General features: G+C 45.6%; 1 protein-coding gene and 1 pseudogene across 1 annotated transcript; both read left to right on the plus strand.

Annotated features, from left to right (window-relative positions):
* The first annotated feature begins 17,827 nt into the window (after positions 1–17,827).
* On the plus strand, positions 17,828–105,021 carry ORMDL3 (ORMDL sphingolipid biosynthesis regulator 3). Its single transcript, XM_078645674.1, has 4 exons — positions 17,828–17,904; positions 45,814–46,003; positions 81,010–81,161; positions 97,767–105,021. Exons 2-4 carry the CDS (start codon positions 45,830–45,832, stop codon positions 97,900–97,902), a joined length of 462 nt encoding a protein of 153 aa, XP_078501800.1. The 5' UTR covers positions 17,828–17,904; positions 45,814–45,829; the 3' UTR covers positions 97,903–105,021.
* On the plus strand, positions 74,309–74,938 carry LOC144752345 (F-box/LRR-repeat protein 14-like; annotated as a pseudogene).
* Positions 105,022–144,179: the final 39,158 nt, after the last annotated feature.

Consider the following 144,179-nt stretch of genomic DNA (forward strand, 5'->3'; position numbering starts at 1 on the left):
TTCAAATTTCTTTTTAAAATAAGTTGACAATCCTGTTGACGAGAGGTATGTGCATGATCTTATTAAAGATTTCCCTGAAGTGTTTAAAAAAGGCTTGGGATGCTTGAAGGGTTACCAACACAGGATAAAGTTGAAAGTTGGTTCTTTGCCGGTGTGAAGCAAGGTCAGAAATGTACCAATATCAGTTAGGGCAGAAATGCAAATGGAGATTGAGAAACTAAAGAGTGGAGGTATAATAGAAGAAGTTGAAGGAACTGAGTGGTTGGCTCCGGTAGTCGCTGCGCGAACATCCAACGACGATTTGAGATTATGCATAGATTTACGCCAATTTAACAAGAATGTGGTTGTTGATAGATATCCACTGCCTAAAATTAATGAATTGGTAACGTTTTTAGGTGGTGCTAAGGTCTTTAGCACGATTGATTTAACATCTGCATATCACCAGATTGAGTTGGAGGAGTCCTCAAGGGTTCTTACAGTATTCATAACTCCTTTTGGTACTTTTAGGTTCGTGCGTATGCCTTTTGGGTTGGTGTCAGCTTCTTCAGTATTCTAACGAGCTATGGAATCAGTCTTGAAAGATATAAAGGGGGTGTGTATTTATCAAGATAATTTGCTGATTTTTGGCAAAAGCATGGATGAACATGAAAATATTCTCAGATCTGTGCTGATGAAATTGTGTGAATACAAGTTAACTGTGAAAATAGAGAAATGCAAATTTAGGACTAATGCTTTAGACTATTTGGGTCATTACATAAGTGAAAATGGTATTAAACCTAAACAAGAATTGGTTAATGCAAAACAAGAAAAGGCTTCTCCTACAAACAAAGAAGAGGTGATTACATTTTTAGGCATGGTTGAGTACTATGCTAAGTTCGTTAAGAATCTTGCAAACTTAACAGTCAATATGAGATCTCTGTTACAAAAAGGTGATAGCTTTGTATGGTCTGGGGAATGTGAAGAGGAGTTTTCTAAAATTAAGACTCATTTGAAAGATGCTCCTTTTCTTCAAAATTTTGATCCAAAATGTAAATGCATACTTACCGTCGATGCAAGCGAGAAAGGTCTAGGGGCGGTCCCTCAACAAGTTTCTCATCAGGGATGAATACTATTATGTTCTTGTCCAGGAGTTTAAAGGATTCAGAATCCAGGTATTCTGTTGTGGAACGAGAATCATTAGCTGTTTTTTGGGCCATTAGAAAGTTGAAAAAATTCTTGTGGGGAATTCAGAACTGATCACAAGCCCTTGATTGAAATTTTTGAGAGACAGGGTATTGATCTTGTTTCCAGTCGAATTACCAAGTGGATAATTGGGCTTCAAGAATATTCCTTTTCTGTAAAATACATTCCCGGGTTGGAAAATTGTGTTGCAGATGTTCTCTCTCGTCTTGTTCCCCTTGAGAATACTTGCTTAGATGAGGAGGAGATGGGAACAAGTTATGATTGGGTATGTGTTGTGGATCATGGCCATATAGATGAGCAGAAGTGGCGCGAGGCAATTAAATTAGATGAAGTCATTATGGAAGTAATTTCTTTTTTACACAAAGATTGGCCAAATGCTAAGGTGGGAGTGGAAGGAACCAAACCTTTTTGGAGTATAAGACATGAATTGTCTGTTGAGAATGAATTGTTGTTTAGAGGCACAAAATGGGTTCCTCCCAGTAGCTTGAGGAATGAATTGATTAAATTGGCTCATGTATCTCATCCTGGCATCACTAAAGCTAAAGAGAGATTGCGCATGTCTTACTGGTGGCCAGGGATGGACAAGTTGGTGGAAAGAGAGATTTGTGAATGTATGTCGTGTGTCACATGTGACAAATCTATGTCTCCAAGAGTTCAACCCATGATTATCAGGAAGAGACCTTCACGTCCTTGGGAGGATATTGCCTTGGATATTCTTGGACCTATTAGTAAGAAAGGTTCACAAATGTTTGTTCTGGTTGTCATCGATATGTTTTCTCGCTGGCCAGAAATTTTCTTTCTATCTAGCATTGATTCTAAGCATGTGATTGATTGTTTGAGAAGTCTATATCTGAGTGAAGGTATTCCTTGCTCTATACTTACAGACAATGATGTACGACTGGTATCTAAGGAGATGAAAGAATTTCTTTCTTCTAATGGTGTTGAGCAAAACTTATGTGCACTTTGTCACCCAGAGGCTAATGGTATGATTGAGAGGCTGAATAGAGTCTTAAAGGAAACCATTTCCTTAGCAAAATCTAAGTTTTTGGACTGGAAAAAGGAGGTAGTAGAGAAAGTAAATGAATATAGGTTGACACCTCATTCGGCCACTGGTAAAACTGCTTTTTTACTCTTTAGAGGAAGAATACCAAATACAAATCTTGAACCTCCATGGGTCAATAAATATTTTTTATCCAAAGGAAAATAGCATTCAGTAAATCAAGATGATGTTGAAGCTAAAGAAGAAAGATTAGCTTTGCAGAGGAAACGGTATTTTGACAAAAAGAAATCCACAAAGATGTTGTGTGTAAAGGTTGGTGAATGGGTTGCTGTTAAACGTCCTGGATTTGAGAGTAATCCAAAATATCTTAAACCAATGAAAGTCATCAAGGTTTTTACAAATGCTGTTAAGACTCATGACTATAGGGTATGGAACCTGAATAGAGTGGTGTTGTTGGGAAATAAGTTTCACAAAAGCTCTTATTCTAATAGCAAATGTTCAAATTCACCTGACCCACAAGGAAAAGATGTTGGTGTACAAAAAGAGGATGGTATTGTACGACGTTCCTCAAGAGTATCTGTTCCACCTAAATATCTTGTGGATTATGCTTGATTTTGTTATACTTGTAACATGTCATATTACAACCTTGATTGGTTTATTTGTGGGAATTGTTTCTTATTTTAATTTTTTATATGGGATGGGAGATGTGTATCACACTTGTTGTTCTTTTGCAATAGGGTTTAGTTTTGTTGTTTTGCAATAGGGTTTAGTTTTGTTTTTTCCTTTAAGGAGGGAGATGTGTGATATCTTGTACTTTATCTGTTCTCTTCATAGTCTCTATGATCCTTCTTGTAACCATTCTAGGCTTCTTATGTTTCTATGCATGGAATGTGGGTAGGTCATAACATCCTTTAAAATGTGAAGAGGACTTGAGAGCAGTTGATGTACTTGTGGATGTCTTAATGAACTGGTGGCTGAGATCTTCTTTAAAGAATAAACTACCAACTTATTTGTCCAATTCCTGTGCCTATTTCTTGGAATAGTACAGTAAGCTGTTGATTTCCCATTACTCACCAGCCAAACCCTTAAGTAATTGTATTTGGGCCCTGTTGTTATCTTCAAGTTGCCCAACCACCGAGTCCTCTGCAAATGTGCACTACGCTGACTAGGTTCTCCAGGTCCTGCGACCCCACAAGTGGATTGCTCCCTGGTGGGGTGGCACTGGGTAGTTATACCCCATTGAGCAGTTGAAGTTAGAGAAGGGTTCAAAGGGTATTCCTTTGAACAACAGAAGTGTCCCCTAAAATTCCGCCCTGTCTACCGTAAAGCCACGGAATGCAGATCTCTTATCTTTATGGGGGTCGTGATCAGGGCCCAGAGGCCAGGTGTCATTATCTCTGCCCCCAATATATTCCGCAAGGCCCGCAAATGGCAGAGGTCAGCTATTTTAATTGCCTGCCCAGTGATTTATGGCAGTCTAGGAGAATGTCCAGATGTGCTCCCCCAGCCTCCAGGGTTGACCGGCACCAAATATCATGGTACACAAAGAGTTTGATGCATAAAAATGTCCACTTTCTGTAAGTACAAAAGCAAAAGATCAGCAGAGATGTACTCAGATTAAACAAATTTCAAACACATGTGAATCAAATTGCTCTAGGTCGTTTCCTCAAGTGTGCACCCTGTGGGGCGGTTCTACCCAGCCACCCAATTCAGAAGGAAAAAAGAACTAGGACGTGTGTTCCAGACACTGGATGCACTCATGTAAACCACTAAAATAGCGTGGACAATATAAACAGAGCAAAATAAATAATGCACAATAAAGTGAAACCAAAATCCAAAGACCATACATAATCAATAACACAGTGACAATGTCCAATAGACCATTGGATCTTGCTCAGTTGTTTGAAAGTTCAGAATAAAAGATATCTCCACAGAGAAATGATCTTCATGGAACACAGTTCAATAATAACAAAGGGTGGTTAATCAATATGGCCGATCCAAATGCATTTCGGGCATTCACAATTGCCCTTCATCAGGGGTATTTCACTTTGTTGTAAATTTTTTCATTTTGCGCTGTTTATATTGTTCACACAATTTTAGTGGTTTACAGTAGTGCATCCAGTGTCTGAGACACACGTCCTAGTTCTCTTTTTAACTTTCCATAAGTAGCATTTCCACGCAAGATATGCCAAGCTCATCGTTACTTTTGTATCGGGTTTGGATTAGCAAATCCATTGATAGGAAACATCATAGGGGGACCCCACCTAGAGGTTCTCCCCTGTTCGGGCAGCTATTACACTCGGGCCCCCATCCTCCCACTCACCTAGCCTGAGCTTCACCCTTTGGGACATACCTGAGGGCCGCTACGACGGTCGGGGATCCCCCCACCTCCCCTCATGGTTGGCGCCCCTGTGTTGATGCCAACTTGAGTAGGAGACATAATGGGCTGGTGAGATACGCGGGGCATGATCAGTGCCATGTCCCCGACTCATTAATGCCATCCCTGCTCTCGGTATGTGATGTACCTTTCAGAGGGCACTCCTGGAGATAACACTTAACCCAATCTTGCAAGCAGCCCGCTCCTACCCTATTTGTGGAGGGTGCTCATACCTGCAATACAATTAGAACAGGTTATGAGTACTATGGTCACGAACAGAGAGTAGGCTAAGACTAGGAGGGAGAAAAAAGCAAAAAGTTTTGGGGATATTCTCCTAAGAAGGCCATGTCCAACACCCATTATGTGAAGCAATTCCACAAAAGCCTTAAGGCGTTGGTTCCTACTGTACAGCCATCAGACAATGTGGCCATACAACAAAAAACAAACCCAAAGGTGAGTCTGACCTATTTTCTGCACCAATATGAATAGGTATGTGACCAAGACTGATTTGAACGTGTAATACTACTGTGTGAGCTGAAGACAACAAACATTGCATACATACCACACTCCTTATTTAAGAGACAACTCCTGTTTTCTAAGTCGTCATTTTTGTATTATCTTCCTCCTTTTTTAAAAATTATTCCACCTGGATGCCAGTTGTCATGTTGTGTGCATTGTTACACTTATAAAGTTTCATCGCTATTTTTGAAAGTGGTTCACTTTCATCCATGCCAAAATTTGCAAAAAGATAAATGGGAGAATTAGAAAATACAATGAACACATATTAACTTTCATTGCAGAGGAGGAACATATAAGAGAGCAACAGCTACATTAAAGGCATTTTTGGATTAAAAATTGTGAGTTTCCTACCTAAACTGGGCGTGCTGACATGCACACAATTTTCTTTTAGGGTGCCCAGGCATGACGTTGGTCCTAGTCTTATCACGTTAGAGATGCTTCTATTTATGGAAGAGGAACGACAGAACATGCCACTTCTGAGTGGGTTGTAAACTTTCCACTGTCACTTCACAGGAAACTTTGCTCTCATAGAGACATTACGCATGCATGCAGCCATCAGAATATGCCTATTGGGACAGAAGGATGATAAGTCATGGAGCAAATATTTGGGGATTTCGTTCCATATCATCCACCTCGAAATCAGGCACTTAATCTCTTTAAACCATTTAAATGTTAACAGTTTATCTTGTGTATTTGCAGTGCTATACTGCATCCAAGTTCCAATCTCACTACCACTTCCTGGAGTAAGTGTTCAAAGGCAATAACTATATTATATTTGTGGAATTAAACAGAACCTTAGGCCCTGGGATACAATGGTAAACATCAGTTTCCAACAAATATACCGCCAAATGACCACATAAAATGTCTTATAGTCCCTTATGCATTATTCCCTTACCTGCAAACTGTGAGGGGAGGACTCTTTGAAATAAGCCCAATTCAGGTAATGAGTGCTGACAAAATGTTGACAAGGCCCCGAACAAGGTTGGACATTCACTAGCGTGGGTAGAAAACACCAACCCCACCACTGCATTGTTGTGTATTGATTTAGATTCTGCATGCATTTTTCCAATTCATGCCCCTATATAGGTATAATTCACATTGCCCTTATATAGGCATAGAAATCCAGTCCTTATTTAGGCATAGCCCATGCTACCCAAATACAGGCATGGCTACTTCCATCCGTTCATCTACGTCACAACGATTTCTTGGAAAACCAGACTCTTAAGCCGTTAGGGACTTCCACTTGCCTGGATATTGATTTCTCCAAGAACTCATTATTATGCATGAACAACTATTTCTTAGGGATTCATTCATGACGTTCATATGCCCGACTTTTACGTTAATACTGGCATTCCTAAACACCCTCAAGGTATAAATATACCTTCACTTGCTATAGCAAAGCACGATGTGGGTCGGTGCAGTTCGACTACCTACTTGCACGACACGGCTCGCTATAGCAAGTGCCGAAGGAAGCCAACTCTCCAGCTGACGCACTGACAAGATGCTGACATCCTCCTGCCGAGAATCCAGTTCCAGTGTTTCTGACTCCCCTTGCGGGGTGTTGGTAAATCGAGTCCCGTTAAAGAGATACTAACCTCTCTCATTCTAAGGTATGGAGCTGATTAGAACCTAGAGAAACCTTTGGCAATTCTTGGCAGAACTAAAACTTGTGCTAAACAGCACCTACTTCTTCCCTGGTACTAGACCTAGGTTAGGTACTGTAACACAGAACGAGACCGTATGGAGGAACACGACCCCTGTATGGAATGGTGGGTCACTGATCCCTCCCCTCCTTCCCTTCAGGACGAACAGAAATCATAGCAACTGTTGTCGGGTGAAGAGGACAGAAACGGCGCCTTTAATTGGGTGTACACCACCAACGAAGAAACGCCCCTGTATGACGTCGGCTTCTCAGCATTGGAGAAAAGACGGGAAGAACAAGGAACGGCATGTGACGACACCGGGGAGGAAGACGGGACGAGGAGACAAGAGGACGGAGATAAGAGTGGAGAACGAAACAGCCGAGGAAGAGAAGCAGACGAGCCCGGAGGCCAACGACCCCGCGAATCGCTGTGCCACACTCCCGAGGGAGGAGTGTGGCTCAGACAGGTACGGCAGAGGATTGTGAGTTGGGCGGGGAAGCGTGGTGTTACTCCACCTTAGATCAAGTGAACACTCCCTCCCTACTGTACATAGTTGCACAAAGTTGTAAATATTCCCGACCCCCTCTACCCTCGTCTCCCGCCTGCTCCCTACACCTCCTCCCCTCACTACGTAACTCATTCTACCGAAAGTGTATAGCACGAGTCACCGGTGACCCCCTCACAACCCTGGTATCCCCCTGGGTGTATATAAACGAGGCCGTGAGACTTAACGGTCCTTCTGTTTCTGTCCCCATCACGCTGCAAACCGACGGAAGGGTACCAGCCTCCACAGACTGTATCCGGAAGAGGTCCAAGACACCGGGAGGACGAGACGGAGTCCAGAGTCACCACGGATCCATCCGAGTTTGCACGAGAGAGACTGACATTCCGCCATAGAAACCCTTTGTGGAAAATAAAGCCCGCTTTACCTAAACGTCGCCTCAGGCCTCTCACTGCACCCCCGTCACAACTGGTGTCAGAAGTGGGATCGGCCAACCCCCACCAGCAACCACTGATGGAGCAAGTAATACAACATTTAATTGCGGGACAAGAAAAGTTGGAATGGGCGATAAAACATCAAATATCTACAGCGGATGCAGACAGGGAAATGTTTAAGAATACCATAAGTGCCCACATAGAAGGCCTGCAGAAGGTGGTACAAACCCCTGGCTCGGGTCCTATATTCGAAAGAAGAACATCTATGCCTCACCCTTCGGGAGTCTCCCTACAAAAATATGTACAAGGGGAAGACCCTGACACATTTATGTTGAACTTTGAAAGGGCAGCCCAGGCATGTGGATGGCCACAGGAGAAATGGCCGTTCTTCCTGGCTCCACTCCTGTCAGGGGAAGCACAAGCGGCCTACCAGGTGGCCAACCATTCCGGAACCACCCCCTACGTGGATATTAAAGAGGTCATACTCGACCATCTGGGATTGGACCCCAAAGCATATAGGGTACGATTCCGCAAAGAGAAGGGAATAACCGGGGAAAACCCCAAAACGCTGTTCCTGAGGTTAAAAATGGCCGCGGACAAATGGTTGAGGCCCGAACAAAGGAGCAAAGAGGACGTAATGAACAGCATCTATCTCGAGCAGTTCATGGAGGCCTTACCCTACGGCACCCAAAGATGGTTGAGGCAACACTCGGGGTTGGCGGTGACCCAAGCAATAGAAATGGCCACGTACTATTCCCGAGCTCAACCCGGAACTTTCCAGTGGGACATCGATAAAAACCCCAAAACAAGCGTGACTATGAAGCCGGAAAGGAAGAAACACGAACCGGTTCCGCTGAAGCCTAGAACCACAAGGATGGAGATAAACCCTCTAAAGGGTCCGCAGTGTTTCGAATGCGGCGAATGGGGGCACATAGGTCGACTATGTTCACGAAGAAAACCTCAGGAAGAACCAATGGAGGTGGGGTATATCCCCAAGGCGGTCATGTACATGGCTGAGATGGGGCCGTCATTTTACGTACGTATACTAATAAATGGAAAGAACATCCTAGGGTTATTGGATTCAGGATGCCGACAGTCAGTAGTTCAACAGAAGTTAGTGTCACCATCCCAAATAATCCCCAATTCTCTGGTGCACATAAGATGCGTACAAGGTGACGTGAAACCATATCCCGTAGCCCAAATCACCATCAAACCCAAAGATAGAACCCCGGTCTCAGTTAAGGTGGGAGTAGTAGAGACCCTTCCGGAAGACCTAATCATTGGGGTAGAAAACCTGGACTTCATGTCCTTGTTCAGTACAAAGTTTCCAGATAGACTAGAAGACATCTCTCCGCGACTCCCTGCCCTATTAGCAACTGAGCCCTGGGTCCTGGACAAAAGCTTTAAGTTCGCTCAATCGAATGACGCTACCCTTTTTAACGCATGGGAAGCGGCTCCTGTGGCACATACATTACCGACTGTGACATATCCCCGGTTCCTCATTAAAAAGGATCTCTCATATAGAGAAGGAAAGATGAGTGACCAACCCCAACTAGTCGTACCCGTAGACTTTAGGGAGCAAATACTATACTACGCCCACTCTCACCTCACTGCAGGACATTCGGGGGATGAGAACACAACCCAAAACATTACTAAACATTTCTTTTGGCCCGGCATCTACAAAGAGGCAGAACAGTACTGTAAACGCTGTGTAGTATGCCAAAAGAAAAACATGTATAGACCTCCGGCTGTCCCTCTACAGCCGCTACCTATCATAGGCAACCCTTTTGAGAGGATCGGAATGGATCTCATTGGCCCTCTACCTCGCACTTCAAAGGGACACACGTATGCCTTGGTTATTGTAGACTACAACACCCGGTTCCCTGAGGCCTTTGCTTTGCGATCAGCCACCACAAAAAGCATGGCCGAAAAGATGTTAGAATTGTTCTCTAGAGTAGGGTTCCCCAGAGAGATCCTAACCGATCAGGGGACCCCATTCGTTTCCAGACTGATGAAGGAGGTATGCAAACTGTTAGATCTATACCAAATAAAAACATCGGCATACCATCCCCAAACGGATGGTCTTGTCGAGAGATATAACCGATCCTTAAAAGCAACCCTAAAGAAGATGCTGACAGTAGAACACAAAGATTGGGATAAACTGTTACCGTTAGCCCTATATGTGCTTCGGGCTCAAATACAGAGCAGCCTAGGTTGTTTTCCTTTTGAGATGCTCTATGGTAGACAACCACGCTCTCTCTTGGAGATAACCAAGGAGGCCTGGGAGCAGGAGGAGACAGAAGAACAACGGTCCCTCTTGGAATATACCCAGCAGCTTAAATCAAAGCTAGGGAAACTAAGAGACCTGGCTTATTCCCATCTAGAACAAAGCCAGAGGAAACAGAAGTTTCATTATGACAAAGGAAAGAAGTGGAGGAAATTGGAGAAGGGAGATTGGGCTTTGGTGCTACTTCCCTCTTCAACACAGACGTTCAAAAGCGAATGGCTAGGTCCCTATCCCATAGTAGAAACGTTGGGTAAAACAACCTACCGAGTGCAGATCTCTTCACCCAGACAGCAAATCTTTCACATTAACATGTTAAAAAAGTGGATAGGGCCTCCCCCTCGATCATCTCACTATGGTCTACCGGTAAAGGGAAACCAGTCCACCTTAGAACACTTACCTATAAACCCAGACTTATCTGAGAAAGAAAAGGCAAAACTCCTGTATACACTAAGCCCTTTCTCTCCGCTGTTTTCCGATACCCCCGGGTTGACGCATATAACAGAACATCAAATAGACACTGAGGAGGGAAAGATAATAAAACAGAAAGCATACCGTATCCCCGCGGCTAGAAGACAAGACGTAAAAAGGGAAGTCCATGATATGCTAAGGCTAGGGGTAATTAGGCCTTCCCGTAGTAACTGGTCCTCACCTATAGTGATGGTACCAAAGCCCGATGGGTCAACAAGGTTCTGCATGGACTTTAGGGCCTTGAATGCAATATCCTCGTTTGACGCCTACCCCATTCCCCTGGTGGATGAACTAGTGGAAAGAATAGGGGAGTCCCGCTACATAACCACCCTAGATCTCACAAAGGGTTACTGGCAGGTTCCCCTAAGGGAGGAAGACAAGCGGAAAACGGCCTTCGCCACTGAGGAGGGACTGTTTGAGTTCAATGTCCTCCCATTTGGATTACATGGGGCACCTGCCACTTTCCAAAGGCTCATGAATGATGTCCAAGAAACCCACAAAGAATATTGTTCTGTATATCTGGACAATATAGTTATATTCAGTAACACATGGAAGCAGCACCTACTCCACATAAAGCACGTACTGATGGCCCTTCAGGTAGCGGGCCTACACATTAACGCAAAAAAATCGCGAGCCGCATACCCCCGAGTGAAATATCCAGGGTTTATGTTGGGCGAAGGCGTAATAGCACCCCAAGAAGAAAAGGTGAAGGCCATTGTACGAACCCCCTTTCCAGCAACCAAACGGGACTTGAGAGCATTCTTAGGCCTAATTGGCCACTACCGAAGATTTATAGATAACTTTGCAGTGGTAGCCAGTCCCCTCACCAACCTGTTAAGAAAGGACGTAAAACCCTCCCAACTGGCACACCCATCCGAAGAAGCAATATTGGCATTTCGAAACCTCAAGCAAGCCATAACAACCAGCCCAGTTTTGATACCCCCTGATTTCAGCAAACCTTTCACTCTGGCCACTGACGCCTCAAACACGGGTCTAGGAGCCGTTCTCTCCCAGGAGGGGGAAGACGGAACTGAACATCCCATTCTGTTTCTAAGTCGAAAACTGCATCCTAGAGAACGCAATTATCCGACCATAGAAAGAGAGTGCCTGGCCATCCAATGGGCAATCGATAAACTAAAATATAACTTAGAAGGCCGATCGTTTATTTTATACACGGATCACGCCCCCTTACAATGGATGCAACGAAACAAATCACAAAACCCCAGAGTACTACGATGGTTTTTATTTCTCCAGCCCTTTTCTTTCATAGTGAAGCACCGTAAAGGGCTGGATAATGGTAACGCCAACTTCCTGTCCAGAGCACCATCTCTCCCCGATCGGGAGAAACCAGGGGGGGTGGAGTGTAACACGGAACGAGACCGTATGGAGGAACACGACCCCTGTATGGAATGGTGGGTCACTGATCCCTCCCCTCCTTCCCTTCAGGACGAACAGAAATCATGGCAACTGTTGTCGGGTGAAGAGGACGGAAACGGCGCCTTTAATTGGGCGTACACCACCGACGAAGAAACACCCCTGTATGACGTCAGCTTCTCAGCTTTGGAGAAAAGACGGGAAGAACAAGGAACGGCGTGTGACGACACCGTGGAGGAAGACGGGACGAGGAGACAAGCGGACGGAGAGAAGAGTGGAGAACGAAACAGCCGAGGAAGAGAAGCAGACGAGCATGGAGGCCAACGACCGCGCGAATCGCCGTGCCACACTCCCGAGGGAGGAGTGTGGCTCAGACAGGTACGGAAGAGGATTGCGAGTTGGGCGGAGAAGCGGGGTGTTACTCCACCTTAGATCAAGTGAACACTCCCTCCCTACTGTACATAGTTGTACAAAGTTGTAAATATTCCCGACCCCCTCTACCCTCGTCTCCCGCCTTCTCCCTACACCTCCTCCCCTCACTACGTAACTCACGCTACCAAAAGTGTATGGCACGAGTCACCGGTGACCCCCTCACAACCCTGGTATCCCCCTGGGTGTATATAAACGAGGCCGTGAGACTTAACGGTCCTTCTGTTTCTGTCCCCATCACGCTGCAAACCGACGGAAGGGTACCAGCCTCCACAGACCATATCCGGAAGAGGTCCAAGACACCGGGAGGACGAGACGGAGTCCAGAGTCACCACGGATCCATCCGAGTTTGCACGAGAGAGACTGACATTCCGCCATAGAAACCCTTTGTGGAAAATAAAGCCCGCTTTACCTAAACGTCGCCTCAGGCCTCTCACTGCACCCCCGTCACAGGTACATTGGGGTAGGCGTATTTTAGAAGCACCATTTGAGTATTTTTAGCCTGTGTTACTTATTTATGTATTTATATGTATGTAATAGCAACAGACAAGGCTATTACAATATTATTTTATATTACTGTTCACGCTGTACGCTTTATACTTCGAAGTCTGTCTAACGATTGTAGCAGTTCATATCTCTTGCATGAGAAATAATACTGTTCAATAAACCCTTTTATTGAAACGCCCGTCTCACTATTTCGGTGCAACTCTGTAGAAACGAAGCATGCCAATTAACTGAGTGAAATAGTTATCTATTGTTTCCACGACTCTGAAGATATAGTTCCGGTCCTAGAGGAAACAAAGTTGTCATGTGTATGCGGTTGTCAGAGACTAATCCCTTCTTGTTTATTCGAGAAAGTTTCTAGTGACCTCTGAGTTAGCTGGCACACACACAATTAAGTTTAATGTACTCGATAGAGACATACTGATGTCAGTCCTATGTCAAATCTATAGTGTATATTATTCCAATGCGCAGAACATATTGGGAATATAGAAACTACACTCCAACATATAAACCTAGGGCAATGTTTTTGCCATGGAACTAAGACTTGACAGCTAACCCCACTTTTACACTTTCATTAAAATTCTGGTGATAAGCTTTCTTTTATGAATTTGCACAGGGTCCTTAACTTCTCAAATAAAGGGCATTTCCTGGACCTTGCTTTCAGAACCTTTACCACCCCAGATGATCTAGATTGAAAGTGGTAAACTCTGGAGTCAGGATAAAGGATTTTCAAACCTGGCTCCCTCACGTAACTAAATTTTGTGCTCATGGGCAATCACTTTTTTAGCATATTGTTACCTTTCTTTTTTGGCAAGACTGTCAGTACATAAAATCAGGCCAACACTGCAAATAAGATCTCTGGACTAGAACCCAACACACATTATAACTTACCGCACTGGAGAGAGGGACCTCTCTCAATCTCTTTCCAAGTCATGAACATCACAGCTATGTCCCATAATAGGTCCACAAGTGTGATATTAATTTGCACATTATTGTGATTATATCATATTTTCATGGGTCTATGAATACAGTTGAGAGTTAAAGACAATTTAGGTTTGCAAGTGTACCTAATTGACGAAGCGCCGTAATGCGTAACCTGATGCAAAGCTCTCAAGTTTCTCTGATAAATGTGCAAATAGATTGCCCAGCCTAGGTTTTTCCTCTGTATCTGGGACCTGTAGTCTGGATGTTATAATGTACTCAATGGGACTACAAATCCCAGAATGCAAACACAAAATCAGGACTGGTGACCCACTCACGAGGACCTGGGAAACTTGAGGGCTGTTAGGCCCCCATTTTGGGTGGGTCAATAAATACCAATATGTGTGATGACCAGTCGGCACTCATATCAGAATTGAGTTTTGTGATAAATATCGTCAGGCCAAATCTGTTGATATATATCTGATGGAAAATGTCTGTTATATACTGTACATGCGGATTTTGGTGCATTAAAAACCAAAATCTGCATGTTATTCCTCAAAAAACTCATGGTAACCGATAATTATCACATCCAATAAATACCGAACACCTTGGTGTCAGATTTCATCAGTTACAAAAAATATTGAATCCCAAAAAATTACCAACTTTCAATGAGGGCCTCTGTATCAAAGTGTATCTGTTATTATAATACGGTTATAACAACATTGAGCTGAACTATCAAAAATCCAACAAATCCCAGCGGGAATGGTTACAATTGTACCATTAAATTGCAATCCTTTGCACAGATATGCTTTCTCCATGTTTATTTCATCATCATATAAGTAGCAATAAAAAGAGTTTTAAAAAAAAATAGCGATCCGTTACTCAAGGATTGCAATTATAAGCATTGTTTAACAATCCCAGGAATTATCAGATGCAATAAAGAGAGCACACAAGTAATACCTGATAGAATATAACATGGGGAAAATACCCCGTGTTTACTGGGACATGCAGATGTTGGTGAAGCGAGCACCCAAATCCAACTTTAATTTCCCACAAACTCAGAATAGCTATAATTATCACATCTGTTACATTTTGAACCTCTGGAGTCTAATTTTTTTTATGTGGTAATTATTACATCCAACAAGGCTTCTTCATATTCAGGCTGAGAAATGCAACTAGCTTTCTGATGCCCTTGATACAAGAGGCCCATTTTTTTCTGACCGCTGCGCAAACAGCTGTATGCACAACCAACCTTGACCACTCGTAAAGAGTTCTTAACAAGGACAAACAGACCTACCTCCAGCTAAAAAACAATGCGCATTGGTCCGACTTTGAGCTAATGTCGGTAAGCGAGGTCTTCAATATAATTTCCAATCTAAAACCTTCCTCCCACACCATGGACCCCCTCCCATCCACAATTATAAAAGAACTCAACCACACCATTTCCCCTTTCTGGACAAAAATTATCAACGCCTCTCTCACCTCAGGCTGTGTTCCAGACTCCCTTCAACTAGGACAAATTACACCCATTCTCCACCAACTCAATAAACACATTGATGAGTTCAACCTCCTGGACGCCTTTCAATCTGGATTCAGAAAAGGCTGTAGCACGGAAACAGCTATGCTCAACGTCTCCAACGACATTCACAAGGCCCTAGACGAAGGTGATGCCTGCCTACTCATCCTTATTGACCTATCTGCGGCATTCGGCACAGTAAACCATCCAGCCCTTCTGGAGACCCTGTCGAAGCGTTCCGGCATCAATGGCACAGTACTTAAATGGTTTACCTCCTTCCTTCAACACCGCTCGTAACAAATTAAAATCAACTCCTGTCTCTCAAAGCCAACAAAAGTCACACTTGGGGTCCCACAAGGCTCGATCCTCTCCCCGTCTCTCTTCAATCTCTTCCTGGAGCCCCTCACAATCATATTGAAAAAAGCTGGAGTGAATTACCACCTTTACGCTGACAACACCCAAATCTATTTCAGGATCAAGTCTCCCAGCGACATCCAACTCCTCAATACCACCCTAACTGAGATCCAAACTTGGTTCTACGTTAACCACTTAAAACGCAAACCAGACAAAATGGAACTAATCCTATTCTCTCCTAAAAGTAACCATCGTCCAATCAAAGAGTGGCTCAAGAATCTGGTTGCCCTAAACGGCCCCTTACCCTATCCGACTCAGTTAAGTCTCTAGGCATCACCCTTAACAAGAACTTATCAATGGAGGCCCACATCAAAAACTCTGCAAAAAGTGCTATTTTCTCTCTAAAACACCTCAAGAAATTGAAACCTTTTCTAAGCCACGATGACCTCAAGACAGTAGTCCAATCCCTAGTTCTGTCTAAAATAGACTACGTGAACGCCATCCTTACAGGGACTCCAAAAGCTCACCTAGCCCCTCTAAGGGCAGTGCTGAACATGTCCGCTCGACTCGTATCTGGAGTTAAAAGATTTGAACACATCACTCCAGCTCTCAACTACCTCAATTGGCTTCCCATGGAAGGGAGATGTACCTATAAGCTGGCCTGCATCACACACAAAACCCTTCACTCTCCTGTCCCCAGCTACCTAAATAACAAACAGGTAAGAGCAGGTCAATCCAGAACTCTGAGAAGCTCCAACTCACTCCTTCTTATTCCTCCGAAACTGAAAAAGAAAACCACCCAACACCGATTGTTTTCTGGCAACGCTCCCCGGATATGGAACGCTCTCCCGGGAGTCCTCAGATGCAACCCCTCCTTTCCCTGTTTCAAAAGGGACCTGAAACTCCATCTCCTAAACTAATACTTTCCTGACCAACGTCAACTAACCTAGTCTTCTATATCCGAGTTGTCTCCTCTCTCTCTGGACATTCAAGGACAGTGGATGACCGGACTATGTCATTCTCACCTTTCTCCTTTTATTGTTCTCTCCCCCTCCGCTGCACTGCATATGTATTTCCCATGCTGTATTTTTTTTTTCTGTGGTTTGCTTTCTTACTGTCGGCCTACTATGTAATGTAATGTCTTTCTGTTTTTTACTGTATGTATGTAAGGCGCTCTGATACCTACGGGTCAAGTTAGCGCTATATAAAACTTTTAAAATAAATAAAAATAAAATAAAACGGATGTGGTCCGTCTGCATAAACGCCTGACGCTGATGCTGAAAACCAGGGTTCAAGTCTCAAGGTCAGGTCCACATCCTGTGATTCTGGGCAACTCACTTAATCTCCCCGTGCCTGCATGTGTAATGTAAATATGGTGCTCATGTAAAGCGCTCCAATACCTTCGGGTCGAGTTAGTGCTATAAAAATAAAAAATGACACGTTTTGCGGTAATTACCACATACCCAGCAATTTTTCCCAGGTGAATTTACTACTGGAAAATGCCTGGTAAATACAAAATAGGGTTCCTAACTTGTCGATGGTTCTCTTTTGCAGACATGCCAACCCTCCCAATTCAGGCGTGAGACTTCCGATTTGAAGGCTAGTCTCCCGCCTCCCGTTTCCTACAAGCCAAAACCCGATTCCTTGGGGGTTTCAGCTGACAGGGCTAGGTATTGTTTAAAGTGCTAATTCTTCCAGCAAAGAGTGGCGATGCAGGGGCTCTCGATGGGGTGAAAAAACAACAAAGCATCATTAACAAGGGAATGGTATTTTAAAGACCTGTGAAGTACTGAGGGGGGGCAGCTTTGTGTGTGCAGGGGAAGCTGTTTCAGCCCAGGCTGCGGGGGGGGGGGGGGGGGGGGGGTAGGGGGTTGGGGGGGAGTGGTGCATGCACTGCCAGCAACCTGTGCCAGGCCAGTGTACAACACTGGCATCACCCTCTCTCTGCCTGCCATTATGCTCCATACTTCTGAAAGGTAAGAAGAAAACGTGCATTTGCGTTTCAAATGTCCGATCCTGCAGCGGCACACTTCCAAAGCCCATACATGCCAGTAACCCGATTCAAGGCCTCATTCTCCCGATTTTTTTTTTTTTATCTCCCACTTTGCTCTTCTGAAATGTTGGCATGTATGCTTTCGTGCTTCTGAGTTGATTCGTAACACCCTCCTCTCCGTGTTATTAGGGGGAGATTGCGACAATAAGGGATGAGGCTCATTTACCTCGACGCTCCTGTATTTTGAACTACACTCCCCGAGAGGCCACGCGACGGGAACGTGATGGCGTTATCACGTTTTTTGTTGGGTCACGTGTGAGAGGGGCGTGGCTATCTGTCAGCTGCTGAGCTGCACCATAGGAGGAGGAGGGAAAACAGAGGAGCTGGCAGAGAGTAGCGGGGTAAGTGTCGGAGGGTACATCAGAGGAGGGGGATTTGGGATGGTGTGGGTGATCGGATGGCTGAACGGGGCTTGCGAGGCAGAAGAGGGATATACAGAGGAGGGTCTGGAGAGGAACGTGGGGCAGAGTTAAAAGGAGGTCGACGGTGGCGTGTGGATGCTGAGCCAAGAATGTTGTTGTGTTATTGTGTTTGTAGGCGGTGGTGTGCCACGGGGCATTTGATGAGAAGTCTTAGTGGGACGCGGGTCTGGTGGGATATGTGGGCGGCTTGGGTAAGTCATTACGGGTCTCCGAGGACAGGCGAACTGAAGGGATCTGAGTTCTAGCGAAAAATCCAGTTGTTCTCCCTCTCACTATAAAGTATACTGAATCCAGCTATTGGCATATTGGTATTTGGAGTTTTAATAATGTGTTACGCGACGTTATTACATATTTGAAGCGGTTTTTGGTGCTTAACAGTTTTTTTTAGTTTAAGTTGGATTTTTAGTCAAGCAGTAGAGTTCTGCATATTTCCACGGGCAGCATACAGTTAAGTGTTTAAAGCCCGCTTATGATACAACTAGATCCTTTAAAACCTTCGTAACGTCATCTGGAATTTTCTTCAGCGAGTTGGGGAGGGGTATGGAGAACATAGGTGGACACCCAAAGGCACATATGGTTAAGAAACCCAGGAGCCAGAGGGGATAGATGGCCACGTTTACCAAATTAATGGTGAGGTGAAATGATGAGAATGCCCAGCAAGACTGCCTTTTGTAAGGTCCGTGGGTGGAAAAGACCCTGGAAAGAAGGGATCGCTCTTACTTAAGAACTTGTGACGCCCAGGAATACCATCCCCTGAACCCTGAAAGCAGGAACCCAAACCTTCTAAAAATAGGTGGGGCGAAATGACCAAAGGCAATGTGCATTAATGCCACTTCATCAATAGAAGGGATGTCACAACATTATTGCTCCTTCCTCTACAGATATCAGTGAGATAAAAACTTAGCAACGTGAATTATATATGCCTGTAAATTTACTGTGCTTATTTTCATAAATAAACCAAGTTTATGATTTTGTTTTTAAATTGGTTCCCTGAAGAGGGCCCAGAATATTTGAGCACCATAAAAATAAACTAAATATTATCACAAATGGAAAGGTGAAAAGAACATTTAATTTATTTTTCTAATGTAACTCGCATGAATATTTTCCACGTATTAAGGAGCTGACCATATGGATTGAGCAAACTATCATTTTAAAACAACTTGCACTTGTCTGGTGCATTGAAAGGCGCAGTTTTTCAACAAGTAAAGTAAATATTCTACCTTTAAGGTTATAATGCTTAGGTGCTAAAGGTATGAGAGATAGCTTAGAATTGCTGCCCTTTATGTTTCTTACACCCCACCTCAGTCCCATTCCGAAATACTGATCACTCATTCACACCTTGTCTTTCTGAAAGACAGCACCTGGAAATACATGAGCATCACACACCGCAGCCAATAAACAATATGCAATGTCCTAGCCCATATCCAAGATCATTTATCATAAATTATTGGTGTGGCACAAATAGAAAGCATTTATAACTAGGCGCCTATGAAAGGGGAGTTGGTTTATTGGGGCGGGAATTAAGACTATGGCTGCTAAAGCTGATACTGGGCTTAGTGAAGGCATTGGGTGGGCTGAGCGATGTATGGATGTGAATCATAAATTGATGTTGCCAAAATAAGGCACCCCAGTACAAGCAAGTTGAACTTCAAGATCTCAGTAGCAATGGGGAATGAGTTTTTGGGGAGTTTTATATAGCGCAAACTCGACCCTAAGATAACAGAGCGATTTACATGAGCACCTGTTGCATTACAGATGAGCACATTCATTTTGCTAGGCATGGGGGAGATTAGGGGCCAGATGTAGGTCGCCCAATACCGGTCGGTAACGGCCGAAATTACAGAATTTCGGCCGTTACCGACCGGTATTGGGCTTTTTAGATGTAGGTGGCATTTTTGTAGGATTTGGTATTTTACTGAATCGGTCATTTAAGGATTCGGTAAAATACCAAATTCTTAACATACCGATTCGGTAAATTACCGAATCCAGGATGTAGGGAGCACTCAAGTTAGTGCATTACTCAGTTAAGGATTTGTTATTTACCACCAACTACAAGTTGGTGGTAAATAATGAAAACTTTTGAAAAAGCATTTTTTTTGCTTTTCCAACAGTGCCATGTTGCAGACATACATGCCCTTAGGGGCATGTTGCAGACATACATGCCCTTGGGGCATGTATGTCGGCAACATGTGCACCCATACACAATTGAGGGGTGCAATTGGGTGTCAAAGTGACACCCTGCCACCCTTCAATGTTTTTCCCCTTTTACCGATTTGGTAATTGACATTCATTCCTATGGGCTCCAGGCCCATAGGAATGAATGGCAATTACCGAATCTGTAAATAACGATTCGGTAAATACCGAATTTTACAGATTCGGTGAAATTTACTGAAAAATTACCGACATACTATTTACCTATTCTTACCGATTCGGTATTTAAGAATAGGTAAATAGTATTTACCTACATCTGTCCCTAAGTGATTTGCCCAGAATCACAGGATATTGAGCGTCCCTGCCGAGACTCGATTCTGCTTCCCCAGCTTCGAGGTCGACCGCTCTAGTCATAGGCCACATCCTCTCCCCTGAGTGATATGGGGCAGCTGCGGTAGGCAGACAAACTGGTCTTGAAGCTATGGGATTGGACAAGGAGCCAATATAGTTCCTTTGGGTTTGCCGTGTTATGATCAAGCCCTTTGAGACGTTCTGCAGCGTGGAACATGTATTTCAGAGAGCCAATGTGGTCCCATTGAAACAGCAGCACAGGCCATTGCATTCTTCCACGTGCTAGAAAGCTAAGGCTTGGACTGTTTGCCTAAAGTCAGCTTCTGAGAGGAAAGATTTATTTTTATCAAGATGTCACAGAATTATTGGTATTGTACTCTTTTACGAAGAGGACAGCTCTGTGAGTGAACCCTAATGATTTTGCTTTGGGTGTCAGGTGTGGAGTCATCCGGGTTACATTTTCTGACTCTGGCTTGAACTTGTGTTTGCTTTTGTTAGGTAATTGGAAGGATTCTTGGATGATTTGAGTTTTAAGTAGGAAATGCATTAATTTGTTCTGTACTGTTTGGTACCTGCTTGCATGTTTCACACCCACCTGCTGTCTCCGAGGTATCTTGAGTGAGATTCACTTCTCTGAAATTAATGTAATGAAGCCCCTAGTTTGGCCAGTCACAGTGACTCTCAGCGACTCTCAGCATGCAGAACTTTGATTCTAAGCATATTTCTAAACTCCATCCAGTCACATACTGCCATCTGTAATGCTCTGTGGTACTGTTTGCATCATGGACAATAACATGCCAAGTGGAGAGGCTGGAAACAAGTGCATGACCGATTGCACCCAAAGAATGGTGCTCCTTTCTTTCTTCTGTGTTGTAGCCTTGGTTGGCACTGGTGCCTCTCTGTTTTCCAGTTGGAAGTGGGAGCATCATGATAGTGTGTTGAGATTGAGCTGTCCAGTAGTAAATTAAAGGGTGATATTGCCACCCTTTGTGTTCGGAAAGTCTAACTTGTACTCTTTGCCACTCATACAGTTCTATCTGCTCAAGAGAATAGTATCCGCATACATTTTTGCATTAATTTTATTTCATACGAGCAGGCCTATAGAAATGTTCTTATGGCACATTTCTACAAACATTACTCTCTACGAAAGGAGTGAAAAACCATGTGCTCCACAAGGTATTTACAGTGCACCACGCCTGTAGGGGAAAGTCAGCGGTCTCTGCATGCACTCGCACAGCGTTTTTAGGTTTCGCCCTGGGCGTTGGCAACTGCGTAGCAGTTGCCCCGCCCACGGCGAAACCTCATGATTCTACATATGTACTTTGGTTCAGCCTCTGTCTACCATTGGCTAGCTCCATAAATGGAGGCTAGCCATTGGGAGACAGAGGCTGCCAATCACGCTTTCTCGTGAAAACGCGATTCGGGGGCGTTTCTGGGACTTTTTTTAAGTCCCGCCCCTTTGTCCCGGGCCGCGCTGTCCTTGGCTGCCGGCCCGGGACACCCCCGTGATGTCATTCCCCGGGCCGCGCTGTGATTGGCTGGCCGGCCCGGGACCTGACTTGTTTAATTTGTGATTGCCACCTCTTATTTTCTTTTACTTTCTCAACTATCCCAATGGTATTTGCAACGTGTAAATATGTAAATCTCCTTATGTAACGTACTTAATTCTATTGGAAGGCGCTCTGGCAGCTTTGGGTAAAGTCCGCGCTATATAAAAATGCATTTAAAAAAAAATACAAATAGGACAGAGTGGGAACAGCGCACTCTCACAGTATTTCCATAATTTGAGGTCCCCTCTCCTCGCATGGCGAAGCTTTAACGAGCCCACTTACCAGCACCAGTACACCAGAGGCGGGGGTCGGCGACGGGCTGAGTCCAGACTGGCAGAGAATAAGCGCCGACAGTTTAGAGTGCGGGGAAATCCTGCCCTACGCACTAGTCACACCAGAGCACCTGGCATCACTGCTTTCGTTTCCTTGTAATCAGCTGATGTCCAGAAGTAAAGCGTGCGACGGACAGAGAGGGAAAAGGCTGCGGAGCACGACCCGTCCATCCCCAGCAGAGTGCCATTCACTAACAGTGGCAGACGTTTGAACAGCACAATGTAATCTCACATCTATGTAAATAAATGTATTCTTGTTATTTTAAAACTTTTTTTCCAATCTTGTTCTTTGCCACTTCACAGCATTAAAATTGGCAACTCTTTTACGGTTATATTGTGGTTGTGCAAGTCTGACATCAACCTAAACGTTTCTTAAACAAACGCACATATTGAAATCACGTATTGCACCCTTAACAGCTGCTATTCAAGATAGCCATTAGAAGAACACACACTAATGCGACGCAGTTATCACGTGACGCGCACGTCATTTCGACTTCCTGGATGTGTGCGGGATGACAGAGAGCCGCACTGGACCGGATAGGCAAGGCGTTATATGCAACCGCTAAATAAAAGCCTGGCTGCATATTGTAGAGCTGAAGAGTGGTTAGTGGTGTAGCTGGCAGGATGTCTCAGGAGTTTAGAGGGGCCAGAAATGGTGTCTGGTGGCTAGTAGAACGCGCTTATGGGGGTACCATACCAGGGTTTTGAGAGTTTTGTAGTGGGAGGTCTAGAGAAGGTACCTTGGTTCGTAGAAGTTTCTGAGTGCTGGCAAAGGGATCTTGAGGATGCTCGAGGGAAGAAGTGGGCTTGATTTCCTTAATTGCCCATCTGGCAGTATGCTTTTGTGGAGCTATGTGCTTACATCATGATACGTAGAGGTATCTGTGAGGGCTAAGGTTTAGCTTAAAGTAGAGGGAAGAGTTGCGGCAGCAGTGTATGCGGGGTGGACAGTTTTGAGGCGTTTGACACTAACAAGAAGTGCGATCAGCAGTGCTGCAAATGGAAACAAGCATTGGTAAATGCAATAGGTTACGCCTGTGTGATTAATAATCATTTTTTGTTAAGTTTGAGCTTGGTAATCACTTGTGCAATATAAGTTACTGAAACTCCATAAAAGTGTTATGATTTGTTTTATGAGAAAGCCGATATATTGTGCAGTAACTGGTGGTAATATAATGCAGGAAGATTAGGTAAAGGGCAGAGGAAAAAGAGAAAACAAGCATTTACAATGCAACAGTTTCGCCTTTGGAAAAGTTTGAGCTATTGGCATTGTAAATTACAAAATTTGTATTTATGTGTTGGTTTTGAAAACAGATAAATAAATGGCATTGTCATTTACATTGCCAATAGCTCTAACTTTTCCAAAGGCGAAACCGTTGCATTGTAAATGCTTGTTTCATATGTGTCCTTCAGTGCAGTGACTGGCTGTGTTACATGTGCACAGTGTCTCTGCGAGAGCCCCTAGTCACGTGCTAATAGCATGCTGCAGTTTTACTGGAAAATAGTAGATGGATGATGGAGGTAGTGCTACTTTCTAAATGTCATAGAGGATGTTATGGACTCGAACCTTGATAGACAGGTTGGCATATGGCAGTTTGTCGGAACAGACACACTAAGTTTGTTTATCAGTGCATACAAGAATGATAAAGTGACCAATGCTGTCTCGCGCGCAACTGGCGCGTAACATTGCATGAGTCTCTGGGAACCAAGGAAACAGTAATTGCAGAGAAATCAGGGCAACCAGTTGAAAGCAGCGGTCCGCCATGGAGTCTCTTGAGCTCACTCACACTAGGCGGATACAACTCCATATTTTAGGGATCTCACTCTTAGGGAAACATGGAGAGAGGTTGACGAGACCAGGTTGCTTTTCATGTGGTCGTGCGAATCAGTGATGACAACATTCAGGGTAAGCTCCTCTCCTAAACCAGGACTCCTTACAGCAACATTTTCAATATTTTGGCCTCTGCAGTTCTACAGATGAGTTCTGAGAGGTTCTTAGTACACAAAGTAGTCTCCATGCTCCTTTTCAGATGCAAGCTGAGCATGTCTTATTACCCAATTAAAGAGAATAGTCCCTACTTTTTTAGGGGGGCACAGCCAAAGTTCTTGTTCCTCGTCAAGGACTTTCCTCTCTAATGGTATATAGATCTCCCTGAAGTATAAAAGTGAACATACATTCCGGGTCTCATGAACTAGGCCTTTACTGTTTGAACTCAAGATTTAAGCCGGCTTTGGAGACCCCCATTTACATCTTGGGACGTATACCCATGCAGTGTTCTCTTTGATATTACAACTTGTTTCCTACATCTTCACAGACCCGGGAAATGTATGGGAATTACAAGAAAATATCTTGTTTCTTTGTAGTCCAAACCAAGGCACTAATGTTAAGAAAGCTCGTGTAGCAATGTATATGTCATTGCCAAATTATGTAATTAGCTACTCCATACTTTGCTGTTTAAAAGAGAATTATTGTTTCCAAGTGTTTGTGTTTTCCATAGTGTAGCTGCTCAGTGCTGGACCATGGCAACACTAATAGTTTTGTACCCACTACGGAAGACTCGGAGACCACTTACTGAAGTTGTACACATACATTATTCCTGAAAAGTAGATGGTGGTTGCATTTACAGAGGGTAACACCCTTAAAACACTTGGCTAGCCTGCGTGCCCCCTTCCGCACCATCTAAATAAATCTGTGCCTCTAGTCCCCCTGTCCTCTCAAGACATTACTCCAGCTACCTTAGAACCACACCGTCCACATGTACTACTGTTCATCTTGTTTTTGCCGTTTTCTGTTACTAAGTAATTTTTTTCTATGTTGTACTTATCTCGCACAAGTGTTCTGCTCTGTAAAGTGCCATTTATTTATAGTACCGTAGCTACCTCAAAAGTGCATTGGCATCTTTCCCCAATATCCTTGTATACCTCGTTGCTTACTGTCATCCGGTATCTATAATTCACTCCAAAGGTATCTCGCGTAGTTGCTGCTTTTGCAATTCCTGTATACCTAGTCACGTCTATGTACGTACATTTATTTACTCCAAAGGTATCTCCGGTATTTGCTGCTTGTGCTGACTCTCTGAAGCGCTCTGATGCCCTCGAGTCAAGTTTGCAAAATATAAAACTCAAGTGAAAAAAAAATGCATCCTTTACACTATGCTAACTTTAATTGAATACAAATGTTGCCAAATTCTTGGTAGTCACAGGAATTTGTATACTATGGTTCACTAAAATCACAGGGGCCTGCCTCCTTACACAGAAGTTCCTGGAATTCTACATTTTTCTGTAACAATCAAACTTCATGAAAAACTTTGCAGTGATATTAACGCTGTATGCAAGCGCCACAGAATGGTGAAAGTCAATCAGCAGGGGAAATGGAGCTCCAGTTTTAAAACTTAATGAGGAGTGGAAATAAAGCTATTGGTGCTTCCCTGCTCTCTTCTCATTTTACATTACCCCAATAACCCCAAATACCCCAAATAACTTGAAACATCAGAGCATATCTTTTTAAAGTAGGAATCGTGTAGGGATTTGCAGGCGTGTGTGAGGAGCTTGAAGGTGATTCTTTTGTTGTCTGGGAGCCAGTGGAGGTCTCTCAAGTGGCCGGTGATGTGAGGTATATTGAGGACGAGTCTGGCGAAGGCTTTCTGAATGTTCTGCAGTTTCTTGAGGAGTTTCTGGGTGATGCTGATGTAGAGTGCAATGCCATAGTCGAGTCTGCTGCCACAGTGGGTGACCGTCTTTCTGGACTCATTGGGGATCCACTTGAAATTCTTCTGGAACAGGGGTATGTGGAAGCAGAATGATGAGATGGCTTTGATCTGGTGGTTCATGGTGAGCAAGGAGTCCAGGATGATGCCGAGGTTTCGGTGTGTAGTCTGTGGGTGGAACCACGATTTGCAGGCCAACAGGAGTTGTCCCAGGTGGAGAGCGTGGAGCCCAGGATGAGAACTTCGGTCTTCCCTGAGTTGAGCTTGAGGGAGCTGTCCTTCATCCAGGTGGAGATAGACTTCCTCCTTTTGTGTAAGTTGTTCTTGGTGACAGTGGGTTCATTGGTGAGGGAGAGGATCAGCTGGGCGTAGTCAGTGTAGGAGACGATGTGATGTTGAACCCGTGGTTCCTGAGGTACGCTGCGAGCGATGCCATGAAGATGTTGAAGAGAGTTGGGCCCAAGGAGGAGCCCTGATGCACTCCGCATCTGAACTCTGTGAGTCCAGAGTGAAATGGTGGTAGCACAGCACCACCTGTGCAGCCCCGCCTGAGCATCAGCACAGCACCATCTCAGCAACAGCACAGCACCATCTCAGCAACAGCACAGCACCATCTCAGCCTCAGTGAACCTCCACTCAGCACCACCTCAGTATCAGTGCAACACCAGAAGTGCAGCCCCACCACAGCATCATCGCAGCACCACCAGGGGAGCACCCTCTCACAGCAATGCAGCACCACTTCAGCATTAGCACAGCACCACAAGAAAATCAGTGCATGACCTCAGCACCACCTGACCACCACCAAAGCATCACTTCAGTATCACTTAGCACCACCTGAGCACCATCTCTGCACAAGCACCTCACCACTTCAGTACCAACTCAGTATCACTCAGCACCACTGCAGCACCACCTCAGCACAGCACCACCAGAGCATCAGCGCAGCACCACCTGAGTACCACCACAGCACCACCTCATTATGTGCACAGCACCACCTCCTCATCAGTTCACCACCACCAGCGCAGCCCCACCTCGACAGTAATTTGGCATCAGCGGACCACCTCAGCATCACTCAGCACCACCTCAGCATCACTCAGCACCACCTCAGTATTGCTCAGCATCACCTGACCAGCACCATCTCAGCATCAGCAAAGCACCACCTCTGCATCAGTGCACCACCACAAGCGCAGCCCCACCTCAACAGCAACGCAGCACTACTTCAGCATCAGTACAGCATCACCTCAGCACAGCACCAACTCGGCATCACCTGAGCTTCAGCGCCAAAGCACCACCTCTGCATCAGTGCATCACCACCTGTGCATCACCAGCTCAGCACCGGTGCAGCCTGGCCACAGCATCAGCACATCGCCATCTCGGCACAGCACCAGCTCAGTATCACTCAGCCCCACCTCAGCATGATCAGAGCACCACATCAGCACAGCACCACCTACTCATGAGTGCATCACCACCAGTGCAGCACCAACTCAGCATCAGTGTTTCTTCATCTCAGCTCAGCACCAACTCACCATCACTCAGCACCAAATGAGCACGAGCTCAGCACCACCTGATCACAGTGCAGCACCACCACCTCTGCCTCACTCAGCAACACCTCAGTACAGCATCTCCTCAGCATCACTCAACACCACCTCAGCACCACCTCCGCATCAGTGTACCACCACCAGCGCATCACCAACTCGGCACCAATACAGCCCCACCACAGCATCAGCACAGCTACCTCCGCACCAGCATAGCACCACTACAGCACTACCTCAGCAGCAACTCAGCACCAACGCATCACTGCGTCAGCATTATCGCAGTACCACCTCCTCACCATTGCAGCATTAACCCAGCACCAATGCAGCATCACTCAGCACCACCTGACCACCACCAAAGCATCACTTATCACCACATCAGCATCACTCAGTACCACCTGAGCATATGAGCACCACCTCCACACACAACCATCTCATCACCACCTTAGCGCCAACTCAGTATCAAGGCAGCATCAGCACAGCACCACCCCAGCACCACCTCAACATCAGCACAGCCTCAGCATCAGCACAGCACCACCTCCGCATCAGTGCACCACCAGCCCAGCCCCACCTTAGCACCTGTGCAACCCCACCTACGCACCAGCACAACCCCACCTATGCACCAGCACAACCTCACCTCAGCAGCAATTCAGCATTAGCATAGCACCACCTCAGCATTAGCGCAGCACCAACTCTGCAACAATTCAGCATCACTCAGCAGCATCTGAACAGCAGCGCAGCATCACTCAGCACCACCTCGGTATCACTCACCTGAGCACCACCTCAGCATCAGCACAGCACCATCTTGGCATCAGCGCAGCACCACTGCCTGATCAGAGCAGCACCACCAGCGCAGCCCCACCTCAGCAGCAATTTAGCACCCCCGTTGTCCCCCATAACAACAAGCATTTGCAATGCAATAGGTCTTGCATTTGTTAAAGTTAGAGCTGTTGGTGTTGAAAATACACATTTGTTTTTAGTTTTATGTGCAGTGGAGTTATTATATTTGCATAGCACTATTGCCAATGGTATAAAAAAGTAAGAAACATTGTCCTTTTCAATGCCAACATCTAACTTTAACAAATGTGAGACCTATTTCATTGGAAATGCAATTGTTCTTGCACTTGTTGGAGTTGGAGTTTTTTTACTTAGCCATGTTGCAGGGGGCAGTACCATGTGTGGCCATAGGACCTCTTATGGCCACATGTTATACTGCACTCTGCAGAAGATATAGTAAATCCACCCTACCCATAATGCATGGCATGCAAGACAGTACTAAGAAAAACCAAAGGTGATGATGGACGGAGCGTTGACAATACAAACACTCACCCCCAGTCAACTGATCTGGGTTTAATCCATCACCGTTCTTTAGCTCACTCCGCCACCCCAGTTCAGACATGGCCATATGCAAATGCAAGACAGTACTACCAGTGCATTTAAATAGCTATGTCCATATATACAATTAGTAGCTTTGAAACGTGACAAAAATGTATTATTTTAATTCCCGGATTAGGTTGTACTCTGTGTGTAGCTGATGAAGGGAAAATTATAGAAGGTCTTATATGAATGTGAGATGTGCTAGTGAGTAAAGTAACCACTGCCAGCCTTGCTTAGGCCCAAGCATGTGTCCTGTCTGAATCCCCTTAAGAAAATAGTGCTCTGAGGCTGTAATTAAAACCTAGGGAGTAACATCACATGTAACTGGGTTGTCCTCATGGAAGGTTACAAGAAGAGACAAGGCGGTACTAAGGAGGGACTACTAAGCCACCAATTACAAAGGACAGGGACAGGGGCCAATTAAAAAGTTGGGCGGAATGTGGGCTGAGCTTTATGCCCCTATCCGAAGAGACTTTATCTCCGAAGAGACAGCGCAAGCGCTGCCTAGGCGAGACCTAAAAAGCAAGCATTATAACAGACAGGAAGAAGTTGCCAGCATTGCAAGGACAACAAAATTAGACATTTTTTGTATCCATTCTTTTTTAATAGGGTCGTTAAGTTGTACATAATGTCTTCTTAAGGTAAGAGAAATGCTTATAACACTTTTTAATTAAAACTTTTCAACATGCTGCACAGCAGTCACGCTCTTCTACAACATAGCTAAAAGACCCTGGCACAGCCAATAGCTCTTGCTAGACACTTATAAGGTCCCAAAAGCACAACTTAATGGCTATGCCCCTATGTACCCACACGCCAGTTGCGCTCGGCCGAGCTACTCCTGGCTTCGGTCCCTCGGGTGAACCGCACCAGAGCTGGTGGTCGGTCCTTTCGTTACCTTGCCGCCAAACTATGGAATTCCCTCCCGATACAGATTTGCCGGCTGAATTGCCTTTTGTCTTTCCGTAAAGCTATCAAAACCTTTCTATTTCCTACGATCTAGCTTCTGCGCTCTCCTGTCCAGGCTACAAGCGCCGGGACGCCTCTTTGCTGAGGCAGCTGTCGCGCTATACAAACTCACCTAATAATAATAATAATAATAATAATATGCCAAAGCTTGTTATTCTTTGTCAGGCTTAATAGAAGGATGTCAGTTCAGAGCCATGCATAAGAAGATTCTCAAGTAATGAGAGGCTATTGCTTCAGGGTGCAATTCAGGGTTGCATATAAAGGGATTGTTTTGCCACGCTTCATGAGGCTTGTCCTTCTGTGTCATGTAGAAGCAGAGGCTACTGCTTCCAAGCAGTCTATAAAGGTAAACTGATACTTCTGTGCAACTTACAAAGGGAGCCTGCCACTTCCACTCTTAGTATAAAGAGATGCTATAAATTTGATATCCGTCATAAAGTAAGGATGTTAATTTGATGTGAATGATAAAGTAATGCTGTCTATCTGTGTCACACATGAAGGGAGACAAATATGCCAGCATCATTCATAAAGAAAGTTTATCAATTTGACATCCCATGTAAATAGATGTTGTCACTTTAGAGTTCCTCAGAAGATGGCTATCTATTCAATTTCGCACCTAAAGGAAGACCATCAATTATATGCCACTTTTCTAGGGAGGATATTGATTCAGTGTCACTTGTGAGGCAGAGACTAATATTCCAGAGTCACTCTTAAACTGAGGAAATTGATTTAATGTCAATCCAAAACCAAGGATGCCATTTCAAGATTGAAGGTAAAGGGAGGCTGTTCATAAACGTCACTCGTAAAGAGAGTCTGCCAATTCAAAGGGATGCTGCCAAGTCCCCACTGAATTTCAGGAGGAGTGTTTTAATTCTAAATCACTTGTGATGGAAGGCTGCTGTTTCAACATCGCTCATAAGATAGGGGGCTGTATATTCAGTGGGGCTTATTAAAGGAGCATTTTCAATTCTGTTGCTTTTAAATGGAGACTGCTACTCATAAGGAACAGTTGTTGGTTCTGATCACTTAAATCAAGGCTGTTAATTCACTCATAAACGAAGGCTTTTAATCCCTGTGTTAGAAACGGGATCTCTAGTTGGCAGTGGTTTGCACCCTGCCCAAGTAGGCACTTTCACTAGTCAGGGAGTGTCACAGATAAGATAACCCCTGCTCACCCCCTTGGTAGCTTGATGCGAGCAGTCAGGCCTATCTCAGAGGCAATGTGTAAAGAATTTGTAAATACACACACAGTAAAAACAGGCAGAACACTGCAACATTAGTTCACACCAGTTTAGACAAATAGACGATATTCATCTGAATAAAACAAGACCAAAATTACAAAAATTCAACATACACAAGTAAATATACCAATTTTTAAAGGTTAGGTAAGTTCAGTCCAAAGAAATCTATGGATGTGTTTCTTTTAACACAAAGTACCTTGGATGACCAACATTTAAAGACGATGCGAGGCGCAGGGGAGGTGAGATGCCGGAAAAGAAAAACGATGTGTCAGTTCCTTACTCCCAGGGGAGGTGATGCGTCGGTTCCTTACTGCCAGTGGAGCTGATTTGTCAGTTCCTTACTGTTAGGCAGGGGAGCTGCTGCTTTTGTTCCTTACTGTCGGGGGAGGTGATGTGTCAGTACCTTACTGGAGGGGGAGGTGATGCGTCGGTGTCTGGACACACGGCCTCGGTTCCTTACTGCGGTGCGGTGTCGACACAGAATCGGCACCTAAGGACAATGCGTCGAAAATCCAGGCGTGCTGCATTGGTTTTACAGTGGCAAAGCAAGTGCTGCGTCGATTCCACAGCGATGACGCAGGCTCTGTCAGAGTTGGAAGCGGTGTGTCACGGACTTCGGTACTCAAAACTACTGCTGCGTCCGTTCGTCTGACGTGCTGCGACTGGAAGCTGGAACCTGCATTGAAAGCTGTGGTTGATGCACCGATCAGGACCGCGCTTCGAGGGCAGTCAGCAATAATGCATCTAATTTTGCAGCGATACGTAAATAAAAACAGTCGCTGGGAGGCGATGCTTGTATTTTCTCCTTCAGTTCAGCAGATTTCACTTACAGTGGCCAAGGGACTAGATTTGGCACCACTTGGCAAGTCAAGACTCCGCAGAAGAGCCCAGGCACTGGTAGGTGAAATATTTGATGGCTCTGAGACTTCTTAACAGGAGGCAAACACACACAAGCCCTTGGAGAACCTTGGAAAGCAAGATACAGAAAGCAAAGTCCAGTCCTTTCACTCCCAGGATAGAAGCAGCAAGCAGCAGGCCAGCACAACAAAGCAACACGCAGAATGTCAGTTCCTTCTACAGCAACCTTCTCATCGTGGCAGAATGCCCTCAGTCCAGAAGTGTTCTGATTTTGGGGTGTCAGAGTTCCAATAATTAAGCCTCTTTCTGCCTTGGAAGTAGGCAGACTTCAAATAAAAGTCTTTGTAGTGCACCAGGCTTGGCTCCAGACACACTACAGGGGGTGGAGACAGCTTTGTGAGAGGACAGGCACAGCCCTATTCAGGTGTCAGTGACAACTCCTACTACCACTCTAGCTCAGGAAGGCCTATCAGCCCAGTGATGGCCCTTCAGGATAGGCAAGGCACATCTCAGCTCCCTTTGTGTGACTGACTAGAATGAATGCAGAAGAGCCCAACTGTCATCCTAACCCAGACATTGGTTCTACAGACAGTTCAGTTCAAATCATAAGTTTATTTAGACCATTTGGTCCTTAAACCACATCTCATACATTATCATTTAAAAGATTTACACATTATAAAATCTTATTCCTAACGTTAAAATAATGTTTTCCTAAAAACTTCATTCATAACAATTTTAAAAAACAGTAGTATTTCATTTTAAATTGCAATACGCTTTTCTGCACTCTAATGAAGCAGGGAACTTATATACACCCTGTATATATTTCCCAATGGCTATCGCGATATCAAGATTTTCCATATCAGCAAGAAGCTCCCATGCTTTCAAGCCCGCCTTTACATCCTACTTTAAAAAGATTGGGCGAAGAAATATTTGACGTAAATTTAAGAATTTTCGACAATCCAGTAAAATGTGTAGAATAATACATTTCATCCCGATCCCACACATGCATTTACCATGAGGTTGCATTAGGCCGGATTTTATTGCACTATTTGTTACAGCTGAGTTAATACCAATTCTTAGCCTAAGAACTTCCATTCTTAACCCTCGATTTGGTAGTATGTCTAGGTAAGGATAACTTATATCTTTCTCCCAGCTATTGCTCATAAATTTTACAGAGTCTTTCTTAAGCAAATACTCCTGGTCTATTGCTCTAGACAATTCTTTTCCCTGCATTTTAAATATGCTCTTTATTAGATGGATTTGTAATATCTTTGGGTCTATTTTCACCTTCAGATGGTCACAAATGGACTGAAGTTTATTTCTTGTGGTTTTAGCCCATTTTAGCTCACTCACTTGGATTTCTTTCATACACCATTGAGATACCTTAGAGACCTCCCCAAAACCCAAACGATTCCAAAATCGGAGTAGACTTTGTTGCACCTGAACATTCCACGCAGTCAGGCCTGATTCCAGTCTAATTGCCTGGATCATTGCCGAGCTCGGGAGGGACAATAAAGATTTTAAACATTTCCCCTCCTCTTTATCCCATGAGCTTTTACCATCCATACAAAGGATTTCTGAACCATATTGCAGTTGCGGGGGAATCATTGCTTTAAAAGCCATCAATAGGGGTTTATGGGACATATCTCCATAACTATGGTTAAATCTTATCAGCCCACATACCGCCAGTTGAGCTTTTATTTTCTGTGCCTCAAGGTGCTTACCCCACTTCAACCCATTTGTAAACCATATTCCAAGATATTTATATTCATTAACAATTTCTAGTTTGGTTTGGCCCAGATACCAATTGCACTTCGTATTTCTCTTCCCGAAGCACAACATTTTTGTTTTATCCATGTTAATCGTTTTGCCGTACAGTATTCTCTGAAAATATTCAGCTTTCTTTGTAGACCCACTTCGGTTTGGTCCAATATTACTAGGTCGTCGGCATACAGCAAACTGGACAAATGTCTACCATTTACTTTTGGGCTTGCGCCTCTAGCAGACCCCAAAGTATGGGGCAGATCTGCTAGGAATATGGCAAAAAGGAGCAGAGCCAAAACACAACCTTGCCTAAGCCCATTATTTATCGCTATTTCAGGTGTTAGGCCGCCAGATGTATCTTTAATTACTTGTGCCCAATTATGACTTTGTAGCTCCTGAATTACCATCTGAAGGTCTGCTGGAACCTCGTATTTTCTCATGGTCTCCCACAAACACTCCCTATCCACCAAGTCAAATGCAGCGCGAAAGTCCACAAAACACCAATACAACTTGCCCTGCAGCTCCATGGACTTCTGCGCCACAGCCCACAAGGCAAAGCAGTGGTCTATAGTAGAGTGGCCTTCCTTGAAGCCTCCCTGTTTTATTGGGACTATTGACCGCCGCTCCACCCACTCCTTTAATCTACCAAGGATTATTTTTGAAAATACCTTTTCCCCAATGTCCAGCAGGTTAATTAACCTGTAGTTCATTACAGACAGGCAGAGGCACAGAATAGTTTAAAAAACAACTTCACTAAAAATGTGTTTTTAAATTGGGAGCTCTGAGACCCCAAACTCCAAATCTCTATCTGCTCCCAATGGGAAATTACACTTAAAAGATATTTCAAGGGAATCCTGCTGTTACCCCATGGTAGAGATAGTCCTTGTAATAATGATAGGACAAGTAAAACACACCAGTTCATGTCCTACCTTTTCAATACACTGCACCCTGCCCATGGGCTGCCTTGGGCCTCCCTTAGGGGTGACTTACATGTAGTAAAATGGAAGGTTTGGGCCTGGCAAGTGGGTGCAATTGCCAGGTCAAAATGGCAGTTTAAAACTGCATACACAGACACTGTTTATAGGGCTACTCAAGTGGGTGGCACAATCTGAGCTGCAGGCTCACTAGTAGCATTTGATTTACAGGCCCTTGGCACACCTGGTGCACTTTACTAGGGACTTACTTGTTAATCAGAGATGCCAATCATGGATAAGCCAATCACCAATACATTTTACACATGGAGCACTTGCACTTTAGCAATGGTCAGCAGTGGTGAAGTGCCCAGAGTCCTAGAACAAGCAAAAATGAAGTCAGAAAAATACAGGAGGAAGGCAAAACATTTGAGGATAACCCAGCATTCTGTCACTAATAAATGTAGACTGTGACACTCATAAAGTGTAACTGTTAATACACAATCTGTCTCAAAGAGAGGCGAGGCTATTAATGCAACTCCACTCATAAATAAAAGCTGGTAATTTAATGTTACTCAAAGTGAGACTTTAAATGGTACTTTTTAGGTCGAGCTGTGTTAGCAGTGCGAAGCACTGCACAGCGAAGCATCTATTGTTGCCGACTTGCCGGGAATGTGAGCCAGGGGATGTGCACGCGCAAGCCCTTGGCGATTTCACCTCGTGGGCGCGCGCTCCCAGCCCGGTGCCGTGCACATCTCCTGTCTCACATTCACAGTAAATCAGCCTCTCGCCTCTCTTAATCGCGCGCACACACAGACACACAGACACACACACCCCCGCGCACACACTCACCCCCTTCCTCCCACCCCTCCCCGCACAGGGGCGGGGCTTACATACACACACAAACGCGCACACACACACACCCTCCCCACTCCACTCACCGGGCACAAGCAGGGCTTCCATCACTGGGGGGCGGGCACATTAAATGAAGCAAAAATGACAATCGTGAGCCAACAAAATACAAGAGGTAGCAAACGGTGCATTACAAAAGTGACAAACGTGAGCCAACAAAATACAAGAGGTAGCAAACGGTGCATTGCAGGAGGAAAAAGTGACGTGTGCAGGTTACAAAAGCGTACAAAATAAACATAGAGGTATAATACTGCAATGTATGGAGGACACTCAAGCACAAGAACAAACGTTACGTAGGCACTGGTGGCAATTGTGCAGGTATCGAAAACAAACAAAAGTAAGAGGTAGAAAACAGTGTGTTACAAGAGAAAGTGACGGGTGCATGTTACACACGAGTCCCAAACACAGGTAGAAGGATAATACTGCAATAAATGGCAGACTCTCAAACCACAAGAACACACTGGGAAGACACTTCCATAGTCATGTAAAGTAGATTTTTCAATAATTGAAGGGCTTCCTTCAGATAATAGAGAGGGCATGGATTACATTTGGAAGTGTCTTTGAAGGAGGAGAACTTTGAGGTCAGTTTTGAAGGCCTGGGAGGAGGTGGTGGTCCGGAGCTGAGGCGGAAGTGAGTTTTAGATTCTCACTGCGCTGCCTGAAAAGGATTGGGCCATCGATCTTTCCTTCTTGAAAGTGGGAGGTTCAAGCAGTAGATTTTCCGCATTTCGTGATGGTCTAGAGCCTCCAGAGAGTTCCAGTTTATTCGCCAGGTAGCGCGGAGAGGAGGAGTGCATGGCTTTGTGGGTGATGCAGGCAGTCTTGTAGATAGCTCTAGCCTCGATGGGAAGCCAGCGGAGGGAGGATAACATGGGAGTGATGAGGTCGCTTCTTTTGACCCCATAAATGAAACGAGCTGCTGAATGTAGAGCAGACTTAAGGGGGGATAGGTGGGATTTGGGGAGGCCAGTCAGAAGAGAATTGCAGTAGTCCAGTCTGGAGAGGACCAGCAATTGGACCAGGGTTTTAAGGTCATGCTCCGGGAAGAAGCGACAAATCCCCCAAAGAAGGCGCAGTTGGTATCGGGCAGACTTTGCAATTGAATTAATGTGGGAGAATAGATTGAGTTTTGTGTCGAGTATGACACCAAGGGATTTTGCGCTGTCGACAATGATGGGTTTATTGTTCAGCAGATTCATCTGGTCCATCCATGATTGAACCGGGGGAGGAGAAAGTGAGGAGGAGAGGAGGAGGAATAAAGTTTTAGAGGGGTTCAGGATCAGTTGATGTGTTGACATCCAGTTATGAATGGAGTCGAGGGTAGAGCTTAGGACAGAGAGATCGTGAATGGAGGCAACCTTGAGATAGATTTGAGTGTCGTCAGCGTAGAGATGATAGTTGACCCCAGATTTACTTAGGAGATTTCCCAGAGGTTCCAAATAGAGATTGAACTCACACCCCCTCACCCCCCCTCACCCTCGCACACCCTCACACACCCTCGTACACCCTCACTCACCCTCACTTACCCTCACACCCTTACACCCCCTCACTCACACTCACACCCTCCCCCTCACTCCCCCTCACACCCTCCCCCTCACACACCCTCACAGCCCCTCACCCTCACAGCCCCTCACCCTCACACACCCCCACCCACACACCCTCACCCCCTCACCCTCCCACCCTCCCTCACACCCCCTCACTCGAACTTACACACCCTCACCAGCATAGCATAACAAAACATAGCGTAGCATAACAAAACATAGCATAGCATAACAAAACACAGCATAGCATAACAAAAGAAGCATAGGATAGCAAAACATAGCATAGCAAAACATAGCATAGCATAACAAAACATAGCATAGCATACAAAAACACAGCATAGCATAACAACACAAAGCATAGGATAGCAAAACAAAACATAGCATAACAACACACAACAAATCATAGCATAGCAAAACAAAACATAGCATAACAAAATATAGCATAACAAAACATAGCATAACATAACAAAGCATAGCATAGTGTAACAAAACATAGCATAGCATAACACAACACAGCATAGCATAACAAAAAAGCATAGGATAGCAAAACATAGCATAGCATAACAAAGCATAGCATAGCATAACAAAACAAAACAAAACACAGCATAGCATAACAAAAAAGCTTAGGATAGCAAAACATAGCATAGCATAACAAAGCATAGCATAGCAAAACATAGCATAGCATAACAAAACACAACAAAACATAGCCTAGCATAACAAAACAAAGCATAGCATAACAAAGCATAGCAAAACAAAGCATAGCATAACAAAACATAGCATAACAAAACAAAACACAATGAAACATAGCATAGCAGAACAAAGCATAGCATAGCATAACAAAACAAAACAAAACACAGCATAGCATAACAAAAAAGCTTAGGATAGCAAAACATAGCATAGCATAACAAAGCATAGCATAGCAAAACATAGCATAGCATAACAAAACACAACAAAACATAGCCTAGCATAACAAAACAAAGCATAGCATAACAAAGCATAGCAAAACAAAGCATAGCATAACAAAACATAGCATAACAAAACAAAACACAATGAAGCATAGCAGAACAAAGCATAGGATAGCAAAACTAAACATAGCATAACATAACAGCATACCGTAACAAAACATATCATAACAAAACATAGCAAAACACAACAAAACATAGCATAGCTTAACAAAACACAACAAAACATAGCATAGCAAAACAAAACATATAATAGCATAGCAAAACATAGCATACCAAACACAACAAAACATAGCTTAGCATAACAAAACATAGCATAGCATAATAAAACAACATAGCATAGCATAACAAAACATAGCATAGCATAACAAAACATAGCATAGCATAACAAAACATAGCATAGCAAAACATAGCATAGCATAACAAAACATAGCATACCAAAACACAGCATAGCATAACAATTCAAAGCATAGGATAACAAAACATAGCATAACAAAACAAAACATAGGATAGCAAAACAAAACATAGCATAGCATACAGCATCACTCTGCACCACCACAGCATCACTCAGGGGCACCACAACATCACTATGCGCTACCACAGCATCACTGAACGCCACAGCATCACTCGTTCGCCATCACAACATCACTCAGCGCCACCACAGCATCAATCTGTGCAACCATTCAACACCTGGTTCAAATATGTTCTCTAAATGTTTCAAGCTTTATTACAAATGTAACAAAAAGATGCTAATATTTCACTTCTGTTCTTGGATTTTCGTCACAATAAAATACACTGAACATAATCTTCACAAAAGTTATTTACAAAACTTTAAGCTATTGCCATTATAAATTACAATTACTTTTATTTAAGTATTAATTATTGAAAAGAAATTAAAAGCCATTGTTATTTGTAATATCAATACAGGTAAGTCACGTAAGTACAACACATATTGCATTACAAATGCTTTAGGTGTCACATTTGCGAAAGTTATAACTATTGGCATTGTAAATGACAAAGCTATTAATTTCGCTGTTTTCAAAAACAAAACATAAATAAAAAATGTGTCATTTACAAAACCAATAGCTCAAACTTTCCTAATGCGAGACCTATTGCATTGCAAATGCTTGTTATTTAATGTCACTTGCAAAGGGTGGCTGCTAATTCAGTGTCACTCTTTAGTGGAGGTTGTCACTTCAACATCACGTGTGAAGGGAGGCTGAAATCTAATTGCCACTCTTAAAAACTCTTGAATAAATGTAAGTTGCCAGCATGGCTTCTGATTTATCGGTACTTATAAGTGTAGGCTGCCAGTCCATTGTCACTCTTACAGAAAGCTGTTGATTCAGTGTCTCTTGTAAAAGGAGGCTTCTAAATCATTGTCACGCATCAAGAGAGGCTGCCAAATAAGTGCCACTCGTTAAGGGAAGCTGTTGATTCAGTGTCCATCTTTGGATGATGGTTGTTTATTTAATGTCACTCGTAAAGGATGAATGTCACTTGTAAAGGTAGGCGGTTGATTCTGTGTTCTTAAAGGAAGGCTGCTATGTTGATTCAGTGTCACTCTTAAGGGAGGCTGCTGATTCAGTGTCACTCTTAAGGGAGGCTCTTGATTCAGTGTCACTCTTAAGGGAAGGCGTTGATTCAGTGGCACTCTTAAGGGAGGGTGTTGAGTCAGTGTCACTCTTAAGGGAGGCTGCTGATTCAGTGTCACTCTTAAGGGAGGCTCTTGATTCAGTGTCACTCTTAAGGGAAGGTGTTGATTCAGTGGCACTCTTAAGGGAGGGTGTTGATTCAGTGGCACTCTTAAGGGAGGCTGCTAGTTCAGTGTCACTCTTAAGGGAAGGTGTTGATTCAGTGTCCCTCTTAAGGGAAAGTGTTGATTCAGTGTCACTCTTAAGGGAAGGTGTTGATTCAGTGGCACTCTTAAGGGAGGTTGCTGATTTAGTGGCACTCTTAAGGGAAGGTGTTGATTCAGTGTCACTCTTAAAGGAAGGTGTTGATTCAGTGGCACTCCTAAGGGAGGCTGCTGATTCAGTGTCCCTCTTAAGGGAAGGTGTTTATTCGGTGTCACTCTTAAGGGAGGGTGTTTTATCATTGGCACTCTTAAGGGAGGGTGTTGATTCAGTGGCACTCTTAAATGGCGGTTGTCTTTTCAATGTCACTTGTAAAGGGAGTCTTGGTTCAATTTCAGTCTGAAAGGAAGGCTGTTCATTCAGTGTCACTACTGAAGGGAGGGTTCATTCACTGTCACTCATGAAGGGAGTCTGTTGATTCATGCCTCTGTTGAAGGGGAGTGGTTCTGTTGATTCATTGTTTTTCTTGACGATCAGCGTCGCCATTGAAGGGAGGCTGTATATTCAGTGTGGATTAAATGGAGGCTGTTCTGTTGTTTTACTGTCACTCGAACTGAGGTCATTGTGTTGCAAAAGTGTCACTCCTGGAGAAATGCTTATTAGATCAATGTCACTCCTAAAGGGAGTGAATTATGTTGATTCAGTGTCACTCTTAAAGGGAGGCTTAGTCATTCAATGTCCACCTTAAAGGGAGGCTGTTGTGTTGATTCAGTGTCACTCTTAAAGGGAGGCTTATTCATTCAAGGTCAAACTTAAAAGGAGGCTGTTGTGTTGGTTCAGTGTCACTCTTAAAGGGAGGCTTATTCATTCAATGTCAACCTTAAAGGGAGGCTGTTGTGTTGATTCAGTGTCACTCTTAAAGGGAGGCTTATTGCTTCAGTGTCAACCTTAAAGGGGGGCTGTTGTGTTGATTCAGTGTCACTCTTAAAGGGAGGCTTATTCATTCAAGGTCAACCTTAAAAGGAGGCTGTTGTGTTGGTTCAGTGTCACTCTTAAAGGGAGGCTTAGTCATTCAATGTCCACCTTAAAGGGAGGCTGTTGTGTTGATTCAGTGTCACTCTTAAAGGGAGGCTTATTCATTCAAGGTCAACCTTAAAAGGAGGCTGTTGTGTTGGTTCAGTGTCACTCTTAAAGGGAGGCTTATTCATTCAATGTCAACCTTAAAGGGAGGCTGTTGTGTTGATTCAGTGTCACTCTTAAAGGGAGGCTTATTCATTCATTGTCAACCTTAAAGGGAGGCTGTTGTGTTGATTCAGTGTCACTCTTAAAGGGAGGCTTAGGAGGCTGTTGTGTTGATTCAGTGTCACTCTTAAAGGGAGGCTTATTCATTCAAGGTCAACCTTAAAGGGAGACTGTTGTGTTGATTCAGTGTCACTCTTAAAGGAAGGTGTTGATTCAGTGGCACTCTTAAGGGAGGCTGCTGATTCAGTGGCACTCTTAAGGGAGGCTGCTGATTCAGTGTCACTCTTAAGGGAAGGTGTTGATTCAGTGTCGCTCTTAAAGGAAGGTGTTGATTCAGTGGCACTCTTAAGGGAGGGTGTTTTATCAGTGGCACTCTTAAGGAGGGTGTTTTATCAGTGGCACTTTTAAGGGAGGGTGTTGATTCAGTGTCACTCTTAAATGGCGGTTGTCTTTTCAATGTCACTTGTAAAGGGAGTCTTGGTTCAATTTCAGTCTGAAAGGAAGGCTGTTCATTCAGTGTCACTACTGAAGGGAGGGAGTTGGGTTCATTCACTGTCACTCATGAAGGGAGTCTGTTGATTCAGTGCCTCTGTTGAAGGGGAGTGGTAATGCTGATTCATTGTTTTTCTTGACGATCAGCGTCGCCATTGAAGGGAGGCTGTATATTCAGTGTGGATTAAATGGAGGCTGTTCTGTTGGTTTACTGTCACTCGAACTGAGGTCATTGTGTTGCAAAAGTGTCACTCCTGGAGAAATGCTTATTAGATCAATGTCACTCCTAAAGGGAGTGAATTATGTTGATTCAGTGTCACTCTTAAAGGGAGGCTTAGTCATTCAATGTCCACCTTAAAGGGAGGCTGTTGTGTTGATTCAGTGTCACTCTTAAAGGGAGGCTTATTCATTCAATGTCAACGTTAAAGGGAGGCTGTTGTGTTGATTCAGTGTCACTCTTAAAGGGAGGCTTAGTCATTCAATGTCAACCTTAAAGGGAGGCTGTTGTGTTGATTCCGTGTCACTCTTAAAGGGAGGCTTATTGCTTCAGTGTCACCCTTAAAGGGGGGCTGTTGTGTTGATTCAGTGTCACTCTTAAAGGGAGGCGTGTTCATTCATTGTCAATCTTAAAGGGAGGCTGTTGTGTTGCTTCAGTGTCACTCTTAAAGGGAGGCGTATTCATTCATTGTCAATCTTAAAGGGAGGCTGTTGTGTTGCTTCAATGCCACTGTTGAAGGGTGGTGGTTCTGATGACTTAATGTCCCTCCTGAAGGGAGGCTTTTAATTCAGTAGATGGAGGCTCCCAGGTTGCTTGTCGCTACTATGTCACTCATAAAAGGAGGTTTGTGAATGTTACCCAACTCCTAAAGGACAGCCATCGTCCCGTAATCATGCTGGTGTAGGGTGAGGGCTGCTGACTCCGAGATCAGACCGCTCTGCCAGTCTGGTGAAGGTTGGGGGGGCGAGACGCTCTAGTCCCCCCGGAGCATGCTGCAGCCTGCAGTCTTTCCCAACTCTGGACTTTGGCTTGGGATGTGCAAACCCTGGCGGGCTCTGCTGAGCCCTGGGCCGTACTGGGCGTCAGACCAGAGGCCGGCCCCCACCAGGCGTGGGACCAGCGTTGTGCCAGTTCAGGCTGCAGACCAGGAGTGAAGCATATTCATCCGCCTGCTGGTACAGTACTCGAACAGAAGGGGCGCGGCTGGGTGGATCGAGGTGTACAGGCAGAGCCGTGCATTTAGGCCTCAGTGCTAGAATAGCAGAGGAGGACTAGAGTGTACTGTGAAAGCTTTGTATGTGTTACTATCAAAATAACGGGGTGCTGCAAGGCAGGATTGAGGTGCACAGATAATACTGCATCGGTTTGTTTCCAGTGCATGGGAGGAGCTCTGTGTGTGAGTCTCAGTACTAGAATAATAGGGGGCTGCAGAGGAGAGTTGAAGGGTACTGGCAGAGCTTGTATGTGGATCTCGGTACTGGAATAATAGAAGGTTGCAGAGGTTTGTATGCGGGTCTCAGTACTAGGAATATCAGGATAGGTTTGGAATGCACTGATGGAGCTGTGTAGGGGACCTCGGTACTGGGATAGCAGGAGAGCAGTAGGATGCACTGGTAGGGCTGTGTATTTTGGCCTCAGTCCTGGCAGAGCGAGCAGCGCTGCAGTGGCGGATTTAGCAGAGCTCTGTGGTGCCCTCCGTACTGGAGTGGAGGGGCTGGAAGGGAGGATTGCCTAGATAGAAATCCATGTGTGACTTATTCCAGTCCAGTTTTTTTCTCAGTATTCTGCTACTTGTAGTCCTTGTTTAATACTGGGTTAAGTAAGACTGTAAATCCCAGAATTCCAAGATAAAAACCGAGACTGACCCAACTAGTCCCGCATGGACCCGGGATACTTGGCAGCTGTGGGGTTGAGGTGCACCGGCAGAGCTGTGTGTGTTTTCATGTAGAGCTGTGTGTGTTTTCATGTAGCGCTGTGTGTGTTTTCATGTAGCGCTGTGTGTGTTTCCATGTAGAGCTGTGTGTGTTTTCATGTAGCGCTGTGTGTGTTTTCATGTAGAGCTGTGTGTGTTTTCATGTAGAGCTGAGCTGTGTGTGTTTTCATGTAGAGCTGTGTGTGTTTTCATGTAGAGCTGAGCTGTGTGTGTTTTCATGTAGAGCTGTGTGTGTTTTCATGTAGAGCTGAGCTGTGTGTGTTTTCATGTAGAGCTGTGTGTGTTTTCATGTAGAGCTGTGTGTGTTTTCATGTGTGTTGGTCTCAGTACTGGCTGAGGGGCATGCACTATACTGCACATCTGTCTCTTTTGGGCGGAGTGGACAGTTGTGTGTGGGTGTCACAGCTATAAGGCACTCGTGAGGTGCACTAGCAGTACTGTGTATGTTTGTTCCAGTAGTTGAATATCCGGGAGCAATGGAGGGGGCCCCGTAGTGTACTAGTACCGATGTTTATCTGGGTCACACAACTGGAATGAGATGGCCCACAGGGTAGGACTGAAGTGTACTGGCAGAGATGTGCATCTGGATCACAGTACTGGAATAGAAGGTCCTACAGAGTAGGACTGAAATGTACCGGCAGAGATGTGTATGAGGATATCAGTACTGGAATAGTTAGGGGCTGCAATGGAGAACTGACGTGTAGTGGCGAGTATGGTTGTCATTGCTGAAATGGGTGGTGCTTGGCACGACTGTAATGTCCTGGCAGTACTGTCTGAGTTGACCTCAGTACCGAATTAGTGGAGGAGCTGCAGGGCAGAACTGGGCTGATTTGGAAGAGGCTTGTGCGGTTGACTCCGCATTGGAGACAGTAGGACTGCACTGCAGTGCTGCTCTGGCAGTGCTGTGTGTGTTGCACTCAGTACTAGAGTGACAGAGGGAGCTGTGGGGAAGAGTCTGTGCATTGGCACAAATGTGTGTGTTTCTTGCAGTTCTGGAAAAAAGCAGGGGCGACAGGAGAGCATTAGGACACACTATGACATAACGTGTATTTGTAAAGCGCATGTTCAACCAGAAGGGTATCTTGGCACTGAATAACAGATGTTTAATGTTATCCAATTCAATGGTACTCATTTTATCGAACTCTGAGTGGACCCGCCGGGATTTGAACCTATGACCATAAGGTCAAATGCAGGCCACTACAGTGGACACATTAGTCCACTGAGCTACCAAACCCAGCTCTGAAAGCTGTGGGTGTCCGCACTGAAAGGGGAGGTTGGGGTGCACTAGCATAACTGTGTGTATTATTCTCTGTACTGAATAGAGCAAACCTGCCGAATTTAGGGGTACTGGCAGTGTTCTGTCCGCATTGAACGAGGAGGTCGGGGTGCAATACCGTAACTGTGTGTGTTATTCTCTGTATTGAATAGAGCAGAGCTGCAGAATTGGGGGATACTGGCAGAGCTGTTCGTCTCAGACTTTCCTTGGGCCCATTAACTTCTACAAATGTACTGGAATAGCCGGAGGATATGCAGATGATGGATATTCAGGTGTACTGGCTGAGATGCTTGCGCTTATCTCCGTACTGGAACAGCAGAGTGCTGCACGGGAGGATGAGTGAACTGTCAGTGCAGAGCTGTGTGTATTCATCTTAGTTAGGAATTAGAATGAGGTCCATTTGCAGAGCTGTGCTTGAGGTTCCCCATGCTGAATTGGCAGAACAAACTGTAGGGCAGCATGGAGGTGCACTGGCAGAACTGTACGTATTGGGCTCTGTATTGGAGAAGCCAGAGTAGTTTATTGGTCTCTTTGTGGGTTGGTAGCACTGTGAAGGCAGAAGGCTCTGCTGGCCACAATTGAAGGGCATTGGTACAGCTGTTGGTGGACTGCCAGCACCATTACATCAGAGGGTACTGTAAGCCAAGATTGCGTTGCTTTGCAAGAGCTGGTTGCAAACTACAGACATTAAATTGCCACAGACGAGGATTGATGGACATAGTGGGAACTAGAGTCCTAGCAGTGTAGTCTGCAGAAGGACAGGGTTGAGATCCTTGTCAGAAGAGTGCATGGACACCGTTCCCTGAGAAGCCGGAGAGCTGCAGCTCTGAACTTATGTATGGAGGCAAGGGGGATGCTGGGGGAAAATCGCAGTGCTGTGCATCAGCAGAGGTAGTTGCAGATCACTGATGCCCACTCTGTTTTATTTCTTCCCTCCAGGCTCGCCATCCTCACCATGAACGTGGGCACAGCACACAGTGAGGTAAACCCCAACACCCGTGTAATGAACAGTCGGGGGATCTGGCTGTCCTACGTGCTGGGGATTGGCCTGCTGCACGGGGTCCTCCTCAGCATCCCCTTCTGTAGTGTCCCGGTGGTCTGGACACTCACCAACACCATCCACAACATGGTAAGTCCCGTTATGCTGCTCTCCTACCTACTGGGTGCTATGCCGCTCTGTCTGTGGTGCCATGCTGCCATTTCCATTGTGCCACTATAATGTACTCATGGGCACTGCACCACTCTTTCCAGTACCCTGGGGTACTGTGCCACTCTCTCTGGTGTAATCTGCATCTTTTTGTAAATCATTGGATAGAGTGGTACACTGCATAGAGTGGGACATTGATCCCTCCCTCTTTTTGTCCCTCTCTGCCCCTCTCTCTATCTCCTTCTCTACTGGCTCCCTCTTTCCTTCGCCCTGTCTGCCCGTTTGCCTCTCCGTCCATCCAGCATTCTCCATCTCTCTCTCTGCCTTTCTCGAATATGTGACGTTACAACGCGATAATTTACATTGCGGTACGTTACATCACAGTTATTATAACGCAAGTTGTTACAAGGACTTGAGCTGGAGGGCGCTGGCCTTAGGAATAGTATGACTTACTATTCCAACTCCAGCCTACGTAACAGTAGGGAAGGTGTTGGAATAGTAAATCATACTATTCCTTAGTGTATAGCACCATCCAGTGCAAGTCGTTGTAACAACTTGCGTTGCAATGACCGCGATGAAAAGTATCGTGGTGTAAAAACAGCGTTGTAAAACTTCATTTCCCGCCTTTCTCCCTCTCTGCCATTCTCCCGTTCTGTAGTTCTCTCCCGCACTTCCCTTTTGGTCCTTCTCATCTTACGTCGATCTTTGTCCTTCTGCTAATCTCACTGTCTGCTTCTCTGTCCTTTCGTGTTCTGTTCCCTGTCTTTCTCCCTCTATTCTTCTTCCTCTGTGCTTCTCACCCGCTCCTTTTCTGCCCTTATCCTTCTCTAACCTTTCTGTCCTTCTCCTCTGTCCTTCTCACTCTCCTTCATCTGCCCTTCTCACTCACCTTCTTCTGCCCTTCTCACTCTCCTTCATCTGCCCTTCTCACTCCCTATCCTTCTCACTCCCTATTCTCCTCACTCTGTATCCGTCTGTCGTTCTCCCTCTCTAGCCTTCTCCCTCTCTAGCCTTTTCCTTCTCTAGCCTTCTCCTTTTCTCTCCTTCTTCCCTCTCTCTCCTTCTTCCCTCTCTCTCCTTCTTCCCTCTCTCTCCTTCTTCCCTCTCTCTCCTTCTTCCCTCTCTCTCTCCTTCTTCCCTCTCTCTCCCCTTCTTCCCTCTCTCTCCTTGTCCCCCTCGATCCTTGTCTCTCTCGATCCTTGTCCCCCTTAATCTTTCTCCCCCTCCCATTATCTGACCTTCTCCTCCTCTATCCTTCTCCTCCTCTATCCTTCTCCTCCTCAATCCTTCTCCTCCTCAATCCTTCTCCTCCTCAATCCTTCTCCTCCTCAATCCTTCTCCTCCTCAATCCTTCTCCTCCTCAATCCTTCTCCTCCTCAATCCTTCTCCTCCTCAATCCTTCTCCTCCTCTAACCTTCACCCCTCTATCCTTCTGCCTCTCTAGCCATCTGTCCTTCTCCCCCTTTATCCTTTTCCCGGTCTATCCATATGTCCTTCTCACGCTCTATCCTTCTCACTCTCTAGCCATCTGTCCCTCTCACGCTCTATCCTTCTCACTCCTAGCCCTCTGTCCTTCTCCCCCTCTGTCCTTCTCCCCCTCTGTCCTTCTCCCCCTCTGTCCTTCTCCCTCTATCCTTCTCCCCTCCTCTATCCTTCTCCCCTCCTCTATCCTTCTCCCCTCCTCTATCCTTCTCCCCTCCTCTATCCTTCTCCCCTCCTCTATCCTTCTCCCCTCCTCTAATCTTCTCCCCCTCTAATCTTCTCCCCCTCTATCCTTCACCCCCTCTGTCCTTCTCACTCTCTAGCCATCTGTCCTCCTCCCCTCTATCCTTCTCCTCTATCCTTCTCCTCTCTCTATCCTTCTCCCCCTCTATACTTCTCCCTCTCTATCGTCTTTCTCCCTCTCTATCTGTTTGTCCTTCTCCCCCCCTGTCCTTCTCCCCCCCCTGTCCTTCTCCCCCCTGTCCATCTCCCCCCCTGTCCTTCTCCCCCCTGTCCATCTCCCCCCCTGTCCTTCTCCCCCCCTGTCCTTCTCCCCCCTGTCCTTCTCCCCCCCTGTCCTTCCCCCCCCTGTCCTTCCCCCCCCTGTCCTTCTCCCCCGTCCTTCTCCCCCCTGTCCTTCTCCCCCCTGTCCTTCTCCCCCCTGTCCTTCTCCCCCCTGTCCTTCTCCCCCCTGTCCTTCTCCCCCCTGTCCTTCTTACCCCCTGTCCTTCTTACCCCCTGTCCTTCTTACCCCCTGTCCTTCTTACCCCCTGTCCTTCTTACCCCCTGTCCTTCTTCCCCCCTGTCCTTCTTCCCCCCTGTCCTTCTTCCCACCTGTCCTTCTTCCCACCTGTCCTTCTCCCCCCCTGTCCTTCTCCCCCTGTCCTTCTCCGCCCCTGTCCTTCTCCGCCCCTGTCCTTCTCCGCCCCTGTCCTTCTCCGCCCCTGTCCTTCTCCGCCCCTGTCCTTCTCCGCCCCTGTCCTTCTCCGCCCCTGTCCTTCTCCGCCCCTGTCCTTCTCCGCCCCTGTCCTTCTCCGCCCCTGTCCTTCTCCCCCCCCTGTCCTTCTCCGCCCCTGTCCTTCTCTCCCCCTATCCTTCTCTCCCCCTATCCTTCTCCCCCTCTGTCCTCCTCCCCTGTCCTTCTCCCCCTCTATCCTTTACCCCTCTCTGTCATTTCCCCATCTCTCCTTCTCCCCCTCTGTCCTTCTCACTCGCTATCCTTCTGCCCCGCTATCCTTCTGCCCCGCTATCCTTCTGCCCCGCTATCCTTCTGCCCCGCTATCCTTCTGCCCCGCTATCCTTCTGCCCCGCTATCCTTCTGCCCCGCTATCCTTCTGCCCCTCTATCCTTCTGCCCCGCTATCCTTCTGCCCCGCTATCCTACTGCCGAGCTATCCTTCTGCCCCACTATCCTTCTGCCCCTCTATCCTTCTGCCCCTCTATCCTTTTGCCCCTCTATCTATCTGTCATTTCCCCCCTCTGTCCTTCTCCCCCTCTGTCCTTCTCCCCCTCTGTCCTTCTCCCCCTCTGTCCTTCTCCCCCTCTGTCCTTCTCCCCCTCTGTCCTTCTGCCACTCTGTCCTTCTGCCACTCTGTCCTTCGGGGGAGAGGTGTGGCGCCGCGGCCAGGGCGACTGACGCTGGAATCTGGGGATCAGGGTTCGATCCCCGGCTCCGGCGGCAGGTTAGCCCAGCACCATGTGACTCTGGGCAATAGCTTGCTTAATCTTCCCGACGGCCCCCAGCGCCTAGAGACCCTTACGGGTGATTGTGCGCTTTACAAATGTGGATTATTATTATTATTATTATTCTGCCACTCTGTCCTTCTGCCACTCTGTCCTTCTGCCACTCTGTCCTTCTGCCACTCTATCGTTCTGCCCCTCTATCGTTCTGCCCCTCTATCGTTCTGCCCCTCTATCGTTCTGCCCCTCTATCGTTCTGCCCCTCTATCGTTCTGCCCCTCTATCGTTCTGCCCCTCTATCGTTCTGTCCCTCTATCGTTCTGTCCCTCTATCGTTCTGTCCCTCTATCGTTCTGTCCCTCTATCCTTCTCCCCGTCTATCCTTCTCCCCGTCTATCCTTCTCCCCGTCTATCCTTCTCCCCGTCTATCCTTCTCCCCGTCTATCCTTCTCCCCGTCTATCCTTCTCCCCGTCTATCCTTCTCCCCCTCTATCCTTCTCCCCCTCTATCCTTTTCCCCCTCTCTATCCTTTTCCCCCTCTCTATCCTTTTCCCCCTCTGTCCTTTTCCCCCTCTGTCCTTTTCCCCCTCTGTCCTTTTCCCCCTCTGTCCTTTTCCCCCTCTGTCCTTCTCCCCCTCTGTCCTTCTCCCCCTCTGTCCTCCTCCCCCCGTCCTTCTCCCCCTCTATCCTTTGCCCCTCTGTCATTTTCCCCATCTATCCTTCTCCCCCTCTGTCCTTCTCACTCTTTATCCTTCTGCCCCGCTATCCTCCTGCCCAGCTATCCTTCTGCCCCGCTATCCTTCTGCCCCGCTATCCTTCTGCCCCGCTATCCTTCTGCCCCGCTATCCTTCTGCCCCGCTATCCTTCTGCCCCACTATCCTTCTGCCCCGCTATCCTTCTGCCCCGCTATCCTTCTACCCTCTACCCGCTATCCTTCTGCCCCTCTATCCTTCTGCCCCTCTATCCTTCTGCCCCTCTATCCTTCTGCCCCTCTATCCTTCTGCCCCTCTATCCTTCTGCCCCTCTATCCTTCTGCCCACTATCATTCTGACCCTCTAACCTTCTGCCCCTCTATCTTTCTGTCATTTTGCCCCTCTGTCCTTCTCCCCCTCTGTCCTTCTCCCCCTCTGTCCTTCTCCCTCTCTGTCCTTCTCCCTCTCTGTCCTTCTCCCCTTCTGTCCTTCTCCCCTTCTGTCCTTCTCCCCTTCTGTCCTTCTCCCCTACTGTCCTTCTCCCCTACTGTCCTTCTCCCTCTCTGTCCTTCTCCCCTTCTGTCCTTCTCCCCTTCTGTCCTTCTCCCCTACTGTCCTTCTCCCCCTACTGTCCTTCTCCCCCTCTGTCCTTCTGCCCCTCTGTCCTTCTGCCCCTCTGTCCTTCTGCCCCTCTGTCCTTCTGCCCCTCTGTCCTTCTGCCCCTCTGTCCTTCTGCCCCTCTGTCCTTCTGCCCCTCTGTCCTTCTGCCCCTCTGTCCTTCTGCCCCTCTGTCCTTCTGCCCCTCTGTCCTTCTGCCCCTCTCTCATTCTGCCCCTCTGTCATTCTGAACCTCTATCCTTTTCCCCTGTATCCTTCTCCCCCTGTATCCTTCTCCCCCTCTATCCTTCTCCCCCTCTATCCTTCTCCCCCTCTATCCTTCTCCCCCTCTATCCTCCTCCCTCTCTATCCTTCTCCCTCTCTATCCTTCTGCCCCTCTGTCCTTCAACCTCTAGCCCTCTGTCCTTCGCTCTCTCTTCCTCCTGTTCGCATTCTCTCTGCAGTCCTTCTCGCTGTCTGCGCTTCACCCCTTTCTCAATTTCTCTCTCTTAGTGTCACTCTGTCTCTCTCACCCTGCCCTTTTCCCTCTGCCCTTTTCCTTCTCTGTCCTTGTCTTTCTCAGTACCTGCTTCCTATCTGTCCTTCTCGCCGCCTGTCCTCCCCCTCATTTCTCTCTGAACTCCCCACTCTTTTCTTTCCCTTCCCTATCCGCCCATCTTCCTCCCTCCTTTTCCCTCTGTTGTTATCCCTCTCGGTGTCCTCCCCTGTGGGTCCTACTACCTCTTTTTTGCTTTGCTTGCTGTGCTCTCTTTCTCTGTTGTATTCTCCCTGGCTTTCATGTTTTCTGTTTTTTCCTTTTTCCTTGTCTGTGCTTTTACCCTTTACCTGTTATTCTCCCTCTTTATCCTGTCGCTTCTCTTTCCCCAGGTCACTTATTCTACCCATCCGATCTTAGTCCTGTCCCTGTTTCTCATTCTCAGTTCCTCCAGCAGCAGATAATTATTTTTGGGGGCGAGAGGGGATAGCCTTATTTTTTATTGTTATTTGTTCCTCTCAGGTGAGTGTCCATGGCAGGGGTGCGTGGTGACTGAGGGAGGTAGAGAACAGAATGTTCTGGAGCACGCTTGCCCCTTCTTGGTTGTGTAGCTGCAGTCTGTTGTTTCAGGCACTGGTCTCTAGAGTTTTTGGCAGCCATCTGTATCAGCAATTCTACATCCCCAGACCTCCACCCCCTACAGCCTCATTGCTGGAGCAGATGCTGATAGCAGGAGTATGGGTTGAGGGCCATCTGGGCTTTGCTCTTCTGCTGCAGGGGGACACTGAAGTAGGAGCAGAAATAGCCGCAAGTGGAAAAAAAATGACCGAATATGGGTAGTGAAAAATCACATTTGCTTCACAGAGGGTCCTGGCACATTCACAGGCTGTCCGAGCACACGAAAGCTTAGTACCTGAAACTAGTGCCGCGCTCTCTCTAAGAGAGGGTTCAGGTTCCAACATAAACCCTCACAAGTGCAAGCGCCCTGATGCAACACACATCACACAATCACATGGAAGATGGAAATCGCACTTGTTGTCTTACCACAAACTCTAATGCCCCAAAAAGTTGCTTTTCTGTTTATTGGCAACAAGATTTGGCAGTTACTCAAGGCCAGTCTGCCATAGTCTCTCTTTAGATATCAGCATCTCAAGGGAGCAATCAGGATAGAGAGGCTATGGGGGACCAAATATAGGGCCTGGGAATGGGATGAAGTGATGGCAAGGCCGGAGGGGATGGGCGGGAGGTTGCAGCGTTGATGAAGGTAACCCAGCGCTTTTAGTACTTCGTTAATTATAATGACTTGTTTTTTAATGTGGCGCATCATTGTGCATTACTGTCATTTCCCGACTCTGTAACATATTACTAGTTTCCACTTTATGGTAATTAATTAACAGACCTTGGAAGGATGGAAGGCTGAGTCTCCCTTGCTGCGATTCATAGTCAAGACATCCTGATCGCCGCTTTTTAAGATTTTGTTTAATACATTTCATTTGTTGTGTGCAGAGGTAGTGCTTCTACGTGATATTATGGTTCACCAAAAACAGGTACTATTTTAAACTGAACCAGAATAGCAAGAGGGAACACAGCCAGTGCAGATCAAAATCCGTAACCATTTCAGTAAGCCCTCCCCCTCTGGCATGAAACTGGACAAAGGATATGGGAGTATCCACCCCTCTGTCCAGCTACTCCTCTCGGAGGAACCCTTGAATTCCAACCCTTTCTCTGGGGTACTTAAGGGCTTACCTGTTGGTGGCTCTTCAGATTCGTTGTGGGACAAGATTCAAACCCGAAACCACTTCAACTTCGACTGTCTGGGTACCTGGACTTTGCCTGGAACCCAGACTACACCAAGGAAGACTACTGCTGTTCCTGGTCTTGCTGTTCTGCAAGTCTTAATCGTTGTCTGTGCATGTGCTTTTTCCTGATTCTTGTCCAGCCCTATGGGCATCCAAGACATCAGAAGGAATCTCTCTTGGAGTGAAAGAGTCACTCCCCTGCAGCTGCAGGCACCACAACCAAGCTGACCGGTCTGCTGTTCCTGACGTCCCATGAATTTTGAAAGGCTCCGCAACACAGGTGGTGGTTTTACAACTCCCTCGATGCCTGACCTGCCAGGCCAGTATCCTTTGTCTGAACTGCTGGAACAGAACCCCTGTGCACTTCGTTGAATGCCGTTGCCAACGTTTTTTTGCACTGTACTCCAGCGATCTCTGACCTACAAGAAGCTCCAGCCTCCAGCATCTCTTCCTGCCAAGATCTTCGTCCTCACCACATCCTCTGCACCGTGGGCCTGCTTCTTTGGTGAGCTGCTCATGGTTCTCTTGCGACTCCTGTGACTTCGGGCCATGGGTCCTTTTGAGGGTCTACTCTGGCTTCAGTGGGCTCCTCTGCTTGCTCGGGGCCTGTTTTGACTCTCCTGCAATTGGTGAGTCCCTTGGATCTTGCTGGTCCCAGCGTTGCTCCTTTATCGTTTACCACATCTGTTGCTGCTGCCAAGGCTTGGAGATGCTCACGCCGAACACCGACCCGCTGGTACCTGACGTGGGCAGTACAAAAGGGGGTGGTGATGGACGGAGCATCCGAACCAATCAAACACTCACACCCAGTCAAAAGATCTGGGTTTAATCCATCACCGTTCTTTAGCCCACTCTGCCACCCCTGTTCAGGCATGGCTATATGCAAATCAGTCTGACCCTGTGCCTCATGGGACCAGTCCAGCCCGAACTGCCAAGCCATGTCTTCCCTGGACCGGAAACAAGCTTCCGAGGACCGGTTTCTGGCATTCCAGCCGTCTTCAGCCCGGCTTGCTTGAATCCAGTTGCAAAGGGAGCAAGGGACTCACGTCTGAGCATACCCTGCCACACCGATGGCGGCCAAAAGCAGTACAAAAGGGGGTGGTGATGGACGGAGCATCTGAATCAATCAAACACTCACACCCAGTCAAAAGATCTGGGTTTAATCCATCACCGTTCTTTAGCCCACTCTGCCACCCCTGTTCAGACATGGCTATATGCAAATCAGTCTGACCCTGTGCCTCATGGGAACAGTCCAGCCCGAACTGCCAAGCCATGTCTTCCCTGGACCGGAAACAAGCTTCCGAGGACCGGTTTCTGGCATTCCAGCCGTCTTCAGCCCGGCTTGCTTGAATCCAGTGGCAAAGTGAGCTAAAGAACGGTGATGGATTAAACCCAGATCTTTTGACTGGGTGTGAGTGTTTGATTGGTTCAGATGCTCCGTCCATCACCACCTCCTTTTGTACCGCTTTTGGCCGCCATAAGTGTGGCAGGGTATGCTCAGACGTGAGTCCCTTGCTCACTTTGCCACTGGATTCAAGCAAGCCGGGCTGAAGACTGCTGTAATGCCAGAAACCGGTCCTCGGAGGCTTGTTTCCGGTCCAGGGAAGGCATGGCTTGGCAGTTCGGGCTGCACTGTTCCCATGAGGCACAGGGTCAGACTGATTTGCATATAGCCATGTCTGAACTGGGGTGGCGGTTTGGGCTAAAGAACGGTGATGGATTAAACCCAGATCTTTTGACTGGGTGTGAGTGTTTGATTGGTTCAGATGCTCCGTCCATCACCACCCCCTTTTGTACCGCTTTTGGCCGCCATAAGTGTGGCAGGGTATGCTCAGACGTGAGTCCCTTGCTCACTTTGCCACTGGATTCAAGGAAGCCGGGCTGAAGACGGCTGTAATGCCAGAAACCGGTCCTCGGAGGCTTGTTTCCGGTCCAGGGAAGGCATGGTTTGGCAGTTCGGGCTGCACTGTTCCCATGAGGCACAGGGTCAGACTGATTTGCATATAGCCATGTCTGAACTGGGGTGGCGGAGTGGGCTAAAGAACGGTGATGGATTAAACCCAGATCTTTTGACTGGGTGTGAGTGTTTGATTGGTTCAGATGCTCCGTCCATCACCACCCCCTTTTGTACCGCTTTTGGCCGCCATAAGTGTGGCAGGGTATGCTCAGACGTGAGTCCCTTGCTCACTTTGCCACTGGATTCAAGCAAGCCGGGCTGAAGACGGCTGTAATGCCAGAAACCGGTCCTCGGAGGCTGGTTTCCGGTCCAGGGAAGGCATGGCTTAGCAGTTCGGGCTGCACTGTTCCCATGAGGCACAGGGTCAGACTGATTTGCATATAGCCATGTCTGAACTGGGGTGGCGGAGTGGGCTAAAGAACGGTGATGGATTAAACCCAGATCTTTTGACTGGGTGTGAGTGTTTGATTGGTTCAGATGCTCCGTCCATCACCACCCCCTTTTGTACCGCTTTTGGCCGCCATAAGTGTGGCAGGGTATGCTCAGACGTGAGTCCCTTGCTCACTTTGCCACTGGATTCAAGCAAGCCGGGCTGAAGACGGCTGTAATGCCAGAAACCGGTCCTCGGAGGCTTGTTTCTGGTCCAGGGAAGGCATGGCTTGGCAGTTCGGGCTGCACTGTTCCCATGAGGCACAGGGTCAGACTGATTTGCATATAGCCATGTCTGAACTGGGGTGGCGGAGTGGGCTAAAGAACGGTGATGGATTAAACCCAGATCTTTTGACTGGGTGTGAGTGTTTGATTGATTCAGATGCTCCGTCCATCACCACCCCCTTTTGTACTGCTTTTGGCCGCCATCGGTGTGGCAGGGTATGCTCAGACGTGAGTCCCTTGCTCCCTTTGCAACTGGATTCAAGCAAGCCGGGCTGAAGACGGCTGGAATGCCAGAAACCGGTCCTCGGAAGCTTGTTTCCGGTCCAGGGAAGACATGGCTTGGCAGTTCGGGCTGGACTGTTCCCATGAGGCACAGGGTCAGACTGATTTGTTCAGATGCTCTGTCCATCACCACCCCCTTTGGTACCTGACGTGGGACAGCTCGTGAACGGCTCCTACAGGGCTCGAAAAATGTACTCGCCCGCTCGCAAATGCGAGTCTGTCAGGGCAAGACAGTTTTCAGGCCTACTTGACCGGCCTGGCGAGTGAGCTTTGTCGCTGTGCTAAAGTGCAGTGCCTGTAGAATGCTTTAGAGGGCAGCTGGGTGAAATGTTCAGGAACTGCCGTGACAAAATGCGGGACAAACAAAGGTGTTGATTGGCTGATTGCAACGCAGGCTCGGTCTGCTGAGGCCTAGTTGCAATCAGCTAATCATATGGTAGCTAATCTCCGCACAGTAAATGTACATGCTTCTCATTGGCTGATTACAATGAGCTGCAGCAGGATATACTGCCTGAGAAGTGTGTGAACTGCCTTTGCCAACCCCTTTACCCAATTCACTTGACCCGAGGCAGGCCATGAACGACACTGGTGCCCTAGCGAAGCAGAAGTTCTCCTCCTGCACCTTGGGTGTTTAACCATGATCCTGGGAGCCCTGCGAGTGGAGCTCTGCCCGTGATGTAAGCCTGTGCCTGCCGAGGATGGCTCGATCTCTCTGCGGGGGACCCTTAGGTAGGTCCGCTTGGATGGGAACACTGCCGCGGGTCAGTCGCTCTTGCACAGATTGTTGGGGAGGGTGGCTTTGAAGAGGATTGACGCCCAACAGGGGCTATTGTTATGCTTGTTATTGTTTCAGACTTCGTCTTCTATCCTGGAAAAGTTCAAACTTACCGGCATGGTAAATAAACCTAGTTGACTAGAAATTAGGCATTAGACAGAATTATAATTAACATGTGCGATCACATTAGCACTGCGAACTGCCTGTGACCAGAAGGTTGGTAGTGCTCAGAGAACCACAGCTAGATGAGGCACATGAGAAAGGTTTGAGATTTCGAAACTGCAAAGCATTCATGAAATCTAATAGTGGGCGGCCAGAAGGCACTTACAGCTCGTGCCTCGTCCAATAGTAGCACGCGAGGTGCTAACAAGCTGCCTGCGGTGCCCATCAAGGCGCCAGGTGTCAGCGCAGGAAATTTTGTGTTTTCTCACAGCTTAGAAGTTGGATTACCCAGCTCTACAAGGCGGGTGCAGTTGGGGGTGCACCGGCGGGATGCAGAGGGTAAACAGCGCACCACGATTCCCTTTGATCTTTTAATTACAAAAATATTTAGCTGCATAATACGATCTATAGTAAGGAAGGAGTGAATGGGTGGGTTGTCAAAGATAAAATTGGTATAAATATAAGGAGTCTGGAGAAAAGTAGACAAGAACGAAAACATATGTCCACTCCAAATTGTACAACCAATCACGTTAAACGCATATCATTTTATTTCCCAGGGTTATTGGCATTCACAAGGTGGACCTGGCTGGCGCCATTAAGTTGAAAGGCCAGGCCGTGGAGCCCACCAGGAAGTAAAACAGATGTAATGAGCAGATTGTAATCCCAATCTATGGTGTGAAATCGCACTGAAAGGCTTCACCGTCGCTTAACAGAGGGGTCCCCACGTCAGCGACCTGGAAAGGAGAGTGATGGAAAATGACAATATCATGTCATGAGCAAGCAGGGCAGTATTGCTTATGTGGTCCTAGTTGTACTTACATAGCATGCCTGGTCTGATAGCTGGGACATAAAATACAAATGCAAGACCTCGTAAAAACGTTCCATTCATACAGTTACTTCTGTCCCAAGCCGGTGGTGCGATCTGCCCTTTCCTAGGCTGTGCTCTAGTATGTTTAAAGTACAGCAGTGTACCGAGTACTGGGAAGAGTGTTTATCCGGACCATACTCTAATATGTTTATGGTACAGCGGTGTACCCGAGTACTGCTAAGAGTTTGTTTTTTTTGCAGATTCATATAGCTCTTACTCGACCTGAAGGTATTGGAGTGCTTTACATGAGCACCAGTTACGTTACAGAACACACTCATTTTTGTTAGGCACGAGGAGATTAAGTGATTTGCCCAGAATCCCAGGATGTTGAGCCACCGGAGCCATACTCTAGTATGTTTAAGGTACAGCGGTGAACCTGAGTTCTACTAAGAGTATTCATCCAGGCCACGCTCTAGTGTATGTAATGTACAGTAGTGTACCCGAATACTACTAAGAGTGTTTATCGGAGGCCGCGCTCTAGTATGTTAAAGGTTCAGTGGTGTGCCAGAGTACTGCTGAGAGTGTTTATCCTAGGCCGTGCTCGTAACTTTCAAAACATTGCAGTGAGATTAGTAATGAGGCAAAAAAAATCGATCATGTCTTACTCGTCATAGACCAACTGCGCTGCAAATGTTTTGAAGAAAATTTGTATGCAACCAATTTGTTGGTCGAGTGCATTGATGTTAGGGTCTAGTAGAACATTTTAGTCACTAGACCTGCAGGTCAAGTACGATTTTTAAGATTTGTCGAGCCCTGTCCTGGTCTTCCACAGCGTCGACTGGTTCTCACCGCTGCAGCTACAACGTCACCCGTCAACACGCCTGCATCTTCCACCATCTGTGGTCATTGCTCTTCGGTTCCTCCTGGTCACCTCCGAGTGGCATATACTTTGTCCTCTCTGCTTGCAGGTTCTTCTCTTCAAGAATCCATCCTTGGAGTCCACCAGACTCTTTCCCTTTCTTTGCCAGCAGTATCTTTCCTGAAGTCCTCCATTGTGGTCTTCGGCGGTTTTCGGCCTCACTTCACACCTAAGTACCCGGCTTCCCTGGTGTAGGTATCCTGGTTCCTGGGGTATCCATGGGTGTAGTGACTCTCCATCCTTCTGTCTTACACTGGGTTTCTTCAGGGTCCACTGGAAAGGGTCCTTCTTCTTAAAAAAATGCAACCACGACTTTCCCATTGACTTGCATTGAGTACGCAGCTGTGCACATAGCCTCCGTGGGGTTCCTGGGTACTTACCTTGGGTGGTTCCTTGTGTCCCAAGCTCTTCTGAGTCTCTCGGTCCAAGTCCCAATTTTAGTCGCATTTCTCATACCACTTCTCTCTAGAGATCACTGTGTATTTGTGCTTACTTACCTGTTTACAATTAAAGTATTGTGTGTATTGCGTTGATTTCTCCGGGTAGGAGATATACCAATGTGTTAGTGAGTGTGTATAATAAATAGACCTATTTTTATAACTACACTGTGTGGTTCCTTTTTGTTTAACTTACATGATATGATTAGTTCTGGTAAAACAAGCAGCTTAACACTCCTTCTGGACTAAGCATGGAGAATGCTCTCCACAACTACCACTTAGAGAGCTTTCTATGGTAGTCTAAGACCACTAAAATCACCATAAGGGTTGCCTGGAATAGTGCAAGGTGCTTCACTTAAATAAGTATGCACCATATACTATGCCAGCCTCCTACACAGGGGAACTGAGTTATATATGCAGCAGTGTCATTAAGTAATCCCATATAAACCACCCAAAGAATAACTTGTGCAACTCCACAGCAGTGTGCTAGTGTGACAGCTTTTGTAACTTCTCAGAAAGAACGGTGGGTGGAATCTGGTCTTTTTTTTAACTTGTAAAATGTAATTTTTATTATTGAAATTCTCTAAAACGTGGCAATTCCAGAGTGGCGAACCTCCATTTCTTCTGCAAAAAGGTCTATATTTTATCAGTAAATGTTAATGTGAATTTTTATTTATCAAATGTATTTGCATAGTGGACAACTCTGGAAACAACGCCATTATGACATCACTAGAACCATAACGCACCCTCCCCAGCGTTGTGCTTTCAGTTTACTTTTTTATGTGCCTTTGAAGCAGATCCAGAGCTCAACAGAGGGTTACTTCTGAGGACACGAACGTGGGTCAGCGCTAGGGATGCCTTCCCCTAAGTGTCCGGGCTTTAAGGCTTGTGAGGATTGTGTTATTACAGACACTCACTCCATCTGCCTGAGGTGCTTGATATACAATCACGATTCTTGTTCTTGTAGCTCCTTCCTCAGTATGCTCTCCAAGGCCATAAAAGGAGAGGGAAGCCAAGCTTTTCATGGCTAGAACCCAGGACGATTATCTGAATCAACATTGATCAAGGGCTTGAATGGAGTCCCCCTCCGGGAAGTCATCAAGACATAAGAAGCTCAAGAGCTAATGTTGCGCTTCTTCACCAGGTAAGTCTCCTCGACACTTCTTGCCTCGTGCAGATTCTTCTTTGAAACCAGATTTGGAGCTCACTGCTCCTTCAGATCTGGCTTCAGTGGCTCTACTGATACTGGTGCCTTCCACAGAGCTGAATCCTCTGGCTCTTTACTATACCATGGTTCCCACTCTGGTTCTGACCTCCTCAGCATTTCTGAATGCAATAGTCGGCCTTTTTAGGTGGTCGCCTGTGAATGTATGAGATGCTCATCAAATGCCTATAGCACCCTTTTTGGTGTCTTATGGGGTACCACCTAAAGTCAGACTTAAGCCTGTGTTCTCCCCAGCATAGTTGTATACGATGACTCATACAGAAACTAAGCCACCTCCATAACCTGTATCACTGCCAGTACAGCCCTGCCCCTCCGTAATTACTGGCTCTGCCTCCATCACCATATCGAAACCTGTCCCCTCTTAGTTCTAAGGCACAGCTCTGGCAAAGGATCCAGAAACTGTTGTCCTCTCTAGACATAAAGCACAAAAGTTAGTGGAAGAAGAAGCCTGTAGACAATGTTAAACGGCTCCACCACAGTATTGGCAAACAATACCGTACTTGCCACCTCATGCTACAGACCTGTTGGGTTTAGGGAGATGACACCTAAAATGGAGATGGATTTTCACTGAAGTGCTACAGCCAGCAGCACAAGCAACAGAACTCCTACTGCCCTTTAATAAAACTCTGCTGAACAATATTATGGCAGCCTGGGAGAAACTTAAACCTCTGTCATAAACAGATTGGTAGCAAGAAGATACTACATAGCTACAGGAGAACCAGCTTTTCTGTTGTCCTATCCTTCTGAAAGGTCGGTGCTTCAAGCTTCTGGTTTCCTAAAGCAAGTGTTCAACTACTCCTGCGGACAGTGAGTCAAATCCACTGGAAGCATGGGGTAATATCTTTTGGCTGGATGTTTGGCCTTGAAATTCCTGAATGTCTCATGCCTCTTGTGAAGGTAAACATGTCCTTTTTGATATGGCCCAGCTGTTATTTGTCAGTACCAGACCATCTGAAGGATAATTTTACCGAGGTGGTCAAAGATGGCCAGGACGCCTCCAGAAATGTCATTAAGTTAGGCTTTAATACCACAGAATCTGTTGCACTGGTCATGGCGGCTTCAGTTGGTCTCCGTTACCATGTCTGGTTTCATTCATCTGGCTGTTCCTCAGACTTACTAGCAACATGAATGGATTTACCCTTTGATGGTGCAAATCTTTTTGGGAGCTAGGATGGTTCAACCCGTAAATGTTTTAAAGTTAGTAGAGCTACTGCGTGTTCTCTTGGCCTCCAATCTCCACTCAGAGATTACAGGTGTATTTGGATGTTTTGCTGCATCAACCTCGGCCAACAAAAATCAGAGCAACAACAGGAGTCTCAGAATCCCTTTCTTAAACATACAGAGGCAAGGCAGTACAAAGGAAGTGCTACTCAGCAAATGGCTATCTCCTCCTCTTCCTCCCCTCGCCACCAGGGAAGCAACCCTCATTCCCTCTTGATGAAGCATCAGGGACTCATGGGAGGAGAGTTGTCCTCTTTTTTTGCAAGCCTGGAATGCCATAACTTTAGATCGGGTCTCCAAATTGTAGAACTGGGGTATACCCTACCCTTTGAACAAGCCACTCCTCAAATCCCTTTCCAGTCAACAAACCAAAGACTCCGTCTCTGTTTCCTGGATCCTGCAACAAAAGGTGGCAGTCTTACTACAGAAGAGAGTGGTGTGGTTGGCGCAGAACCTTGATCAAGGGTGCTACTCCAAGTACTTCCTTATTTCCAAGAAGGAAAGCGGTATTTGTCCAGTCCTCGGCCTCAGGACCTTGAACCTCTTCCTCCGCAAAGAGAAGTTCAAGATGCTGTTCCTGAGTTAGACTTTTTAGGCACTGAACGCAGAAAACTGGTTGGTGTCACTCGATTTACACAACAAATATTTGCATGACCCTGCAGTCTCACAGGAAGTAATTGTGTTCTGTGGTGGGGTCCACTCACTATTGGTTTGCAGTATTTGGCATCTCGAGTCTTCACTAAGGTGGTGGTCCACCTCAGGGGATCGGGAATTCCAATATTTCCATAACTAGATACCTTGCTGCTCAAAGCAGAGTTGCTGTAGATGGTGTCACATCACTTGCATTCAACAGAATCTCTACTGTTCGACTTGGGTTTTTCTATCAGTGTGCCCAAATCTTATCTGGAGCCCTCCCAGCACCTCCTGTTATAGGGGCACTTCTGGACACAACTTAACTTCAAGCCTCTACCCCAAACTTAGTGGGTCTAAGATATTCGGGCTTTGATTCCAGTGTTTCAGGAAGAGGCTGAAATACCAGCCCTCATAGTTTTACCCTTGCCAGGTGTACTTGTTTCCTGTATTCTCCTGGACACACATGCATGCTGACACATGAGGATTCTGCAATGGTGTTGTCCCATGCAGTGGCTCCATCATAGTCGAGATATGGTCTCCCAAAATGCTCCCGGTTGTCGGTAGAAGAGAACTTGCTTCAAGTGATTGCCTTCCACCCTCCACTGTCTGTGGCCACATTGGTAATCGATGACTCTGCTCTTGGTTGAGGTGCTCATCTGGATTAACTGGAGATCAGGGCCTTTGGTTCCAGGGAAGAAGTTGTTTCACATCAGCCTCCTAGAACTGTGAACAATCTGACTGGAGCTCACGTTCTTTCTCTCATCCCGTCCATCTAGATCTTGACGAACAATATGACTGTGATCTTGCTGATCACAAGTGACTTCTCCATTCAGAGGTGGAGTAGGACATCTTTTCCCCTTGGCAGGCATCTCTGGTGGATCTTTTCGCCACACTGGACAATGCTCAATACCCTTAGTTCTATGCAGTCCAGTTTCTTTTCAGTGGAACCTTGGGGGATATGTTTAGGTTGTTGGCGATTTTTCACATCACTACCTGTTCCCTCCCATACCATTAATTCCTTGAGTTTTAAGGAAGAGTTGTCAAGACCAGCCTTGATTTATCCTTCGGATTGGCTGAGAAGGGTGTGGTATGTAGATCTTCTACACCTCTCCTTGTGCCCCATCATCCAACTGCCTTTCAGGGTGTATCTCTTGTAGTCGGAGGGAAGAATCCAGAGCCTCTACATCTGTGACTGGTAAACGATCGGGGAATCCAAATCTCTTTTCAGCACCTTAAGAGGTGGTGAATGTCACTCTGCCTGCACATCGTCCCTCCGCAAAAGCAGTCTATTCTAGAGGTTTTTCACCTGGTGTGTGGATTACAATGTGGATCTTTTATGGGCCTTTCTATCTGAGATTTTCTGTTTCATGCTTTGACTGGCCAAGCAAGCAGTGAGGACAGTTGAAAGATACGTAGCGGCCATGTCAACACTCCACTGCCTTCCAGATAACTCCCCCTTTACAAATCTCCCATTGTGATGAGGTTCTTAAAGGGTGAATACCTTTATATCCGCAGACAACTTTCATCGTGCTTCAATAGGATTTGAATCTAGTGTTGACATTTTTATGGGGTCTCGGTTTGCCTACAGGGTTAATTTAGGTCCGTTCTATCAGGGCTTAATCCTACACATCCTTTTTTGGAAGAGGTGTTCCTATTGTAGAGATTGATAGAGCAGCTTTTTGAGCATCTCTTTACACCTTCACCAAGCATTTTTGCTTGGGTTCCAAGCTGTGGAGGTCTGGTCATTTTGCGTGTTCTATGTTGCAGGATTTTCTCTTCTGTCCATCCATTCATTCCCACCTCCTATGTGATTGGGAATCTATCCATGAGACGAGAAATCTGCAGATAGAAGTATCATCAGAAGAGCAAGTTTCTTACCTTTATAAATATCTTTCCAGTGGATACCCTTTTTACCAGCAGATTCCTCACCATTCCCATCCACCTCCCTGTCTGAGGGATGGTCATAGTTTACAATGGAATGCTTACTTAATAATTTTCCTAGATACACTTTCGAACTATACCAGTAATATTAATATCATTCTCATTCGTTAATCGTCTCAAAGACACCTGAAACAATGGGTGGAATCTGATGACAATCTGCCACGTGGATATTCACGAGGATATTAATCTGTAAGTAGATAGAGTATCCACCACAAAGATTGTTACTAAAGGTAAGTATCATTTTCTTCAGGACGCCAACCTGCTCATTCATATCTTAGCAACATGAGGAATGTCTCTGTGCTGCTTTGGACATGATAAGTCGATCGCTGGCGGTTGGAGTGGGATTCTTGTGGCTTATAAGATCTTTGCGAATAAAAGGCTGCAAAGTGTCTACCTTGGTGTTTGTTTATTTCCATCAGGCAACAGTGATTCTATCATTGCTGACTTTGTTACAGCCTAGCAACAACCTATTTATCCTCTGAACGAGGGCAGGGGTGAATATTAAATCCCTGAATTGTAGGACTGATTAGACTTTTGAAGTGAGGACTGATTACATGATGTTAACGTATACTTCCATTGATGTGAGTTTAACCTCATCGTTTTTTACACCTCAAGTTGGAGTAAGTGTACTTTCAACGTTTTTTTGATAGAAGGCCTCATGGGAGGGCTTCATAACCATAGATCTTCTTGAATTTAAATGTTTTAGATCAGACATTTCGTTGAGCCCATCTTCTACAGAGTGTAATCCTAGTCTCTTTTAGAGAGTAGGCGATGATCCAGATTTGATTGTGCAGAATTCATAGTGGCTTCCAGTACTGTCCATATAAGATCTCTCTCTTCATGCCTTTTGTTGCATAAAGAGTGAGACATCAAGGTGGTTGTGATGGGTTTGACACAAATTTGTGTTTTATGTTGAGTAATATGTGATATGACTTCCTGTGATGTTTTACCTACATATGTCAGATTGTAAGGTCAAAGTAGCACATTTATCACCACCTTGGTATTGTATTTGCAGTTGGATAAGATTGATTCTTCTACAATTTGTATCAAGCCTCACTCAATCCGAAGGGCCCCAATTGATTTGAGATTTAACCTTTGGTCTTGAGGGCTTGTATAGTGTTGAATGGTAATGGCAAAATTCTGAGCTTTCTAGAGGAGAATCAACCAGTAAAATGTTCTCCCCAAACGATGAAATGGTGGAGGTAATTCCACTTCTCCAGATTTAGCATTTTCATTGGCCGTTTCCCTTACTATTTATCTTAAAATCAGTGTTCTGATTTATCCTAAAATCAGGGTTTGGCTTAGAGGAGCTAGATGATTGGGCTGGAACTACTTATGGGTGCATGAAACAAAGGGTATTCAGTAGTTCCTGGAGGAAAGAGGTGAGATGGTCAGCCTGGGCTAGTTTTTCTTCACTTCCATGTCCCTGGTGTTGGTGTTCCACCACACTTTGCTCTTATCTTTCCAATCTTAAAGCTTTATGTGCATCTTTTGGGTGGGGTCACCAGGAAGCATTTCCATTGGTATATTGCTTCCACTACTGGCCCAGCTGATAAAGGAAGGATGAATTCATGTAAGTGCGTCTGTTAGACATTCATACAAAGACCAAAATCTTTGTCATGGTGTTTGAGTCTCTGTTGGTGCCTGCGTACATTTGCCTTACCTTGCTGCCATTATAATAGCCATTACTACTGGCTCATAGAGCTCTCGACTGTCAGTAGTTTCCAACACATATTAGAGTCCCAATCATCGTGTGATTATATGGTCTGAGTGTTCTGGTCCATCTCAAGTTCAGTGAGCTGTTAGTGTGTCACTTTCTTGTCTGAAAGAGATTAATCTGTTTTTTCCCGGAGTTTTATATAGCGCAAACTTAACCAGAAGGTATCAGAGCACTTTACATGAGCTCCAGTTGCGTTACACAAGGACACGTTAATTTTTTTGTTAGGAACAGGGAGATTTGCCAAGAATCACAGGATGTTGACAGTTGTTGCCGAGATTCGAACCCGGTTCCCCAGATTTGAGGTCGACCGCCCTTGCCGTAAGGCCACATCCTCTATGGATGAGTCTCTGCACTGGTAGGTGCCTTGAGGTGTGCCTCGCTACCTCGATTTACTAGACTCCATCTTGTGACTGGCACCAGCCCACATCCCGGTTCTCAATAGCTATGATTGCTGCTATTTATAACTAATACCATATTCCGTTTTTTTGCTTATTTCAATGCACTATCATCTTTGGATAATGTAATCTTCTGCCTTGTGTAATATTGCCAACATCTTGGAATATGCAACCTTATGCCTTTTGCAATGATTAATTTGATTGTGAAGCACTCTAGCACGATTCCGTAAAGTCTGTGTATATAAAAATGCATCAATAAATAAAATTTGTTCAGGCCATTGGAGCAGAGCAGATGAGCAGGAGCTGATAGAAATGGAGACCATGGTAGGGAAGGAGTTTATGTACTATTCAGGGCCTGTCCGATCCAGTCACAGAGGAAAGCATGGCCATGAGTTAAGGCCTCTGCCTCACCAATCAGTGGCATACTAAGAGATTGGTGTGCGAAGGTCTCACCCGTGTTGATGTGGGCCAGCTATAGCAGGTGACAGCCCCCATCGTGCTTGGGACTATGGTTGCCAATAAACTAGAATCCGTCCAATTATCCAGACAAGCAGAAATTAAGGGCACTGACCAGGGAGTCACGAATATATGAATAGCGACAAAAATTGAGATCTGTCCCTTTTATTCGAATAGGGGACAGGAATGCATGTAGAGCACATACATTATATGTACACAAGAAAGCCACACATCTCTCCGCTCTCCCGCTGACAATTTCAGAAGGGAGGAACTTTACAAAAGACTGTACTCAAAGCACATCTTAGAAGCGGTCATGTATTGAGTCATCTCACTTGCAAGGAACATCCCACTCTGATTGCACTAAGCTGGGTGGCACTTATCATGGCCGCTGTTTTGTTGCTATTGGATTACGTGAAAATGTGTATTGTGGTCTCTGGAACCAATCTAGCGCCAACAAAATAGAGCAGTGAGAGTTTCATGCACACTGTGTGCAAGTGACAACATGTCTACCCTCTTCCCATCTACGCAGATGTTGTGGCTCCCAGTCAACCAGGGGATTTAGTGGCGACAACTGCACAAAAGGAGATCTTAGTTAGAAACCCATATCCATACGAATGACCCTCCAAGGCATCTGCCTGCTTTTCAAAAGTTTGAAAATAAAGGATTATTGTATTGCATAATTCTTTCTGTTCGCAATACTGTGTTAGGAGTATCCAGCAGTCAATGCCACAAGATGGCTCAGGTTTGCTTTATCTAGAGAGTTCACCCATTCGTTTTAATGTTTATTTTTCTGTAATGTTATTTTCCTCTTTTTTTAGATGCTGTAATCCCAATTGATTAGCAATTTATCCAGTTTTGCTCGACATGTCCCCTGTGTTTGCCAAGCACATTAAAAGGCTCCTGCCAAGACATGGTGTGTGCAGCGTGGGCGGTGATATTGCAAGGCTGAAACAAAAACAATGTGAACAAAACATCAGTATCAAAGGTTCTTCCAGACTGTGTTTTTAATGTGGTTGATACAAATTCAAGGAATGCATGTTCATACTGATGTTATGTTTACACATCAGCTTGAGCCTTGAAAAGCGATAGCGTGGCATGCAACATGTGTTGGCTGGATGTCTTTTAATATGTTTGGCAAAGATAAAACGTTTTAAGCACTATTGGATTAAACATAACGTGTGAACGCTATTACAGTATATAAAAAGCAGAAATATACTTTAAACGCCACCAATGGGTTAACTCACTAGATAAATATCCATTAATTAACCTAATACTTTAAATGGGAAAGGAAGAAAATCACCTTTTGTTCCCCAAAAATAAATAAATAAGCATTTGCAGTGCAATAGGTCTCGGATTTGCAAGAGTTTAAGCTCTTGGCATTCCAGATGACAATGCCTTTTATTTATCGGTTTTGATAATTAACACATAAATATAAGGCATTGTCATTTACAATGCCAATCGCTCAAACTATTGTAAATGCGAGACCTATTTCATTTCAAAGAAACGGCTGCCATTGTCCCGGGATACTTAGAATGTGAACGTAAGACACACAATTGATGGATGGAATGCAGAACAAATCAAAAAATTCACGCCCATTCCAGAGATCTGGGTTAAATCCATCATTCTTTTGCTCACTATGCCACCACAGTTTAGACTGGGCCATATGCAAATCAATCTTGACCCTGTGCCTCATGGAAACAGTCCAGCCCGAACTGCCAAGCCAGGTCCTCCCTGGACCGGAAACAAGCATCCTAGGACCGGTTTAGGGGTTTCACCCCTCATCAGCCAGGATAGCTTGATTCCAGTGACAGTGAGCCCAGGACCCACCTCTGGGCATACCTGGCGCACTTAGGGCGAGAAAGCTAAAGACACGCAATTGATGGACGGAATGCAGAACAAATCGAAACAATCATCCCCAGTGCATGCCGCTTGAATGTTGCCGGAAAGCATGGCGTGCCTGGAGTAGGAGAAACTCATTTAATAAAATAGTGCTTACAGACTAAATAAGACATACTGTGTAACAACTGAAGTAAAAGGGCCAGTCCTCATGGGAAGTTACAAATGAAGACAAGGCAGTACTAAGGAGGGACTAACAAGCCTATTAACGAATCAGACTCCAGCATTTGCAAAGGACAATCACACAAGCCAATGAAAAATATGGGCGAAGAATGGGTGGAGCTTCAACTCTATTCTCAAAAGATATGCCTTGCAGAACAGCCCAGGCGCTGCCCAGGCTTGACCTAAAAAATACTGTGCTCTTTGAGAGCTCTCTTTCTGTTGAGTAGTTGCCTATTGCACTCCTTTTTTTTTTAAATATATTTTTTTATTGTAACACAACAAATCATGGCAGTACATCATCAAGCTTACAAGCACCAATAAGCAGTGGCATCACTTTTCCCCTCCTATCTAGCCACCAAGGCAACGCAGAGCTGTCCGCCTTCTTGTTTCCTGGAATGACAGCAGCATCAGATTGTTTATGCTTGAGCCAAATAACCCTCCTAATACATTCCATTTGTTCCAGATTTCCCCCCATTTTTTCGGGCAGCATCTCTGCGTATAATCCGCATAATCCGCTTTCTCCGCCACCATGCCCCAGTCCATGTCTTTTTAGGTCTCAGCCTGTGTAGGCTGCGCTTGCGCAGTCTCATCGGCGAGATCTTATGTTTTTTAGGTCTCGCCTATCCCATTCCGCAAAAAATGGATAAGGGAGAATTTTAGTGGGCAAAATCGTTCTCAAACCAACAGCGGATTTCAAACAGTGCATGTGCTCATGAACGCGCTTCTCCCCGAGCCGCCTGCCTCCGAGAGCTTCACTTCAAAGGGCTTCACTTCAAAATCTCCGCCCACAGCGTGCGCTCGGCCTCAGGTATTTCTCCTCCCATAGCCGGCGGCTGGCCGTACTTTCACTTTCACGGCCGCCAGGCCGTGTCTCGCATTTCTCCTCCCCCCTCCCAGTGTACCCACAACATATCCATGGAGCATTTCACATGCTTTACTCAATCTTTTTAACCCAGCAGTCCGCGCGGCCACTGAGAGCTTCAGACACGCTAAAATTCTTAGCTCATTATCGCCCAACCCCCTACCCTGTCCTTGCATGAATATGGCAGCTGGCCACTTTTGTTTGGTTCTGCATATTAAAGCGGCGTGCCGCGTTTTGACGCTGCATGTATCAGTGTCTTATTCTTGCTCTGCTGACCCAGTTGGAGTGCGTTAAAGTAACCAGGTTATTGATGCTTACTTTTCGGGTGCTTTACTTTCGTTCTGTTATTTAATCAACTACAAATGCACACATATGTATGCATGCGACCCACTGTAGTGCCGAAGTGTACCTGGGTGCATGTCTTTAAGGTGAGGAGTAAGTGCACCACGGCACTCGGTGAGGAACGCACCTTTTAAGAACACTCGAGCAGCACTCACGCTCAGCTGCCATTTGCTCCTTTTCCCGGCTGACACTTCCTTCCCCACTTCTTGTTATTTGGAGCCTGCATGCATTTTAACAGGCAGTCCACAGCTTATTAAAAAAAAAAACAGGGAATGTCATATCTACCCGTGTGGTGCCCTCCCTTTACCACCAGTCCGTTGCATGTCATCATTTATTGCGAAATGGCCAGGCTTGAGTACGTTAAGGTAACCATGTTGTTCCTGCTTACATTTCACATGTTTTACTTAATCTTTTTAACACAATTCCTAGGTCATTATCGCCCAACCCCCTACCCGGTCCTTGCTTGAATATGACAGCTTCCCACTTTTGTTTGGTTCTTCATATTAAAGCGGCATGCCATGTTTTATGTTTACATGTATCAGCATCGGATTCTTGCTCTGCTGTACTGGTCGGAGAGTATTAAGGTAACCATGTTGTTCCTGCTTACATTTCACACGCTTTACTTAAGCAGTCCATGCGGCCCCTGAGGGCTCTGAACTCACTACAATGCTGGCCTTATTATTGCCCCACCTCATCCCCGTCCTTGCAAGAATATGGTGGCTGCCAACTTTTGTTTGGTTCTGCATATTAATGTGGCATGCCGTGTTTTGTCTTTGCATATATCAGTGTCTTATTCTTGCTCTGCTCGCCTGGTTGGAGTGCATTAAAGTAAATATGTTATTCCTGCTTACAGTTCAGGTGCTTCACTTTCGTTCTGTTATTTAATGAATCCACTACAAATGCACACATATGTATGCGTGCGATCCACCGTAGTGCCGAAGTCTGCCTGGGTGCATGTTTTTAGGGTGAGTAGTGAGGTAACGGGTTTTTAGGAACCCGTTTGGTGCCAGGGGATAATACCCGAAGACCTCTGAGTTCTCCCTGTTCCGGACCACAGAAACACGGAGTCTTCTAGTCGAGTCAGAGATCAAGTTTTATTGATAGCTACCAAGTAACAGGTGTCCTAGAAGCACGACAAACACGGGTCATGTGTTCTCAGGAGACTGTTCGTTTTTACAGAACCAGCCTTCTCCTTATATACAAAAATAATAGCTGCACGCAAGAATTCTTAAGTTTATGATATGGCTATACACATATTTCTACAATAATGCAAAAGAGCGAAGTCATGTAGGCAAGCCCGTATTTTAGATGTCCAATTCGTGATAGATTACTCAGCTAAGCCCGGAACTCCCATCAGATATCGGTGAAGCCCCAATAAAGGAAGGCACCTCCTAGTCATAAAACTGGCCATAAACAGGGAACAGGACAGGTGTGTGTTTGTAGAAAGCATGGTTTGTATGTAGTGAATGGTTTGAGGAATGTTATGTATCGATGCTATCGCATTTGGCCACTGGGCGAGGGGCTGCCAAAACAGGTTTGGCTAAAGGCAATGGAGTCAGTTGGGACAGGTCAGGGGGAAGTCAGGGAAGAAGGACGTGTCCTTTTAGATCAAGCTCGACCTTTAATTGACTTATCATGAGGGCAAGGCACAAGATGGATACCGTTTACAAAATGGAGTCTGGGGGTTGGGACGGAAACTACGGTTCAGGGGTGTTAGCATGCCTCGATCATGACGCAAATACATAGGAATGATGTCCTAATCATTATCGGTTCGTCGACACCAAATTCGTCATGGTACATTGATGTGTCGGGACACGGATATCGGGTCTCGATACCGGGACAACAGTAGGGTCCAGAATTTCAGAACCACAGTAGTAAGTGCACCAAGGTACTCGGTGAGGAACACACCTTTTAACACTCGAGCCGCACTCGCGCTCAGCTGCCATTTGCTCATTTTCTCAGCTGCCTCTTCCTTCCCCACTGCTTGTTATTTGAAGGCTGCATGCCCACCCCCCCTTGCCCAGGGCCTTTAAACCCAACAAGCTGAGCGTTCTTAATTCATAGCCCCCAAAAGAATTCCATAGAGGCGGAGCCCCAGGCTGGGAGAGTCCAGTAGTGGGGCCGGAACATGTGGGCTGGGAGGAGGACTTTTGTGCCAGCAGCGAACACCAGGCAGTGTCATGTATTTTATTAGAAAGGGTAGCTTTAGAAATTATTTGTTATTTCTCCTACCTTGTTATGGTTACAAAATTCTAATAATTAAGTAGCGGAAGTACTTTTACTGTTTTAGCCAGGCTTCCCTTTGAGTGGGACTTTGGACAGCTGTTGAACGGGTTTTGGCACTTTACAGACCGCTCTAAATTTGGCAGATCGGGACTGTAAATTGCGCTTAAAAGAATGGCACTACAACCCCTGCGCACCTTTCCGGCTTCTAGTGTAGTAACAACCCATCGAATGAAAGGTCTATGGTCCCTCATTTGACCACTTTGGATTTAAAGGATAGCTGTTAAAAACCTGCGTTTAGTATATCTTACTCGTCAGCATGTTTCATGTGCTTGTTCATAGATTTTTTAATAGGTACATTGGGGTCGAATGAGGTTGTTCAGAGTCGGTGCTACACACTTTCCTTTAACACACCCTCTAGTGGTTTGTTCGTGTGCTGATTCTTTTATATAGAAAATGCTCCTAAAGCGCGAATGTTAACACCTGGAGTCTGCTTGTCAAAGTCACAGGCGCTATAGATTTTGGGTCCAAGCTGTATTAGAAACAGCAGGAAGGGATCTTTGGGTGGGATATAAAATCCACATTAGTGGGCAGGCCAACTGCGGGGCTCAGTGCTTGGCCTGACTTCTAGGCGCTGCCCTAGTGATGATAGGCAATGCTCCTCCGGCTGCAGGGCAAAATTTATTCAGCTAATCAGACTTTCAGAGTTTATAAAAGGTGAGGCGTGTCACCCCTGGGGGTCTCATTCGAACATCCTGGCCTCTCCCTGCTAGCTTCAACTACTCCAGCTCTTCACTCCTACTTCTGTCCACAGCTCCCCGACGTCTGCTGCACACGTTTCAGCCTCTGTCCTCTGTTCCCTTCCCCTCGGCACCAAAGTCTGATCCAGTCTCTGAACAAAACTGAAATATTGGCATACACATAAGCAAATATATGCAAACGCTCTACAGGCAAACTCATCCGAGCCTATTCATAATTTACACTTCTCATTTGCTGCATTATATTGTGGGAAATGTAATGACACAGCTTAAGTTGTCGCCAGTTCTTGTTTATACTTGTTTATTTTAAGTTATAGCCTAACCAAACAAGCATTTGCAATGCAAAAGGTCTTGCATTTTAGCAACATCCTATTGGCATTGTAAAACACAATACTTTTATTTATGTGCACTTTGTACTCATAGTCATTCCTTGCAGGTTTTCAAAACACATAAATAAAAGGCATTGCCATTTACAATACCAATAGCTCAAAATTTCCCAAATGCGACACCTATTGCATTGCAAATGCTTGTTTATTGTGGGGCTTAAACCCGCCCATCTTCTCCATTGGCTGGCTTCCTAAACGGAGGCCAGCCATTGGAGGAGAGGGGTGTCTGTCCATTTAAGCTCTGCCTTTTTGGGATTCGGGGTTGTGTTTTTTAGTTTCTTTCTCTCCTCTTCCCATTGGCTGGAATTTTACATTCCAGCCAATGGGAAGAGGAGAGAAAGAAAAACACGCCCCCCAGTCGGAAAATGACGGGGCGTTTCTCCGAGGCATTTCTGCTTCACCTCGGAGAAACATGGCGGTGTGGAGTGCTCCTCTCTTGCCTTCCGGAGATGGCGAGCGCTTGTTGTTGGTGCAGGGAGTTGTGATTACTTCTCAGGAAAATACATACATTCAAAAACATAAATATTCAGGAGTGCCAGTCCTGCGTTTTAGGTTAATGATGCAGCTGCATCTTTGATTCATTCCCACGCAGGGGCGGCACCCCATTCACTTGAAAGTAGTGTTGATAAAGGGGCGTATTCTGTTCCACTACATTATGTGGCTGTTTGAGACCAGACGATAGCCGTAGCTACTCTTTTAGAACAAACTGAGATCGTGGGCAGGACCTTAGTGTAACCCGGCTTCTCCGCTTGACCAAATCGTTTGATCTTGTGCTCATGAGGGGCCATTTCCATGTGCGCGGCAAAATGTGAGCGTTTTAAAGTAGATCTGCGTCATTAACTTAAATACAATCTCAGAATACGTGTTATTTCAAAATACGCAACATTTGGAGCCCGGGTATCGTCTGAAGTCTGTCAGCTGGATACTCACCGAGCTATTGTTTGGATAGTTTCCAGCACTGGCCTATAGATAACTGCGCGTGCTACGCGGTGTTTTCTCATGGGTAGCCCCCCCCCCCCCTGTTGGTCCCGACTCTGTGTACCAAGAAGTGCGTCCTGCGCCAGCAATACTAGAGGTTGGCTTATTTCTACACGCTTCTAATTTTGTTATTTAAGATAAATTTGACTCGTATTTATTTATTTTTTTCTATCAAGGATCACACGTTTTGCTGCGCATGGAAGCCTGGTTTAGAATCCTAATGTATGCTGCCTCAAAAACAAATTATGCTACCTTTATGAAAGAGTACAAGGATGTATGTAAAGCGCTCTGATACCTACGGGTTAAGCTAGCGCTATATAAAAGTTTTAAAATAATTAAAATTAAAATAAAAACCTGGCCGGCATGACCCGCAGCGCGCCCGAGGGATGCCTGGGCCTGGAGCAGCTTACCCTGCAGGACTGCCAGAAGCTCACCCACTTGGCGCTCAAGCACGTTTCCGGAGGACTGAGCCGGCTGTGGGTGCTGAACCTCTGCTTCTGCGGGGGCATTTCGGACGCTGCACCACTCGCACATGTCGGCCCTGCACTCTTAACCTGCACTCCTGCAACCACATCAGCAGCACGGGGGTCATGCACCTGGCGATGGGCTACCTGCGCCTGTCGGGCCTCGACTTCTCCTTCTGCGACAGGGTGAGGGATCAGAGTTTGGCCTACATAACACAGGGGCTGGATGGGCCCAAGTCGCTGAACCCTCTGCTCCTGCCATATCAGCGACGATGGCATCAATCGCATGGTTCGCCAGATGCACGGCCTGCGCACCCTCCACATCGGCCAGTGCGTGCGCATCGCGGACAAGGGACTGGAGCTGATCGCTGACCATCTCTCGCAGCTCACGGGGATAGACTTGTACGGCTGCACCCGCATCCCAAAGTGTGGCCTGGAGCGCATCACGCAGCTGCCCTGCCTCAAGTTGCTCAACCTGGGCCTCTGGCAGATGACCGAGAGCGACAAGGCGAGGTGAGGTCGCACGGGACACTTCATCTACTTATGCCCTTGCTCGCCTGCCAGCAGTGGCGCTTAATATTTCAATTCCCTATATATCGGAAATTAATGTTTGTGTGGCGCATGCATTTACTTTGTAAAATACTTGTCTAAATGATGCAGCCACGTGCGCCAAGATTACAAAGGCATTGAGGGTATGGGACGTATCCGCTTAACAAGACCCACAGCCATCATCAAATGAATTATGCTCGCAATATTTATTTTGCAGCTTGTAAAATTTGCGAGCCTGCCAGTCTCTTGCTAAACAGTGCAAGAAATTAAAGACAATACGGGCCTCGGCGGGGCTGTTAAACCACGTGCAGCGGGAGGGGGTCAGATGAGTGGTGGAGTGCGTACTGCCTCGAGCTCGAGACAGTCAATTTTGTCATACTTCATCTATGCCCTTGTTGAATCTCTGTACCGTGTGCATACCCAGTGCCCTGGCGGCCCATGTGGCCTCTCTGAACTCCTGTGCCTCCCTGCTGCCCTTGATGCCTCCTATCCCTCACTCCCCTGCCTCCCTGCTGCCCTTGATGCTTCACACCTAAACCCCGTGCATCCCTCACTTCCCTGCTGCCATTGATGCCTCCTACCTGAACCCCGTGCATCCCTCCCTCCCCTGCTGCCCTTGATGCCTCCTACCTTCCTCCCTTCTGCCGTTCATGCCTCCTACCTGAACCCCGTGCATCCCTCCCTCCCCTGCCTCCCTTGATGCCTTCTACCTGAACCCCGTTCATCCCTCACTCCCCTCACTTCCCTGCTGCCATTGATGCCTCCTACCTAAACCCCGTGCATCCCTCACTCCCCTGCCTCCCTGCTGCCCTTGATGCCTCCTACCTGAACCCCATGCATACCTCACTCCCCTGCCTCCCTCCTGCCCTTAATACCTCCTACCTGAACCCCGTGCATCCCTCATTCCACTGCCTTCCTGCTGCCCTTGTTGCCTCCTACCTGAACACCGTGCATACCTCACTTCCTTGCCTCCCTGCTGCCATTGATACCTCCTACCTGAACCCTGTGCATCCCTCATTCCTCTGCCTTCCTGCTGCCGTTGTTGCCTCATACCTGAACCCCGTGCATACCTCACTTCCATGCCTCCCTGCTGCCCTTCATACCTCCTTGTAGTACTTCGTAGATCCTTCACTCCTGTGCCTCCCTGCTGCCCTTCTTCATTCCTGTACCCCCTGCATCCTGACACCCGTGTACCTCCTTGCGGCCTTGGTGCCTTCTTCCTGCATCCGGAAACCCCTGTCCCTCACGGCTACCCTTGGTGCCCCCTTCCTGCACCTTGTGCATCCCTTCACCATGTGCCCCCTGGTGCCCTTGGAGCCCCCTACCTGCAGCCCCTGCATCTCGACACCCCTACACCTGCCTGCTGCCCTTGGGGCCTCCTTCCGGCACCATGTGCATCCTTTTACCCTGTGCCTCCCTGGTGCCATTGGGGCCTTCTTCCCGAACACTCTGCATCCTGACACCCCATGCCTCCCTTCTGCCCTTGGTGCACCATGCCTGTGCACCCAGCATCCTGACTCCCCTGTGCCTCTCTTCTGCCCTTGGTGCCTACTTCCAGCCAAGGGCCCTCCATCAGAACAATGCCGGGCAAACATGAAAAGCCAGCCGCACATGGCATCCGCAGCCGGTCTCACATCCAGGTGTGTGGCTCTGTGTGTGTGTGTGGCTCTGTGTGTGTGTGGCTCTGTGTGTGTGTGGCTCTGTGTGTGTGTGGCTCTGTGTGTGTGTGGCTCTGTGTGTGTGTGGCTCTGTGTGTGTGTGGCTCTGTGTGTGTGTGTGGCTCTGTGTGTGTGTGGCTCTGTGTGTGTGTGGCTCTGTGTGTGTGTGGCTCTGTGTGTGTGTGGCTCTGTGTGTGTGGCTCTGTGTGTGTGGCTCTGTGTGTGTGGCTCTGTGTGTGTGTGTGGCTCTGTGAGTGTGTGGCTCTGTGAGTGTGTGGCTCTGTGTGTGTGGGGCTCTGTGTGTGTGGGGGGGGCTTTGTGTGTGTGTTTATGTGGCTCTGTGTGTGTTTATGTGGCTCTGTGTGTGTGTGTGGCTCTGTGTGTGTGGCTCTGTGTGTGTGGCTCTGTGTTTGTGGCTCCGTTTGTGTGTGTGTGTGTGTGTGTGTGTGTGTGTGTGTGTGTGTGTGTGTGGCTTAGTTTGCTTGGGCAATTATTTTCTTTTTCTTAGCTGTAGTATGCAAATGTGAATCAGGTGCAAAATCTCAGTTTTGGCAGTATCCGCTTTCTGCCTGCAATGGACTAGAAAATGAATGAATTGTATGCTGCATTTTTGCAGTGAGCCATTGACTGCTACAAAATTCCTGCCCAGGCATGCCAACTTGCAGATACATTTCACAATGGGGGGAGAGGGTTTGGGGGGAGGATCTTATAGGAGATGTGTCTATAAAGGGACAAAATCATAAGCCTATTGTGTTTACGAGGCATGAGGGCACAAGGTCACGAAGAGGGGTCAGGGCTTTGGGCTGAGATCTGACCCCCAACATCCCTCCCCCCAAAACAAAAGCTTCTGAAGCTACCACTAATGCCCCGGGGAGTATGTAAAAAAAAAAAATACCCATGAAACGCAGCAGCGCCCACCCTCCAGATATTAGCTGGAAACCCACATCCCACACCTGCAGTGAGAGACAGCAGTGTGTATGAGAGACAGCAGTGTGAGAGACAGCATTGTGTGTAAGAAAGACAGCAGTGTGTGAGAAACAGCAGTGTGTGTGAGAGAGACAGCAGTGTGAGAGACAGCATATGTGTATTCTAGGGAGAGACAGCAGTGTGAGAGAGACAGCAGTGTGAGAGAGACAGCAGTGTTAGAGATATTTTATTTATGTTTTGGTTTTGGAAATATAAATAAAACTCATTGTTATTTGCAATGTTAATAGCTCAAACTCGCGTAAATACGCGACCTACTGCATTGCAAATGCAATAGATCTCGCATTTGCGAGAGATTAAGCTATTGGCATTGTAAATGACAATGCCATTTATTTATCTGTTTTCAAAACCAACACATAAATAAAAATGTTGTCATTTACAATGTCAATACCTCTAACTTTTGCAAAGGCGAGACCGTTGCATTGTAAATGCTTGTTTCCAGTCCCACCGCAGTGAGGGTGGGGAAGAGGCCCCCCAATGACTCGCTATGTTTCTTTTGGCCAGCATAATGCCCAGAGTTTGGTCTGCCATGCCTGGATCTGTGTCCTCCCACACATTTAAAAAGCGCCACTTAAACGATATTCGGAGTAATTCTCCCACCAACCCGACATACTTTCTGCCACTGCCTCCCAGTAGATCTGAATCTCTCGACATTGCCAGATAATATGGTAAAATGATCCTATCTCACCGCATTTATTTATTTATTTATTTATATCATTTCTAAAGCGCGCTGTAACCCTACGGGCATCCTGGCGCTGAAAAATGCATCTGAGGGGCTGAGCAGTAAGGGCAGAAATGAGGGGAGAAGCTTTATGGAGGTGTGACATTAGGAAATAGCCAGGTCTTTATCCTTTTGCGGAAGAGCATCAGTTCGTTGGTTTTCCTAATTGACAGAGGAAGGCTATTCCAGAGGTGGGCTGCCGCTATGCTAAAGGCTCTGCCCCCATGAGTGGCTTTCCTGATCCTGGGTATACTAAGGAGATTGGTGGATGAGGAACGGAGGGTCCGTGTAGGTTCATACCACTTGAATTTGGTCTGAAGGGGTTTAGGACCTAAGCCATGTGCAGCCTTGAAAACGGTACACAGGGATTTGAAATGGATCCTCTGCTGAATGGGCAACCAGTGCAACTCGGCCAGAGCAAGAGTGGTGGAAGATCGACGTCCTCGGGAGAGCACCATCTTTGCAGCTGCCGCCTGGATGCTCTGAAGTCTGGAGATCAGATAAGAAGGAGATTCCAGTAGCAGAGCATTGCAGTAATCCAGGCGGCTAAGGATGATGCTTCTGACCACGGTTGCTCTGGTGTGTGCTGGAAGTAAGGGCAGCAGCTTTCGAAGGCCCCGCATTAAAGCGAAGCAGCTGCTCACCTGTCTGTTGACGTTGGACTCAAGACTCAGTTTGTCATTGAGATTAACCCCCAAGTTCCGTATGGTTGTTACTGGTGCCAATGGCTCACATGAGTCCAGAGGCCAAAAGTCAACGGGCAGGTTTCTAGCTATTCTTCCCACTTTGCATTGCATTATCTCAGTTTTACTGCTGTTAAACTGTAGTGAGTTTCTTTTTAGCCAGGTTGCCATTTTCCTTATGCAGGTGTGGAAGGTCTCAAGAGATTCTGCATGGGTACCATCAAGGGAAATCATCAGCTGCGTGTCATCCGCATAGTTGATCACGCTAATGCCGTGAGCCTTGATGATGGCCATCAGGGGCTGCATATATACGTTAAAAAGGATCGGGCTGATCGCAGACCCCTGAGGGACCCCATGTGGGACCATAGCAAACTCCGACTGATACGGGGGTAGTGCCACTGCCTGCCATCTATCTGACAGGTAAGAGCGGAACCACTCAAAAGCCATACCCTCTACTCCAGCGGTTTTCAACCGAGTCAGCAAGATGTCGTGGCTCACCGTATCGAAAGCGGCGGACAGGTCAAGCAGAATCAAAATTGCTGATTCCCCCCTGTCCGCCCTCATTCTTAGGTCGTCCAGGACCATCAGTAATGCTGACTCGGTTCCATGGGCTGGTCTGAACCCGAATTGTTCCTCCTCAAGGATGTTATTAGTTTCCAGGAAGAGGGACAGAGACCTACTGACCATCCGTTCCATGATCTTTACTGGATATGGCAGGAGAGAGATAGGTCGGTAGCTCTTATGGCAGTTGGGGTCCAGATTGGATTTCTTTAACAGGGGTGTGACCACTGCCTGCTTCCACTCCCTCGGGACAGTGCCTGTGCAGAAGGATTGTGCACATAGCTGGCGCAGTACAGGAAAGAATTCAGCCCCCAGTTCTTTCACTATTTTGTGGGGTAGAGGATCCAATGGGGATCCAGATGTTACTTTAAGGGCTAATTGTCCAAACTCTTGTTCTGCGGGGATATCGAAAGTGTCCAGGATAGCCCCTGGTATCATGCGTTCTTCTGTTTCCTCATCCCTGTCATCTTTCTCCATGTTGCTTTGGTGCTGCACTATGGAGGAGGGGGCGTCCTCCAGACTTTCAATAAGTTTGGAAATTTTTTCCTGAAAGAAGGAGGCCAGACCATCACATAGTTCCTGTGAGGGTTTGATATTACTGTTAGTACAAACAGGATGGGACAGATCTTTTACAATTTTAAAGATATCGCGTGATTTGTTGGAGCTTTTTAAGATAATAGCAGCAAAGTATTCTGCTTTGGCTGTGGCGATCTCTTTCTTGTATTGAGTTATAGTCAGTCTCCAGAGTAGTCTATTCTGTTCTTCGTAGCCTCTTCTCCACTGCCTCTCTGCCCTTTTACAGACGTTTTTCAGATCTTTTAGTGTATCTGTATACCAGGGTGCGGAGGGGCTGCCTCTTTTCCTGATTGCTTTCAGGGGGGCTATGCAGTCAAGTCTCTTGGTTACATGGTCACAAAGTAAACTGTAATTCGTAGCAATATCATTTTCTGATTTAAGGAGGGTCTGCATCTGAAAGAGGTCCGTCTCCTTTTCTCCTTTCCTCTTCAGTAATCCCTTCCAATCGCGGCTGATAAAAGTTCTAACTTGTGTTACAGGTGGCTTCCTCCCTACGACCCATTTTCACAAGTGGGGTGCATGAAATATATATTCTATGTAATATTTTGATTTGACCTAATCGAAACCGGGCCCTTATTGCTACCTCCCTCTGCAAGGCCAGTGCCTCTGGCCATTCCTCCTACTGCAAGCCTGGGATGTCTACACTCCAGCGATCCCTCAACGTATATGTCACACTCCTTTGAGACAGCCGATGAGGTCATGGTACCCACATCCTTTGCAGCTGCTCATTAGGCACATGAGCTCAGAATCTATACATAGTGAAATAATATAGCTCAGTTAGGCTGTGTTTTAAAGTTATTGAGCTGTGAATACTGTATTTTGCGGTTATTAAGCTTGTATGAACTGTGCTTTGCAGGGCATGTATATCTTGCTACACACGGTGAAAGGAACTCCATTTGAAACGCCTGACCAGGGCAAGGCGCGGCTGCTGACGCACTGGGAGCAGATGGACTATGGTGTGCAGTTCACCGCTTCTCGCAAGTTCCTGACCATCACACCAATTGTGCTGTGAGTAGTTTTGTGACTTATCTGTATTAAGGATAATTAATGTAGGCAACAGTGACAAAGTACTGTGTTGTGTCTAGTAAGCAGACCTCTGCTCTTCCCGCACAAAATTCTCTTTACTTGCAGTGTATGGGCTTGAGACCACCTAGTGATTTGTATTGCCTTGAGACCTTTTGGTGATTTTGTGCGCTGTACAAGAGCATTTGACCTATGACTTATGACTTAGTAGCTCATAGTACGTGCAATGCATCGTCAAGTAGAATAGCTGAATTCCGGTAGCAGACAGGTAAGTTGTGGCATCTGCTAGAACGTGGCCCCTCCACTGTGCTGGTAAGGCAGGCCCTTCTGTCTGATAGTAGAGGGAATAATGCCAGTATTGGATGTAAAAGGAACTGGAGGCTGAAGAGGTACCACAGCCTGAAGAAGTGATTGGAGGAGAAGATAGGTAGCAGGTGGTTATAAAAGCAGGAGAGGTGTTGTGGGCGATTGCAGCATTGTCATTAAAAAAGTGCCAGTATAGGATCAAGTTGAGGAAGGCGGTGGGCATGGCAAGAGAGGTGATTTATTGGGAGGCAGAAGAAGAAAGTGGCCGTGGCAGCGTGAGACGTCATGACGAAGAGTTGGTAATAACAAGACAGTCTGGTGGTAGCAGAGGGAGGAGGGGGATGTGGCAATATATCAGATTCTCATGGCCAGAGTGGTATCGTGACAAGTGTTGGAAGGGAAAACAGCAGAGGGAGAATGTGCCTATGACGGCACGAGAGATGGCATTTGAAGAGGATGATGATGGGAAGAAGAATGTATTAACAACAGGCGGTGGCAGAGGAAGGAGTGGGCATTGGCAGCAGGAGAGGTGACAGGTGAAGAGGTGATGTGAAGGGACGTGTCATAGTATGAGGATGCAGCAGGATGCAGCAGGAGAGCAGGTGAGATGTGCATAGCAGGTAGTGGCTGCAGAAAGGTCGCTGAATTTTTTTAGGTGGCTTTGGCAGCAGGAGAGGTGGTGGTGGAGAATGGGGTGCTAGAGAGAGAGGTGTTGTGGGAGATGTTGGTATCAGGATGGGTGGCTGAGAGAGGAGGTGAGGTGGTGGGCGAAGAGGTGATTGAAAGAAAGGTGTCATTGTAAGAGCTGTGGCAGGATAAGCTATGAGGTAGCAGGAGGAGGTAGTAGAAGGAAGCAGATATTCTAGGTAGCATTGAGAGCAGGCAGAGCTGGTGGTGGTATAGGAGATGGTGTAGATTAGGAGGAGTGTCTCAGGGGTTGATTTAATCCTGTTGATTAAAAACAGGTGGCATAGCGCTTAGTTCGCTTCTAACCTAGGAGTTTATTGTGCATAATTAGACAATGAAAGTAAATTATTTTATTTACATTTGGAAATAATAGCAATGTTTATACAGGATTAATATTCCCTGCAGCTTTTTAGAAATTACATTAAGAGATCCCATAAGGAGACTTGTGCACAATCCTGCCTACTGTTCTGTTGGTATGTCAAGTATTCCTTCTGCTACACAATTAGTCAAACTTTCTACAACATTTAACAAAACAATTATGGTACTAGCAACAGTATCCACACTGCATAGTAAAGTCAAGCAGCTGCCTGATGTGAACTTAGATTCAACACGCCCTGAAATAAGTAACATCCTCATGGCCATATTATTGTAAAACGTTTTTGCACTGTAAGGACTAACTAACAATAGATTTTGGAAAATTGACCACGACACTGTTCACACAAGTTCTTCATGCAGCTGCTTTGCTGAGAATGAAGTAAACACATGAATAATGGAATAAAAACATTTCTATAGCATGATCTATTGAACTCACCTGCAGGCACTGATTATTGAGAAGCTTGCATCAATAGAATATTCACAAGGAAATATTATTTAATGGCTTAGCGTAGGAGACGCTCTGTTATTAATAGGAAGTTTATTCAAGAGTTTGCAGGGCAGGGAGGCAACCATTAAGCATCCAGACAAGACAAACTGCCTTGCTACATTCACACAATTTCTTGGATAAGGACCGGAAGGTCCTGTGAGGAGAATAATTTTGACTTTCTTGATAGAATTTACCGGGGCAGGACCACTGCAACTTTAGTAACTTTAGTTGTATTTTTATGAAATACAAGCAAAAAATTAAATGTTGCCCAACATATGGTACATGTTGCATGACAGTGTACATCAATAAATATGTCAGTTTACTGTTCAGTAATCGCTATATATGCAACTACAATACAAAAGTGTACTTGGAGGTTAGTCTAAATATAAGCTGCCACATATGTCATGTAAGTTATGTATCAATAGTACCGCTTCAAAAGGGTAGAGGAATGGCTGTCCGTGACTCCACAGATGCACATAAAAATGGCTGTCTGTGTTGCAAGCCAGCAATGGTTAATGTCTTTGCTCCTGCGAAGCAGGTGGTGGACCTATTCCAGTTGGTTAGATATGTCCTCAAGGGACCACATTAGTCTTTCTGTGTCTTTCTTGTGGGCTGCATAGATGTGAAGGTTTCTGAGAGCGGAGTCTTTTAACTAGGCGGTTGGTGGGTCGTAAATCTGGACCCTAGCCAACCTACGCTTCACCAGAAGCAAATGCATAGTCATCAAATTCCAGGTTTTTCGTAGATTTTTTTGCAGCTTAGCCCAATAATGCAATAAGTGGTGACAATTTTATTGGATCGATTGTAATAGTAGTTGTGATATTGAAGACCTCTCTCCAAAAATCATGGATCACAGAAGAGTTCCAACCTAGATGCATGAATTCTGCAGTGGGCTTTGACCAGAGAGACCATGCAGGGCTTATATTAGGGTCACGTTTGAATTATGTCTGGAGAGTACAGCAAAACCAGGCTAAGAACTTATATACTTTTATATCTGTAGTTCATGGAGATTAAGAAGTCTGGTTATATATTTGCAGACTAAATTAGTCCGTTCAGTTCCAAATTCTTTATTTGGCGCAAGAAAGTGGGCATAAAAGATCAATAAATAAAAACATTAATCATCATCGTATAACTTTATTTCGATCACAGAGATCTTAAAAGTGCACAGCACAGGAAAATAAAACAAGCGGAAAATGTTAAAAGACCATTTTTTTTTCAGTTCTAAAATACACATGGGCCATAAAATGTTTATGAAACATAAAAAGTTAAAACAGGTAGAAAATACAGTACATCAAACAATACACTTGGAACACCTGATCCACAATGCATGCCAAAATTTGGCGAGGCCAAACACTATTACCCTATGTGTGTCAGAGTACAGGATTATCAACACCTCTAGGTAGTAGACAGGGAATAATCCATTTTTTCCTCAAAGATTTGTAGAATGGACAAAAAAACAATAAATGCACAATAGATTTTGTACTGGCTTTGCACGAAGGACAAAAGTAATCAATAAAAACGTTACATCGCCACTTAATACAAAACGATTTGGGCGGTAAAGTCTTGCAACGGAACTATAGAAATAGTTTGTATGCCAGAGGCGGAACAATTTCATCGATGGTGTCCTCAAATCGAGGAAAAAATGTAAACTTGAGGAATTCCTGAGTCGGAGTGTCCTCTGTGTTTGCCAACTCCTTTGGGGATATTTATTCCCAGAACATTGCTTTCAGCCTGGCCCTAGGAATAAGAGCCAGGCTTTCCGGGTTTGGCCAATACGCCTCTATCCCAAGCCTCTGCAACAGATCCCTCAAGGAGCAGAACCATGGAACAGAGGTTGCCTGGGTGAATTTCAAAAGACCAGACAGAGCCTCGAAAAACATTCATAAAATATAATCACATAAGATCAAATTAAAATATCCAATCAACAGTTAAGAGGAGAGCCATGAGAGTCCAACAAATACTATAACAGATTACTTCACCTAGCCATATGTCGACTTTCTGAACGTAACCGATGTTTTAAAAAAATGCGCAGACACTGTTTCAGACATCAGGGCCATTTAACAATTGATGGAAAAACCAAGCATCCATGCTCTTGCAAAGGCATAATTATTTAAAAATTGGCTTAATAAATAAGATAAAGTGCAATTGATAAAATTTACCAAAAACATAAAGTCCGTTATAGTTTCGTCGGTTAATCTGCCGCAAGGACAAGCTGGTACTGATGACCCCCAAAGTGCCATTGGTGCCTGGAAAGTTCAGGAGCCTCACCACTGTGCCTGCCCTAAACAGTAGTGATCTCTCCCAACAAGAGAACTGGATTGCAAAATAATACACTGGCTCCTCAAGTGCAGAAAAAGTAAGATACTCCCTGATAGAGCTTTTATTAGACTCAATTTGTAGACTCTAGTAGTGACAAGATGCTAGGAAATGATGTATTACCATCAACTTGCTACCTTTTTTTAGTGTGGGGTGCATCCAAAAAGGCATCTAGGTTTAGTGCTTTAAAGTTATTTTGTACATAAGCCAGCCAGGGGATTGATAACCCTTTATCCAAATTGAGGCAGTCAGAGATAATGTCTCTGTTCAGGCCAGCCTTGGTGTTGGACCACATGTTGACCCATAATAAAAGGGGCACTAGTTTAGCTTTATCAGAAATGTACTGGAGGTTTAGCTCTGAGTGCATGTTAAAAGGAGAGCTTGTGGGTGGTAGACACAAGAGCTGCCTACAGATCCTCTGTCTTCAACGTGGTGACATCCTAATAGCTCCATATCCCAGCTCCTTAAAGTGCAGCTGATGTGCACTGAGAGTTATAAATATTCAAAAAAGGGGAACCTATCCCCCTTCCTGCTACCCTACTGATCTTAAGTCGCGACTGATACATCTGTGGTTGCCAGGAGCCAGAACAACTAAAGACAACCCCCAGAGAATTTAAATCATTCACAGACCCCAGTGTTTGCCCTATCACCCATAGGGAGGATATATTTTTCTTACCAGGTCCACAAGCCATTATGTGCGATTTACCATAGTTTGTAGACCGATCTAATTCACTCATAAAGGATATGAAAAATTCCACCAGCAGGCAAAGAGCCCCTGGTGTTCGAGCCAAAAGTATTGAGTCATCTGCGTAAACCAGTGCTAGTACAAGAACTTGGGAAATCCTCGGGATAGCGATAATGACTTTAACCAAGATGAGACACAAATTATTAATATAAAAAGTAAAGATCAAGGGGGCCAAAATACACCCTTGGTGCACCCCAGGAGCTAAAGTGAAGTAGCCTGACAATTCCACTGATAGGCCAGACGGACCTTCGCTTTCTGGTTCGCAGGTAATGTGTGCAGAAAGTTAACTAATGACGGCTCCACACTTAGGTCCAGCAACAACAACCAGAATTTGGATCTGTTGACCGAATCAAATGCTGTTGAAGAATCCATAAAGGCCAGGTACAGCGGTCTGCACTTAGCCATCGTATATTTGCTGATAATTAGATTCAGGTTTAAGCACCGTTCCACTCTACCCAGCCCTTGTCAAGAGCCAAACTGAAAGGGACACAAGATCTTATTAGAGTTTGCCCGCCACTTCAAGTGACTAAATGTTACCTGTCCATTGACCTTAACTGTATTGTCAATGAGGGTGATCAGGCGATAGCATCTTGGAGATGTACGATCCCCCTTTTTAGGTTTCGCCTATTATCATTCGCTTGCGAATGTAATAGGCGAAAATTCAAGGGCTCGATCGACTCGTCAAACCACTGGGGTTTTTCCACAGTGCATGTGAGGGTCACGTGAGCATGTGAGGATCACGTGACCACACAAGCACGCACATCTCCCTAATCCGCCTGCCGCACTTCTCCTCCCCTCGCTCGCATTCCCGCCCCCCCACCAGGCTCTCCCGCCCCCATCCGGCTTCCCTCCGGCCATTTGCCAGCATACACTCTCCAAGCGCATCGCGCTTTCGCACACAGGCATTAACTCCCACGAGCAGAAGGCAGCTATAGAGCGACGTCTGGCATCCATCAATGAGGCCTGGCTACATTCTTGCTGGTGTTATCTTATCTCGAGTGCATAGCTCAGAGTCCCCCGGGGCAACCTCTGCAAATTGTAAAACAACACGAACAGGTTTCAACAGCTATCGGTTAGAAAACGGGTCTATTTTGTAAAGCACCAATCGCAATGAATTGTCGAGTATGAACAATGGGACAACCCCTTTCACTGTAACGAGGCGGAGAGAAGGGCTTCATGGAGCTCGCACACGCACTCTGCTGCAAGCAACGTTCTCGCGCGGTATCAAAACGCATCCTTTCTCTTGACAGCATCTAAAAGTGATTTCGAGCTCCTTCATTTTCAGAGGCATCAGATCTCCAAACATTCTTAGTCAATCTCTAGTTTCTTTCTCTCATGCTCTCTCTCTCGCTCTCTACCCCTCCTTCTGTCTTTCTCTTACTTATCCTCCCCCCTCCCTTTACATCTGCATACATGCCAACATTTTAGAACGAGAAAGTGGGAGATTCTGAGGTAAAAATAAGGTAAATATATTTTCCCAATTGACTTCTATAGAAGCAGAGCCTTCAGGAGGGAGACAGTTATAATAAAGCACACGTTTTGCTTTACAAATCGGGAGTCTCCCGCGTGAAACGGGTCTATTGTCTTGTATCCATCTGGGTCTCTATGCCTTTTCTCTCTCTATCTGTCTTCATTTCCCTCGCTTAACCCTCTCTGTCTCCCTCTCCTCTTCTGTCACCCCTCTTACTCTTGCTTTGTCTGAACAGGCTCTGCCATAAGCTCACCGATCTAGGGGAGGAGATGTGGACACATGGCCAGAGCTGTATACCTTGGAAGTGGGAGAAACGCTGCATACCTTGGCAGTGAGGGGAAGCGGGTCGGGGGCCAGGTTCCAGTTCCAGCATAAATCAACACACTGAGCAATCATTTCATCTCCCAGTGTCTTCAAAAACATGAACCTGACCTTCTGTTACATTATACGGTGCTCATGAAAAGCGCTCAAATGCCCTCGGTCCCAGTAAGCAAAACAAATAAATTAAAAAATATATATATATCTATAGTTCTGCTATATATAGAGTGACCCTAAACTATTGGAGCACTTTTAGGCTCGGTGAGAATAAAGTTGTTTGCCCTCTTTCACAGGATGCTGAGCCAGCGCAGAGACTCGAACTTAGTTCCCCAACTCCAAAGGCGACAGCTCTTGCAGTAATGCCACACTCCACAACAAGCACTGGCGTTGCCAATAGGTCTCGCAGTAGGAAAGTTGGAGCTATTGGTTTTGTAAATGACATTTTATATTTATATATCGTTATTGGCATTGTCAATAACAATATATAAATATAAAATGTCATTTACAAAACCAATAGCTCCAACTTTCCAAATGCGAAACCTATTGGCAACGCCAGTGCTTGTTGAAAATGGGGACTATTGTGGAGAGGGACCAGGAAGTAGGAATCTTACTGCTTAAAGAATTATTGAACACATTAGTTATCAAGGGTCCCCAGAGATACATGTTGCACTTAATTCGATCCATGGGGACTCCATCCGGCCCCAGGGCTTTGCCTAATAACTATCATGACCTCCTGCAAAGAGAAAAGCAAAGCTGGTGAATGGGATAATGTTCCCCTCAACTCTTCTTTTAAGCAGCCATCAGCTACCAGATGATAAATTGCGCTAAAGGGCGTGACCCAGGCTGTGCCTAGAACACTGCAGTTCAAAAGGGGGTTAGGGGTAGATTCCCTTTGTTTGAGCTGTTGATGGTGTCCCAGAAGATCTTACTATTCTTCGAGATCGACACACCTTCCAAGAGCTCACAGTCTCTCCTGCACAACTCTTTCTCCCTAGAAATCAGAATTTTTTTGTAAGTCTTCCAGGCCTCCCGCAACGCGACAGGGTCTTTTGTGGTGTTAAAAAGGGCCATCTTCAGTTTCTGGTTTGCTGCAGGACAGTGGTGTCGAACCTGCCTACTCCTGATTTGTTGCAAAAGTAGCTGCATAATACTCAAGTTAAGGGACTCAAAATAAGCTAACATTTCATCACCCCGCATGTCAGACAAACAATTCATGAAAAGCATAAGGTGGGACTTCAGCAGTGTGGCAAGGCTATCCCTGGAATCTTTCAAATGCCATCCAAGTCATAATCCATCACTGGTGTACCATGGGATAGATGTGTGGCTTAAGGGGGCAGTTTTAAGAACTGCAAAGTGACCTGCATTCAAAGCGTTTTGGGCACCCCATTCATTCGAGAGAATTGAGAAGTGTGGCTCACTGGTTAGAGGAGGCAGACCCTGAAGCAGAGGTCAGACTGGGACCAGGGTTCAATTCCCGACGCGGCAGGGTCCTGAGCTCAAAATGTTCACGGACTCGATAATTCTCGCTTCGGTGCCTACTCAAATCAGGGGCTCACACTCTGCAACTCTGGGCAATAGCTTGCTCAATCTCCACTACGGCCCCCCGCAGCGGGATGCCTGGCTTTCACCTTGGGGGTGCCCAGTAGGGGCTATCTCACAGGGAAAAACCAGGACGAGTTCCCAAAGCAAGCGCCTTGAGACCCTTTGGGGTGATTAGTGCGCTATATAAGAAGCCAACATTACATTACATTACATTACATTACATTCGCTAATATAGCACCGGAAACTGTGAAGAAACATTTCTTGTTGCAAAGATCTAATCAATACTCGAGGCCCTACCATGCCCTCTATAAGAGGCCAACGATACACCGTCTGTATTTAATAGTTCAACAAGATCCACTAAATCATGCTCAGCTAGGTACCTACTTAGCTCCTCCCTCCTACTATCCGGTTACTTCCAGGAGAGTGCAAAACTATCTGTGCCCTGTGCCGTAAAGTTAATCCCTAGCTTGGCGTTAAAGTCCCTCCAAAGAAGATATTTAGGTTGTGACATGCACTTCTTTCTTACGGATCTCAGAGTCGCAAGGAAAGCAAATAAATGTTCTTACTGAATACCTGCAGAATTTATGAAATCATTGTTATAAAAATTAATTCATTAGAAACCAAAAGCACTAAAAGTATCCTCGATAAACAAAGCTATAAGTGCTCCGCTTTCTGTGTCCAGGACTGAAACTTCCACTTTCAGGTTTAGGTTTATCCACACTGAGACATCCCTCCTCACCCACTTCGGCCTACAGTGTAAGGATGAGACAATGAGGCAAGAATAGCATGCAAAACCGGGGCAAGAAGAACAGGTGGTGTCCCAAGTCTCTTGTAGAGCCACAATATCCTATTTTGTGACTATATCTAGCCAAGCAGGATTAATGACCGTATCATTTAATCCGGCAACATTTCAGCTCACTATCACCAATCACAGCCTAAAAGAGGGAAACAAGTGAATTGCTTTCTACAATTTTAACAAGTCAGTCCACACTAGAGAGGACATCGTAATGATTTGACAGTGGTAAGGGTGACCATTGCAAATTTAAAAAAAAGATAAAATAAGACAAAAGCATTTGCATTTAAACTTGCAGCCAATTCCTGCAGTAAAAAGTGAAGCACGCACTCTATCATTTATCCCAAATATATGTACAAACATTTTGCTCCGCAGCCATTCTTTACGTTACTTTCTTTAAATTCTAATGTATTCACAATATAAATGACTTGTTTTCAATACTCCTAGTGTGTTAAGGGTATGCTATTTCAAATATGTAATGCCCAGTCTGTTGCACTTGCGTTTTACAGTCTTTACCTTATTTTAATATTTAGTACTTTTGTAAAATGGGTAACAGACACAACAGCATCGGAGCAGCAACATTTCCCATGCAAACTAGTGTAATCATTTAGATGCAAAGCATTTATTTAGATATAGGAATGATTGAGGGTTACAGTATGTTGCACATTGATAGAAGATCTGAAAGACAGAAAAACCTACTTACAATCTGTTTCATTTGCTTCGAATTGGGTATAACGTCCTCCAATCCACTATATGTACTCTTATAGTTCAATTCAGCTGGCTTCAGTCTGTTTGCTTTACTGTTCCATTACTATAAGTTGAGTATTATTTGTTCTAGTCAATTTATTTTACTTTGAGTCAAGGGAAACTTGCTCTAGTCCATTTCATAGACTTTTAGAATCAAATATAACTTTTCTACAGTCAGTTTGAGGCTGAATGTACTAATCCAGCTGTGTTCATCAGTAAGTCACTGGAGCCAAATACTTTTAACCGCAGATTCGCAAGGCAGACGTGTATGTTGTAAATCAAGATCTGCAGAGTGGGAGGTAAGAAGGTTTAAACCCTAACGCTTCAGCCTTCAACTATAGTGAAAGTGGGGTTAGGTTTCCTGGCTCTGCATCTTAAAATGTATAGGAATTTTGTTTAATACATTTTAATAGACTTGTGAGTGCCCCTATGACTCTAAATATAGGGAACTTTGTCTATTTGGCTCATTGCCAAATTAAAGGGTATCTTGTCATAGGATATCTTAACACTGGGATGTATTCCTATAGAATGCACAAACATACTTTTTAAAATGTTCTTTTTTTTTTACCGACAAGCTCTTAAAGTAGCAGGTTAAATTCTGTGAAAGGCAAACAAAATTGGAGCACAGCAAAGGGCAATAACAGTGCTTTGATACAGAGGGGGAAGAAAGTCCGTTGGGGGTAAAAGTCAAAAGCAGGAAGTTACAAAAACACTGTGAATTTTACTAATGTACGTTTGTGGAAGTAGACTTTGACTGGAGAAATAAGGATCTTGGCATGAATATTTACCCCAGTGATATAACATCTACCCAGATAGAATGCTAGCTTAAACCCAGGTTCTTAAAAGTCTAAAAGATAAGGCGTAGGGATTGGAAGAGTGGGGTAGCAAGTGTGCTGCAAAATGTCACTGGCTAACAAAGTTACACTCCATTAAGAGGTTTATAGGCATAGACAATGTGCCTCCGATATGTATATTTGAAGGGTTTTAGACCGGTTACAACAGCATTTAGAGGGACGGTGTGGCAGTCAAGTGACTTATTCATATAATGATTGTTCTTTCTTTACAATTAAGTCTTGGAACATAGCCATTTTCACAGCCTTTTGGATGATTTCACTTTATATTTGACTAAGTTTGATCTGTTTACAGACAACCTGACCAACTCAATGTCATTTCAAGTTACTAGTCAGCAAAGGAACCAACCACAAATGTAATAGCTGGAGGGGCTATTAGCCACTGTGTTAAAAGTAGTGTTGAGCAAAATTTACATAATTTATTTTTGTATATTTACAGAAATTCAGAACAATTGGGTAAAATGTATATCTGGAAATAGCACCATATTTTAGTGCAAATAGCACAAGTACTGTGAAAAACAGCCACTCACATTATGTTCATTTAAATTGTTCCTGTGCTTCTGCGATACGATTTCTATCCGAACAGACTAGAATTTACATAATGTGGCGTAATTACTTAATTTATGCAACAATCACCTATTGGCTGCCATATTCAGTACACTGTGTGCACTGTATAGATCAGATCATCTGTTCAGTTGTTAAACTTGAAAGGCTGAATTGGATTGGTTGCACTGCACTGTTGATGCTCTCAACAGTGGCCCTAATTACGATGGCGGTCGGACGAGCGTCTGACCGCCATCGTATCAGGATGGAGACTGCACGACATGTAGTTGGCAGCTCCACCGTCCAAATTATTATATGATCACAAGGTAGGCGGACGGAAACATGCCATTTTTTATTGCGGCGTGTGCTGTGGCCCGGAAAAGGGCAGCAGCTCAAGCCGCAGTAGAAAAAGGCATGCTTTAAACATCCATGCAACCTGTGCCATGTTGTGCCTGGCACACGATGCATGGTTGTTTGGGGTGGGCAACACATGTGCCACATAGCAGAGGCCCACGGGTGACGTGAGCCCGGCTGGGGACCCCAAAGTCACTTTCCGTCAGCCTTTTCATGGCAGTCGGAACTCTGTGAAAAGGCTGTTGAAAGCTGACATCCTAATCCCTACGGCGGTGCTTCTGCAGGTACCGACTACATTGTAGGGATTAGACTTTGACCGCCGAGTCGATGGGCTCCTTGAGCCTTTTGAAGGCGGCAGTCTTTCCCCCCCGCCCGATGAGTTCCGACTGCCGGTATCCTAATCCGGCGGTCGGATCCCTGCCTCACATGTCAGACGGACCGCCACCGACAGCCTGTCGGTGGCAATCCACCCAACGACCTAATTCGTCCCAGAATTTTTCTGGCCCAATGGTATCAGTACTAACTTGACTACATATTAAAGAAAAATTGAGTATTCCAAATATGTTATTTACTAAATAGTTTATTGGGATTCTTTCAGCTTAGAATGCTCAGAACTTCAGGAGCATGAATAAACTCAATATTTCATAGTCTCACATTTTGTATATTAGTATTCTTGAAAGTTAATAAAATTAATTCAGAACAGACAGGCTTTGTAATGCCTAGTTGTTTTCTCAAGACTGAAAAATTTATAAAAAAGAAACAATTAGATTAATGAAGATATTAACTGACTTGTCTTTACATTTTGAAAAACATCATTGATATCTGAAGACCAAGGTCCTGAATAACAATAATATAGAAATGCATGAATGTCTCATTGACAAATTTAATGCTTATGATCAGTCACATATCTTAAGCTCAATTGTTCATTAAAAAGACCTAAAATATGATAATTTGTTTTCACAAATGTATCAGAAGTGTATCAAGTATTTGAAAACATTCTAAATATTTTCACTGATTTTTCTTGTGCATTTAAATTATATCCACCTAACAGAACAGGTTTAATATAATACATTTACATAAAGCTTTTAAAGCCATAGGTCACAGATTGACAAAACAGCCCACCAATCGTAAGCAATAGGCTGACCAAAAGCCCAGTGTAAACATTGGTATTGTCCACAATAGGACTTCAACAGCAGATGCTAAAACTTGTCTGTAGGTGACAACTTAAAATGGTGGGTTATTTGTCTACACATACCATGTTATCAAACCAAAAAAGTAATTTTATTTTATTTTATCTCTTCCTCTCAGCCAGACACCTTTTCCTGTCATTCAATTTTCATTGTGTGCCCACTTCTACAGTCTGTGCCAGTTCCCATCTCTACTTCCTCTCTTCTATTTGTGTAACACCGCTTGTCTGTGCCATAGGTTTTCTGTATTGGCACACAGTTTCCAACCTGGCACACACCACCTCCTATCTATGCCATACCTCTTTCTACCTTCCAGAATGTGCTGCATATCATTCTTTAAGTACAACAACTCTTTCTTTTTGGAATACGTATCTGTTGGCTAAAGCCATACTTCTAGAATTCACCTCTTACTATCTAGTCCACACTCTTTCTATCTTTGCCACATATTTCCGGGTTCTGCCTCACTTCTTCTGATCTCTGCCTCACCTTTTTCTGTCTGGCCACTCCTCTCTACGTTTCCTTCACACACAACTTCATGTGTGTGCTACAACTATTGAGGTCTGTGCTATATATCGTTTCCATTGTTAACCAAGCTTCTCTGTATTTGAAGAACACATTTCTCTTGTTGGCATGCCTTTTTTGCCTGGACCTCTTCCTTTATGCACTACAATGCTTCCTGTTGGTGGCACTCCCGTTTCTGTTCTTTTTCTGGCTGTGATGCTCTAGTTCTTGTCTGTACAATAATGAAACAATGGTTCAGTGGAACTCTTTTTGTGTATACAAATCCACAAAATCCAATCGCCTTGAAATCAAACAGTATTGCTAAGTTTATTTTTAAACAACTATACGTATATCATCAAAAATCAAGTGAAGTGCAGACAGCGCAGTGCTAAAAAAATGCAGTAAGGATCATTATTTACAGTGATCCATATGTACAAAGGGATGTCTGAAACTATTAGTGGAATATAACAGTCCAAGATGTAATCCTTGATTACTGTGCCAATATACTTTGAGCTAACAGACAATCCCAATCAAAGACAAACAGTCGATGTTTTGACCCTCTGATTTATTTGTAAGGGTCTCTTCAGGACAAACAAGCTATCTGACATTTCACCTCCAAGCAGCATATGTGTCTTCCCTGCTGGTGTAATGTCAAAGGTCGACATCTAGATCAGTGCTTAAAAAATGTGCAAATAATGCACTAACAGGACGCCCAATGGGTCATCTCCCCCCCCCCCCCACGCATGCAGACAGCGTGTCACTTCATTGTGGCACCACCAGAACAAATCAGTTGATTTGTTCTGGTGGTGCCGCATCACTGAGATGCGCTGCCGGACCCTTACATTTGAAGTGGTATTTGTAGTAGGTGTGCAAGATATTTAGAGGAACAAATATGTTGGTTGTTCATTTATACTCCGAAGCAGGTTTCTCCAACAAGTAGCTCCTGAGCTATTGGTAGCTTGCCGACTACCTGTAAGTAGCTCTCCTGTGTGCGACCTAGTCAACTAAATTAAAAGCTTGTGATTGGTTGAATTAATATCAGTGTACCAAAGTTGAAAAGCATATTAATATTGGGTACCAAAGTTGAAAAATATGTGTCTGGGGCACATAAGCAGATGTGTGGAGAAAAATGGTTGAATTTTCAAAATCAACTTAAAGCTGATATTTAAGTGGGGGTAAAAATTAAACGGTATTGGGGTGATTTATTAATAATATTGTTAACTTGGTGGAATTGCACCTATGGCTGTTAGATATTACCGCATAGCAGCATTCCACATTGAGAGAGCATTTTTACAATACTACTAGCAACCTTGCTTGATACACTGAAGTGATCACCGGTGGTGGCAAGTAATGTAATCTTGTCTGACGTGGTAGCTGTTACATCTCTAATAATATTTGTAGCTCAGGAGGATATTCATTAAATAAGTAGCTCTTATTACAGAAAAGTCTGGAGAGCCCTGCTCCAAATCATCGGAAATTGCTTGGAGACATTCTGACCCGCCTTAAAGAGATTGGGGTGTTAGGTTGTTTTTTCCTGACTGTCAGGAATAGGCATATTTTCATCTTCTCATGCCAATAAAGGCAAATTGTGGTTTATTGTTACAGTGGGAAGGGTCAGCAGGATAGAGCCAAGTGTCCAGGAATCGGCAAAGCTAGACCGAGACCTTGCAACCAGACTTAAAGTACAATGGGGTAGTTTGACGTTTCCTTAAAATGTGCCTACAGGACCCAGACTGTGCTCTCTCATGGCAGACTTGATCTGTAGTATCCACCAGACTCATCCACCAAACTCTGGTGGCTGCAGCTGGTAATCAAAGAGATTGAATTAGGAGTTATCTAGGAGAGAAAATTAAGCCTTATTGGCTACAGTTGTTTCAAACAGAGGCCTCTTGATAGTGGTCAGAGCAGGGTTAATGGGAGAAGGAGAGAGGGGGTGGGAGTGGGAATGGATCATTGAGGACATTGGATGGTAAGTTAACTTTTGGTGACATATATAAGAGGTGCTTTCACAATACTTACAGGTCAGAAAAGGGCTGGGCTAAGGGTGAACAAAGTGAGTACTAAATCTGTGCCATGCTGCTGTCATAGTTGAAGCAGAGTAAGTCTCCTTTCACCACATTTTCTGTTTTATGTTTAAATCTTATTCACTGCTAATAATAAAGGGAGAAGTTGTGTAGGAAGAAATTCTAGGATAGGGGGATGCCTTCTTATCGTGAGTGCAAGAAGAAATATATGGGGCATGTATGGCTGGGTGAGCCCAGAAGGATAGTATGAGGCAAACTGAGTCTCTCTTGTGCTGTCAGGGCGGCATCCCACCAAGCGTGTCATCTCTCAACCTCGCATGTGCAGAGTGCTAGTCTGGCTACAGTCTGAGCTTCGATCCGACTAGCACTCGCCCGACTGGATCGTGTCTGCCTTTGAGAGCATTCAGATGCTTGAGAGGAGCTTGGGTTGTGAGCCTCTTCTTAGACTGTTGGCTTCTTTCAAAGATTGTGCATTGCTCAGGTTGCTAGCCTTGATTGCTCTTGAACTTCCTTCCTCGTTTATGGGTGCATTTGTTCATCAATAGCCATTATTGGTGCTTTTTTTTTTAAGTGCAAGGTTTCTGCTCATGTCACCAGTTCTGATTCTTGTCCCTTTTGCATCCTTTTACTCATTGACGCCATCTCTGCCTGGCTCATGTTGCCATGTCGATTACTGGGCCTTCTCCGATTACCTCCATTTTGTGTTGAACACACACACACACACACACACACACACACACACACACACACACACACACACACACACACACACACACATTGGCCCTGTTACTAGGCTGGCGATGTGTAGCTGCCTATATGTTTAGTCCTTATTACAATTATAATTTGTTTGTCTATCTCTCACATACCCTCAGGCATCACAGTGCCAGACGTTGCGTCCCATTACATGGTCATCACATGCAGCATGAATACACTTCCCACCTAGGTCAAAACAAAAACAACACCCTTGCAACCAAATACCATAGATATTGTAGCTTGGTATCCATTTAGTTAAGTGCTGCAGTACTCACATAGGGGTAGTAAGTGCTATACAAACGACACAATGCAATACTGCGTGTCCTGACGAAAATTAAGTATTTATTGAATTAAAGGTTGTGTCTTTCGCCTCCCCTCCATTTTGAGATGTACATTAAGTGTTGGATATGTGATATTATGTGCTCTGGGCGGAAGAGAGGGGCCTTGTCCTAGACTTTCTAGATATATACATGAATTAATTGGGGAGCCGCTACATTACTGGGTCGTGATAAAGCATACTTTTCTCAGATCAAAGACCGTTTTTCTGGTTGGTCATAGTTATAATCATACCTCTCTCACTCCTTTTTCAGGTATTTTCTCACCAGTTTCTATACAAGATACGACCGGATACATTTTCTCATCAACACCGCTTCCCTGATGAGCGTTCTCATCCCCAAGCTTCCACAGCTGCATGGTGTCCGCATCTTCGGGATCAATAAATACTGATCATCGTGGATGTCTTGCGCTTCTTCTCCCCCCCCTGCATCTTGGTTTGCAGTCACTCGGAGAGCCGGCGTACTGAAGCCCTCAGCACTGGTTCTGAATGTGTGTGCTCAGAGTAGGCTAGTTGAGCCAGGAACAGCTGGTTCTGTACCTGTGACCGCGCTTCATGAAGTTGGATGCTCTCAAGATGTGGACATTTTTGGATCATGTCAGCTAGACCTGGTAGAGCGCACCGGAGTGTTCCTTGCCACCTTGATCAGAAAAAGCTTGACACATAGCCGTCGGATGTTGCATCCTGACAATAAATGCACTTTATGCACAGACCCTTTCTCTTAGGCGTGGACAAGCATGCCTACGGAGGACATGCAGTGATAACTGTGGTTTTATTTTTGTATGTTGACCTGCATCTCTTGTTTGTCCCATTGAGCAGCCTGCTCTCTTCTTGTGCTGCTCGGTTTTGAAATGTTTGGGTACTTTTCTGTTAAACGCCACGCATTGTGTGAGGTAACATTGCAAGTTCCACTTGGCGCTTTTGAAGGTATTGTTTCTTTGCCATAAGTAACAGATTCTGAGTTGTGAGCTATTAGTGTTGGCTAATCTTAAAACAGCAAAGGATGCCAGCGATTGTCAAGCTTAAAAAGCAGTGAAAGATGTGCTTTCCGTACGACTTTGCCCTTTGAAGATGGTACACTGTCTTAAGTCCTTTCTTTACTATAGACCTACAGAAAAAGTGAGTACAGTAAGATGGCTCTTCCCAAGATGCCATTGTTGGCCCTAAATCTGACGTTGTGCCATCTAGTTGATATGGGGCTGGCACTGTCTTTGGGTATGAAAGATGTTCAGTGGCATGATGTAGCATATTAATTTAAATGAAGAGTGCGGTAGTTGCTGCCACAGAAACTAAGGGTAGGTTATTTGCCAAAAAGCAAATTGGGTGAACTGTGACAAAATGTTTGCTCCACAATAAATTTGATGTAAGAAGATTACGTTATTTTTTAGTTCTCCAGATAAGAAAATAATGAATTACTAAAAAATGTTACACAAATCAGAAGGCCTCAAAGAAATGGTCAAACACAGATAGGAATACCCCATAACTCACTTTCTGGCAAATTAGCAAAGTTTAAATTTATTAGCCTAATATACAAATCGTTCATCAATGACAAAAAAGTAAATATTTGTCCATCTAGACTCAGCAAATATTGACCGTAAATATTTGTCCATCTGGACTCAGCATGTATTGACCGTGCTCACTCCAATGGTCCTCTGTGGCATTGAGGAAGTTAGGACCTCATCAGCCCTGCCGCCTCAGACAAAAGGGACAAATGCTGGTTAGAGCTTAGTTTGATAATATTGTGGTGTACCACCTGTGATATCCTCTGGTGTAACAAGCTTACTTATAGGGCTGTGCCAGCTAAGACTGTTTAAAAAGCGCTCAAACTGCACATTCCTGGATAATTTGTACCTGTTTAAATTGTTTAAATAAGTACCTCCTTAAACTCTCAGCATGTGTGAGTAAGAAAGAGTTTAGTGCCGCACTAATGGACAGCACAAAGCTGTAAGCCAGTAACATGTCCCCACACCCATCATTGGCATCGTTCCTGACCTTCCGCCCTCCTGAGAAATAGGACTTCCAAGCCAATTGCAATATTCTGCTATGCCACCTCTCTCATATTAATGCTCCTTTGCCACTGACTTCCTTCTCCTTGCTGTGGTGTCCTTGTGCCAATATGCTCTCCTGTCGGTGACCCCTTATGCCCCTGGTGCCTTTTGCCCTCTTTTTGGTTCTTTTGGTGCCCATTGTTTTATTCTCCTGTACTACACAGGCTTCTGTCCTTAACACACTTTGACTTTGGAATCCTCCTGTCATTTGTGCCCTCTTGTGTATGGCCACCTGCTGCCCCAGATTCTTACCTATTGTGCCCTACTAACCTAATCTTTTTTTTAAATATCTTGCCTGGTCCTCTCTTGTCTGTAGACAGTCCAAGAGTCCTCCTGCCAATTGACTCTTCCTGCCCAGGGTGGTGTCCTTCTATCCATATTGTCCCAGGGTGGTGTCTTTGTATCCAAGGTGTCCATCTGCCCTTGGTGATGACATGTCATTGCTGCTCACCTGCCCTTGCTGCTTGCCTGCCCAAAGTACCTGTCTGCTAATGACACCCTTCTGCTCTTGGTGCCATCCTCCTCATGTTGTCTAACTTACTGTCCTTAGTTGCCCTCACTCGTTTGCACTTTCTGGGTACTGCTGACCATTCTTCTCTGCCGCCCTTCTTGCTCACCTGTTGCACGAGATGCCCACTTGCCTGCTGTGTGCTCCTCTGTAGAAACTCCTTTCACGTGCAAATACATCTTACTTGGTGCTTTTCCCCTTAACACTCTTGAATTCTCGATCCATTCTGGTCCTTGGCCTCCAAATACTATTGGCACCCTCTTATCACTTGGCCCCCGCCACCTTTGTTTTTATCTACCTTTGGTGCCACACACACAGGGTGCATCTTTATCACTAATTAGAAAAAAGGGGACCCCTATACGTAATCGTAGCACCTGCTATACATAGGGAACAAACAGAGTTAAGGAAAGTCTATAGCTAAGTGACACATACCAATTGTACTTGAGTTAATACAGTCTAGGTGTATAATTGAAGATACAAAGTCCAACTGTATAATGATAGTCTCCAAACACTGAAAATTTCTGTTATGATTTTATTAGTATGTTTTATTCATATCAATCAATTTATTGATATGAATAAAACATACTAATAAAATCATAACAGAAATTTTCAGTGTTTGGAGACTATCATTATACAGTTGGACTTTGTATCTTCAATTATACACCTAGACTGTATTAACTCAAGTACAATTGGTATGTGTCACTTAGCTATAGACTTTCCTTAACTCTGCATCTTTATCACTGCCATCCAAGCTCTTAGGACTCTGTGCCTTCGGTAGTTTTCTGCAGTTCGCCGTTATAAACCTGCTTAGCTTGGTCCTATTCTTATAACCCGCTTTTGGTGCTATTCTGTTCTGGCACTGTCAACACTTTTAACTTTTAACACCATCCTACCATTAGTGTCTGCTTTGGGCTTTCCTGTCGTACCAGCCCTTTCCTTCCTTTCTGTTCCCTGCTGCTACTGTGTACCCTCATACCATTTTCCCTTGTGCCTTGTCGTTTGCGCCCTCTTCTTTTGTCGTCCTGCCGTTTGTACCCTTCTACCATTTTGCACTTCTTCCATAGCCATTCCTTCTCTTGATGCCTTTAGCTTTTCTTGCCTTGGCTCCTCTGAGGCACAATTTACATAGCTGTGATTTGGGACTGTGTGGGTTTTCTATATCTTTCATGCACAGAATGGGGCTAGTGTATTTATTACTAAGGAGTGATGGATAAAGCTTGGGTCCACGTTGTGTCTTTGGTTTTGTGCGAGAGTTCAACAGACTGGATTTGTCTATCAGTCCTCAGCTATAGTAAGTTGGGCAGATTGGATGGTCCTGGCAGTCTCCGATAGGCTTGGCAGCCCTCTTTTTCAGGAGTTGGGCAGATTGGGTAGATCTGGTTATCCTGCTATTTATTTATTTTAACAACATGTAAAGCGCACAAATACCCATAGGTGTCTCGGCGCTACAGGGAGTTGGGTATACTGAATTGGCCAGTCAGGTCTCAGACTGGGAAGTGGGCAGAAATTGAGGAATGGTTGTGAAAATGTATTTGTAGCTTAAAGGTTTGAAAACCAAGGTAGTTATTATTTTGTACTAAAAATAGTACTGACCTGGCATCTCTACAGATTTATTAACTAATTGGTCAGAATCTCCCTGTTTCTGTTAAAGTTAAAAACTTGGATTTTTACTTACAGTTTCACATACCTCAACAATTCGGTTGATTTATTCATTGGCAACTGTTTCCACCATCATAACAAAGTATGGCCTCTACTTTCTCACAGGACTTTGGTGACGGGAGCTGGTGTTAATCAAATCTACTGTGATTGTATGAGGGACTCCCACTCTTTCAGCTTCATGCTTGCAGGGGTTCATAATGCTGCTGTCAATATTAGGATTGGGTAGGATAGATCATGTCTTGCAGGCTGCAAGGTCTCTTCATTGTTTTTTTTATGATGGTGTTAACCATCTGGCACGAATCTACCTGGCCAGTAGGATATTTTCTACAACAATACCTGGGATCTCAGAAGGCAAAACAAACTTTGTCTTTGAACCCTTGATGTTTTTAGGTCTGTCATATTGAAACACTTTAATAGTTGACTTAAAGGACATGTCCTCCTTGACCACCTCAAAAAGCTGTCATTATGTACCTAAGTAAGACTCACTTCAAGAGATGTCACTGTTGTGAGCGCTTACTAAATATTACCAATCATTCCGACGGATTGAATTAACAGTCCTCATTAGCAGGGAGCTGGGCAGACTGGTTTAAGTCTGCAGTCATCAGTAAGAAGAGATAGGCTGACAGGATAGGCCTGGCAGTCCTTGTGTGTCTTCAGACATTGGACTATGTGTTTAGTTGTTCTATCTAACTTCCGGAAGCCGTATGCTTCATATAAGCCCCCGCAGTCGCTGCGATGCGGGGGCCCGAGCTCCAGGGAGCCCCATCAGCAAAAGTGGAAGGTGGTGGACCAGTGAGGGAGGCTCCCCTCCATGTACTTTGCAGGGGGGCTCCCTCAAGCTTCGTTACGCCACTGGCAGTAAGAGAATTCTCTACAGAAAATCATCAACCCCATTGCCGTCAGATGCCTAGGGTATTTTTTATTTTGCAAGACAGAGACAGAATGGCAACATTTTAAACAAGAATTAAACATTGTTCCAAGAATGCTGTCCTATTTGCAGCACTTTAGCTGATTTACCAGTGTTTGATATGTGGACATAGTGGCAATGGAGATGCTGGTCCCAGCTTTAGAATGTGCCTTTTTGTAATAGATGCTTTAGGCCTCAAGCTGTGGTGTAGCCATAGTAGAAGAATGTCTCGCTCTTCGGTAAACTCCCTGCACCTCCCCACTGAGGGTAGGCAATCAGTGTCCTATCGGTCTGCTGCCTCTGAGGCATACTCACCACCTCCCAGTTCGTATCATTGCCATGTATTTCGGTATTTTTCTTTCGATTTAATTTTTTCAGATTGTTGATTTTCCTACATTTCAGCCTTTTACTTAATCCCTGCATGTGTTCCAGAAAAGCACCTTTCTAATTAAGGTACAGAGTCACAATTTGTAAACATTAAGTTCTTCAGTACTCCTTTACCACAACCTAATCATTCAGTTTTATACACCTGGCTCACAATGTATGACAACATTGGCTTTGTAACGTATTCCCTGCGTCGGTGTGTGGTAAAGGAAGGGCATGGTGCTGATCTGCTCTCACACTTTCACCCTGTTGGTCACACCAGTCCTTATGCTTCCACGATCTTTCTTTCTTTTTGCTTCCACGATCTTCCCTTTTGCTTCCACGATCTTCCCTTTTGCTTCCATGATCGTCCCTTTTGCTTCCACAATCTTCCCTTTTGCTTCACAATCTTCCCTTTTGCTTCCACGATCTTCCCTTTTGCTTTCATGATCTTCTCTTTTCCTTTGGAAAGTTAAGGCCACTCTGAACTGAGGTTAAAGGGCCAAGGAATTTCTGTGAAGGACAGTCTGGAAAGGCCCGTCTACACCTCAAGCACTAACGCAGCATGGTCTTAGCCTTGAGTGATTTAATTTTACTGATGTGAAAAGTGAGACATAATGTTGCAGTTTTTTAGTGATACAGGTTGTTAGGAAACGGGTAGCACAGGGAGTACTTTTCCACCGTAGACCTTATTGGAGCATGGACAAGCGCACTGTTCTTTTTAAGGTGAGACTGTTACAGCCGCTTTGTAGTGAATGTCACATAGACATGGGCTGCGGGCTGGTGACCATGCCTGCAAACTGCGTCAATAACTGATGCAGCTACCTAGAACATATGACCAGGTAAACAGTAGCCAGGGGTAGAGGGATATTTGAAAATCTGGAACCTTAGAGTTCTGTGGTCACAGCACAAAGCATTGAGGTAGGAATTCTGCAGCTTAAGGAGTTGGAGAAAAGGAAGAAAGTTGGGTGATTGGAGCTCATCCAAAGGCTGGCAAGAGCACATAAATTATTCCTGACTCAATTTATGTCATTTATACACACCCATGTGAACGCATTTGTGCATTTGGATAAATTTCTTCTTTCAGAGAGTGTCTGTTTCTGTGCCACAAATTGCAAAACCTAGATGTCTTTGGTCATACCTCCTGTAGGTCCCCGTGGTTCAATTTCCCATGAGTCAATTATAGCATTTGTCTCACTTCTTGGATAAGTTGCTCGAACTTGTGTTTCAGAAAAGTCAATCTTTAAAAAAATAATGTTTTTTTCATAAAACGCACTTCGTTTAAATATATGCAGTTATTGTCATTGTTTGGGTGATCTGTCTTGTGGTAGATAACCGAATGCAGGCTACTTGTTCTTCTGTTCTTAAACGTATGTCCTGAACTGAGGTGCAGGCCTGCTTGTACCTGAAATGCTGCTGACTCCGCTATTGCTCTGTTCGGGGTTTTATGTAATGTATAGGTTGATTCCTCTATGTAGGACAACCCAAGCGATTGACTACTTGATGGAAGACAAGAGGATAACCAGATTTTAAACTTTGAGGAACATGTTTGGTTGAGAGCAGCCGAACAGGACAATACCAACACAACTTGGGACCTACACTGGCCTCACGAGAGAGCTTCTGTGGCACGTACCAGAAAGATTACACATTTTCTTTTTAAACCTTGCATTTTACTTTCACTGCTTGATAAGAGGCCGCTTTGGCTGCACAAGAGAATAATTGTTAGAGCTATGTAATGTGACCTATAAATATATATATATGTATTTGTTTGTTTTCAAAAAAATAGAGTGTGTGTACTCCGCAGAAGGATGAACTCCTGTTTTTTGGTACTGACTTTTCTTGCATTGGAAGTAAGGCTTAGCTGGGCGCTCCTGGCCTTGGCTGCTTCCTTTTGATCCTGTGTGTGCACATACCGACAAGAACCTCTTCTTTATCCAGATCTTTATAAGAGAAAGTGTGAAAATATCCTATTTTTATGACATGTTTGTACAGTATGGAAAGAGAAACGAATAAAGGTCAAACTTTACGCTACCGTCTCGCCTTGTCATTTGCTGCATTTGTGGTTATGTAAACGTTTACCAGGTCTGAGGTGACTGTACATATCCTTTTACTCATGTGTGCAGGACCCTAGCGCAGCCTGGGCCAAGAGTGGGCCAGTCAGAGCCAAGAGGAGGCTAGACTAGACCAGTTCTTTTAGCCCCGCTCTCTGTTACTTAAAGAACAAGCACTGGCAAAGCCAATAGGTCTCATCTACGCGGGAGCGATTGACTTTGTCATTTTCTTTTACAGCAGCATGGCTAAAAGTTATTTAAAAAAGCACTATGAAACACGCAGTGCAGGCTGCATCATAGTGTTTTCTTTTCTGTTGGGAGGGGCGGTGCAAACACCACAACACATTGCAGGAGGAGCACAGGGTGGTGGGGCATGCAACACAACTTAGGAGAATAAGACAAGCAACAACAATGTGGCAAGCAACAACGCACAACAAGACGGGGGAGGGAGATAGCCTGCAAACACTCACACTCTTATTCAGTGCTGTGAAATACAAATGCAACTAAAAGAAAAATCATAAAAAGAAGTCTATAAGCGCAACAAACACATGAAGAGGAAGGAAGTGAAGCTGCCATGTGCTGACCAAAGAGAAGCAAGGAAATGAGTGACTATGAAGCCAGCCAATGGTAAGCAATGGGAGGAGTCTAAGCCCCCTGTAAGGAAACAAAATATCTTGCAAGTGACAGTGCATGTGCTGTCTCAGGCAAGACCTAATTGCATTCAGTATGATTCACAGAAGTCTAGCCACATTAACATTACTGAGGAGCATAGAGAATTGACTGCCTGCAAGAAAGTGTTGGAATGGTGAATATGAAAAGTGTGGCCGTCAGAAGTAAGAAAGCGGTCGTGTGAAAAGGTGTGAGCCAGAAGGGAGCTGGGGTCACAGATGAAAAAGGCAAGAGCCAGATGCAAGTGGGTGATACCCGGAAAAGGGAGCTGGGATTGAGACTAAATACAAGAGGTGTGAACCGAGGGGTGGAAGCAGAGATACAAGAAGCCTTCAATCATGAGGGCGCACGGGGGATGAGAGACAAAGAGGAGCACACAAACATGTTGCAAACAGGAGGAGGCACGGAATCTGATAAAGATGAGCCTGTCAGCAGGAGGGAGAAGAGGCAGGGAAAATACAAAAGGGTGTCAGGTAAAAGGGGCTTTGTGTCTGCATAAGAAATAACAAAGGTATGAGAGGCACAGTGCTTGGAGACACCAGATGGTGCTACATTAGAAACTGCGAATAGAAACTGCAGTATATTCTGACAGCACCTTGTCTCACCAGCTCATCTCGAGCCTGCAGTCCACCAATCTCTCCATCTCCTCTAGTTGCAAGGATCTTGACTGTTCCAAAGGCGGCATTGGCACCTGCAGTATGCTGTTTGGAGACTGCTTTCTTGGGAGGGTGACCAGGGACTGATAAACCCCTGTACTGTGACCCACTGAGCCCGTGATACAGTTGTTGACCCTTGAACCCAGGCGGGTAGTACTTCTGGCTACTTCTATGTCTGCGTTGGCCGACCTGGTATAACTTCTAGCATACACGGGACTGGCAGTGTGTACTATGATAGCCTCAAAGAGCAAAGCCACACTAGAGTAACAGACGTGATGAACCAAAGGAAAACAGATGATAGCAGAAGAACAAGGCCAGACTATAGACAACAAAAACGAAACCTCTTACAGGCTAGAGACAACACACATTGTATCGGATTAAACCACTGTTGAAAACCGCTGCGCCGCACACACAGGCAGCCACTAACAAGCGACCGTTAACATAAAAAGGGGACTGCAGCAGGAAGAACTGTCCCTTGGCTCCTAATCGTGGCGGCCATGATGTACTGGTCATATTTCCTGGCACTTGGTAGTACAGCAGGATGGGGACCGAACAGCACCACCAGCATCATGGCTCTCAGTAATGCCTTCTACTGAGTTGTGTACCTGGGCTACTTGTGGTATTTGGGTGCAGAAAGGGGCAAGAAACAAAGTGGGAGAGGATAGAGGGAACTGGTAACAAGCAGAATGGGGAAGCAACCATGCCGGTTGATGAATATAAACCAGCAGCGCTGAGGGAAGGGGTAGGGTGATGGGTCAAGCAGTGAAGAGGGAGGGGCTTGGGGGATGGGCAAACAGCACTGGGACATTAATTTTACAAAATCCTCTCACTTTGAAGTCAGAGAAAGAAAAGTGAACCGGCACCCTCGGAAAGCAGGAAAACCTCGTCAGACATTTGACCTCGGTCTTTTACTGCACAGCAAATGTGATAAGATCAAAATTTACAGGCCTGTTTACAACTGAGCTCGGACCGAATGAAAAAATGAGCATTCTTGTGAAGTACTCTTAAACAAAGAAAAAAGTAGTCCCTAAAACAGTTCCTAAACTGGTAGCAGTGGAAGGGTAGTAGCAATTGTTCCATGCTATTGGGGAGAGCTAAACAGAGGAAGAGGCATGACACATGCATGCCATGGACAAACCTAAATCAGTTCCTAAAATGGGAGCAGCAGATGGATAGTAGTAATTGGTCCATGCTCTCAGGTTGAGGCAAACATAGTAAGAGGCGTGATGCATGCATGCCATGGACAAATGTGGGGAAAGAATATGAGAGCGACGGTGGAGCCAACAAATGGGAAGCCTATAGGCAGGCTGAAGCCCAGATATTGAATACAACAGTCTCTTCGAGACCGCGCATGTGATGTCTAGCCGAGTCCTAACAACAGTCTCTTCAAGACAGCGAATGCGCTGTCTAGCAGAGGCCTAAAAATGGAGAAGAGGAAACTTATAACACCTGACACTGGAAAATTAGGTACTAACACTTTATCAGACATTTTGTCCAGAGCGATGGAGGTGCTAAACAAACAGAGCAGCAATGCTGAGGCGAGAATTGAAGCCACCCACCATGATATTAATGTTGAGCTCCATGATAAGGAAGTTTTGCCTGCTACATCAAGTGGTCCGAAGTCCAGTAGAGAGGGCGCTAGCAGACATTGAAAGAGGGAAATGTGTTATCAGTGACCCTCTCCCAATCATGGCCTTATCACCTGGTCTGTCTGACAAAGCCCTCCACCCCTGAAAAGCAGAAAAAGAGGGCAACAACAGTGAAGGCATCAAGCTAACACACTGTTACCTCCAATGACTATGCCCAAGGTTTGACTGAAGGGAGGGAGAAGGTACAACTTTGAGTGCTGACCTATTAGCCTGCAAAAGGTATTTTACCAGGCATCTGCAAACAACGCTCAAAGCCCTTGAAGCACAGCCAAAAAAGATCATAGACAATGCAAGTCCTCTCATTGCGATAGGAACCCAAGTTATGTCTTGTTTAGGTGCTGTTAAAAATCTGCAGCATGTGTTCCTTGTTCCCCTTACCAGTAATGCTGGGTCTGTTAGAGGGGGACACAAAAGAATAAATCATTTGGGACGGCAGCACAGTAACTTCCACTCTCATTTCAGGAGAAACACCAGAGAAATTTACTTTATGAAAGATTCTCACTCAAGGCCATATAGTTGACACTGGTAGATGTGCAACTTCAGATAGGAATCACTTGGATCTTTCTCCTGAGACTACTCGTTGTGTATTGGTCCTAATGAGAGTCCCGCTCTTGTCGAAGGGCAGAGAGAAAAGGACTGACCTCAAGAACAAGACTGTACACTAGTTAGGGCAAAAAGTGGGACATACTACTGATTTATGTAATGCCATTCTAATGGTGCAGCAAGTAGATTGGGTGGGGAAAAGGGAAAAATCATGTCCAGTGGACTGAGTGGTCTTAAATTTTAGATCATTTAAATTGGTAGCGGTCATTTTAAGGAGGCTGAGTTTGTCACTCTTTACCCTGCACAGATCATTGTGGTCCCTGTGGGGGTCAGGGTTATGTTCTGAATTAAAGTGTTCCCAATCTGCCCATTCTGCACAATCCTATTCAGCCAGAGTCCATTTGTCCTACAGCAAATCGCTCTTCTTGTCTGAGTGTGTCTGATTGCCCAGATTGATACCCGCAACTGGATGTAGTGCAGGGACTGGGTTTTGGCTGTGCATGTGGGCCCAGACATGTTACCGCTATCAATATCCATGCTTGAAGAAAGCACTATTTCACCAAGGGGGACATTCTTAGTACAATCTAATACAGCGCCCCATCGTCCTATTTTATATACTGGATTGACACAACCTATGTAACTGTGGCGGATACCCCCATTGATGATTCTCAGGGCAAGTTGAGTTTTCTTTTTTAGAATGTTACATGCTTGAAAAACAAGCTGAACAACGAAGACTGGTGACATTTTATTACATGGTATCTGATCCTGTTCTCGGGAGACCTGTGTCAAAGAACCTCCTCATATTAATGGGTATAGGACTTTTAATTTCCCTTCTGGACATTCACATTCAGGCACAAGCAAAGGGGAGCTGTCGATTAACCTTCTTACCATGGTACAGAGGCAAATTAATGAATACCTGGTTGGTGACCTGTATTCTCAGATAATGGGATTAGAGAAAACATGGGGCACCAGCATTGTGTTTGTCAATGCTTACAATAATGATTTTTAGATCAGAGACACATGATGTTTTATATAGGCTGGATAAATTAATTGGAGCACAAGGAAGTCCATGAATTTTACCAGGTTTGGGTAGAAGAATTTAACGTAAATTCATGTCCATTTCATGCTAGGGAATATGTTGTTTTGGGATGACCAAGATAATGGGCAACTTAACACATGAAAGAAATGGAATCTTGATTATTCTTTTGTTCGTATTTGCTAATGAGGTGAGTACCTATAATCCCATTTACCAACACCTACATAGAAAGAGAGTTAGGAGGCATACTATAGATTTTATTTTGGTGTCAGACAACTTGAGTTATCTGTCCGGGGTGCCAGAGAGCCGGGCTGCAAGATGGCCACACTTTTTGCGGTGTCATTTATCCTCACACCTACTAGTAATCCTGCCCTTGCGACTACGGCTGAAGACTCTCAGAGAGTAACCCTTGAGTTGCAGGCCTGTAAATTGCTCCGTTAACGAGTGGTAAATGGCATGCTTTGGCTAGTTTGCTATGCGAGGGCTTGTAAGATCAAACAAGAGGAAAGTTTGATCTTACCTGTCCCGAGGCTCTTGCCACATTGTTTGGATTTGAAAAAAAACACTAGATCCCAGGCTGAGATTGACTGAGTGCAAATTTATACGCCTTTCTCCATGCCGCAGAGGAAGACCTTTATCAAGAAGAGATTTGGGCCACCTTAGAGATGGCCAGTAAAGAGCAGGACAATTTGACATTTTGGCAGGTGATCAATCGTCCACGTTTCAGAGAAGGAAGAGTTCCATCTTTGGAAGTGGCAAGTCCTGATCATAAGCGGATTGCTCACTTTAGTAGTATTTATGCTGTCCCGGGTGTGAAAGGGATGGGTAATCCAGGAGTCTGGACCATCTTTGTTCATATTCCAACTAAAGGCTAATGAAATCTTCGAGCCCCCCTCCCCTTTGCAAGACGTGGTCACTGCAATTGCTAAATCTCCAAGTGCCAAGGCTGTTGGATTTGAAATGTAATTCTTCTGCCACGTGCAATTACCGTGCTCTATCCCTCTGTTTGAACCCCTGTTTTTTAGGTTTTGCCTAGCCAATACGTACGAAGTACGCATGCGCTAGCAAAACCTCTTGAGATGTATATATCGATGACCCGCCTCTGCCTCTCATTGGCTAGCTCCATAAATGGAGGCTAGCCATTGGGAGACAGAGGCTGTCCATCGCGCTTTCTCGGGGAAAACGCGATTCGGGGGCGTTTCTCGGGCTTTTTTTAAGCCCCGCCCCTTTTTTTCCCTGGCCGCGCTGTGATTGGCTGCCGGCCCGGGACACCCCCGTGACGTCATCCCCGGGCCGCGCTGTGATTGGCTGGCCGGCCCGGGACCTGACTTTCTTTTCCAAAGACGGTAACGAGACATCATTAAGGAATACTAAACGCCGTTCTTCAATGCAGGAAACCCGGTTCCCAGGTCTGTTTTTCTTTTATAACAATCTATTGCAAGGCTGGTTAAGCTTTTTCTCTCTTTAACCTGAAATGTTACCATTTTTATCTGTCGCCAAACGGAATAATAAGTAGAGCGAGTGTGAAATTAAATATTAGCGTGAACAAGAGGGACTCTTCACAGCTAACTGAGGGGAGGATAATGCGCACCTCGGCGGGACGCGGACGGCAGAGGCTGCAGACAGAGGACGCGCTGCCAAGGCGCAGCGACGGAATAGAATGTACGGAAGTGTCAGCACGCGCGCAGCTCTCAGAGCCCGAGGAGTGCGCTCAAGACTTTGCGTCACACTGTGACAATGTGCGCGAGAAGCAGAGCCACGCAGGCGTTCTGTAATTACAGTCGCATTAACACATTTTTAGCCGAGTCTAGATCATGGCTTTCAAATCCCTTACTGCGGCTCTACCGACGGCACAATTGCTGCAAGATGATCAAAGCTTATTCATCAATATTTAATGCGTAAATTCACATTTTGGTATACATTTAAAGGGGAGGCTTATCTTCTCTTTCAAGACCTTCCTTTTGCACTTACATTGAAGTTTACAATGCTGAAAAAGAGCACTGCGGTAATCTCGGATTGGAGATGGTGCCAGGCGAGAATGCCACATGCTGCTGGCACAGAGCTGGCAACAAGCCTCAAGCAGATGAGCGCAAACCCAATTTTTACCATATTACCTCCTAGCAACCTGCTGTTTGGGGGTGAGAGATGACAAGTGTGATCATTTTCATGAAATATCAGAGGCAACACCATAATTGTGTGTGTGTGTGTGTGTGTGTGTGTGTGTATAAAATGTGTATATTACGTAATACGCCTAGAGTGAAGGATGGGCTCTCCCTGCACAACAATGGTAAGGTAGCATGTTATACTCTGACCATCTGCATACATGGTTTCTGTCATGGTATATTTTCAAGTGCATTTATTTAAACCCAAACTACATTCAATGTGTTATTTTTGTGCATCAATGCTCAATCACACTGAAGAGATATCATAGTACCGAAAGAGTTGTTTTTGTGTGTGAAATAAGAGTTACACGGAGTCAATCTGCAATGCAGTAAAAATTTTCTTGTGTTAATTTTGCTAGACTGTGCAAATAAACTAGAATTAGGTCAAAGTACTGTGGCAATAAATGAGTAGTACCGTTGCTCTAAATAACGTGTTATTTTGACACATTTAATTTCACTGCCATGGTAAAGGCCTAGTGGATTTGTCCATTACAGGAGCTATGGACAATTTAAACCGAGGAGTTCAGAGTGCAGAGTGCAGATTCAGAGTGCAGGGTGCAGATTCAGAGTGCAGAGTGCAGATTCAGAGTGCAGATTCAGAGTGCAGATTCAGAGTGCAGAGTGCAGATTCAGAGTGCAGATTCAGAGTGCAGATTGAATCTGCACTCACAATCTGCACTCTGAGAGTGCAGATTGTGAGTGCAGAGTGCAGATTGTGAGTGCAGAGTGCAGATTGTGAGTGCAGAGTGCAGATTCAGAGTGCAGAGTGCAGATTCAGAGTGCAGAGTGCAGATTCAGAGTGCAGATTCAGAGTGCAGAGTGCAGATTCAGAGTGCAGTTCAGAGTGCAGAAGAGTGCAGAGTGCAGATTCAGAGTGCAGATTCAGAGTGCAGAGTGCAGATTCAGAGTGCAGATTCAGAGTGCAGAGTGCAGATTCAGAGTGCAGAGTGCAGATTCAGAGTGCAGATTCAGAGTGCAGAGTGCAGATTCAGAGTGCAGAGTGCAGAGTGATTCGGGGGCGTTTCTCTGGCTTTTTTTTAAGTCCCGCCCCTTTGTCCCGGGCCGCGCTGTGATTGGCTGCCGGCCCGGGACACTCCCGTGACGTCATTTCCCGGGCCGCACTGTGATTGGCTGCCGGCCCGGGACCTGACTTGTTTCCTCTTTGTCTCCCAGTTTTACATCCTTCCTTGTTCCCACCTCTTATCTATATATTTTTATTCCCTCCATTTTAATTTTGTTTCCTTCGTGCCTTCACTTCACTTTCATTCTTGTTACTTTCCCATTCTCTCCCTCGTCCTTTCCTTTTGGCTTTTTATTTCTTCCTCCCCTCCCCTCGCCCCTCCGCTTCTCATCTGTTTCCGTTTGCCATTACAATGACGTACCGCTGCCAAGAAAAGCAGTGACCAGTAAACAAGTAATGCTGCTGCGTCATGCTTCAACCTTAGCAGTGATTTCATACTTTGGCACAGTGACAGAGACGATGCCGTGTTTTGCTTCCGGATACTTTATCACCGTGACCTGTGCTCGGTGATTCACCCATCATGTCCGTCAGTCCCCGCACCTTTTATCTCTCCATCCGCCCGGGGAGCAGGCTGGCAGGTGTCCCGGGGCATCCAGCAGACGCCCAGCCCTGGAGGGCTCGGAATTATTTCTTTATAAATTAGGGCTGTAAGTCGCCTGAGGTGTCCTGGCGGCGGAACGCGTGACTGAGCCGATTGGGCGCCGGGCTTGGGGTGAGATTGCAGGAATGCGCCGATGAGCTGTCCTCTCGGCATGAAGGGTTTTGTGGGATTGCACATTCTGTGTCAGGCTCCCGGCGGGGCTGCAGGGCTGCGCCGCGTCTCCAGTTACTAAACACAGTAAAAATGCCGTCACCCGAGCCCGTGCCAGCTTTCTAGCGCTTTTCCCGCCACGAAGCTGCTGCATCATTTAAACCCTCTCATTTTGGCTCTGGCAATCCGATTTTACAGCGCACCTTTTTTGATTTTTTCAATCTAACTCTTTGGCTGCTGGCGTCGGTCCGTGACCGGAAGGCAAAGGTTCACTTGCCAAAAAAAAGACTCCTAGGACGGGAGCAGCTCGTTTACATGAAGGCGCGCAACCATCATAGGCGATGCAGTTATACAATACTGTTTACACTGCTCTGTGGCAGGCTGGTGTTTATAGGGCACTGGCTGTGTATAGCAAAGGGCTGTCACTCTTGCGTAACTCCCCTCATGTAAAGTTACAGAAGAGACTTGGCGCTAGTTGTGCAACAGCCAGCATTGCTACGAGAAAGGCTTCATGCGCATGCCCTTTCGTGTTTTTTATAAAGTCACACCAGCATGCAACATTTGGAGGGTGATATATGTGTGTTGTAGACAGTGCCCTTCTCTACTCAGTGAAGGCACACACCTACTAAATGTTACCTGTTGATTTTTCTCCACTTTTTGAGACTCAAAGAGGGTGAGATCGCGCGGGTGTTGAGGGTGCGCCCATTGAAAGAAGCCAAATTGTGTGAGCCTTGACAAATATTTTATTTTTCCTTTTTTTCGCCATCGCTTATATAAAACGTCAATTTAGGGTGTGTGCGCTGGATAACAACTAATTGTGTTTAATTCAGTCGATTATAATATATGGGATTCTGCTAACCCTGCATAAAAACCCCATTGTTCATTTCTTTATAATAGGTGACTTGGTGACACCCCCACTCGCTGATTTTAAAGAAATGACAACTGTAATAACTTATTACAGTTTCACTCTGAGGTCACAATGTCTGCTACCAGAGCAAGCACTGAGGGGAAAAGGAAAGGCAGGTCAGGTCAACCAGCATAATTAAAGCAGCAGTTTAAAGATCAAAAAAGTGTACTGTTCGTGCAAGAATTTCAGGATATCCTTAGGATAAATTTATCAACATTTAATTATAATAGAGTTCATTTTCATCATTTTGGCTATGCCTTCACCTAAAAGCCATAATGCTGTCCGTGCGGAGTGTGGGTGGAAATGTGTCACCCCGGAGTCACACCTGCGTCTGCAGCCGGCGCATCCCTCAACTTTACTCACTGTCTGTCGTTAGCTGCCTGTGTCTCCTCTACACTGTTTGAGCTGCTGCTTGAAGACGGTTACAGGAAAAGCTATTTCTGTGCTTCTCTCTCTTTTTTTTCGTCTTGAGAAAGTGTTTCATTTTTAAAGAATGCTAGCCATTTCCTTCCCGTGGTTTTAGAGCAGGGATGTTTTTATAGGATCTGAATGTCCCCACGAACAGTTTGCCTTCAGACTCAATCGAACTTTTGTACACATGCCACCGGATAAAACCAATTAAAGCACTCTGTACTTTACCCCTGTAATGACATACCCCTTGCCAACTTTGTGTTAGACAGTTTCATCCTGGGTGCTACAGATCGGCGTTTTTGTTTAAATATTTGGAAGGCTGAGTAAAGTTTGTTTTTACGTCTGAAATTTTAAGGGACGAGAGAGGCACTGGAGTGCGGGGGAGGGGAGGAAGGAATCTTTCTGTAAAGAATCTTAGACACTTTCTCGAATCTGGATTGTTCAGTCCGTCACCTTATCATAAAAGCCAAGCGGAAGTCAAAGTAAATGAATTGCTGGGCTCACCTCCCTCTCTCTCTCTCTCCCTCCTTCCCTCCCTCTCTCTCCCTCCTTCCCTCCCTCTCTCTCTCTCCCTCCTTCCCTCCCTCCCTCTCCCTCCTTCCCTCTCTCTCTCCTTCCCTCCCTCCCTCTTTCTCTTTCCCTCCTTCCTTCCCTCTCTCTCTCCCTCCTTCCCTCCCTCCCTATGTCTCTTCCTCCCTCCCTCCCTATCTCTCTTCCTCCCTCCCTCTATCCTTCCCTCCCTCCCTCCCTCCCACTCTCCCTCTCTCTCTTCCTCCCTCCCTCGATCCTTCCCTCCCTCTCTCTCTTCCCCCCGCCCTCTATCCTTCCCTCCCTCCCACTCTCCCTCTCTCTCTTCCTCCCTCCCTCGATCCTTCCCTCCCTCCCTCTATCCTTCCTTCCCTCACTCTCACACACTCTCCCTCTGTGTGCGTTGGGGCTCTGTGTGCGTTGGGGCTCTGTGCGCATTGGGGCTCTGTGTGCGTTGGGGCTCTGTGTGTGTTGGGGCTCTGTCTGTGTTGGGGCTCTGTCTGTGTGGCTAGCTTTTATTTTGTAGGTGGCTCTATGTGTGGGTGGCTCTGTGTGTGTGTGTGTGTGGCTCTCTGTGTGTGTGGGTGCAAATGCAATAGGTCTCGCATTTGCGAGAGATTAAGCTATTGGCATTGTAAATGACAATGCCATTTATTTATCTGTTTTCAAAACCAACACATAAATAAAAAAATTGTCATTTACAATGCCAATAGCTCTAACTTTTACAAAGGCGAAACCGTTGCATTGTAAATGCTTGTCTTATGCTAGTATGCATGGTGCCATCTTCATTGGCGCCATATTGTTTCATAGCTAAGATCGGGGGTGTTGCTGTAAGGCTTGCCTGTGTGAGCAGGCCACCCTTCTCATACACAGTCTTCAAGGTTGAAGCTTTGCTGTCCTAGTGAATGTGCTATGCATTGTTATGTGATTTTGCTATTAGATGTGCTTGTTTTCACAGTTTTGCATAGTGGAGAGCTGCTGCCTGGCCTTGAGACTAAGATAGCGTGTTCTTTGGCAGGTGGCACAGCCCATCTTATGTGTTCCCTATTGTTCACGATAGCCTGAGCTGGAAAATACCAGTTTGGGCAGGTCTCTGAAAGTGTAAGAATGTATAACTAATGTGACCAGGGGAGGGAAATCAGACCCCTCAATGGTTCTCTTCGGAGGCTGATCAGATTGGGCTCCGCTGGTACGTGCAGTGGAATTGGGTGGCACCTGGAATGAAATGAGGGCTTGGAATCAGGAGAAGAAGCCTGGTAACAAGACATGGGCTGAGACATTGGCCCAGCCTACCCGAAATATAACGTATATGCACTCTTTGATCCCACTAAGAAGAATGGATTGTGATAAGTTGGCAGCATGCCGCCAGAAGAAAGATGAAAGCGTGTCTGATTTCTTTACCAGGTTTGAGGGAGTGTTTTGGGATTTTAGTGGTCAGGACTTGTCAATGGAGGGCGGTATCCGATTGGTCGTTAACATTTGTCACAAACCTACTTCCTGGGATCGCGTCTTGGTTGCAGGCTTCGGAAAGTATGTGGACTACTTACTCCCCATCTGTCATCCTAAGTGTGGCTCAGTATTATGAGCACAGGGAGAACGAAGGGAAGGAGAGGGTTGAGAAGAAGAATAAGGATTTGAAAACGAAGGTGTTGATACAGAAGGTGTTCCGGGGTGGTGGTAGAGGTATCAGACCGGCTCTGCAGCTGCCCCGCACCAGCCAGGGTGCTGGCCCCGTGGGACCCAATCACTGCGCGTATTGTAATGAGTAGGGGCATTGGCGCAGCGAATGCCCGACATTGTTACAGACTTGAAGCTCCAAGAGGGCGGGTCTTTGGGTGAGGGGAAGAGGAAGAGGAGCAAGTGGATATGGCAAGGACAAGGAGGAAGAGGAGCAAGTAGGGCGGTCAGAGCAGAACTATTTTGATGATCCCAGGGGGCATCAGTATTACCACAATGATTTTGATCTGGATGAGGTGACGGGACTTAGCCATGGCTAGGACAGCCAGGGGGCCAGTCCAGATACCCGTCGACCAGCGTGGACCCTAAGTCACCACTGATCTGCAGGGCTAAGCAAAACAATTCTTGGTGGATACGGGCGCACTGAATAGCTCCGTTTCTCGTTCGCTGGTCCCCGGGGCTACTCTGTCTGGCCAAAATAATGTTTCGGTAGGCTTTCCAGGAGTACCAGTTGTGAGAACCATCTCCGAGCCGCTGGCTCTGACAATTGGTCCTTTTACGGCAGACTCACCTTTCCTATTGACATCGAATTGTGGAGAAAATCTGATGGGTTTAGACCTGTTTAAGAAGCTTCATGTGACAATATCGTGTTGCCCAGATGGTGTTTATATGATGATTGGACCTAGTCTGGTGACTTCTAATTAGTGCTTGTCCAAAGACGAGCCCCTTCCTGCTGAGTTTCGGCAGGTGCCGACGACATTATGGGCTACAGGCGACACAGATGTAGGGCTCTTGAAAATACCCCCAGTTTTTATTACGATCAAGGATAATGCTGTTCTCCCTCGCTTGCCCCAGGACAAGATACCACAAGCGGGGGAATGGGCGCTGCTCAAAATTGTGCAGAATTTGATTGCGTCTGGTGTGGTTGAGGAGACCAGTGCTAAAGTGTGTAATAGCTCTATTCTTCTGATTTTGAAAAGACCACCCTGTGGTTCCCCAGATGACCACCCTGATATTAACCGTTCTGTTATTGACCTGCAGGCCGTCAACAATATAGTGGTTCCCCAGTTCCCTGTCGTTCCTGACATCACTGTTATCCTGACAATGATTCCCCCCACTGCTACCTATTTTCAGTCATTGACTTGAAGAACGCTTTCTTAAGTATTCCTATTCACCCGGATAGCCAACACATTTTTGTTTTTTCCTTGGCTGGCAGAAGCTTTAGATTCTGTCGAGCTCCTCAGGGCTATACTGAAAGTCCTAGTTTATATAGCCAAGCCCTGAAAGCCCGGTTGGATTCCCTCACCTTTTCCTCGGGCAATGTCTTGCTCCAATATGTGGACTACCTCTTCTTTGCCTCCGACACGGAGGAAGGATGCAAACAGAGTACAGTTAAATTGTTGCACCATTTGGCACATAATGGACATAAAGTGTCCCTTTCTAAATGTCAGTATTGTCGACAGGAGGTCACCTATTTGAGTCACCTACTGTCGAAGGAGGGAAGGAGACTAACACCTGAACGTTTGGCTGCTATAACTAAGATGCCTGTTCCTAAGATGCAAACGTAATGTACGTGCTTTTATAGGTATTACTTTGTATTGTTGCCTCTGGATCCCTAAATTTTCTTTACTAACAAAGCCCCTGTTACAACTAACCCCTAAAGGGAAGGTATTATAATTAATCAACAGATATGGGACAAAATAAATAAATTCAATAAGACCATCTTTCGAGGAGCAAACTTTAAACGTATTCAATTTTACAATAAATGGTTAATATATAGAACCCCGTCCTTTTTACATAATATCTTCCCCCAAGTAGCCGACAAATGTTTTCGATGTGATGAAAAAGGCACTTGGAAACACATTGTTTGGGAGTGTCCAAAAATCCAGGTATTATGGAAGGAAATAGAAAAATATCTTTCAATTGTTCTTAAAACAAATATTATATTTGATGACCTAATTCCCCTCCTAGGCTGCTCTTCTACTCATACCCAATATGATGAGCCCCTTTTTATAGCTTCTCTAATAGCTAAATCCCTTATACTACAATCCTGGAGATCAGATTCCACTCCATCCTTTCAGGCATGGAAGGCAAAACTACTGCGCATCCAGGCTAGGGAGAGAAAATATGCCCTTAGATCAGGGGCTCTCAAAAAATATGATAAATATTGGAGTGTATTCGATGTTTAGACTCGTCTTGTTATTGCTTAACCTGATTTATATTCCATTGAAAATATTTATTAGTCTATTATGATGGTTTTGTCTCCGCACGTTGCACTTTAGAATTCAGCTTTGTAACATTTACTGTGAAGACGCTTATTACATTTGTATGCTACGTACTTTCACAATTTCTAACAAAATCCTTTGGTTATCTGCATCAGTTTATTAATTGCTTGCTTTTATACAACCTTGCACTTTATAATTTAAATAATGTAAGTGTTAAAATGACAAACTGTATGAATGTTTTTCAGTACTTTCCTTCTTCGTACTGTATTAACTGGATTTCAATTGTATTGTATTGCCATATTTGAACTCTCAAAATAAAAAATAAAAATAAAAAAACTAACCCCTAAAGATGGGCATGAACCCCCGCCCTGGACGCATGATTGCCTGCATGCTTTTGAGCAGTTGTAGATAGCGCTTTGTTCTACCCCTGTGCTTGGCACCCCAGACTACCGGAAGCCGTTTGTGCTGTACGTACACGAAACGGCTGGCTGTGTGCTTTCTGTCTTAACACAGACCTTTGGGGGTAAGCAAAGGCTGTGTGCTTATTTTTCTGCTGTGCCTGACAACATCGCTAGAGCCCGCCCAAGCTGTCTGAGAGCGGCAGCGGCCATGGCCATTTCTATCCAACATTCAGCAGGGCTCATAGATAGCGGTCGCAAAAATCTTGTTTGTATAACAGGATAAGGCAAGCTGAGTTGGTTGCTTTCTCGGTGGATGGGTGGTAGGACGTACATTCAATGTGCCTTTCGACTTGTTTTTGCCCGGACCATCTTGGGAGTTCGCCATCTTGGATTCTTAACATATCCCATCTTCCAAAATGGCAACATCATTAAAAGAGCAACTGAAAGAGGAATGGCCTCGGAAATAGAAAAGGTCCCCACAGCCTTGAGAGAGCCTGAGCATCTAAAACGGCGGCCATCTTGGAAGGGCTCAATGTAATGATTTTCTACAGGGAATTTTAAGACCGAGGGAGCGAAGAGTAAGCCTAAGCAACTAAGATGGCGTCCATCTTGGAAGAATTCATTGTAATGATTTTATAGAGACAGGATTGTCTAACAAGACCCATGGAGTGAAGAAGATACAGCAACGACAAATACTCCGGCAAACAGATACTGTCACTCAAGTTAGGCCAATTTCTTTTTTTTTTTTCTTTTTTTTAATATAGCGGGAACCAATTTAGAATCTACAGGCACAAACGCCTTTGTCATAAACTAACCTACTAACCTATCTAAGAATGCGGCAAAAAAATTCAAACATAACCTAATTAGAAAACACCCAAACACGCTGATCTTTGACCCCTACTTCAACCTAAACAAAGGCATAATTATTAACGACTTGATATTTCTCCCCAGAAAAACGGCTAAATGGCGCATCGTCATTACGAAGATGCTTAACGTAAAAAACACAAACAACATACCACATTGCACAAAATTCTTGATCACCTCATCACCAAAACTAAGAGCGGATTTATGCATAACGATCTACAAGAACGGCGTTGTACTCATACTAGCAGCTAACAATGATCTAGAAAAATTACACAACCTATTTTCAACGCTAAAAGAGTGGGTAGATAAACCTAATCACACTAATCAACAACGGACCATAAAAGAAGCCACTCTACTCACCTCTAACTTGACCACCACAGACGTAGCAACAATCAGAGACCATCTAGTTCCACAAAATACATTGACATCAGGAGGCACAATGATTACAAGAGGCTCTTTAGACGGAAATGAGTCTGAGGCAGATGAAAATGCTATACCATGTACCAACATAGCCCCGACTCCACCATAGCGAGTAGAATCATCACTTCCATCTCCATCAGAATCACATAGTGCAACAAGGACTTCAAGAAACTCATATCCTCAGAACATAAGACCAAAAGACCAGGTCTCAGGAAACACACCCCACCCAACAAATAGTGGAGGCACTACCTCCCGAGCCATTGACAATAATGGGAAAAATGAAGAATCCAAGGCTGTAAAACATCAGAACACAAGCAAAACCCGAAACAGGCAGACGCATACTCCCAAAATATCTTCACATCATCAGAAAGAAATCGAAGATCTTCAAACAAAAGTGGATAAGCTATCACTAGACATTTCAAATGCATTACAAGCGTTCGAAACAATACTGGAAATCACAGTGAGCACCCACGCCAAAGTCGAACAGGTCCAAAAATTTGTGCATAGCTCTCAAGAAAAGAGTAGAGAGACAGTCATACCAGTATCAAATAGACTTAACAGACCGGACAGAACTATTAAATACCTATCAGACGATGAAACCTTAACCATATTACGATCTTATGAGACGGAAAATAGCAGCAAAGAGGAGGTAATTAAGTCAGTCCTGATCGATGCCAATAGAAAACCCTGGCCCAAGAATAGGAAACCCAACCTCAACAACCTACAACAAGTCCAGCTTACCGCCAATACTAGAGAAATATACTCTATTAGCGTAGAGAAACCTCTACTATGCCTGCTGCTCAACTGTCGGTCCGCAGCAAAACACGCATCGGACATCGCGGCCCTCATCGTTAGTCAAGAAATAGACGTAACAATCCTTACTGAAACATGGCTTACGGAATCTTCTTCCCCATACATGGATCTTTTGGTACCCCCTCACTACAACATTGTGAGATTAGACAGACAAAAAAAGACAGGAGGCGGTATAGCTTGCATACACCGGTCGGATATAGAGATCAAACAAATGCAGTCAGACCCTTTAGAATCATGTGAAAACCTAAGCCTTAATGTTAGAACAGCAGGTAATCAAAGATGCAACCTGCATGCGCTTTACCACCCTCCAGGCAATAATGCTACTTTCATAGAAGAACTAATGGAGATCATCACGGCTAACTCTAACAGTAACACTAATAACATATTCCTGGGCGATTTCCATTTACACTGGGATGACAATAACGACAAACGGATCAACACATTTAAAGGCTTCCTAACAGATTTAAACCTCACTCAAACCTGCACACAACCAACCCACCTGAAAGGGTAATTTCTAGGAGTAAAGATGTTTCAATTCAATCAATTGTTCCTTGTGATTGGTCAGATCACCATGCCATAACTTTCCTGATGCCCACAATAAAAAAGAGCAAAACCAGGCAGCCTGTCAAATTGAAAAAATGGACCAGGGACATCAAAGATCCTAATATAGGTCTACTAGTAGCAAGATGCGAGAATGATCTAAACCCGCCTAACAACTTGTGGAACGCTAATGAACTCACTGAGCACTACACTAAATCAATGACGAATATAGTCAACTCCACCATGCCACTAAAACTAAAAAGAATATCTGAAAAGGATAATAATCCTTGGTTTAATGAGACGCTGAGTGAAGATAGGTGTAAACTAAGACTTGCAGAAAGAAAATGGAGACAGCACCCATCATCCCCTCAGCTTAGAGCACTCAGAAAGATCAGAAACAAATGCAACAAGAAAGTACTCAACTCCAAGAAAGAATTCTTTAGAACGGAACTGGACAGCGCCAAAAACAGACCAAGGAAACTATTCGAGATATTAAAACAACAGTCAAATAAGCAGGCAAAATCAGCACAAGAAACTACTAAAACTCAACTGAGTTGTGAAGAATTCTCTTCATTTTTTCCTGACAAGGCTAACAAGCTAGAAAAAGAGCTCAGGTTGGCAGCAGACAACCTTCATAGTCAACTACTTAAACAAAACAAGGATACCTCGACAATCGATCATGATAGCTTGAAAAACAATGCACAATGGGCAACCTTCAAACTATAAGACCAGAATACCATTGACAAAACGCTTCCGGAGATTAAACCTAACAACCACTATAATGACCCCCTCCCCTCTAAATGCTTAAAAAGGATCAATCACATTGTCGTGCCGGTATGGACAAAAATAATAAATGCCTCACTTTCTCAAGGGATCCTCCAGATTGCCTAAAAACAGGTCAAGTCCTCCCTATCATAAAAAAACCTACAGCGTACACAGCAGAGCCAAATAACTTCCGCCCAGTAACTAATATTCCTATACTTGCCAAACTAATCGAGAAATGTGTACAAAATCAACTGAGCAACCACATCGCCAATTTCAACCTGCTGGACTACTGCCAATCTGGATTCAGATCAGGCCACAGCACGGAATCAGCAATCTTACACATAGTGGCCTTAGACCACAATCAAACATGCCTACTAGTACTTCTTGACCTGTCGTCCACCTTTGACACGGTAAACCATGTAAAATTACTAGCCAGGCTTCAAGACAGGATGGGAATATCTGGAATTGTTCTGAAATGATTTCAATCCTTCCTTCAAAACAGAACGCAAAAATTCCTAGTCAACCATGCGCTCTCCCCTTCATGCCCTAATTCAATTGGAGTCCCTCAAGGATCAACACTATCCTCTTCACTTTTCAAATTATATGTCGAACCCTTCACAGAAATTCTCCGAGAAGCATGCATATCTTATCACATGTACGCTGATGACACTCAGATATACGTAAAGATAATATCACTGGAAGACATAATGAAAATGAATGAGGCCTTAAAAATGTCATTAAACTGGCTAACCAGTAATCATCTGAAACTTAACGCACAAAAAACGGAATTCCCATTAATATCACCACCGAAAAAACCCACAGAAGTGAAAGAATGGTCCAAACTGATCACAGCACTTAACTGCACCCCGACACTAGTTGAATCCGCAAAATCATTGGGAATCACGATAGATAATAACCTAGACATCAAAACACACATCAAATCTATGACAGAAAGTGCCCGGTTTCATCTGTACTATATTAGAAAAATGAAATCTCTCATCGCCACAGCAGACCTCAAACTAGCAGTCCAGTTCTTAGTTATCTCTAGGATTGAATATGGATGTACAACTCTAGCAGGCCTCTCAAAAATTTCAACAGCCCCATTAAAAGCATGTCTAAATGCGGCTGCAAGACTCATTACGGGATCCAGAAAATACGACCATATCTCTCCTCACCTGAAAGCATTAAACTGGTTACCGTACGAAGCCAGAATTCAATTTAAACTAGCATGTACTACACACAAAGCGCTACACTACAAAACTCCAAAGTACCTAGCCCAGAAAATAGACCAGCTAGGAGCGCCAGAGAACTGCTGCTGAAACCACCCATCTTTCGGAAGAAGAAAACATATGACAGAGCATTCTTCGGGGCAGCCCCCAGAATCTGGAACTCAATCCCTCCAAACATTAGAAAAATTCCAAACATAGCAAACATTCAAGAAGGAAGCAAAGAGCTACCTAATGAGCAAGTTCCTTCCATAAGGCCAGACGGTTCTTTAGCATTAAGACTAATAGCAAACGTAGATCACAAACTTGTCCTGTTGTGGATCCCACTGAAAGCATATCAGATAAATGTTACTTGTGCTAAAACGGATAGGAATGACATTTACAGGAATATTATATATAGTAATGCTGCATTGTTGAAATTGATAAGTGAATCATGTAATGTACAGGAACTGTATATACAGGAATGCTACTACTATTATTGAATCTGTTAAGAAAATCATGTACAGGAACTATATATAGCGATTTGCATTGTATCTCAAATGTTCCAAATGTAACTTAAGCGCTCTGATACCCAAGAGTCAAGTCCATGGGGAAACATCCTTTACAACGCAACTTTTACCACGCAGTGCCTTTACGACGCAACTTTTACAACGCAAACCATTACAACGCATTGCGCTGGGGGGCGCTCTAGGATAGGGAATAGATTTAATTTACTATCCAACACCTTCCCTACTATCCACGGGGACTGGAGTTGGAATAGTAAATTAAACTATTCACTATCCAGCGCCCCAAAGCACTATGCGTTGTAAAGGTATTCGTTGTAAATACCGCGTTGTAAAGGCATGCGATGTAAAAGCATGCGTTGTAATGTCATACATCCAGTCCGTGCTATATAAAACTCTATAAATAAATAAAATAAACAAAGACGCAGCACCTTCACAGTGCACATCTGACTGGCTACAAGCTGACCCTGTTTTCACCACGTCACCATAAAAATGTGTGCTACTCTGAACCCAGCCACGTTACTACCCCTCCCTTCTGAGGGTGAGGAGGCAGATGTGCCTGATTGCATTTTCCGTACGGAGGAAGAGACGAAGGGACAGTTAGACCTGACTGATGTTCCCCTATCTGATCCACAAGGGGAGCTATACGTTGATGGCTCTTGTTTTAAGTTACCAGATGGCACAACAATGGCAACTTATGCTATTACCATCTTAAGCACTGTAGTTGAGACATCACGAGTTCCCTACCAGTCAGCACAAGCTTCAGAGCTTGTGGCCCTTTTTCGTGCTCGTGAGTTAAGCGAGGGATTGGCTTTCAATATATTTACTGACAACCAAAATGCACTTGGAGAGGCCCATAACTTTGGGCGACTCTGGGCAGAAAGGGAGTTCTTGACATCACCTGGCATGAAGATCCAACATGGCCCCCTGATACACAGGCTCCTGTCAGCCTTGACCCTCCCTAGGAAATTAGCAATAGTGAAATGCAGTGCTCACAAGGCGATCACAGATGATGTTGGAAGGGGAATACGTTTGCAGATCAGACAGCTCGGACTAAGATAAAGAGGATGTTTGTAGCGGGCCCCATTAGGTGGGTGCCCGAGAAAGGGATGTTTGAGGACACCCTAGAAAATTTGAAAGAGATTTAGAGTGAGGCGACAATTAAGGAGCTAGCAATATGGCAGGAGAGCACAGCTAATTTGGATGAGGATGTGTGATGGACAGACAAATCTGGGAAGCAGAGATGGATGTTCCCAGACATATACATCCTCCAAGTGGTCACTATGGCACACCTGTACGGTGAAATGATAACATTCCCAAGGTTGCGGCGCACTTGGTCAAGTATTGCATGTTTGCTTGATTCATAATCCTGGAAAGGGTACTCCTACTCCCGTTGGCAGTTGCACCTCCTTCCTTCCCTTTCGAGATTCTCCAGGTGGACTACATCAAGATGGAAAAGGGTGAACAATCTGAAATATGAACTAGTGGTTGTCTGTGCCTTCAGTAAATGGGTTGAGGCTTACCCCACAAAAGAGAACTCCGTCATGGTGACGGCGAAGGTGCTCCTGAAAGATTTGGGGTGTCCCGTTTGATCTGGAGTGATAAGGGCAGTCGTTTTAATGCCAAAGTCATCCAGTTGCTGGGCGATGGGTTGTACATCAGAAAGAAGTTTCATGCAGCGAACCACCTTCAGTCAGCGGCACTAGTTAAGAAATATAATGGAATTCTCAAGTTGAAAATGGCTAAATTCAAAGAGAGTACAGGATTAAAGTGGCCAGATGTTCTGCCCCTAGCATTGAGGTCCACAAGAGTCACGGCATACTCTAGAACAGGACTGTCCCCCCACGAGGTCGTGTTTGGCTGCCCGGCGAATGTCTGGGGCGTCCCGCGACCTCAGAAGTTCTCCGATATAGAATACCCCTTGTTGATTGACTATCTTTACGAGTTGACTAAAAATCTACGTTCTGTTCACCAACAGGTTGCAGAGGCTCTGCAGCAGCACACAGAGACTTCTGGTCACAATATTCAGCCGGGGGATTGGGTTTTGATTCAGAACTTCCAGAGGAGCAACTTGGAACCACGCTGGAAGGGACCTCTGCAGGTCTGCCGTGAAGGTTGACGGTCGGAAAAACTGGATCCATACCACCCATTGTAATGCCAGCAAGCAGGCCCGGCTCTAGAATTTTTTTCTTTGGGAGGGCCGTAAAGAAGCATGGTTGGGACTTGAAGGTGAGTGGGTACTGCCCAAAAAACAACAAAGTATTTAATCGATCTGATATCTTTGGTATTGGCATCTGTCCGCGTTTGATATTTTTTTTTTTTTTTTTTAAGTTCAAGTTTATTGAAACCAAACAGAAGGTACAAAAGTGAAAATGCATTCAAGAAAGAGCAATATACAAGAGAAAATAGAATAAAACAATGCAAAAGAATAAGAAAGCGGATTCAATAAACAACTCACTCTCGTTCATGAAAAAAGGAGAGAGAGAAAAAATATAGAAAATAAAAGGGAGACAATAAGAGTAAAATGGAATAGAATAACATGTGCACAAATTACATTGGATGCGAAAAATAATGTAATCATATATTACAGTTGGGAGAAGAAAACTGCAAAATGATAGGCAAAAAGACAACGTTAAATCTTCAAGGGGGTTTACGAACCTCATCAGGGGTATTGATGGGGACATTAGTAATAGAAGGGGGAGAGGGAGAGGGAGAGGAGGAGAGGTAGTTGGTGAGTGGGATCCAGAGTAGGGCACATTTGATGGCAAGGGAGACAGGGGTAACATAATTAGTATCAAGTCTATGGTTAAAACAGACAGCATTCCACCAGGCAGAATAGGTAAGTTTTGAGGAGTCTTTCCAGTTGGAGGTAATCAAATGAAAGGCCACTGCAATGAAAAGATCCAATAACTTATAGTGAGAAGGGGATTGAGGCAACATAGGGGAGAGGGAGCCTAGGAGCACGGTGGAAGGGGAAAAGGGGAGTTGAAATCGGAGGATAATGGAAATACGGGACCAAATAGCACGCCAAAAGGAAGCAACCTTAGGGCAATGAAATAACATATGAGATAAGTCAGCAGAGGGAAAAGAACAGGTTCAACAGGCCGGGGAAAGATCAGGGGAGAAAGAGGATAATCTGGACGGAGAAAACAATAATCTTTGGTAAACAAAATAAAGGGTTTGTGTGGTGTTGGCAGCACGAGAAGTTTTGTGAATTTTAAACCAAAGCCCTACCCATAAAGAGACGGGCCAAATGACTGATAAATCCTGTTCCCAGGCCAGTTCAGCGCATGATTTAGTGCGGTCAGAAGGTGTTATCAGACAGGAATAAATGCGCGAAGCTGAAGATGAGGAGTTTAAAAGAGGAGATAAAAGAGGGTAGAGGGGAGGGAAGTCAGACGAGGGTGGGAGGGTTTGAAGGAATAGAAGGAGTGCAGGGAGTAATAAGTTATATTGTTTTTTAAAGGAGTTGGGGAGAAGAAATTGAGACTGAAGTTCAGGAAAGGAGAGGGGCACTCCATCATGAAGCAATTGCGAGATCCACTTTAACCATCTGGAAAGCCAAGATTTCCAGCAGAAGGAGCGATTTTTGATGCGAAGGAGTTTGTTGTGCCAAATGGATTGGTGAGATAAAGAAGCAAGGGAAGGGTACGTAGAGGGAATGTGGGGGGCAAGGATGTGACACGAATGTGCGATAATAGGAGAGCGTAAAAAAGGAGTGTGAGCTGAAAAGGCCAGGACTTCCGAAAAGTCAAAGGGGGAGATGAGAGACTTCTCCATGGACAACCATACTGGTGGGTAGGTGAGAGGGTCCGTGGATAACCAACGAGCAGCTTGTTTCAGGGAAAAGGAATAATGATAAGATTTGAAATCAGGGAATTTCAGTCCACCTTGGGATTTATCTTTTTTAAGAAAGGGTAATGCAATCCGGGGAGGTTTCTTTTGCCAGAGAAATTTAGATAAAAGAGAATCCAATCTTTTGAAGTAATAATGAGGAATTCGAACAGGAATCATGGATAAGGAGTACAAGATGATAGGAGCCAACATCATCTTAATTGAGTCTAATCTCCCCCACCAAGAAAGGAATAACGGATTCCATCTAGCGACAGAGTCAGAGAGTTTCTTGGAGATAGACTCAAAATTAAATTTTAGAGTATCCGAAATGGAAGGGGAGAACCAGAGGCCTAAATATTTAATCTTGGAAGGCTGCCAGGAGAAACCAGTTCGATCAAAGTAGTGACGAAGGCAGGAGACATTAAGAGGTAGGATCTCGCACTTATCACGATTAAGGCGATAGCCAGAAACCAAAGAGAAAGCTTCAACTTTCAAGCATGTCCAGCACACACTTACCACCTTTATTGAGAACAACAACATTCTCCATGACTCTCAATCCGGTTTCCGTGCGAATTATAGCACGGAGACGGCCCTCGTGGAGGTGACCGACGCCATCAGGGAGACGCTCGATCGAGGGGGAAAGGCTATGTTGGTCATGTTGGACTTGTCGGCGGCTTTCGACACCGTCCCTCATGCTGGTCTCCTTTTAAGACTCAGGGAGATCGGTCTGCGGGGGACGGTGTTGGATTGGTTTCAATCCTTTTTATCTGGCCGCCGACAGGTGATCTGGGCTCCTCCGTTCTCCGCCGAAATGCCATCGCTAGAGGTTGGGGTTCCCCAAGGGTCCATTCTGAGCCCCACCATATTTAACATCTATATGGCCCCTCTGGCGGTGGTAGCGGAGGCTTATGGGGCCCGGGTCATATCATATGCTGATGACACCCAGCTTCTGTTCACATGCAGCAAAGGAGAGGCTTTTGACGGCGATAGGATTAAAGACTGTCTGAGTGCAGTCTTTGCGTGGTTTCAACGCCACAGCCTGAAATGCAACTCGGATAAGTCTGAGTTGCTTTTCTTTGGCTGTGCTCCCGATCCGGGCTGGAAGTCCTGGTGGCCCCAGGATATGTTCCCCCCTGAGGAATCATCTTCCCAAGTGAAAAATCTTGGAGTGGTGTTTGATGATGCCCTCTCCTTCCGCCCCCATATTATGGGGATTTCCGGGAAATGCTTCGGCATCCTCAAGATGCTAAGGAAGTTTCTTCCTTTGCTTCCTCTACAATATCGGAAGACAGTAGTTCAGGCGCTAGTGGGATCTAGGTTAGATTACGCTAATGCGCTTTTTGCGGGTCTGCCTGGGTACCTCTTGGCCAGACTGCAAATTGTCCAAAATTCGGCGGCCAGAGCTATTTTCGGCCTGCCTAGGAGAGCCAGCGCTCAACTGCTTCTGAATAGGTTGCATTGGCTGCCTATTTCCAAGAGAATCAGGTTTAAAATCCTCACGCTGGCCTTCAAAGCCCTGCACTCTGTCGGTCCTAACTATATTAGAAAGCGGATTGCTTTCTATGTGCCGCGGAGGATGTTGCGGTCAGCCGATTTGGCCAAAGTGGAGGTGCCTACTGCCAAACGAGTCCGGATGGGAGGACGGTCCTTTCAATCTGTGGCAGCTCGCTTCTGGAACGAGCTCCCTCTCTCCCTCCGCAAAGCCAAGAGTCTTTTGGCTTTTAGGAAAGAGCTGAAGACCATGCTCTTCTCCGCGTAATCACTGTGACTGCGGCGCTGCTGCCTTTGTGTTTTTAGGTTTCAGGTCTCTTTGCCAAAGCGCCGGGACACCCCTTTGGGTAGCCGTGCGCTCTAAAAGTACGGCCTTAACATGACATAACATAACAACTTGATGAAGAAAGGAGGGAATGCGTAGACTGAGAGTTTGACTTGATTGGGACCAGGGTTATAACCAGTATTAAGACTGTCCTGCCTGATCTTTGTTAAAAAGGGTTCTAGTGCAACAATAAACAGTAAGGGGGACAAAGGGCAGCCTTGGCGAACCCCCCTAGATAGAGAGAAATAGTCTGAAACTTTCCCATTTACAAAAATAGAAGCTCTGGGGCCAGAGTACAGGAGGGAAATGAGGAAAATCAATTTTGGAGGAAAGCCAATCCAAGAAAGAGCGCGAAACATAAACTCCCAGCTGATACGGTCAAATGCCTTTTCGGCATCGAGTGCAATAGCTGCCAAAGAATATTGAATGGTAGAAGCCTTGCTGAGGACATTGAAGAAAACTCTCGAATTATCAGACGATAAGCGGCCTTTGACAAAACCGGATTGTTCTGGGCCAATAATTTCAGGTAATATGGGGTCTATGCGTAGGGCAAGTAATTTGGCAAAGATTTTGTAATCCGTATTTACAAGAGAAATGGGTCGATAATTTTTACAGTTTGATATTTTTAACACAATAATCAGCACACAAAGAGCTATATACTTAACTTTCTCTGATGTGCTTCCGGCTCTGGGGGAGGGGAGGGATGCACCTTTTCGAATCTTTAAGATGCAGAACATGGCCCACCCTCTAGAACCGTGCCTGTCAGCAAGGGTGATCCCAGCGTCATTGAAAATTAATATGATGTGAATGACTGTGACGTTATTGAGTGTTAAGAAGACTGCAAGTGTGATTGTGATGTCATGTGTTAGTATGATGTCAGCAAGGGGGGGTCGATGATATCATTGAGGGTTTCGTTGATGCTGCAAGGGAAGGTGCCTATGATGTGTGTGTGTGGCGGGGGGAGGGGAGGTGTTATGATTCCCCTGAGTGTGGTTATGATCACAGCAGGGGTGATGGCTGTAGCAGCATTGATGCCAAAGAATTCAGTGAGTGCGATGTCATTAAGGGTAATTATGATGCTACCAAGGATGGCCATTGTGTCAATGAGGGCTGCTGGTCACAACGATGTCAGTAGAGTACTGTGATTCTAGCAAGGTGGCTATAATGGCACTGCGGGTTATTATTGTCTCAATAAGGGTCAGTATAATGTCCCTGAGGGGCGCTATGATGTCATTGGGGCTGTTATGCTGTCAGCCTGGGTGATTTTATGATGCTAGTATGGGTGAATGTGACGTCATGAATGGTTTTATGCTGTCACTAAGGGTCATTATAATATGAACAAGAGGGTTATAATGGCAGTCATTGCGACAATGGCGTAAGTGAGGGTGACAAAAATGTTTTAAAGGGAGGATGTGATGTCAGTGTACATGGCTATAATGTTAGTGAGGGAGTATATGAAACCAGTGAGGGTCCATTAGGGTGATGCCTACGAGAGGGAGTGCCTTCATGAAGTAGGGATAAAAGGTGTCAGTGAGGTCGAAGTGTGTCTGGTCTCTGCTGGTGTCAATGTTCGATACTGCAAACCATTGGTCCACAGGCTGACGTGTGATGAGGCTGGAAGCTATAGGACTGGGGCAGCCTTACGTCAGACGAGAGAGCCGTGTAAAGCCTTGGTGCTGAAGGGCGAGGTGGATGGTAAGATTTGGGAGTGAGAGGCACGGTGAGTTGTAAGATGTGGGAGTGAGGTTAGAAGCCTGGTGGGAGGGGAGATCTAAGGGAGGCCCGAAGTGTCCTCCGCACCCGGATGCACCTTTGGAAATGAAGTCGGGGCCCGGCTCTGCCGGCGTTGGGGAAGAGGAGCAGGTGGCACAGGAGACAGAAGACAGGGACTCTGCCTCAAGCTGAAATAACAATGTCTGATTGGGGTCCTAGGCGCACACCATCTGAAGAGTGTCCACGCCATCACAGTTGTGAGCAGAAGAAACAGGGCAGCAGGCGGGGCAGGAGGTGTGTGAGGGCAGAGAAGCGGAGAGAGATGGAGTCTGGGGGCTGGAGAAAAGAAGGGAAGAGCGAGATCCGCAGGGAGACGGAGCCGGAGACTATTGAACAAGCACAGCACAAACAAGACAGAGCTGAGAACAAGTGAATAAAGCTGAAATAACAATGTCTAATTGGGGCCCTGGGCACACACCGTCTGAGGAGTGTCAGTGCCATCACAGTTGTGAGCAAAAGAAACAGGGCAGCAGGCGAGGCAGGAGGAGTGTGAGGGCAGCGAAGCAGAGAGAGACGGAGTCTGAGGGGTGGAGAAAAGCAGGGAAGAGCGAGATCCGGAGGGAGACGGAGCCTATTGAACAAGCGCAGCAGAAACAAGACAGAGCAGAAAACGAGGAGGCACGTCTGGCGAGTAGTGTGTTAATGAGCCATGACGAGAGAGGAAAGCCAGATGGCGCCTGTGCGCGTAACCGTGCGCGTAACCTCACGCTTTAGGCCACACAAAAAGCGTGTGGTCGGCTTTTTGAAGCCCACTTACTAAAAGTCTCGCCAGAGGAGCGAATGCGCTGGCTCAGGCGAGACCTAAAAAGCCACCAACCTGGACTTTTTATGCTATCCCAACAGCAACAATTCACTTCTGTATCTGCAAAGTTCTTACCAAAACTTTCTCAACTCCAACAAATACACTTTCATCCGATACTCTGACAGATGTACCCCGTCATCCCTAAAGAACTCAACCTCCTCATGACACAAATCAACATGCTGCACTCTGCCTATGTCTTTGTCCTTATAAACACGGTGCATTTCCCTATTCAGTTTCCTCCAGGCCCTGTTGATTGCTGATGGCTTGGCTGCACCTCTCCAACATCTCCTAGATATAAACTCAATTCATGCTATAAAACAGTCTGACCACTGTGTTTATATTTCCCTAAGATATTGTTTCATGGACCACAAAAGTGCCAAACCTTTCTCCAGCACCATATTTTTCGCTCCCAAGTGAGTCACCGAAATTTTCGGTCAAGTGTTGTTTGGCATAATCATATTAAGCTTGGATAACACTTCCTTCCACCTCATGCCCCCCTTACCAAACCAGTCCACTGTCAAAAAGCTTTGTTAAAAACCCATATTCGTACCCCCTGGACTCCTCTCCGCAGCCCTGGCCGCCCACTTTATAAAGGAATGTCTGACAATCCACACTATCAAGCCAGCAGCTAATGGGCCTGTTACCAAACCTGAAAAAGAAAGCAGTGTGACCATGTCATCTGGCTAACGATTGCTATCTTCCCTTTTGCTATTTCTAATATATCTCCGAAAACAGTCTGAAGACCACCTACCCAACCACATTATCTGTTCCCTAGACCAACCCCTTTTACTTGCCTCCATTGCTGCCCCAACCCTAAATGAATGCGTGCCAAAGTCGGTAGGCACCAACACCACCTTCATGATTGCCTTTCTCAGGACTGCTAGCAGTTGAAAAGAAGTGACATGGTCCTCTTGTAGGTGTTTGAAGACCCCACTGCCTTCCAAAGTCCCCACTTGTGCCTTTAGTTTCTAGTCCTATGTCGCAGGGCAGATCCCTTCCTCCTGAGCCTGCAATACAACTGGCTTTCCTTTTGACCTCTTGTCTGTCTTTGACCTTAGTAAACATATTCTCAAGAAATCGTACCAAAAATTAACCTCCTCCCATGCCAGACCTGGGGTACCCCAACCACCTTAAGAGTTCTCACACTCTGACAGCCCCAATAAACATTCACCTCCTCAGTGTGGCGAAACGAACAACTTCAAAGTACAAAAAGCACAACTCTGGTAAACTATGGATCATCCTGCAACAAACTGGCCAAGAAAGAGGCTTCCTCGTAGAACCCGCTTTCCCTAGCCCCCTAGCCCAACCTTCTAACATTCTCCTGCCCAATTCCCCTGCTGATGGAACATAGCCCCCAAAAAACGCCCCCATGAAGGCAACAGCTGCTAACTTCCCTGCAACTGTAACTCTGGATAGACCCCTGTCTGTCAGCTGTAAAATGAATTGCACAACATCCTAAACTCTGTCCCACTCTTCTGCATGGCAACAAGCTCCTGCAGCCAGACACTTGTCCCCAGCCTGGTAATATGCTGCATGTGTAGACTCCGCCAAGGACCCGACTCCCAGTTGGCACGTCTCCAACTGTCTATAAAACTGGCGGCATCAGAGTTCTGTAATAACAAATTGAGAGAGAGGGAAAAGTACACTCTTGGTCCCCCTGTTAAATCTTGTAAAACAACAAAAAAGTGTCGTGAGAGAAGTGTGTAAGCACTAGACACAGAGAAGAAATCTCCCTGAAGAAGTCACAGTGGAAATCAGCGTTTTATTTTTTTTAGGAAGCCCTCACTCACCACCCTGGGTGGTGACATGCTTCATCATCTGGCCCACCAGGAGAAGCCGAATGCCTCCCTGGTGTGCTACAACGCCAGATTACTGCGGAGCAGGTTCTTTGTGGCAAAAGTGTCAAAAAGAAATGTGAATTAAAAATGTCAGAAACTGCACCATACGGAAAAAAATGTATTCAATGGTCAGTTTGACATAAGTAAAATATGTGTGTGAGACTTACCAGTTAATGACTCGGTTGTTTCCACTTAAAGTGGGGTCAACATGTTTCTGCCCGTCTATGTGTCATTTACTGGGCTTTCATCAGGACTGTCAGGTGGTGTACCTCGGCGGTATGGGCGCGCTAAGGCCCACCCTTACCAGAGGACGTGAAAGTTAAATGTGAAGGACATCTAACCTGAGCTTCAATTGGAATACCATAGAGCACATTATTGCCGTTTTAGCGGCAGTTTTCCTGCCGCTAAAGCGGCGATAATTTTATTGCCTATCTTGATAATATGCCCCAATGTTCCTTCACCCCTGTTTCTGACATTCAGGCCATTACTTTGCCAGTAAAGACTCAAACCTATCCCCTTGGAGGCATCAGAGAAAATCTGAACATCCCAGTCAAAAATCTGAGTGGCTACAATTGGAATGGCGTGTAATGCATCTGAAAAGCTATGCCACATCCACAGATCTGCCTTCACCCCTGCAGATAGTCTCACATGATGGCGTGGTAGGGAGAGCCCTAATAGCGCTAGCCCCAGTCTCTTGAAATGGCCTGCCTGCCCATGCCACCCTGCACGTTTAGGTGACCTAACAGCACCTCAATCTCTCTGACAGCCACCTTCTTTTTTGTCAACATGGTGTCTAACAGTACCTGCATCTGCAATTTTTTGTCCAGTTGTATGCTTGTTACTGTGGCAACTGAATCCAGCTGAATTTCTAGAAATGAGATGATATTCACCGGACCTACTGTCTTTTTTCAGGGCCAATGGTACCCCCATGTCCTCCATGAGCTCCTGTAAACTTACCACCAGCCGCTGGCAGTCCGCGGAACCGAAGTCTGTGAACAAGAGAAAATAATCATGATAATGTGTCACTTTTTTCGTGACCCGTTGTTTTTGTGAACAGCTACTGCAGAAATATGCAGAAACGCTCACATAAAATTGAGCATCCCACAGGGAGTGCCTTGTCCACGTACCATGAACTTTCAAATTGGATACCCAGCAATTGAAAATCATCTGGATGGACGGGAAGTAACCTGAAGGCTTATTTTATATAACATTTGCCATGTAAGCACCTGATTCAGCTTGTTTCACCATGGCCACTGCTACATCTACTAAGGGGTAAGACACAGAAGTTAACTCCTCCTGTGAAGTCATTGATCGAGAGGCCTTCCAGTCATGACAGATGTTGGATGATCCTTAACTGCCCCAACTCTTTCTTGGGCACTACCCCTATCGTGGAAACAATTAGCCAACTGTGAAATGGCCCTGCCATTCTCCCTTCATTCATTTCCTTGCATAGCTTGTCCCACACAAGCTGTGGGTGTGCCTTCAAGTACTTCTAATTTTCTGCCCACCGTCTCACTCTCTGACCTGTGAAACACAATCTGAAACCCCATGTAAAGCCCTCCTACAATATGCGGGAGTCCGCCCTATTTGGATAGGAGCCCAGCCAAAATGTAAGTCTATCCAACTTAACCGGCATATGAGCTTTTTTCCCTGAGGCCCCTTAGCGCCCCTTCACCCTCAATAGCCCCCAATGGAGCTTTACCTGCTCCCCCAGAGTTCTAGTGCCATTGTGAACTGGAGGATTCTGCTGTGCCTCAGATACCCACCAGAGTTTCCATCGCAGTTGATACGGGGGGTGCCTCCCTGCACACTTGGATCTTATGTCTGAATAAACAATATTCCCTGGTGCACATTCCTTTATTGTAATCCCAGCAGGTGCCTTGGGTTCCTCCCTGAACCTACAGGTGGGATGGCCAAAAAGGTTTGATACACTATAGGCAGACCACTTGATGTATAAATAGTCTTGCCAAACTTCGCTGAGCCCATTGTCTGCTGCCACAGATCTATATCTAACTCCCCTCACTTGGCTTCAGGGTCCCCTAAATTCCTCATCAAAGTGAGCCCAAGCTTTGCTACCAAATTAAATTTGTGCTTTACGTATCACGTCCATGTACTTAAATAATGCCAACTCTGCTGAGATGTATTTCTCACAATAGACACTGGTGTATAGTAGGAACGCTGCCATCCAGTTCTCAATAGTCATGGGTACTATTGGGCGTTTAGCCAACTCCTATTCCTACTCTTTCAAACCCTCTTTTGCCCTAACCTCTCTATGCAGAAGCTTGAACATCCCGACATACTTCAAGAAACCACTATTAAGGAAAATCACCTGCTTGCGGCTGGGAGTTTTCCGCCCGTCGGCCGCCGGAGGAATCCCCATTTAGGACGCATCTCCAATTTCTATATGATATTTTTGAGCTCTTCTGGATGGGTATATTCACTCACTCTTTTAATATAACTACGGAGGATATTCTTCCCCTTCTTCTTCGCTCCTCACCGAGTCTGAATCATTCTGGAACCTGGTGGAGCTTGACTCATATATAGTCCCGTGGATATCTACTTGTTGAGTCGTCCTTTAATTGTTATGTTACTCTAAAAGGTCCAAGTGGATACCATTAAATTGAAGGTCTGTCTGTGTGTCCTGCACTACCTATTTATCTACAGCCCTGATGAAGTTGCAGCCCCCCCCCGGGCCTTACACCGAAATGCGAGTTGGCATTTAATTTCCTTGTGCATTTGGACTCTGCCTCCATCCACTACTGGGAGGTTACACGAGAGCCTTCCATTCTTACATCACGTGGCTGTTTATCATCTATTTTAATTATGTTTATGACTGCTAAATGTTCTAGGAATGTAATTGTTGAATGAATGTGTATGTTATCGTGAGTGAGTGTTGGCATGACTGACGGTTTCCATTGCTGTGTGTGGGACCTGTATGTATCTATGTATTATGTATCTATTTGGAGAAGTGTGGCTTAATGGTTAGAGTGGCAGACACTGATGCAGAGGTCTAGCCCGGGACCAGGGTTCAATTCCCTGCCTCGGCGGGTCTTGGGCTCAAAAAATTCCACGGACCTGATAATTCTCGCCTCGGTGCCTATTCCAATCATGGAGTCCCACTCTGCAACTCTGGGCAATAGCTTGCTTAATCTCCACAACGGCCCCCACAACGCTAAGGATGCCTGGCCTCCACCTTGGGGTGCCCAGGAGTTGACACCTCACAGGGAAAGCCAGGATGGGTTCCACAGCGGTATTCGTACAAGCGCCTTGAGACCCTTGCGGGTGAGTAGTGCGCTATACACGTATCAATTTACATTTACATTTATTTATATGTTATGTGAAGTTTGATATAAATTAATGAACTACTGAAATAATCACAATAAAAGAAATATAAATCCGCTAATCAGTTTAGCTCTGTGATCATTTTTACTATGTCCGTCTGTCAGCCCTAGTTGTTGCCCTATATTGCTTTGACCCGCTTCTGGGCTTATATATATCCTTCTATATAGACAGGGGATTTTCCTTAGTAGTGGTTTCTAGAAATTTTCCCCTGTATCATCTGCCAATTATTCGTTTTCAGGGTCCCCCTTTGTATTGGTCATCTTGACATACTTACCTTCCCAAATCTTTTTCCTAGTTGACAACACCAAGTGAGCTCCAGATGGCTTTATAACCCCCATATAGGGGAGTTTTCAGATCTTAAGCTCCTTACTCTCTTTTTTTGCCAGGTTCCTCCGCCTTTCTCTTGTTACCTTTCCTGTCATCCTCCCCTATGCCCGTAGACATATCCTTAGCTGTCTCTACACCTGTGTGCTGTCTCTGTCTTTCCTCCGCCTCCCCCCCCTCCGGTGGCACCTACCTGTTTTGAAGTCTCCGTCCCTCCCGCTTCATGTCCTCTGTACCTACCCCAGTGTCCTTGACATACATACCCTCCTGCAGCCACGCTTCCTGCCCCCAATCATAGCCTGTGTCTACCCCCGTGGACACCATGACTGGACCTGCCACCTTGACCACATTCCCTGTTTTACCTGGCCGTAAGGTTGGTGCCTGCTCCGAAGCCTGCCGCCTTGCCAGTGTGTGATGTTGCCTTGTCCCATGTGCAACCTGAGTACGTCCTTGCTCTTGTCCGGGAATCTGAAAAATAGCACTAGACAGGAGATTAGTGTTACCCCCCCTCCTACACAGTTCTTCACTGCCCTTCTGGTGGCACAGTTAGGTTCTGCACCTCTGTATCCACATTTTCCCCTTCCACGGGATTGTCATCTCCATAATCCAGAACATCATCATGCCATGTAAGCCCTACAAGGCCAGTAACCATGCCCGCCACGCTGTGTGGCTGCTGCTGCCCTCTACCATACACCTCTACCATACACCTCTACCATACACCATCTCCTGAGGAGTCGTACCATACACTCTCAGACATTCCTGTGATGTGGGCCCAGTGAACCTGTACTGCTCCGCTCTGTTCACATGTTCGCCCTGGTGAGGCCGCCCAAGACCTTTTTGCGCCATCTACAGCATGGTCCCAGGATGCCATCCTGCTGGCTGTTCTGGGCTCCGCCTTCTATTCCCGCTAGGGCAGACGAGCCACACTGTGCTCTCCCAGGTCTGCTGCGTGACAACATTTCGACCCCTGCAAAGAGGATAGACCCCGTGTGCAGCCCCTTGAAAAAATGTCTTGCTGGTCCCCGTCCCTATCTGCCCCAACACCTCGCATCTGCCTGGTACCCTTTTTATCCTGATGACCATTATTTCTCAGACTGGCATATACCATTTGAGGCTTACACGAAGCGAGACCTAGTCCCACATCGGACTCCTCCTTGTCACTCCACTCCAGCTTCGCCACTACAATTGCTGAAGCCCTGCCACGTGGCTCCTCCTGCGTGGCGTCCTTCTCCTCTAGAAACCCATTGGAAACATCTAACTGTTCCGCCATTCCAGGCATTGTACGTGGTCGCTGCTCTCAAGGAGGGACGAGGAAGGATAAACACTATAGAAGGCAGGCCAAATGCATGTCATAAACACATAGAAAGCAAGATTACGAGAAAGACAATGGAACCAGCTTGTTTTTAGAAACATTGACCCTCTCTGAGACAGTCTCTTAAAGAAATGCTTGTTATAACTAGTATACTAACACTGTGTTATAAATCGCATTGTAGATATTGTAACCCAGTAGTATGGGTATTTAACATGGGTCTAAAGAGCACTAGAAAGGGTTATAGTGCGATGGTGAAAAACTCCATATCTCTGTAATCCTTCAGCTCGACTAAGCAGGTGTTGTGACAAGTACCTAACTTTGGGCTTAATCTGAGTACGTTAATTTTATGAACAATCATGTATCTTAATTGTTGTGTCCTATTGATTAGCTAACTAGAAAGACAGATGTAATAGTCTTTGGCATTCTCCATATTTTTGTAATCTCCTTTTATGTAAATGTGCGTTTAATTCAAGTTTTATGTTCTATGTCATTTGTAGTTTGAGGTGTAATATATTGGCATTAAAGATTTTAATATTTCTTGCAAAATTTGAATTGTTTAGTTTTAGGGTCAGTGTGGAAGGTTATATGATACTATTGTGGTGAATGTCCGAATGAACGCTCTAGATCAGGGGTACTCATAGTACAGCCCCAGCGGACCTTGCAGACATCGTACCCGAGATTTATTTTTTATTTGTTTTTAAAAGAATGTCTGCAACCAGAGCGCGACACAGAGACTCTGCTGCTCTGTGGGGGCCGGGTGATTCCCGCCATAGTCAGAGTGGGGCTGCAGGGGCGCTGAGAGGTGAACAAAGCCTCATTAACATACAAATGGTCTTTTAAGGATCTGTGAAGTGCTTGGGTGCAGATGTGTGTGGGCGCCTGGAAGCTGTCACAGCCCGGGCACACACAGGCAGGGTGAGGTGATAGAGGGAGGTAGAGGGAGGGAGACAGAGGGAGGGAGGGAAAAGGGAGGGAGAGGGAGGGAGAGCGAGCGAGGGAGGGAGGGGGAGGGAGGGAGAGGAAGGGAAAGGGAGGCAGACAGAGGGAGGTAGAGAGAGGGAGACAGAGGGAGGGAGGGAAAGGGAGGGAGGGAGAGCGAGAGGGAGGGAGAGCGAGAGGGAGGGAGGAAAATGGAGGGAGAGCGAGGGAGGGAGGGAAAGGGAGGGAGAGCGAGGGAGGGAGGGAAAGCGAGGGAGGGAGGGAAAGGGAGGCAGACAGAGGGAGGGAGAGGGAGACAGAGGGAAGGAGACAGAGGGAGGGAGGGAAAGGGAGGGAGAGAGAGGGAGAGCGAGAGGAAGGGAGGCAGGGAAAGGGAGGGAGAGTGTGGGAGAGAGGGAAAGGGAGGGAGAGCGAGGGAGGGAGGGAGGGAAAGGGAAGGAGGGAAAGGGAGGCAGACAGAGGGAGGGAGGGAAAGGGGTGGAGAGGGAGGGAGGGAGGTAGGGAAAGGAAGGGTGAGGGAGGGAGAGCGAGGGAGGGAGGGAAAGGGAGGCAGACAGAGGGAGGGAGAGAGAGTAAGAGGGAGGGAAAGGGAGGGAGGGAAACGGAGGGAGAGGGAGGGAGGGAAAGGGAGGGAGAGGGAGTGCGAGGGAGAGCGAGGGGGAGGGAAAGGGAGGGAGGGAAAGCGAGGGAGGGAAAGGGAGGGAGAGCGAGGGAGGGAGGGTGAGGGAGAGCGAGGGAGGGAGGGAAAGGGAGACAGAGTGAGGGAGACAGAGTGAGGGAGGGAGGGCGAGGGAGACAGAGCGAGGAAGACAGAGTGAGGGTGACCTCAGAGAGAGGGAGACCTCAGAGTGAGGGGGAGGGAAGGAGAGAGAGGGAGACCTCAGAGTGAGGGAGAGGGAAGGAGAGAGAGGGAGACCTCAGAGTGAGGGAGAGGGAAGGAGAGAGAGGGAGATATTGGGAATGAGGGAGAGGGAAGGAGAGAGAGGGAGACAGAGGGAAGGAGGGAGATGGAAGGAGAGAGTGGGAGACAGAGTGAGGGAGAGGGAAATAGAGCGAGGGAGAGGGAAATAGAGTGAGGGAGAGGGAACCAGAGTGAGGGATAAGGAAACAGAGTGAGGGAGAAGGAAACAGAGAGAGAGAGGGAGACAGACGAAGAGAGCGAGTGAGACAGTCAGAGTGAGGCAGAGGGAGAGAGGGAGTGAGAGAGTCAGAGTGAGTGAGACAGAGGGAGAGACAGAGAGACAGAGGGAGAGAGGGAAAGAAAGGGAAGGAGAGAGAGGGAGAGAGAAGGAGAGAGAGGGAGAGAGATGGAGAGAGAGGGAGAGAGAGGGAGGGGGAGGGAGAAAGAGAGGGAGGGAGACTGACAAAGAGAGAGAGAGAGAGAGAGAAAGAGAGAGAGAGAGAGAGAGAGAGAGATGTGTGTATGCCGGGTCTGGTGGCTCAGTGGACGAAGGCGTCCGCTGCAGGAACCTGTGAGCAACCTCGTGGTCACAGTTTTTTTTGTTGCTCTAGCCCTGCCCCCTTCCCCACTGATCCCGCCCCCACCGGTGCGGCCCTCGGACACAAACCACACTGTAAATTTGGCCCCCTGAGAGAAAGTTTGTGAGTACCCATGCTCTAGATAATGAGTTGTGATTGACCTAGTTCCCAAAGGGAGTTTTTTTACTTTTTAGGAACTGGCCTAGCGCCAACCTAGCTGTGGAGGAATTAAGCATTCTATATAGCAATATGGTGAGTCTATGTTGATTACATTTCTGTTGCCTGCAGACATCCGGTACCTGTTTTAAAAATCCCTGAATCTGACACACCGCTGGGCGTATACGACAGCAGTCACTGACAACCATATCTGAACTCCCGCGAGATAACAGAATGATTTATGACATCCTTCCCAGGATGAAAACCCTTGAATTCGCTTCTGATTTCAGAATACATTAGAGCCATTTTTAATTTAGTGTTGTAATGCGTGACGTGCAGCCATGTGTTTCTGATCACCCTTAATGAGGTAAAGGTAATTAGTGGGCTGGAAGTGACGTGCTCGCACACCCCACTAGGCATGTGCATTGTAATATTAATTAGAGAGTCAATTGCCTCCAATAACCATTGCCTGGGATATAATTGTAAATTGCCCCATTCTCGCTTTTTGTGGTGTGACAATCTGGGCAATGAAGAGGTGAGCGTGCAGCAAATCTTTCGAGACAGGAACATGAGTACTTTTATTTTGCATACAATGCAGTCACTAACTGAGTGTTATTGTCTGCCGTGATGCCTCTTGATGCGTTCTCCATATTTGTGAAAATCAACGAAAATGACATGTGAACCAGGAAGACGCTGCTTCCGTTTGTGACAATGGTTAGTACGTAGTTGTGGCCAAAACATTGTGAAATTGTATAATGTTTTCTTGTTTTAAATTTAAGAATTCTGTTTCCTCATCGGCACTGCAGTCAAGATGCACATGTAATTGCAAATGTAACAGTATTCTGTTGTGAAATGCAGAGTCACCTGCAACAGAGGAGAAACCTGGAAGGAGGAGAAGAAAATGGAGGATCAGGGGTGGGGAGAAAGCAAAAAACATGGCGGAAAAGAGGCAGATGGTGGTGGGGAAGAAAGACAATCAAAATATCTGGTTGATTTGGTAGCAAGCAAGGTCTGACAGTGAGAAAGGTACTGGAGTAGAAAATTGAGGAGACATAAGCAGAGGAGAAGGAAAGTTATCAGGTGGAGATAAGACGGACTGGCGAAAAAATATGGAAAGGTGTATAATAATAAGATCAGGGAAGGATAGGATAAGGAAAGACATGAAGGAGAAAAAATATTGCACGAGTGAGTAGAAGTAAAAGAAAAAAAAATGAGCCCTCACAGGGGAAGGCTCTTGAGGCATGCCATGAGTGTTTAGTGGCGGGTTTTGGTCAGCATTATTGTCTAGTGCGACCAGAGCCGTTGTATTCAGAGATGCAACACAGCATCTCGATCGAACTTCGGCAAGCCTGCGTTCACTACTGGCATCAGCTACTGCTAAGCTCAAATAGGAGGAGTCCAGCGTGTTGGTCTCTCCAAAGCAGCAACAGAGAGGGGAATTTTTTTGGGGAAGGGTTGGGTTTCACCGGTGTCGAAAGGAAGATGTACAAGTAGGAGTGAGCAAGAGACTGACGCTACATACAGCGGTGAATATTAAAAACATGGAACTTGGAAACAAATATAACGTTGTAAACAAAAATAGAGTAACAAAATTAGCGAGAAGCATGTGAAAGTTAATTTTAAAATTGCTGCGCAGCATATTAAGGATATATGCTCTAGGAGACACTAGATTGCTTTAGAGAGAGGATGTGGCAAAACATAGAGAGCTGCCGACTTTGGAACTGGGGAACGGGTTCAAGTCTTGGTGTTAG

Source organism: Lissotriton helveticus, chromosome 5_1 (assembly GCF_964261635.1).
Source record: "Lissotriton helveticus chromosome 5_1, aLisHel1.1, whole genome shotgun sequence".
NCBI classification, from domain to species: domain Eukaryota; kingdom Metazoa; phylum Chordata; class Amphibia; order Caudata; family Salamandridae; genus Lissotriton; species Lissotriton helveticus.

What these genes read in the sequence shown, in the direction of transcription:
- ORMDL3 (XM_078645674.1), top strand. Translation starts at nt 45,830, where the DNA reads ATGAACGTGGGCACAGCACACAGTGAGGTAAACCCCAACACCCGTGTA. An exon ending in CCAACACCATCCACAACATG is followed by an intron (nt 46,004 to 81,009) that starts GTAAGTCCCGTT and finishes TGTGCTTTGCAG; the next exon opens with GGCATGTATATCTTGCTACA. An exon ending in ACCATCACACCAATTGTGCT is followed by an intron (nt 81,162 to 97,766) that starts GTGAGTAGTTTT and finishes CTCCTTTTTCAG; the next exon opens with GTATTTTCTCACCAGTTTCT.